The following is a 144,179-nucleotide window of genomic DNA, read 5'->3' as shown; positions in this document are numbered from 1 at the left end:
ATATTATGAGTTCTTGGGCCGCAGTCTGATTGTCTCTGCAGCTGACCAGTGAAATCCTGTATGTTTGCAAGACAAATGTGATAAATATTGATAACAATGTCAAATGAATGTATGGGTGTAATTCTGAGAGCCTAAATATAAATTGAATAAACTCTGGAAAAACAGAAGGTTAACAAACCAAACCAGGGATGAACTTGATAAGCTCGTACAGAAACAGTTATTGATCCAAAGCAAATAATATAAATTTGAGAGGGGCATAGAGTTTGGAAATAGAATGAGATCACACTTTGTTAGAATCCATGTCACAAATTGTTGAACACACACCTGGACATCATATCATGTAGTTTGATTTTACTGGTTCCCAGGCTAGGCTTGGTATGTATCCATGAGCAAAGGACATTCAAAGACATGGGAGGAAATATAATAACTTATCCACATTCCCTGGTGAATAACAATATTGCTAATACATCTGTCACAACTCATCTTCAAACCTGCTTCAATAATTTCAGTTTTTTGTTTTTTTGTCACTTGTGAGCAGTGAAAACAGTTTGAGAAATGACTGACGTTACCTCACGTGTTAAGATGATATGGTTAGATGACAGAGTTGCTTTTTTACACATCCAGCAGTTAGGAGTTGTGCCTCTGGCCACCTGCAAATGTAAATCCAATATTCACTCTCTTTTAGTTCTGTTTTCCGTCTTCACTCCTGAGGGAAATATGTGGCTATTTAGCTGCTAAATGCTTATCTATGATCCACCGTGTCCATAATGTCTTTGTGTTTGCTGAATACAGTTGCCTACTGTGGCTAAAAATGACACAGAGCTTAATGATTTAACCAAAACTGTAAAGTTGTGGACCAGAAAGCTAAACGATGAGCTGAAAATCACTGTAAATGTCTATCAAATTGATATATATATCTTCGATACTCATCATTATGAAAAACCTCTTTTACAGTTTTCACTGTCAATATATGATTTTTATATTTTTGCTTTAGTGTTAAGATATTACGGGGATTAACTGTGTGATACAAACTTCAGTCAGTCTGCACTAGCAGAATTTCTTCAATTTCTGCGATGAGCCTACATTATGACATGACTACAAAAACTGATGAGACTAATTGGTAGCCTGTCAAGACCAATCTAAACAGTCAACTGCAATTATATTTAAAGTTTTAATATTCTTAACATTTCTAATTAAGCATATTTTTTATATATATCCTTTAACACATCAGTAACAGTGCATAACAAGAAGAAAGTTTAGAATGTGTACGCACAATTGTACTTTTATTAGAAACAACTGACACTGACAGGGCTCCTTTTATACTCTCGCCACTGGTGTGGGTCCTCATGGTGCAGGAAAACAAAGCATGAGGTGTGTCTTATTCTCCACAGAGTGCCCTGGGGCCAAGGAGTGAGCTTGCTGCCATCCTGGAGGCTTTGAGTGCTTTATAACAGCGTACACAAAGGACCAGCTTCCCACAGCCCGGTCATTAACAAGTGGGCAGCAGTGAAGGCAAAGCCGGAGAGGGGCCTTCCACTGTCCTGCCACCACACCTGCTTCCACATTCACAGAGCCAGGCTGGCCCAGCATGAAGGATGACTTGCAGTGCGCTGAACTCCAGGGAAAGCAAGCCAGCTCTCTTGTCTTTGTTTGTTTGATAATTCAAGAGTTTCTGACAATGGTCTACTATGGAGGACCACAAAAAACAGCTGAACACCGCAGCTTTGTCATCGTTAGTCCGTTCAAAAAAAGCAAACTGCAACACAAGCTACAACACAATCACAGTTTACAGTTTGGCCCGGTCGCTTATGTCACCAGAGGACACGACAAATTTGTTTTTACATATCTGATTTGTCTCAGTCAGTAATCTGACATACTGTGCATTAACTACAGTATATGGTAGAGAGAACAGTCTTACACACACAATGTGAACATTTGGTCAATATTTAAGTACATAAAACACATTTGCCAATGTGAAATGATAACATGTACAGCTAACATAATGTACAGACGCCCGCTGTTTTCTTAAAGTGGCTTGGTAATTGAAGGCTTTTCATAATTGTGACTATTCACAAGTCTACAGGAAACACTGCATTACTTGACAGAGATGTAAGCTTTATACATGGGCACTGTCATTCACTCACATTGCTTCTCCTGCCATAGCTATTCAGATGACACCCAACACATTTAGTCCTTTCCACAATCTGAAACCCTGGTGGCAGCACAATTCTCTGCATGTCTGGCTGACATTTCTCTGTGGATGTCGACGCACCACATGAAGCTCAATCTGGACAAGGCTGAGATGCTTTTCCTCCCAGGTAAACGTGTCTCCCGTCAATGACCTCTCCATCACCATTGAGAACTCTGTGGTGAATCCAGCTCAGACTGCAAAGAACATGGGTGTGACACTGGACGACCAGCTGTTCTCCACTGCCGACATCGCAGCGACGCTGACTCTGCACTGTATTTTTTCCGAATGGCTTTATAGTATATATGAGGTCATACATCTAAGTAGAAGAGCTCATAAACATACCTCCCTCCACAAAATCATCTTAGTTTTCCTTCGGAATGACAGGTGAGAGGCAACATTTACTTTTTGACCATTCTGGATCAAATATCAAACCTGCTGTTTACTCAGCGAAAACAATGTCAGCCAAAGCCGACACATCACAGACTGGACCGGCTAAAATGTTGATGGATGTCAGTGGGGACTGTTCAACTTCACATGAAAGCGGATATGTGACATTTACTTAAAGAGACTGCTCGCCAACAAGTCACAGTGTTATGTAAATAGCACACCTGTCTGCTCATTGACGTGCCTGGCTTATAGAAAAACCTGTCTTTTAGGGTTGAAATATTGTATAAGCATAGCACTCTGAACCATCTGTGAGATTGTTCAGTAAGGGACTTTATGAAATTTATTGAGGATGGGATAAAGGAAAAAACGTTTTTCATAATCAAGGCCTTCCCCAACGTTGATAATATTTTCTTCAGACTCTTCAACAACAAGGTAAAAACAACAACCTCCTGTAATCAAACCTACTATGTCTAAGTAATTGTTATCGATTAACCCACTAAAAATGGACCTCCTGTGGGCGTTCTGGAGATTGTTGTTCGCAAGATCCCGTTTTAATTGATCTAAACTAAAAACCATAACAGCTACAACATTCATTCTTTTTGCACCTGAAAGCCAGGGCCTTCGACTTCTGCCTCATCATATTGTATGCCGTGATGCCATCATTACCATATGTCACCTGTTGTGAGAAATGTGCTAACAACGGATGGTAACGCCAGGGAATATCCCTTAATTGCACATCGGAGATTGTAGTTTGCATGATCCTGTTCACATTGATCTAAAAACCATAGTAATAGGTCGGTTCATTCTTTTTATTGCAGAAAGTCAAGGCCTCTGTCTGCAGTCTCTTCACGTTGTACGCTCGTGATGATGTCATTACGTTTGATTACGTATAGTGAAAAACATGTTGATAACGCATGGTGGCGCCAGAGAGTGACGGGTTAGGAGCAAAGAAAAAGGGGCCTCTCGAAAACTATAAAAAAAAAAATGTACATAATGCAAGTGTGTTAAGAAATATTTTGTTCATAGTTCTATATTTAGAAATATTTTGGATCAATTAGCTTTATGTGTTTATTTAGCAGCAAGTCAGATTTACTTTTAGCATTTATTGACTCACACAATCTTTTATCTTAGGTTGTACAGATTTTCGAAATACGACGCATTTGAAGATACTCCAAGCAATGACATCACAGTAAGCAAAAATACCAAATGTAGGCACAGGCGGACTGTTTGTATTGGAGAAAAGGCCAGACGTGTAAGAGAGGACCTATTTTTAACTTTAACATGTGAGTGAAATAGACAGATAAAAAGTTATCTCTGTTACTGAATGAATGAACCACGCATGTAGCTCCCCCCACACATTGACATATAATGACCTACAACCTCTTGTGGCACTACTCAATTTCATCCCTGCTCTATATACATTGTGATAATGTCTATTATCATTCCCCGGTGGCATTAACAAAGACAAATGCTGTCATTTTCCATCATAGTCAAGTTTTGATACTGGAGTACAATCACTCTCATTTCCTGCTCTAGGTTCATCCTCTCTTTGAGGAATGGTGAAATATGAAAAGAAAAAAAGCAGCTGACAAGATGGTGATGAATCACAAGACCATCATTTTTTCATTATGAATCCCTTCACAAGCAAGCCAATCAGACAAATGTACATTGTTAACATTGTGTAATAATCTATAGCACAGGCATGGGGTAGCAGATTCAACATGGAATGGACAGTTTGCTTTTCCAACCAGTAAAGCTGTTGGCTTTACTCCATAAACAATGAGCTCTGTTTGCTGTAATGGCTCTTGGGTGCCCCACTTGTGTCTCTCTAATTACTTTGGTTTCATCAGGTCCTACAAGAAATCTGGTGAAGAGTAAAATCCATACTCGATAACAATGAAAAATTCATATTGTTGTTTTTTTTCCCTCCATCCCTCTCTGTCTCTCTCTTCCCTCCTCCTGCTCACTCACACCCCACTCTCTCTTATTCTGTGATATATTTAAATGTTAATAACTATTCATTCCTGACACCCTATCTACCAAGCCCCAAGTTTAACAGGAAATCTATTTAATCTGAAGAATCTCATTACACGATCATGGCAGCAGCTAAAGCCCTGACTATTGTCGATAGATGGGAGGTATGGGGGGGGGGGGGGGTTAGAGGAAGGGCTTGCAGAGAAAGAAGATGATGTGCAGAAAAAAAAATGAATTCAGGAATGGATATTTAATTTAATCATTGTGCATGAAGCAACATAAAGGAGGCATAAAGACTCTTCCTTCTTTCTTCATTTGGGTAGATAATGATTAAATGTTTTCTATTGTGCTGTGCAGCTGAAAGGTTTAATCATTCCCAGAGCCATAGAGAAGAAGCAGAAGAAGGAAAACATCACACCCTTTAGTGCATTTGACAGAATTCTAAATATGAACTTCTTTTAAGGCCATTAAAAGATTATCACTGATTTAACAAAATGCCTGCTCAGAGCATTAGCCACAGACAGTTCCCACAAACCCCTCGGAACACCATTCTCCGAGCCTCTATTATCTCATCCACCCAGCACTATTTAATTTCATTTCCATGAATATGCAATGAATTTAATTTTGAACACTATTTTCATCTGCTCCTGTAATCACAAAAAACGCCAGTGTAATTAGTTTCTAATTACTTGGTGTAATTGTTGTAGTAATCATTTTAATTACCCAAATGCAGAGACATTAGATGCTAAAAGGAAAATAATCTGCTTTTACCTCCTACTGTGTCTCTCATTCTCCAGTTTGATATAGATTTTGACATGGGCTGCTTCACAGTCAAAGACAGCGGCAACAGAGGGCTGCTGTGTGTGGATGTTTTATAGCACATGATAGGGGAGGCATGTACTGTATAGGAGGCAATGTGAGGGAGAGAGCGAGGGAAGGGAGGGAGGCAGAGGCAGACAGACGGGACCAGACTTACATTGTAGCATCTCTGCAATCTGCTCTGTGGAAATTTGCATGCCCCGGAAAGCCATTAAGTTAAAATATACAGTTATTGTACCTTTCTGGGACCGGCGCCATACAAATGCTTATTGCATGTGCTTATAGCTCAGTCTACCAGATGGTAAATCATGAAATTTTATGAAATTATTGCACCAGTGAGGTGTTTTGAAAAGGAGCAGCTGTGAGGGAGATGGGACATTATAAACACTCACAGGTGTTCTGTCTTTCCCCACCGCCAGCCACAACATAAAAAATTAAATTATAAACAAACCAGCAAATGTTGTAATCTCCTCCACAGATACACTACTAACAGGAAAAATTGCTTGAACTAAGCAAAGAATTTAATTTTAATTTGCATAAAATATTTATAGTGGCTAAGAAATTTCATAGCGGGGCCCTCTCGTCTGCCAAGTTTAGGAATTGTGGAAATGTACATTCCACAAGCATCTCAGTGCCATGGATGAAGATCCATTAGGGAAGGCTCTAATGGGCACTTCACCCAAGCACATATGGGCAAGTACACCTAATAAGAGGGAGCTGGTCAGTGCCAAACACCACAACAAGCTTGTGTTTCTCATTAAGATTTTATTCCTTCCTTAGTATTTAATTAGCTCGTCTAGCACAGGGACCGAGGAAGATAGCTTCACATCCACTATGTTGCCACCTTCCAAGTCTCCAACATGTAAACTGGAGGTCTCCTGCTCCCTGGCCCACAAGTAGTGTATTAAACAAATACTTGTTGCTTGGACTGGTGTCGGCTTTTCTGCAGAAACCCTGTGAAACCCATCTTGGCTCTGTGTTCAAGAGGGATTTGAGAAAATGACCATGCTGATTTACTCATTAGGACGTGACCTTGGTAATCTAGAAATTAACATGCCACAAAATTGACACTGCTAGCAAAGATTTTAGACAAATGTAAGATATTTGACTTGGCAGGAGAGTTCATTATTTTGTTTTTTTTCCCTGATACTTAGATTCCTCTTAGATTCTAGTGTATGGAATATTAAGTCATAATCTCATGTAGCAAAAGGCATGCAATTGATCACAATTTGGAGTAGTTTGGCGAGAGTTGAATATTGATAGTGCTATCATATCTGCGAGGAGCTATCGTCAGCAGCCAGACAGATTAAGTTAGCACAAAAACTGCAAACAGGAGGTAACAGCTAATGGTTCTCTGTTTCATAGCCCACTATAGCCTATAGCCCACTAATTTATATATTTCACAATGATGTACATATTGATGTTTGATTCAATAAAAGTGTTCAAACAAAATGTTGTGGTTTTACACAGAGCAAACTAGCCTAAATATGCTAAGCTAGACTAGCCTGCTGATCGTGGCAAGAGGGCAAATATACCTATTTCCCAAAAATGTAAGATTCACACAACCCTTTTTTTGAGAAGTCAGTGGTTTAAGAACTCAGCGTCACTTGGTTTAGTTTTGGCATATTTCACCATCATTTACCTAATAAATAATTTACATGGACATGTATTTATTGTGAATGACAGGGGCTTTAACATATTCAAATGAGATGCATGCATATTCTTTCTCTGAGAAGAGGCTGGTGCCTGGACACATAGTTGTGCTGCAAGGGTAGCTGGGATATAGCCATGCATATTCAAATCCACTGCTGGACATGGCTGCCCTAAATAAGCGAAGAGCGTGCAGCACTCAAGGGTGGTTTGTTTTCCATGTGTTTCTTTTTTCCCCTCTTCTTCTTCTTTCAAGCACCTCCAGCACATACTGAGACAAGGCCCTTCCAGGCATTTATTTCACTTTAGCTGTAGGCCCCAACATGCCCCTGTGATCCACATCATGGCTGAATGGAGCAGCGCATGAAAAACAGAGAAGCAAAGTGATTAAGTAACTTAGGCAAGAGTGCTTGATTTTATCTATCTATCTATGTATGTATGTATGTATGTATCTATCTATGTATGTATGTATGTATGTATGTATGTATGTTTGTATCTATCTATCTATTTATCTATTTATGTTTTATTAGTTTTCAGTGACATTTCCAACATGGACCTTTATACCACTTCACTGATATATGATTGAATCTGGATGAAAACAAAACAAACAAAAACACAGATTAAGACTGTCATCTTAGGTTAAACCAGTAGTTTAACAAGGTCTAGCATCCACTGATTACTCCATACGAATCCGAACCAGCCCCAGACTTATTGTTAATTTAGTTGCAGCCACATTATTTCACTCCTGAGAGGATAAACAAGGACACAATTATTCTCTAAATAAACAAGTTGGAATGATGTATAGAATAAAACTGCCCATGGCTGAACCTTTAGGAAGAGAAAAGCACATTGTGGCATTTGGTTTATGAGGCTTTAAAACAGAGCAGCTTCTCATACCACCAAACAAAGCCACTCACCAGGAGAATCTCATTATGACTCGTAATGACAAATTCACCCTTTGGAATTATTTGCTGCCATTTCAATGCTCTATCTTGTGGGGAGAGGATTCGGTTTGTGCATGGTTGGCCATAAACCTGGTGAAGTAGTGCACCAGGCATGACAGTGATATACAGTACTTTCTAAAGGCAACATTGCTGAGAAATGAAATGGTGAGCATGGGACATCGGCGGTGTCCTTTTCTTATCTGTAGAAACCACTGTCTAACTTTAACTGCATGTGTTTTTAAGTGGTACACAGACATTTTTTTTCCACTCCTTTACATTAAAATAGTTAGTCAGATAATAATAAAAAAAATCTACCCCCTGCCCCCAAAAAAGGAATACCTGAGGAATATAGTAATGGTGAACTCAGAGTTTGGTAATCAAATGTGCTTGCTAATAACCTCAAACTCATCAACAAGAGCTTTTAATGAAATAACATCCTTAAATGAACACCGGGAGAGAGTGAAAAGTGAGCAATGGCTTTTCAGGGTAGTTTGAATTTTTAATTGCCTGTCGGGAGAATATTAGATAAGGCTTGATTAGAAATAAATTGGAAATCTCTGCTGAATGCATCTACTGATAGACACACTGAAGGAGACAGGCAAGGGAAGGCAGGAGACCCATGCAAAAAAAAGCCTCGGATGACTTTGAACGCTGATTGATCTACAATCTATTAGTGTTTTATTTTGTCCCTAATGTCACGTAGCTACAGCGATTTTTAATGCATTCAGATCTATAACCAATTCATGTGCTGGTTTTAACCCACTGTATATAAACGTCTAAACAAATTAGTTAAAAGCAGGTTCACTCGGCAGCCATCTTGGTAATGGCCCCTGGGGAGCAACGCCCCCAGTTAATTTGGCCTGACAAGATTGGGCTCCCTTCTGAATGACGGGGGATACATTTTCAATGGTCACCCCAACACGAAAACTGCATGGGTGCAACTACAGATCAAATCTGAAAAAAACAGCTTGAAGCCAAAACAACATACTCCTACTGCATATGCACTAGGCTTTGCGTGCATCAGTAAAAAAGTGATCGGTTGATATGTCTCCTGTTCAGCTAAAATAAATGATTGGCTTATTTGGGGAATGTGATATGTGATGTATCTTTAGCATTAAGGACTTTTCAGTTTCCTTTAAGTGTTTTTTCCTCTCCATTATAACATCTCCGGTCTAAAATGCTGTTGTAACCTGATGATCTTGCTGGACATTGATGGTAGTTCCACTGGTCCTTGGCTTTCTCGTCTTACATATGTCTCTCTCATGCAGGTTTCTGACCTATTCTGATTCATCCTGCATGTCTGTGCTCATCATTGCTTCCTGGGCACCCAATTAAACCTAAAGGTCTACAGGATCAACCAGACTGGGTAAAAGAAATATTTGAACTCCAGTTATATAATTTCCATACCCTGCCTCACATGAATTTAATCTCTTTATTTAATGGCCAAATTACCTATCATTCAAAAATGTATTTATTCCAATTTTACTGAACAAAAAAAATAATATAATCTTTATCTCATTAGATTGGGTCACAAGGCGTCACAAATGGCCACCATCTTCTTCTGAAAATCTACTTTACTACTTATTATTACACGTTTACCCTTCCCACTGATTTCAATTTATTCCAATAACCTGTTTTATTTTAATTAGGATGACATCAGTGTGTAGTGATGCAGCTAAAAGTGCAGAATTTAAAACCATGGCAATAATTTACAGAGCTTTTATGTTTTTCTTTATCAAAAAAGCTTTGACAAAATCCAGGGTCACACCACAAGCAAACCATTGGGTGAATTTGCAAAATAATAAAAAAATAGGTTACACATATTTCTGCTGACTGTGGCTACTGTTCTTACTTTGTGTATCATGTGCATGATGTAATATCAAAACAATTGGTGTGTAATATTTTAAAAAATAAATAATTAAAGTTTTTAACTTTCCAAGTGTAAAAGCATACAATGAATTCAATGTAAGTCCTTGCTCACAATTAATTAATTTATTTATAACTTTTTGGTTTCTGTGTCGTTCATCAGGTTTGTGGGAAAGCAGTTCATTCACAGCATTTGCGCAATAAAATAAGGAAAAAAGTATTGATGATAAGGGCAAATGTGTCGATGCTCATCTATCACCATCAGATAATCTCAAAAATAACTATATTACAACCCAAACAATCCAAATCCAAATCCCCCAAAAAAAGAATTAAGAATAACAGTCAGTCAATGAATAGAGAGGACCACTTCTCTATGCAAACATTTGTAAAAAGCTAAACAATGGAAAGCAGAATTTCCCCTCAATCAAATAGAGGTGGAAAAGTCTTTGGACATGCTCTGGAATTCACACTTGCATTGATACCTGACCGTTAATGGGTAATGGTGCACAGATCATGAACAATAAAACAATGCAGCACTCTCAGTGCTAAGTAAAATATTGTTTTCAAGATCACTGCTCAGACTCCTCCAGGGGTAATCTTTCTAATGATTATTTTCAATAAAAGACGAGCAGTGAGGGACACCGTCTCTATGAAATCACCGCTTCCAGATAACAGAGGCCATCACAGTGACAGGCGGGTCAAGAGGTGGGCAGACTGCAGAGAATGTGCAGTGGGCTGTGTGAAATAAAGGACACAGGGGACAGCGAGCTCAGCTCATCGGACCAGCCTCAAAATATCGGCTGCTCTTTACTCACAGCACAGAAAACCGTACAAACAAACCTGAGGAGAAAATATCGACGTGCTGTATTTCGCATTGTTAAACTCATGCACCATTTGCAGTACAGCAGTAGTTTTTTTTCTTCTAATTTAGCTAAAACTCTGTAAATGAAGGCAGCCGTTTTGGTCCCATCTCCGCTGAAGGGAAATTTACTGAAATAAGGCGACTGTTTCATTTATTTGGATCATTCTTAGATATACTGTTTACTGCTTGTTTCCCATCTGCATTAAATTCTGCCTTACTCGAGAAAGCTAGAAAAGAATGTAACTGTAACTATTTAATCCTGAACATCACAGCAGTCGCATGAACAGCGATCGAACCCGAACATGGGGGATGTCGGGAAAAAACAAAACAAAAAGAAGATCTGTCGTTGAAATGTGTCTGTGTTGGTTCATATATCATTGATTAGACAAAATAAAAAAGCCATAACATTGGGTCAGCAGAACACAGGGCACGGGTGCTGACATTCTATCACAGCAGACACATATTGACTGGTGCACTGAAAGTAGTCACTCACTCATCAGTGTGAGGCAGGCTGATTGAGTTGCCAGCAGCCACTAAATGAGGCCTCCATCCACTGTGGGTCGAAATGAACTGCAATCTTTTCAGACCTTGTTGCAGCCAAGAGACCAAGTGAGCGTGTGTGAGTGTGTGTGTGTGTGTGTGTGTGAGGGAGAGGGAGAAAGAAGGAGAGCTTTAAAACCCGGGAGGATTTCAAATGAGTTTACAAAAAAGCAAAGAGAGAGAGAGAGAGAGAGAAGAAGAGAGAGAGCAAGAGAGAAGCAAGGCCACGAAAACAAAGCAAGCAGACTTCTGAGTCCAGACGCTCTGTGCGTATTATTTCAGCCACACTGTGCTCTCTCTTTGTGATGTCAGAGATTTTTCTTTGACTGCATCATTCTCTCATCAAACCACACGGAGACTGGAGAGTGCATCCAGCCAGTATATGGAACCCCTGCGTCCTTACCCTCAGTCGCAACTTGAACTCTCTCGGTATTGCAAAGACAGAATGCACGCAGTTAATTATGGCTAATGAAAGCTTGTTTGAGCAGAAGAGGAGGGGTGTGCATTAGGGGAGAGAGAGAGGGAGTCAAGCGGCTTGAACCAGAGGGTTCCACGCACAATTTGTTTGAACCTGGGTCCTCCTCACTCTCTGCATGCTAATTTACCTTGGGGCTGCACCGCCTGTTTTTAAATATCGTTAATTGACTTAAGAGCTCATCAACGTGCTTCGTCTTCATTAGGTTAATGAAAAGGCCCAGTGTTTATTTTTCGTAACAGATTGTGGCAATGACATAATCTAATCGGTTACTTCCACTTCCTGAAGGATTGAGTCCTTCTGATGTGAGCTGCTGGAGCTGCTCAGATGTTCAGTGTTTGTGGGTGTCTGTCTCTGACAAAGCAGGGACGGGGGAGGAATTAGAATAAACACATTTAGCCCTTGGCATGAATCTATGTTGCCCTTCTCTAATCGGCAGTGTGAACTAACAAGAACGTAATGGTAGTTTTGATGTGTGGGTTGTCGGGGGAAGGCTGGGTGAAAAAGAGGGGACAGCCTCTGAAAATGGGAGGGTTGCAGATTTGTCTCTGTAATCCTAATGGGTTGAAATAAATCAGCCATAGTGGAATGTCCATGACCCATATCGTGAACCTGAGGGGCCTTGTAAGATTGTGAGCAGAAAAAGGGAAAATATTCCCTGCACACAGAGGGAGCGTTTGAACTCCAGGACTGTAGGTTGCCATGAAACGGCAAAGCAACTGGTGTAAATATTCATTTTGATGAAATATTCACATTTCAGTATGTATGAGGTGCTCTCTGTCACTTCTGCAATATAAATTTACACCTTATCGCCAGACCAAAACAGTGATACGGGGCAAAATGTGTCAGACCCCCCCTCTATTTGAAATGAAAAGACACACAATGATGTGTCTGCTGCAACATCAACGGTGAACGCCGGCTGATGCAAACACACAAAGCTAGGAGGGGCACACGTGAGGGGAGCAGGTCTGTCTGGGCTGTTGCAACACTTAGGCAAAACAAGCTGATCTTCCTCCTGAGGACAGTAACATTTGAGACCATCTCTAGTGGTGTGGCCCATAAAGAGTGACATGCTGGTAAAATAAATCACTCCCTCAACCCCCCCATGCCCCCCAGCCCCCCTGCTCAACCCCCCCCTCACTCCCCCCCCCCCCCCTGCTCCTTACTGTCTGGGCCATGTGGCCATCAGAGGGCTGCAAAAGCTCATCAGTGAGAACTTGAGAATCCTCCCAGGAGCTGTTCTGGGGTCAGCTTGGCCTCTCCACGCCATAAACAGCTCCCATCGCAGTCATGTTCATCACTAACTGTTTCCCCCCACATTTTTGCTCACTGTCCATCCTTGCACTCCCTCTCCGTACGACCCAATAGCAGACGTTTCCAATAAATCATTTGACCCCTCCTCTTGCCTCTTGTCTAGAAAACCCCTGTCTGTCCCCGACTTGGCCTGCGATGATGCGTTCTGCTGAAGTCACTTAAATAAAAAGATCGCAGTGGGAGACATAATGTGTTAAAGTAATAAGATGGTCTCGGGCAGGTCACGGCCCCTTTCCTTGCTCCAGTGCTCCTGTGGAGGCTCTTTGAGTTAATGGGCTGTGGTCAGTGCACTGGTGAGCCATAAAGGCTGCCCTCCGAAACTACAGCCCTACTCTGAACAGGGGATCCACCAAAAGCCACTAACTGGGCCATCTCGATAACAGCACACCCAGCACTATTTCCACAGTGCATCTGACACTCCCTGGACCTGTAAATCTCTTGTATTTATCATCTTCTCTTGTACCTCTCTCCCCTGACTGCCATCCTCGCACAACTGTCCTTCAGTGTCAGCTGTTAGTTGGACTTCAGGCACAGCACTATATGTGAAAAGAGCAAAAGAAAAAAAAACTAAAACAAACACTGATATGAACTATCTTAGAATATAAAGAATATAAAGGAATAAGACTGAAACATTTAGAGCATCCAAGTTCTACTGAAATGAAGTGGGACTTCTGGCTCAGAGAGGCTCAGCGCCCTTTAATAATTGTAGCCAATAAGATTACAAGCTGAGGTGTGAGTCTCCCTTGATATTTTCAGGATTGGTTGCTGATACAAAGGAAAAGACCATGTCTGATAACTTGATACAGACAATGATGGGTGGCACTGCATGTTGCCTTAGAATGCAAACTTTTGGTGAATTCAGGATAAATCTACAAACACAAATGGGCAAAGTGTAGCAGAAATAAAAACCTAAATGTGTGTTTTGAACATTTTCTTTTCCACTTGTCTAAAAGAAAAAGAAAAATGTGATGGAAGCAAATTGTGCAAGTGCATGGATGTCTGTAATGTCTCACCTTTACTGCTGTGTGATGACATACAGGGACATGGGTTTCTATCCAGACGCTTTTCCAACTTTTCTAAAAAGGCTTTTTCTGCATTTGTCCTGGACCCAAGCCTTTTGAATTGTACAATAATAAATAAAGTAAGAGTGTTTACTAATTAAATGAAATAGAAATGTTACGACAGGAAAGCTATAACAAATTACCCTATTGCATTTCAACAGCAGGTCATTTTTGTGATGGCTAGTGTGACTCCACTTGAGTGTGCAGGCTTGCTGAACGAAGGGAGTGACCGTTAATGAATGTAGCTTAGGGGATTAATGAGAAGAAGCAGGGGACGTGTCATGGAGAAGTGTTCTGGCATCGTGACGATGACACCGCAGCCCCCGTCCTCGTCTCCACTTACAGTGATTACATGTGAGCCCCTGTCGTGTGCTATAAGTGGTCTTATGAAATTGTATTAAATGCCATTGTTTATGCCTCACTTTTCACTTCCTCATTGGTATTCCACTGTTTTTTCGTTGCCTGCCCTTAGCATGCTTCATTTGAGCCTCACTTCAGGTTCCATCATGAAGGCGTTAGCATGTTAACTCAAATTAACCAATTTTTCCTAATGCCAGACTTGTGGAACCGCACATTGTTTGAGCTCACTGAATCCTTTTACATGTGAATGATTGATTTCTACGTTTTTCTATTAGCAAGAACAGCAGAGACAAACTGCCATTGGTAAACCATTTGCTGAAGCAGGTGAATTTACTGCTGCAAAAACACCACTACCAATTGTTGGCTCACTGGTGTCGAGCTGTGCAGCGTATAGGGAAAAAATCCGGACCTCTGCGAGGATTTTTTAATGTGTGGCTCAAGGCGGCCAAAGTCCAAATCAAACAAACATTTATAGCATCACTTCATCACAGATCTGATCAATCCCCAATTAATTTCATACCAGAAAGTGCATTATTTATGTGAAGTCACTAACTGCAAAGACCAATCTATGTATAAAATCTGTGGTAAAAATGCTCTGAGCCCAAAATATAATTCAGAATTTGAAGTACTTACATTTTGAAGGAAATCTGATCCAGCAATAACTGTTGCTGATGTACCTTAACCTTAAAGCTATACAAAGGTTATCTTTTTGTCTTTCTTTCTTATGCAAAAACCTATAAGAACTTACTGTACTTCATATGCTAGCAGCAAAAAAACAGACAGCTAAAGTTAGTAATAAGCCTTTTTGCGTATGGACCATGGAAACCCAACAACTGTGGAACATTTAGCAGCTAAAAGAGCATTTATTGCTAATCATGGTACATTTTCAAGAATCTGTTCGATAATTTCCATGGGTTTAGATGCTTTTGAAGTCAGTAGTTTTGATATAAATAGTAGCCGCACACCTTATTGATTGTGCAGCAGCAAAAATAATGAATAACTGATATTTATTGAACTCCACCAGTTTGTATAAGCAGAGGGCTGGACAAGCAGGACACTGACCCTTTAAGAACAAAAGCTCCTTTTCTTTCTATTTCGCTATTTTGCATGTGTTTCTGTAGAATTTTTCTATCACTAGCTCCTCCCCTCTGTGTAAAACACAGATGCATTCAGAGGGAGAGAGGGCAGCTCACGAGACAGACGGACTGCCTCCCCCCAGCATGGACTATAATAACCTCCCGGTGTTGGGGCAGACTCTCTGAGAGATATCCTTGAGCCTCACCTCCATCTCTCTAACAGGTCACGCCGAGATCCAGTAGATAGTGAGCTATAGTTAAGGTCCAGATCTGCTATCTAGACTTGAATGATGGAGGGAACCATGTGGCGACATGTTTATTGTCACCCAGATGGTCCACAATGCCGTGGCTTGGTGAGCCACATCCATCCCTAATATAATTCATGGGGTGGCACCATTGTGGGGTGACTGATAAGGCCTTCAGTTTGCCCTGCGCTGGTCACTTGTCTCAAGTAGACTCCAAAGAAACTTCATTCTGTACAAATGGTGGGCAAAATATCTAATCCCACCAAGGAGTGCACTTTAGCGCTAAAACTTGCGGTGAGGTTACAAGGCTGAGAAAGGCCATTTATAATAGGAGAATTCTCTCTCCACCATTTGGCTTCATGGGATAATTGTTAGTTAGAACAAGACAAAAACCTAATTCTTGTGAGAAAACAGTACAGGAAATGTAGAGTAGATGAGAAAGACTAGAATAAGTCAGTGCAAGCCCACCCAGAGAGCAAATCATTGGCAGTTGTGGCTGTTTACACAAAATAAGGCCTCCAGAGTCTTTTGCCTTGGCCTGTCAAAACATTTTGACACGTTCAACTTAAAGGATTTCACTCTGAAGTAAAAAAAAATTAAAGCTGAGAAAATGTTATTCTTACAAATTATTAAATTGTGGTGTGTTTGGTGACATTTTGATAGCTGAGGACAACATCAAACACACATTTCAGCGGGGAAAGGTTAAATGGAACCAAATGCTCAGTTGTTCCTGAAGAGAGCAGCATGGTCAGTGATGAGTTAGATCAGAGGCGATGAGTTCGGTGCTGCCGTGACTCCTAAAGTCTGTTTCCCATCAACCAGTGTTGTTCAGATGCTCCAGAGAAATTTTCTCTGACAGGGAAATTGTCTATAAGTGCATAAAGATATTTGGAAATCTGTTCACCATTATCATAGCATGTTATCATTCTGTGACATGACTCACAAATGCTGCCATTTCACATGTTTATGCTCACAGATCTACGTCTTCAACAGTTTTCCTTTTTTTTGCAGCTCTAAAAGTGACAGCTCTAAGACAGTTTAAACCACTGTCTTACTTTGTTCTGTCCATAAAAAAAGATGAATACAAAACTAATATTATTGTATGTTACATTTTTTTACACTTCTTTACTTTTCATTATGGTATATTTCATGATACCATATAACAATTTCAATAAACACTTACATATTGCCTCCCTCATATAAATCACTATATAAATATTTTCTTATTAATCACATGAGTCATATGATTATGTAAAAGTTCAACCATGGGTATCTCAAGTTCACCTGCATATATAATTGTAAGCAACACAGTGTGCCATTGATTGTATCAATGAATCCATTCACAGCATACTTTCACATACAAAATGAATATTAATATTCTCCTTGTCTTTATCACCCTTTCATCCTTTCACCCTTTCAGCATCACCTTTTGATTGTTTCTTAGCTGTTGCTGAGTTAACAAAACACACTGTGGAAAAAAAGAAAAGAAACACCTGCATGATGCAATGCAGGGCAATACAGTAGTCCTTGAGTGAGCACTGCCCTACTTTATATGAAGAAGTAAAATATTAAATATTAGTCGGACATCAATAAAGGTCGACAGTGCAAATTAGAACGTTAAACTTGGTAGCTTGTTTTTCGCCAATTTACGCTCCAGTTTACTTTTTACACTGATTTCCTTGCAACAAATTTATTTTGGTATGAAACATATCTGCAATATTGGTGTCTTGGGGAAGGAAGATATTTTAGTAAATTGTGTTGATTAACAACATGTCTGATATTAGCATGTAAACAAAGTATTAGTTAAGATTAGTTGAAGATCCTCATGTACCAAAACAAGGAAAATGCAACTGCTTTATTCAGCTGCAAATGCCTTGTATGCACTTAGGTCCCAGAAGACAATACAAACACCTTTTACACAAAAACTGTGTTCATGCACTAAAAATTCAAAAGGCATTCAGAAGTGGACTTCCAATTCACATCAGCAGCCAGGGCTTATTTTTCAGCAAGACCAATAGTTGGAGTTGTGCCTATCGAAGCAGCATCTTTATTCGGATGGAAAATGAATCCTCAAGGAACATGGCCAGGCGCTTTATTGTGTATGCAGTGTGTGGCCAGGTTCAAATTGGCAATCAATTATCCAATTAAGACTGACAGAAATGCACATCAGGAATTCCAGCCCATCAGTCCAAGCTTCTGATTGGAACACGATTAGAGGGACTTAATTAAACCCTAGGTGCTGGGTGTTTAAACATCATTTGTGCGGCGTCGGAGGGCTTGGAAAATATAAATCTGGACTCCAGATTGTCCACATCTATGCCAGTAAAAGACTATGAATAGACAGGAAATCCTGTAAAGACGTCCTTCTGACACTGTCCTATACCGTGTGTGACCATGTCGGTTATTCAAAGAGGAGCAGGGAGCATGGAATTGTAAAATTGAAAATACATGCCCTTGGGAAGATCAGAAGAAAGAGATAAACATTTGTGAAAATTACACCATACAATGCAATAACATCAGTGGCCATGATATTGTGCCACATTAGTCTTAAAACCATTCGCACAGTTTAGGAGCTTTTGAATAATTCAAGGACATACCATACCACAGAGAGCCGTATAAGTGTGATGTGCGGAATGAAATGCAGCTCGCTTTCTTATATTCTTAAGGGTATTTTCTTACTCTCCTTTTCCTGTGTGGTTGTTTAGTGCCTTTATTGATTTCTGAGCTGTTTCTTCCTCCTATGTCAGACAGTGTGAAATGGAAGGCACTGCATTTTAATAGTGGGTTGTGAATTAATCATTTTTCCTGATAGCAAAGCTCAGCTCTGTCCCTGTAGGAGAACACCTTATCACAGCAAATAGGATTCAAAGGGAGAGGAGCAGTATAATCCACAGCTAATTGGATGAAATGGCGATGCTTTCTCCCTCCTTCCAGGGGCCAGCGTCCAGGCAGCCCCCTCCACAGGGATCTTGGAGCCACCGAAGAGGTTATTACAGTTTGTCCTGAGGGAGCATTAATACCTTAGCCCTTGTTCAGACATGCAAATAATCTAATTCAAGGTCTAGCTAATTAACAACTTAGCTACAGTAAAGATAAAGGGGCTCAATAATAAGCCTGAGCCTTTTGTAGGAGGGCAATGTACCACCTACCTCAGATACAACAATGTCAGGAAACACCGGGGCTCTTGGAAATTAGCAAACAACCTTGTATTTTCATTACGATACAAGGTTGTTTGAATTAACAATATGGCGGGCTGGTGTAAAACTGGGCACTTAAGAGTCTGTAGGAAAAATGTTTTAAGGGAGGGTAGTCTCCATTTTCTTGGGAGAGTGGGAGAGGGTCTTCAATGACCAAAGATGGTCACTGACACTGTCTTACAGTATAGCATTTTGTTCTGAATATTAACAGAGAGCAGAGATTTAGAAACAAATGTGCCATGATAAACAGGGTGTTGGCCAACACTATAAAACAAATGCCTGAACTGAACTGTGTTTAATGATGTGCCAACTTTTCGTTTTTAACAGCAAAATGTTATATAACCTAAAGGAATTGTGGGCAGGGCCTTGTTGCTGCATTGTTTTTATTTGAAACTGACAGAAAAAACTAAAAACATGTTTCTACAGACACAATTGAAACAGAAAGTGTATTTTCATTCCTACTGCTTAGATTAGATTCTTAAAGTTTCCTCTGTTCATTGAATAAATGTTAAACTTGTGTATTAACCCCGCGGCTAACCTATGGGATTCACATGCTCCCAATATGGAAAGTGATATGCCTGTGATGTTTTCAGTGAGCGCTGAGATGGATATGTCCAAATTTTTTTGACACTTAGCATGCTTAAGTCTAATAAGAGTTTCTCCTTGAATAATCATGCAGCATACTATGGGCACTTATTTGAATAGCCTCTGTAGGCTGTTGTCTCGTAATAAGCAGCAGAAAAATGGAACATGTTTTAAGGCGTCTCTGGCTTTTCCAGGGTAAAATGTTAATCCAGCTTTAGCAAGGTTACATGGTCAAGGTTGCCAAATTACCGACAAGCACTAATCACCCCTGCCTTGGAGCAAGTCTGGCTCAGAGGCAAACACTGTGCAACACTGCTCCCAGCCCCCACTGAAATGCCTCGCCACCCTCAATAGCACACTCTGTGCTTTTTCCTGTGTATGAAACTGTGATTTACAACGTCAATTTACATCTGCCAATACCAAATAACTTTCCTTAAATACATGAAGCAGCTGCACCAAAGGGTCCGAGCTCTGCCTTTGAGTTTTGTTTTTTTCAAACTGCAAGTTTTTATATTAGACTCGAGCAAATATGAAGATCGCTGACCTTTAAAAATGATGACATTACCGTTAAGGGAGGATGTCGTCACTGAAAGACTTTGCATTAGGAAACATGCACATATTCATTACTTTTTCTAGATTCTTTTTTAATCGACCATGAAAAAAAAATTGTCGATATGTGCTCATCTAGAATAAAAAGATTTTTGGGAAAGAACTAAAAATGGGTTCATTCTGATATACATTTTTCTTTGAAAGGTTCAAGAAAGTTCAGTCTGAGAAAAGCATCAAGTTATCACTATTTAAAATATATGCTGTATTGCTATTCTCTCTCTCTCTCTCTATCCCTCCCTCCCGTATGTGTCTGTGTGTGCGTGAGTGTAACATTAAGTCCTTCTCATCCGTGGGATAAGCATAAGGGAGGTATTATAATGACCACTTACGTTCACCCTCTAGCAATGTTGCTAACGGCTGATGAGGTTTGTAATTTCTTTAATATGCTGTTAAGTAAGAAGTAAGGAAGGCAAACCTTTGCGCACCTCACCTGCTCATTACTGAAGAACGAGGCTGCTGATTATTTTTAGTTATCTTATTGTCTCTGAATGCCACGAGAAGAGCTAATCAAACAACGAATTGATCCTCTAATTACTATTTTATCAATACTATTGAAGTATTGCCTATGTAGTCAAACACTGATATGGCTTTTCTCTGTATTTAAAAAAAAAACACATTAATGAGCCAATGAAGGAAGTGCATTTTATTCCGAGTTAATCCTGCTGTAAATACCTACTAGCATGCCAAATGTGTATTAATCGCCGAGAGAAAATAGTCCCCAAAAAATGAACGATTGACTTCTGTCTGAATAATATAATGTACGTATTACAGTTCCCGGCTGTTTCAAGCAGTTACATGGAAATCCATCTGTAATCCACGTGTGGCCCTTTCTCAAAAAGGTACCTCTTTATTAGGAACCAGTTAAGTTTGTGACACTGAGCAAGTTGGGAATTTTGAATATAATTTTTTTGGGCTTTTCATTGAATTTTACTACAGTAAGAAAAATAAAGAATAACCTTATCATTTAAGTATCTAAATTTCAAATATATATTTTTTGAGGCTTTCAAAAGAGGTACCGGTCATAATAGCTATATTGTCCACATAACAATAATCTGTACATAGTATGCACACTGCAAAGTCCTAAGTAGTATATATCCATTAGTTCCTCTTATTAAAAAAGTATTATTACATAGGGTTAATGAAAGTATAGCATAAAATATGGTATACCAAGTGTTAGAGTCCAATCACTCTTTTTAATAGCTTTGTAGTGGCCAGAAAATCAAGTATTCATGAAGATTGAGGAAGATGATCCAGTGAACTTCAATTTAATTGGTGCAAATTAAAACAATCCATCTTTTGCAGCTGTCTATCTATCTGCTATCACCACTTCATTGCTCGTCTTGCACCTTGATTACAATTATATTTTAATAGCAAAACTTGTCAGCAATTTCTCTCCTTTCTGATTTACGTACCGGACCAACACAGCATTGTTCCACTCATATAATTCATGTTTTAGTGTAATGCAGAGTAAGCCTCCACTGGGCAGACGAAAGATGTATTGACACCATCACCCCATATCTGCCGGGTGCTATGACATATGGTGAACTGTCTCTCTGCAGCACAGGCTGCAATCCTTCCCTCATTCATACAAAAAGGGCATTTTTGCATGTCTGGGGTTTGGTCCCCATAGACTATGAGTAGACTGAGGTACATCAATGGATTACAAAATAAATGCATATGCAGACACAATTTTTTTTTGCACCGTCCAATAATGGTTCCAGGCAATTAGACCAAAGGATGACACTCTGACTTTTAATTTGGGACAAAGTGATCTCTTCCTCCTCATTCATCCTCCCCTGCCTCTCACCTGATATGCTGAGCTAAGGCCTTTCCAAAGATACATGGCTGTAGTCTTATTTTATCATAAAATGGGATCTTGCCGTGTCTTTGCAATAACTGGATGTTGAAACGCTCATCTTAAGTGACTTAAGATTTCATGAATGACACTCGTGGTGGTGCTTCGGGAATGGAAAGCATGAATAGCTGCGTAAGGAAAACGTAAAATATTTGCAAGATTCAAGCAAAACGACATCTGAGAACACGACACAATGCTTTGAGCGGGTGAGAAGAAAAAGCTCTTTTGTATTCAGTCTTCCTCAAGCCAAACTGTGTTCAAACTTTTGGAAATCAAACCCTAAGTATACCTCTGCTATGTTTTTTAACATCCGAGTGAGGCGGGAGCCAGTGTCAAAACAGCCTTCATTAGACGAAACTGATATTCTGTATAAATCCCCCTTTCAAAGCATCAGCAGCAGACTCGTTGTTGGAGCAATAAAATATATCCATGTCAAGATTTTCAGCAGGAGAAATTGCTGGGAGTTATGGCAAATGAGCCATGCATGGGCAATAATCAACAGAGAGAGAGAGAGAAAAAAAAAGCAAATCCACAACTTCATATCCAGATATGTGATCAATGGGGAGAAAACCTTTGCTCTCTAGTATTTTATTACCAATAATTATTCACTTAGCAGGGATAAAAGATGCATAACGCTCACAGAATTCCTCATAAACAAGACAATTAAAAAAAGGTTAAAACAAGAAAAAAAAAGAATGACAGAGTATATTGTTGCTCTTGTTGTTGTTGTTTTTTTACTATTGATGATGGATTCTTTTTTTGTTTGGTAACTCTATTGGTGGAAGTAGGCATTGCAAAAAAGAAAGGAAATATCTCTCTGTGCTTTAGGGAATTATTCAGCCATTTCCACAATGCCCCAAATAAACGTGGATGTTCTCCATCCATCAGGTGACTACATGGAGAGCTGACCTGTCATAAATTCACTCTGTGGGGATGATGACAGGGCCGGAGCCAATCTTCATGAAAGAATAAAAAAAATGGCAGCAGGTTCCCATCCCCCCCCAATCTCTGAGCCCCCTTCCAACCCCGACTCACCCTTTACCCTCAGTACTGGAGCACCCTCACTACCTATCTTTCTGCCTATCTCTCTCTCTCTCTCTCTCTCTCTCTCTCGCTGCACCTACCAGTCTCTCTCTCTCTCTCTCTCTCTCACCCCCTTTTCTCTCCATGGGTAAGCAGGTAATCATGAGCTGTCACAGAAAGGTGACCCATTAATGTGATGGATACGGTGTGAAAAACAAATGGTGTGAAACGTGTGGATTGCTGTCCTTACTGCACCTTGGCCTTTTGTTCTGTCATATCAATATCCACACAGGGCCTCATTACACCGCTGCACTACACAATGAGTGGAGCGCCAGGGTCAAGACTGCGCCACGCTCCCTTTGACTGGCTCCGACTGGGCTTTTCAGCTCAACCTCACCCCAAAGGACTCCAGGTAAACAGGAAGAAGGGGCAGCCTCTGGTGCCAGAGACAACACACATCATCCTGGTCCAAATAAGCAACCCCCCAGCAGTCGCGTTTCCATCAGAGGCCCTGTTGTAGTTGCCTCCACGCACGATGTCGGCAGGAAAAAAACGGATAATACTGTAGTTACACCGAGAAATCATTGAGATTTAGTTGTAGCATGACCCGGTCTTCTTTTGTCCATTTTAGATTTTTTTTTTTTATTTTATCTTTACACTTGGAGTCGACATTTCCACTTCATGGAAATCTGGACATCACATCTGGACATTGAAGTATGTCTACAAGGTCATACACGTCTCTTCACTGAATACAGCGTTCTGTTATTTTTCTCTGCAATCTTTAAGATTCCTTGGCTATGTATCACATTTTTTTTCCCAGACAACGGCACACAGTGGTAATTGAAACTCTACATCGCCAGACTGTGTGTGAACAGCAGCAAAAGAATCAATAAGTACGACTTATATGAATGTGTATGGACTCCTAAATTGCTCCAGGCATACTGTAAGATGGGCACTTAGATTTTCAAAGAGTCATACTGCCAGTCAAGGTCAGGAGGGGAAGCAGTGAGGAGTCACTGTATCAAACATCCAGGCAAAATCCTGCACTGCCCATTACAGTAGCCGACACTGCCGGCTGGTCAAGCAGTTATTAAAGAGCGGGGCTAATTCCCCTGCCAGGACCTGTGATCCACAAAGTAACAGCTAATCACCAATTAAGAAATATTATGGATTACAATCAATTGATTTTATGTGCAGGACAGACTTATGGTCCGCGGAGCACTGTGCCTGTGTTTCTGTGTGGGCTTGAAACATCCTGCATGCAGGTCACTCCTGACGTTTGATGATCCATACAAATCTCCCCACATTAAAAACCAAAATTGTCTGCAATAGCAGGTTCTGAAATTTCAGAGTAGAATATATATATATATATTTTTCAAATAGAACCTGAGAATGGTTCTTTATCGATTCTAATGTGGAAGCCGTGAAACACACTTTACACATAAGCCGGTACAAGCGATGTCGATACACCCTCTGTGTTCCCCCCGAGGTCTACACTGGTGGTCTAGTGGACACCTCAGATGAAACGCTGGAGACTCTATTAAGGACAGTGGTTACGGGCCACAGACTAATCTAGTATGACAAACTGGAGGTGTCCTGTTATTTCCAGACCCAGTGATGAATCGAGGGCTGTAGTCCCCCATGCTGTCATGTCAGAGTGGAGCTGAAACAGATTGAGAAGGAGCAGACAGCAGATTGATGTCCCCGGCTTCTTCCCTCTCCTCTAAAACCTACAGAAACAGTCTATTAGCTCTCCTCCCATTTGCCTATCATTTTACACATGCAGCTGCCCCCACATTCAAATCACCCAGGGCTGAACCGAAGACATGCAGCACAACAAGTCTTAAGTTTTTTGGGTAAATTGCTTTGTTTACATTCCTTAAACATATTTTTTTTTCAAGAAATGTTTGCAATGTCTTTTTTATGTTATTGCTATTTTTTTGCAATCTATACTAGACTGTAAGCTTCATTTTAAATCTTACATCTACTTTTTTTAACACATGCATACATCTGAAACATAGGAGGAAGTGTTTTCTTTAGGACAAGAGATTTGTAGTTGCTACTACTGCAATTGTCAGACTCTCTCAGGGCAAACAGAAAAGAAGACGAGGAAAGACTAAAGTAACTTAAAATCACAAAGGCATAGTTTGACATTTCGGGGAATGCATTTGTTTGCTTTCTGGCAGAGGTTGTGATAAGAAGACAGATATCTAAGTATGATGGTACTGTACCACCAGCAGCTGGTTGCCGTAAAGCAGAGAGAGTCACTGCGCCTGCTGAAGAGATACTTTATAACCCCCAGTTAAACCACAACACGTAGTTGTTACGCTTTGGTTTGTTTGTACAGTTTAAACAGAGATTTGGAGGTACAGGCTTTCTATTTCCCTCTGTTTCACAGTTAGCTGTGACTGCCGGCAAGCAATAGCTCCATGTTTACTGCACAGACATCAAAGTGGTACCATGTGTCAAAACAAATGAAGCAATGTTGCCAATTATGATGTATTCATGCATCAAAATATGTTTTAATTTGGTGATAACATGCATGATATTTTCATTTCCGTCTATGTCTAATTGGCCCACTTTTGGGAAAATGCGGTTTGAAATGTGGGCGAGTAGGGTTTTACTTATGTGGGGTGATCTTAAATTGGGGAAATACCTATGTAAGCACAATACATGTGCAATACGAATGGTTATCCATGGGTCTTAGTCTTGCAATGCTAATTAATTTAAATTTAAAAGGCAGATTGCAAATTATAGTACTACATTCAACAATTACAGCCTGTTGACATTTTCCACGTAACGTGCATACAAAGGCCTAGCAGGTTTTGTAAGACCAAAAACAATGTTATTACTGAAATGAGAATACATGGACATAGACTGTGGCCTTAACTGTTATTGACAGGTTTACTGAACACTGTCCAAAATGAAGACTCATAATCTGGGATAATCTAGTACATGGAACACTTTCATATTGCCCATTTATCTTGTCTGATATGATTAGCAAACACAGAATGGTATTATGTGTGTGTATATAGTGTATTGGCCTAATATTGACAATGGGGAAATGCCAACATAAAGTGGTTAAACCATTACACTTGAATTGAGAATGTTTTAAAGTGGTTTCATGTTGTTAACTGTATGTCCTGCACAACCATTCAGCTCCTAACTGAAAATGCCCGGAGGCTGTAATTCTGAATTATTTACACTTGAAGTGGAGGGAATGAGGTTAACTGTGGTTATCGTTAATGGAGGAATGAAGCCAATGACAGTGCTCCATAGTGGGTCCTGCCGTGTCTATCTGCAACCCCCCCTTTTCCTGCGATGACCACATCCCCACTGTAATGCACCTGTGTGTGTGAAGGACATCCCGACCAGCAGGGCTATCACAGACACAATCTCAGAGCACTTTAATAACTTTGAGAGCGGTCAGCACCCTGCGCTTTAATAACACTCCCTGTCAGCTCACCCCACACTGCGCAAAATTGTCTCGTTGGAATTCTTTATGGTGGAGGCCAAAGAACTCTGGTGATGGGGATGGAATATAGCCACGATCAGCCCGCCGCAACCTGTAAATGGCTTTCCAAAAGTATGTTTTTATCTTTGGCTCAAAGCAAACAGGGGAGAAGACAGGCGCTTGCTTTATGACGCAGCAATAAGCTCTTAAAATCAGAGGTGTTGTCTTTGGAAAAAAAAAATGTAGAGTGCACCGTAAGTTCACTCAGTCATATGATAAAAATGTCAAAGCTGCCATTGCTGTTGAAGGCACACAGACACACACTGAAGAACTGTCCTACAGGAAGCAGATATCAGTAGTAGCACCAACAGCGGTGTCTCATCCAAGCTATAATTGGGTCAGCAGAATTTGCCCACACATAAACAGACAAATATACATTCTTGAGTGAGATATATAATATTTCCCCAAGTGTTAGACCGCCTGATAATCTTGTTGTCTTTATTTCTTTATAATCTGGCATCATGCATGGCCACTATCATCAGTCTGAGTGTTTGACTTAACATGTGGCCACATTACATGATTTCTGGATATTGAAGTTAAAAAAATTCTGTTTCCTCTCTCTGCCATTTTCCGCCGCCGACATGGAGAGTTGCCTGGAGTAGCTTCAGTGTTCTAATCATTATGCAAATATTTGATTATCTGTTAGGGGAGATCACAGCTAGAAGCTTCACAAATGCAGCATGTTTATCTCTAGTATACATATTAAAGGAAAATTCAAGCTGCGCATGTGAAGTGTAAATCACCCAGTGCTGCACACACTGTGCAGAAGCTGTGTTTCAGAGCTAATGATCGGCTCGGGCTGTGTTTTTGTGATGCGTCTGAGATTATAGCTCTCTCCTGCTGCAGCGATGCTGCGTTCCTGGTCATCACTGCCTCGTACTACTGATTAACATAATCAGCCAGCATTAGTTATTCATGTGATGTGCAGAAGCGCTCGGGGGTCAAATCTTTGCCCTGTCTAATAACCTATGTTAAATATTAAAGAAGTACATGGGCTGCCTGATTTACATGCCTCTCATCCCGTCTGTAGATGCACAAGTAGTAAGGAGAGAAAAAAAGAAAATCACTCTAGGTCTGTGGTCCATTACTTGGACGCAGAATAAATGAAAAGTGTGGTGAAAATGTGTGAAATGTGCCAACCACATATGTTTGAAGGGGCAGTAAGCGATTTTGGAGAAAGCTTGTTTCTCTCTTTGTTGTTGTTGTGATTTTACTGCTCGAAACCGGGCTGCGAACCTGCAACCTCGCATATTGGAGACCTATGTGCCTGACTAGTCGGCAAAAAACGCAGAGTTGCAGCGCCACCTGCTAGTAATTCTCTTAAGATTTTGATGAGGGATGTTTTCAAACTGCACTTGCATTGTTGTGTGGTGCGTTCCACGGCCATTTTTTGTTTTTTCGATCTACAGAGCCAGGGCTGATCCAAAAAACTGATTTTTTTTTCCAACACACAGAACCGACAGCTAGCGGACGGTGAGAAATAAAAAATTGTAAGTGTATTGCTTTATAATGGCTTACTGCCCCTTTAATATTTGATTGTCTCACACACAAACCAGTCAGTGGTGGCCATCATTGCCCTACACAGTTGCTCTGATGGTGTGTGTGTATACAGTGTAAGAGGCTTTTTCCACTCTGCTTCATCTGACTGTCTGACAAAAAGGACCCCACTGGGCATGCATGCACTGACTTGCTGCATCTTTATGCCTCCCGTTTCTTGATTAACAACAATGAGCGGAGAGGCTAGCCAAGCGTTGAGCTGGTCATGCTGGTGGAGCCTTGTGCTGGGCAGAGGGGGGAGACCCTATGGGCTGCAGAGACAGAGGCCGGCTAGGAACCCTGAGGAAGTCATTAGGGGACCAGTGACCTCACTGGTGCAGAGCTCAAAAAAAAAAGGCTGCCCACCAGCATGATGTCATACTTCACATGTCATCCTTCATCACAGTGACACAGTGAAGACTCCAAAACTGTGAAAACCAAATCATGTACCTGGCAGCTTTACCTCTGTTTGATGTACAGCAGTGGCCTCAAGTGAATCACGCATCACAGATTGTATCTACAAGCAATCTCAATGAGCCATGATGCTCTGCGCCAGGTTCAGTAATGAAATGTGGAGTACATTAAATTCCTGTGGATGTTCTAAATACATACATGACGTATGTTTTTGTGTTGCACAAAACAAAACCTAGAAACATAACTCAGAATGACATGAAGAAATCTGCCTGTTACTAAAATCATATTTAAATTGTAATCCAGGTCAATTCCCCCAATGTTTACATTTTTTTTTTAAATCTAAATAATTTGTGCCTTTAAAACACATTTAAAAGCTTTTACATATCTGGTAGTCTTTATTTTGGGAACTCGGCCATCCGCTCTGGGAGTTATAAACGTCTCTTGCCCCACGAAATAAATACAACTACAGCCACAGCAGCAGGTGGATCTCAAAGGTGGAACTATATTCCAATTCCAGATTGGGTCTTTAATGACAACTTGTGCTGTGGAAGTGAATGGATGCACAATTTATCACCCATATTCCCTCACCATGTAGGACCAGGAGGACCAAGCATGTAGACTAATGAACTGCAAACTCTCCTCTAGGCTTCCCTTTGTAATGATGGAACTACGCTGGATTTTCTTTCTTTCTCTCTCTCTCTCTCTCTTTTTTTTATTTGATCCTTAAGAAAATAACAATCCTCCTTGGTCCTGCTCATTACTGCTTGGCTTTGGTGACCATTAGGAAATGAAAATAACTTTGCTCATTTGGTGCAAAGCAAAGGCCTGTGGGCTGAGTGTCTGAGTGAAAAAAAAAGGAAGAAAAAAAACTAAATATAACTTAAATACTCACATGGCTCCTATGCTCTCACATGAGGAAATGGTGTGATATGATAGTTTACAAGGCCACTAAATTGCAAATAGCATCATTGTTTGGTGCAGAGCGACGAATAAGAGATTCAAATCGAAGAATACAAAACTCACCATTGTCCATTTCCTCATTACCCCCCGTTTGTGGGCAGATCACAAGCTGTGCGCAAGATAAGAAGTGTTGAAAACATGGGTGATCATAGCCAAAATGGTGTCTGTTGTTTTTAGCACATTGGATTTAACTTTTGAGCACCCACAGTGGGTGACTGGAGCCGCACAATGATGATGGTTGTCATGACACAAATTTAGTGTAACTAGTCAGTCAAACATCATCACATTTTCAGCAACAAAGGTGTCGATCTATTATGCAGCGCTAAGTTGTATTACTGTAAGAATGAATGGATCCCATAATCCTCTATATAAACTGAGCTGACTCATTTGAAACTCATTTTTGTCTGGACTGTGGAGAAGAATCAGCAGAATCATTAATGTCAATTATACCCATCTAACATTAATATTCACTCCACTGGTCCCACCAGACCAAGGCTGAAGCAAATTTATTGACTTACATAACAACGAAAACCAGGGCTGCCATAGCTGTTACTTGCTAACCTACTGTTCTGCATACAAGAGATGAAGGCAGGACATCAGCAAGGAAGACAATTAATAGGATCATATTCAAATAAAGTGTTAAATTATTTGGTTGGGTTAACAGTGTATCACTTTACATAATATACTCTTGTCAATGTTGGTGTTAAAACTTGATTTGTGCAGCCTTCAGGGAAACATGGCACAGAAGCATAAAGTCTCACGGTGCTCGTACTCCATCGATTCCAAACACAAATGTGGTGGCAAGCCCGGCGTATTTGGCAGAGACCAATGTCCAGTGGTTACTGGATGAATGGGCCACAATATTGCACTGAGTGAGCGCACTCCCACATCAAGGCTGGACTGCTGTTTAAATCAAGCGGGCGGTCACACTCGATGTGTACATCACCAGTGAGGCATGGTGAGCAATGAGACGCCTGTACAAGGCCCCTGCTGGCCCATTGCAGGGCTGGACTGCTGAGGCCCCTGGGCTGCCTAATCAAATCTGAAACCATCACATTCGCTAGGCTCTCAGGCAAGGATGCATGCATGCAAAAAAAAAAACACAAAGAAAAACATACTACATAACCAATCTTACTCCTCCCCCAATGCTCTTAATTTTAAATACCACCATTAGGAAGCATTTCAAAGGAATCTGTAAGTAATGGAAGGATGGTATTTAATTTCTTTCTACTGGTTCCCCATCAGAGGAGAGTTTGTGGTTAGAGAGCTGGTCGATCCAGCCGACACACGAACACTTGTGATGTAGTATCTGTATCAAGCATATGCAGCTGATAACTACAATATCCCCCCAATCTCTAACTTTCCAGACCTATGAAATTGATGTGTTTATTTAGCGTGTCCAAGCCAAAGCAGAGCAGTAATAGCCTTGTCTAGGGGGCGAAGATGGAATCCCGTCGCTTCACCATCGATGGAGGATAATGGTTTCCTTTGATGGAGATTTGGGCCATCTAAACATAATTAGGCAAGCGTGAACAATGATCTCCATAAAGTGCAGAGTACTAATTAAAACAGTTCAGCATTACAGCATTTCAAACATGACAATAAAAATAACAAGAGGACCCAAATGGATTGCTCACTGTGCCAACACTTGCAAGAAAAAAACAACAGCACTGCATCAGATATTCAAAGGGCATTAAATTCTCTCTAATGGAAGCACAGCTGAGTAGAAAAAAGTATAATTATAGAAAAAAAAAATATGTGTATTAAATTAATCACTTCTCAATATTTTTTCCTTTATCGTTCTTTCTCTTCTCAAATGTAAAATTAAATCAGTCAAATTAAAACAAATTGTAAGATTCCATCACCAAGATCTGCTCTGAGCAAGAACGGGAAAAAGTATTACATTAGTCAATTGAAACTCAGAAGTCATGGCAAAGTTTCCCAAGTCTGTTATGAGTGTAACTGACCAGAACTTTTGTAATGAACATACATAAATTAAAGTTTTCCCATTTACATAAATATCTGTTCCGTCAATATCTATCACTGACTTAGGGAGCACAATGTTGACTGAGCCAATAGCTCACAAATTAAAGTATTAAAATACTTTGCTTATATATTTGTAGTATTATGAAGTATTATGGAAAAATTACTTGACTTTTATTATGAAGTACAGTAGTCACAGGAAATGCAATGTCACGTCATGGTGGATGAGTTTGAAGTATTGCAGGGATTAATCGAAAAAAGATGGAGAATGGTGAGCTGTTACAAGATGTCAAGATCTTCTTAGTAACCAAGTCAACATAAAATCAGATCACCATTGCTCATATGATGATGGAAAAATTATAGAATTTTCTATCAAAACAACAGTATTTTATGATGGTGTTAAACCAGTGTTACCACCAGTGTATAGGTGTTGCCAAATCAACTGAGACTGAAATTGTATAGACTGTCACTTTAATAACTATGTTCTTTTCAGGGCTTTGACCTTTATTCTTTCCTAATTAACATTTTTCACAAGTGTTCAGTTAAGCACCATTGATAGCCGTCTGATTACTCGGCACCTACCTTCCATTATTGCAACTGTCGTAAGCATCAGAAGACCAGAATAATGACGAAAAGGTTCCCAACTATGTGGTGTGTGTGTGTGTGTGTGTCTGTGTGATCCGAGTAGCCGGTCTCTCGAGAGGCATTGATTCGAAAATGAATGCAAGGCTAGAGAAAAATGGATTCCTTCCTTAAGATGTGACTTTGTATCTCTTCTTTAAATCCCTGCAGCACTGTGTGCATTTGATTACACACAAAGAGGGAGGAAACTCTTTGCATCTTTATAAAATATTCATTGGAGTGAATGGGTAAGGCAAGGCTCTGTGGATGGTTGCTCGGTGATGGAGGAAAAATCTTTAGAAGTTCAAGTGGATGGCAACAGAATTTGGTGTCTGCTGTGTAAATCACGTTAGTAGGCCAGAGATTTAAATGCCAAAAAGGCTACAAATCTGCTGGGATTTTGTACCTCCATTAAAGATATGGTCCAAAACATTTAATGAAGTGCTCCTTTTTAATAAATGGTGTGCATCTACTAAATGAGCTGATCAAGTGATTTACTGTTGTGAGATAGCTTTTGTTACAGCATCATTCATCCATTTCACACTGACAAAAGATTGATTTAAGATATGATCATGATTAAATTACAGCTGGATCCTTTATTATGCACTTGGCAGTCTTTGTTCTGCGGTGCCCATGTTAGTTGGATACCTCTTTATATGTTTGAGTTTTATGTCCATGTGGTGACAGTCCTGCAATGCTACTTCTTAAGTCTCACAACTGTGTGCCTTTCTTCACTTCCTTCACCTGGGACAGTACCTGCCTGTGAAACTTGAATCACATGTAAAGGTGAAAAAATATAGGCGTCTCTAAAATTGAATTAATGCAGATATTTTTGACTTTTGAAAAATAATTGTTAAGTTATTAGTTTTTAAAACAAATGGTAAGGTTATTAGCTAGTGTCCTCTAAGGAGTACATTAGTACTTTTTTTACACTTTACTTGCATGAATATGCAGGTATACATGATGATAGAAACTGATTTTCACTGACAGTATGACATAACAACCAAAACACACACACATACACAGAAGTCTTAAGTAAAAAGAAATTGTGATATTAATACAAACATTTACAGTTTTACTTTTATCATGTAGACGTAATGAACATACATTTTTCTCAGTCTGTATTTTCCTCAACTAGCTCTTAATGGTTTCAAATTCGAAGCATGACTGAACGTGTTCAAAGTTTTTCTTTCCATAATTTGAAATAAAAGAATTTAATTTACATTACAATAATCACAAAGTACCTCCAACAGGCACTGAAATACATAAGTGGCTATTTTCTCTCAATTAAGAGCATTAGTTCAACAGTAATTGATAATTGCATTTGACCTGTGCGATACTGTATGTAATTAAGGTCAAATGGGCAGTAAGTGAAATCTTAAAATCCAGTCATCCTTGGCGTTTTCAGAGTGCCAGAAGGTGTCACTGTTCAAGCAACCTCCTGGTACAATTTGTGAAAGCTGTGAATGAATTACATTTGAACAAAGATAGTTCAAATAGAATATGCATTCCTTCAAGATGAATCAAATGCCTGTTTTAGTGTCTTAACTTGTACCGTCTATATCTTGACACAAATAGCATTGCTGCTTAAAGATTGAAGTTGCCTAATTATATGAAAGACATAATACAAGACAATCCAAACATACTTGTTATAAGTTGCTACTTATGATTATATAGCAGTTGTACAATAGTATACCATCACTATAATGTGTGCGCTGCTGTATTACTTCTAAATTATTCTCAAGAAATTTGGTGTCATTTGGTCAATTAGCAAACAGCTTATGTGAAGCAACAGCTCTGAAAGCAAAAAATTAAACGACAAAGCAGAAAAGACAGACATGGTGCACACACACAAACACACACTCACACGCTCACACACAGAGTGGAGGGGCTTGTCAAAGGAGTAATACCCCGTGCTTGGTATCTTCAAAACTGACTGGATGACAAACATGTCTGTCAGCACTGTGCCAATATAGTTTAGGGCCTCTCGTGATGGGGCACACACCCAATGACAGAAGCAGGTCATTTCCGCTCCCTGGCATCATAAATCCACCGTCTGGCCCCTGTCCGGCTGCTGATGCTGCAGAACACCACACACAGTGGACCTGTCGGAGCGCCATGAGCTACTGCACTGTCCCCATGGCACACACACGCACACACGCGCACACACACGCACACACACGCACACACACGGTACGAACACTCTCCTTACGTGGCAGTATCTTCCCGCACACTGTCCCCTCTGCTCTTGAATGGCATCTCAGGTGAGTGAAAAATATCTATATATCTATAGATAGATAGGTATCTATCTATCTATCTACCTATCTATCTATCTACCTATCTATGTGTACTTTTCGTTGTAGCTTACAGAGCATCTTTCTGTTTTCTCCCCCCGTCAATGAAGAAAGCAAAGCTGCCGTGCCGTGTTTTACCTGTCCTTTGTGCAGAACCTGACAGCTCATATTCCTGTCTGCAGTCAAAACTGCACTTAATATACAGTAGCATTGCAAGAATACAGCATGAGCACGTCAGCGGGGGGGAAGAGGGATACTGCACATAATATATGCATGTTTGCTTAAATCAGGCTCAAGGTTAAAACAACACCTATTTCTCTTGGCGTCACATCTCTTTGGCAGAACACAGAGTTTCAATGTGCCAAACATGACACCTCCACTCACTAATACACAAGAAAATAAAGGATGAATGATAAACAGGTCTGCATTTTCACAATCTTCCACTATATAGCCCACCCTCATGCTCCTCTCCTCTCCTAGACCGAAATACAAATAGGTCATCGAGCTTCATCCCCCTTTTGCCCTAACATGCAATGACAGTCTTTAAATTCCAGTTTGAAGCCGCTTCCCTAAGAAAAAAAAAAGGGCAAACTCTCCCATTTAGCATGAAAAGGTATTACTGTGTGCCTACATAAGGTACGTTGAGGCTAGGGATCAAAATATGTGCTTTAGGGAAGCCGTGACTGCTTTCAGGGACCCATGACCGGGGTTGAGCGGAATGCTAAATGCCATACATCCTCAAGGTTATCTCTGAAGACAGAGCCCTTTTGGAATCTGCCTCTGCTTTATTTTCTTCAATGCATGCATCACGCCATCTGAACGGGAAAAGATGAAGGTGACTCCTGGAACAAGTCAAACGCTCCCTGTCTGTGCACGCTGCCCCGGTGGTTGACGGCTGTAGAACCTCGCTGTGTTTGCAATGAATGGTTGTAATTTAGAGGGTCCATATCAGAGGGAACAGCCTCTATGTGAGGTGTACGGTTTTGTCTGTGGACCTGGATCAGGCAGAGGTACAGTAAGCCAGGGGCTAATACAGAGCACTTAAATGCGAAAAGTTTCATTTCCATCCCCAAGTCCCTGAATATTGAAATTAGGTCATCAGTGCAGGAGAGGCCAATTTTCACCCTCATATATCATGGCTGCCCCTGCACCCAAGGTCTCATTACACCATACATGGTCAATAAGCCATTAACATGCAGCAGACAATGTGTAATGTTCACACAAAGACAATGTGTCTACTGTACAGTAACAGTAGTGAGTCAGTGTTTGCACATACAAAAGTATACACTTTACATCGCACGGACATGGAGCTCACTTGTATTTGGATTATTCTGAATTGTTGTGATGCTGGTGGTTGATTGGAAATGAATGGAAGGGCTTTTGTATGCAGAGTCCTGGCTTTTTCCAACATCAGTTTGCCAGTGTGATTTTCATTTGTTGGAAGCTGTGCTGCATAAACAAACAACGCCCAAGGCTACAACTGGCTGGTTAAACAACCACAGGCTGTTTTCTCTTTTCTCCACCATAGCACATTGTAAATTCCTTGTTGGACCACAACATGCTCTGCTCTGTTTATTTAACAAATAGCCTGCATGTACCAGCAATTTCACCTACTAGTGTTTAATAATATTCACACCTTGCATCTCAGAGAGTACAATTCATGATTTATGCCAAGGTTTTAATTTGATGTTCACGGATAGCAGATGTAAAAACGTGTCAATGATCATCTGTGTATGATGGTGCAATTGTGTCCCCAATGACCGGATGTCTTACACTACATATCCTCCCTAAGTCGGTAATGATATAAATGTTCCTTTGTTTGTTGGCATCCTACATTTCTTCTCGCCATTACCCTGCAATAAACTGAAGGCATCAACATTCTTCTAACCAACCAAAGGCAGATTGAGGCCCCTGGCTGCCACTGCTGTAATAAATGGGGCAAATCATTGTCACAACCCATGTTTCTTTCTCCTTTAACGTGGTTACATGACTGTGCTGGGACGTTTATGGACTGCCTGATCCACTGCTGGCAGATTAAAACAAAATCAAGCCAAACCGGTTTAAACCTCTTCTGTGACGAGTCTGCCAGCATGTTGTACACCAAAAAACAACAACATTTTATTAACAATAAAACATTGTTTTATTTCATTTTCTTGCTCCGATCTGATCTATTTTGCTCAACATTTTTTTCCCAGAGTACCTTCTTCCTGCTTGTGAAAATGGGGTTTGTATTGATGAGCTGGGCCCAATATTGATTTCCCATCATTCCTGGTGTGGACATTTTCTGGTCTATTATACTACAGTCGCAGCATATTCCCCTAGCAGCCGTAAAGTGGATATATGGACAACCTGACCTTGGCAATATGGAGATAATGAAATATCCTTAATGACCCTTCCTGAAAGATTTTACAGGCTGGACTATAGACTGCCAACCCATGTACAATAATAGTTAGCGGAGGAGGATTTTAGAGGCCCAACTAAATCTAGAGCCCACTACACATATTGGGAGGACTGTTAACTGTTCTATTTTACTAGGTTAATGTAACCATTAAGGGCACAGTTATATGATAGGAGCTAATATCCAAGACTGGTTTATATTTAAGGGCAGTGTCGGCCATTGCTCTCTGACTCGCACTGTTATCGGAGAGAAAAGGGAAACATGGTCTTTCCTGCAGCAAGTACTTTATGTGCATGTGACATCATTTGATACTGGTAGCAAATGTGTCCTAAGTTATGTTCTCGGAATAATAACAGTATAAATAAAATGTTTAGCATTCATACACTTGATAAATGGTTGTAACCAACCATCTTGGGGAGACATTTTATGTGTTTGTTAATCCAATATAACCTGATAACATAGTATAAACTAATTGAAGTCACACACCAAATAATGACAGTGAGACCACACTGTAAACATATATAAGGATATTTAAGGGTTCATTCATGTCTTTATTAATATTAAGCACTCATAACCAGTATATTAACAGTGAGCATATAGTACCCATAACATTTTTGAAATAGTGTATAATTATGTCTTTGGTCTTTTCTTCGTTTTTGGATATTGAAAAATAAATCAACATTTAGTTTGCTTCTTAAGGACACCATTTGTTACATTCAGATATTATGCGTTTATTATGCAACCATGTTTGGAAAGGTTAGTTTTTTTAATGAAGCAGTAGTTCGTAATATATTGAACATCATCAACATTCAAAGTTTCAATAAATAAATGGTGAATGTATTAATATGAAGGCTACACATGTTCCCATCATACTACATAGATTTCATAGACCAAGCAACCATCCAGTATACACCTTCATGCTCAGCAAAACAGCATTCTGTATAAACGACAATGTACAACAGCAAGCCATTTATAGCCAATGCATTTTGATAAGCATTTTTCAGAATTAATAAAGCACACTTGTTACACAGCTAGTAATTAAAAATTAGTGTATGTTAACACAGCATTGTAGATATGTATAGTACATTTATTGAGTTGTCTGGTTAAAGTTCTTCCTGAAACAGACTTTTTTTCAAGACTCCATGTTTTTGTGGAGGTTCCAGGTTTTATTAGCTTACTACAATCTTACAACAGTCTTACAGTGTGTTACTGTGTGAGGAGTATGCGACTTGTATTAACTGCTTGTACCTGTGTACAAAATGTGTAGAGCATGTAAAACTGCATATAGATGTTGATAACTAATACAGTGATGTTCATCACTATAACTAAATATATGGTTATATAGTATGATCACAGTTATCTTACACTGTTATCAAGCAATTATTTATTCATCATTTATAAATGCCTCACAAGAGTTTTATTCTCAAGACTCTGATAATCCACTTCAAGCTCCTAACAGTGTGTTACAACCATTTATTCACTGCTCATGTAGTTCCTGTAAGTGCAAAGCAAGAGGCTGGGTTAAAATAAAGTTCTGCCATGATTCCCAAGAATTCCGTGAATCTGCAAGAAAAGAAATGCATGTCTGAACTCTAGTAGTACTGTAGGTATTTAGGTGTCAGAGCTGGTTAGGTGTCAGCAGGTGAAAAAGGGAGATCATTATTCACATGTCACGCTGACAGTTGTTTCAGAGATTCGCGCCGATAGCAGCTGATAATCATCCCCAGAGCGAAGCAACAATGAACTCGCCCTACCACTCCACTGTCTTCAGAACACTTCAAACATGCTCCACTTCAAACACAAAAGAAGCCATCTCCTTTGATGTCATTGTCAAAAGATGAGTTTTTGTTCCATCACATTTTAACTCCACCCCCACTCCTGAAACCTAGACGGAGACGTGCGAGAAACAGATTTTGAACATGAAAAGAGCAGCTGTGTTGGCTGATACAGCCCTCTATCCCCAGGCTGCCACCTCTCCCCTCTCCAACGTAGGAAATACACTCAGAGTTGTGTATTACTGCAGTAAACAATGTTTATATGCTTTTGCAGATGGAGCCAATCATGTTAATGTGAATAATGTTTTCAGAATATGTGGTGCAGAATGCATGATCATAACTGACTCTCCTGTTATGCCCTAACCTTAAGAGTCCACGGTAAGCCTAGGAGTCATCGGAATACCCAGCATAACATCTCCACCTCGCTCTTTGCACAGGGCCTTTACTTAACGGAACCTGGTTGCAGAGGCAGCTGGCTGAGCATGTCTGCTCCTGCTGAAATCTCACCACAGATGCGGCTGCTTCATAATGACTATAATCAGAGCAAGGTAAGGAACTAGTGCATGGGAAGGAGGGTGGAGATCAGAGGGCGAAAGAAATAGAAGGCAAGAAAAAGTAATTGAATCTTTTAGAGGCACATTCAGATGAAAGCCGTTGGCTGTGTGGGAGATGCTTTTCAGTGAATGACATTTAGATTACAGAGGTGCCCTGTTCACCATCACGGTCAATACCACCTTCTTCAAAATAGCACTCACTAAGTCTCAGCAACGCTGCTCTGAGAATAAAGACAGTATTTCAGCTGTGATGTGAATTTTTTGGGAATAGCAGGTTCTCTGTGTGGTTATTCTCTGGATTTACTAAGGAAAAACTTGTTATGCTTTGAAATACATTATCATTTCTATCTGTTCTGACTGCCATGCATGGTCATCATCAGCATCACTATTATCATGTTGCACCGCCACCAGGACAGTTCTTCAAATGCCAGGATGTTCAGTTCCTGCTGCGTATGGTCATTTGAAATATTCATTGAACTGCCTTATCAAAATGTAACCCACGGCAACTTACTCCCCGGCACCCCCACCTGCTTTTATCCTTTCTAGCTCCTGTATTGACACAGACCGGCTTATTCCTATTATTAGAGGGATCACATATTGCCCCGGTGACACACTTCAAATGTATCTCAGATTAATGATATATCACGGTAAGGGATCTACAAAAACCATTAGTAAGCCTGACACCTTGACGTCAGATTTTAAAAAATTTCCAAGTAATCTTTTTGATTTATGAAAGTGTGTCCAGGTTCATCGGGAGTGATTCCAGATTTATCACATCCTGGTTAGAATTATTAATGATTTTCAATTTGTAAATCTGATGCTGCCATGTTCGGAGGAGCTCCGCAGAATCACCAAAGGCTGATTTCAGAGTCCTAGGTTTGCTCCTGAAGCATGATTACTTTATCAAAATATTGCTACCTATGACTTACATTTCACTTATTTTCCACTCTTGCAGAGCTTTTCCCATCACCTTCATTTCTCTCTCCTCACGTACGAGCGGCACACACATTTTTCAAAAAGTGGCTTCTAAACACCAGAGCAACCACAGCTTATGTCATTGCATGGCTAATCTTCTGAAGTTAGACATTGCACTATTAGTTCCAAGTTCCTGACACATGCACTTTTAAGGGCCCACTGTGTCAACATGTCAAATGGGATGTAGCGTGCAGACGGCTGTACATTGCAATCTTTCTCAGTGTTGGAAGAGAAGCACAGCTAAGATCATCATCACTTTCCAAAGATAGCCAGCCATGTGTTGATGTCGAGGTTTGCTTTGATGTCATGTCAATGCATCAGTACAACTGGTTTACTTCTACTTACAGTGAACGCTCGCTGTGAAATCATTTCTGTGTGAGCTGTCCTTTGCGTGGCATATGCCCATTCAGACATGAATGAGAATGGCACTTTGCAAGTAAGCACTATGAACAAATGACAAGATGTATGGGTGTGACACCTTGCTGAAATGTGATTTCCCACTGAAGCCACCCTGAACAAACCCGTTGATGTGGATAATAAACACAAAGACCTCAAAGCTGTGCTTGTTTTGTTTTATAGAAGCACCTCATAATCACTTTAAATGCTCTACGCCATAAATTACTACATCGGGACAATTTTGCTAGCATCTCTTGCTAATTGATTTCCCTGTTCTTATGTTCTCATGGTGGGTCCCATTTCAGAGGGAATCAGAGGGTGTATGAGGTGTTGATAAACCTCTTTAATCCCTGTCCCCTTCTCAGATAAATGCAGCCCTTCATCACATCCATGATTCACTGCTGATAGTGCCAAAATGAATGTGTTAGTAATAGTGTCCCTTATTCATTGTGGTGATGTTGATATGATCAACTATGTTAAATGAGGCTGTGGCTTGGTAAAAAAAAAAAAAAAATCTGTAAGATATACATAAGAAAAATCCTGGTGAAACTTGTTGGATGGGATAACTCATGTCTGCACGGAAAATACGGTAAAGACGTGGCTAGAGCCAGCGTTCAGTTAGCTTAGCATAGCATTAATACTGTCCAAATCATAGACTGTATATAAATGGACATAATCACCTGAGCCTGAGAAATGCTAATGAGTAAGTGCCTGAAGCCTGTATCCTCTGGAATCACCAGAGCCATCACACACAGCCAGGCTACCACCCTTGTGTTTTCTGTCTCTATGTTAAGCTTAGCAAACCGATAGAGTGGTTTCCATCTTCTCATCCAACTATCTGGAAGGTGAAATTTCCCGAAATAGCCTATTTCCCAAAGTGTCAAACAATTCCTCTAACTGGCACTGGGGTTTTTTTCTCTCAAACTGTTCATACACTATTAACAAAACATAATACTAATGATAATTATGGCCCTTATGACTCCATTATTGCCTGTCTTTCTCTGTAACCCACACACACACACACAATCATCCGTCTTTTATTCACTGATTAAACTGAAACAATTGCAAATGTGAGGAACACCAGAGTGCTAACTAGCAAACAGGCATCTTGGCATTTATTGCTCTGTTGCAGAAAGCCCAGCCAGGGCACAGAGTGTAGCACATAGAAGTTGGACCAAATAAAAGTACACAATCGCTGCTGTGCTACTGATTGTGTTTTGAAATGATAGAAAACAATGAAGAATATGGCATTGACTTGCTGCCACATTCTAAGTCTTTGTGCCTTTGTTTCCTGTGGCTCTGATCTAGTTGGTACAAATAAAGTGTGCATAAAGGTCAACCTGCTGTAGAAATTAGGATATGATCAATTATTTCCCAGTAATGTAAAACATTAATTCAATTACTAAAGGCAGATACTCCATGCAACACTGAATTTGTTTTATTGCTCCAGAAACCCCTTTCCCCAATTGAATAAATGCTTTGTGAGATGTTGCACATTGCACAAGAGTCAGAGTGCCATTATGTGTAGTGCTCTTTGAGAAATTGATCTCATGTTTCTTCTGTTGCTTCTCTATTAAATTGCCTAAATCTCAGACAAACAGCAATAATGAAATGTTGATAAAGTAAAAGTTGAGGAAAGTCTTGTCCTCTACAAATTTTAGCTTTGGTTACATGCCTAATAAATTCAGTGACATTGCTTATACCATACCTAAAGATAGCAGTCGTTGCAAGGGAACAAACAACCTTTATGCACCCAGGCATCCCCTGTATGTAAAGACCATACTTCTGTCTTGTATAAAAAAGTATATGACATGAAAAAACTACACAATTTACACAAAAAGTATCTCATATAGAGTATGTCCATTAAAAATAAGCCTTAAGCAGGTGCTGGTTATTTTGCTGAGCAAAAAAACTGGAAACAAAGGGAACTATGTTCAAAGGTAAGGTCCCCCCTAACTCTCAGCAATAAAACAAATAGCCTAGGCAGATATCCTAAAGTGACGAAAATAATTATCTAGTAAGTGTTTTATAGGTCGTAATGATTTGTGAAATATGCACCAATGCAGATCTACAATGTGTGATACCATGTTTAAAAATGTATAGTACATGTAGCAAGTGAACATGCACTATGATTCAAAGTTAGATCAGGTTTTCAATCCCTGCAGGCAGATTTAAACAGCCAATAAGCCTGCACTATTTTAGTAATAAAGCCAAATACAGTCAGAAGAGTTCAAGTGTTACCAATCAGGGCAAATTGGTTTTTGGTTTAATTGGTTATTTTTATCCTTGTTTTTTTTTTTTTTTTTTTTTCCAGTTGTTTTGTCAATTGATGAATCAGTGTGATACTGTGTTTATTGCTTTCTGGTAAGAAGCCCAGGGGAATTTTAGTATTGCCGTGGAAGTGATTTACAGAGATGGAGGGGTGGCAGCAAAAGGATTTCAAATGATTTGACGGCTGTCTCCCCACAATCAGACATTTTAATTCTCCCTATTTTTTCTGCTCTTGATTTTTGTGTTTGCTCTTAATGTCCTCCTGGAGTGCACAGTATTTTAGTGTATGGTGCAAAAAGCTTTTTTTACTTGTCTTTTAATATCCTCACTTTGACTGTGTCTGTTATTTAGACTTAATGCGAAGAGAATGATTTTCCAATCCTCTCATTCCATTTCCATCACCATGTGCTCTTGGGACATAAGACTGACCACAAGAAAGGCTTTAATATGTGTTGCTCAATGTCACTGTGTAAGAGCTTGAGATAATCTAGATGTGCTTAAAAAATGATATTTGCTCATTATGATCTGGGAAAAATTAGTCAGACTCATAAGTCACACTTAAATCTGTTTTTTCAGTGAATAAAATTATGTTAATTAAATTTAGCGTTTCGACCCCTTATCTACTGTAGCTGCACCCCTGATTCAAAGTTGCATTTAATATGAACAGGTTGTAAAAGCCATATGCTCAAAGAAGAAACAGGGCCATTCTTCCTGCAGGGTGAAAGATGGAGAAATGAAGCCTTTTCTCTAATCAGTAAAATAAAAGGGTTTTGAAGCAAAATTGGCACCATGTTACAGTTTGGACTGTTCAGAATTCTGTCTGTGGTGCTATCACATATATAGTCTTCCTCCTCTAACGTCACAAACATGTTTTGTAGGCATTCTAGGTGGGATCAGCGTGTGAATATCATGTCCCTCCCCCTGCCAGTGTGCGCAGCCCTGACAGGCTTTGACAAAGGGAGCTGCAAGCTAACTGACTTGACAACAAGTGCCTGCGACAACCATACAAATTAAGAATGACTTATGATGAAGTATTGTGGTCTGAGAGGAGAGACAGAAAGTACCAGGACTTAATTTGTGTCAGACTAGCAATGATGGTAATGAATTCCTGTGGTTGGGTTGGACTCGGTGCCAAGGTCTTGAAATTCATGCAGCAAAGATCCTGCACGTAGATTCAGAATACACAGCGCAGTCATTTATTGCTGAGGCACTTCTTCAACGTATTCCCCCCTTTTTTTTGTTTAAGTGAATCATTTCTTCGATTTTAAGTCCTTCCCAATTTTTGTAAATAGCCACCTTTTTTTGGTCATAGCGATGACCACAATTTTCGAGTTCATTTCATGCTAGAAGGTTCTCAGGCACTGGAGGCTGATCATTTTATCCATACAGTAAATGACCTTTTATTGAGAATGTCAATAGGAGGATCTGGTTACCTATGTCGAGGGAGAGGGAGGAACTTAATTGCTCCCAGTGAGTGCAGTCTGAGGACTTGATTAGACCTTGAACCACTTCTCATGTTTTTCATTTGTGTGGTGACGACCTTCCTCCCGACTGAAATCAGCCCGGGCTCATTTCATGTCCACTGCTCTCTGGAGATTCATGCCCCAGTGACTCCAACTGACTGCTGACTTCATTCTGGTAACTCTGAAAGGAATCTTTTAACTCTTTAAAAAGCAGGGAGTTCATGATATACATTCTGAACAGGGTTTCATTATTTCTCATAGGCGGCAGATGGTTCTGTCTAATACCGATATAATCTAAGGGCCACTCAAAGTCTTAAATGGCCTTAAATCCTATCAGTTATCTGGTACAACCTTACGTAAAAATAAGCGTATTTCAGTTTGGAATAAAAGTCTTTATAGTTAATCAAACAACCACTCTGAACTCTGTATCTCAGAAATTCATGAGTGTTTGCTTTTAACTGAAAACACAATTGGATTTTTAACCTAAAGATATTGTAAAAGAAGAATGAAGGATGGTGAACATGTTTATGGCTGGTATAGGGCTGTTGTGTTTTAAACATGGCTCTGCTATTTTATTAGATCAAGGAACTACAGCCTCGAAAAAAAAAGAAGAGGAAAAAAAACGGAAATCACAATTATAGCGCTCAACTGACCCACCTGCCATTAACAAGATGAATTAGTTGGGTCCATGCTAGTGACAACAACCACAGAGGGAAAATGATCCTGGTGCCTCATAGACCTGGGCTCCCAGACACCACCAGGAAGCAGACAGGGGCCGCTTGGACCCCAGAGACCCAGGGAGAGAGGGAAGGAGAGAAAGAGAGAGGGGGGGGGGGGGAGAGAGAGAGAGAGAGAGAGAGGGTAATAAACAAGATAAACACATTTACTAAGGCTGCGATTGTGTGGAAGAGTGATAGAGGTTTACTTCTTGTGCAATAAAATAAATTATGCAGCACAGTGGTGCAGATTGTAGTACAGATCAACATAGTAGCCACACTGGTTACGCTGCATTCTGAGGTGAGTCCTACAGTAAAGCCCACTGAGGCTTAATGCAGAGCAATGTGAAGAGGCTCAAGGGGTTTTTCATGAATGCAAAAGCACACAGTGTTGTTTCAATGGCACAGTCTCGTTTGCTCCTGAGCTTACAATTGTTCTCTCTCAGATTTAATCATGATGAGTCAATGTCAGTTAGGCAAAAGGCTCCTGTTCACAACCTACAGCTGTCATCTGTGGCTATGAATGAAGGTTAAAATAAGCTTGCTTGATGACCCTTGTATGATATTACATTGTAGGAATCTTTCTTCTGAACATAAATGCTGAAAACAATATGATGCAATTTAATAGCAACTTTTGTTAGACTCCCCCTGCCTGGTAAATGCCCTGCTGTTTGGAACACAGGATTTGGGGTTAAGAAATAGTCTCCCTGATGGCATCATCAGGACTGTACTCTCAGACTTCACACAGCTCCTCTCACAGCCACAAGAAGAAGAAAAAAAATCTGTTTTCAAAATTCATTCTGGTGAGTTACTGAACTTCATGTGTAAAGTATGTAGAAGTCTCTAAGCTTGTAGACTCCTTAAAAACCTGACTCACACACCTACATACTTCAAGATCCCAAGGTGATCATTAAAGGGATATATACACACTTCCGTTTCATAAAGCAAAATCAGATGAAAATTGGCAAAATGTAGATATATTCAATCTCTCGTGTAATTACCACTTGTGGCAACATGTGCATACAGCAAAAACATATGTTTGCAGGGTTATTATCCATGTGTTCTACCATGGTTAGACTCAAAGCATTAATTTTCCAAACCCCAAAACATAGTTTTAGGAATGTGACAAGCTGAGTGTTAAGTGCAGTGTGAAAGCTGAACAGTGTATGAAGGCAATTTATAACAGAAACGTCATGTCAAAATGAGTTGATGTGCTTGTGACTTCAATTGTAATGTCAGAGATTGTTATGAAGGCCACATGTGCACAAGAGAACGTGGTGGAGGATGGTACCCAAGGACTTTTTTCCACATCGCCAGATTAAAGTGGCAAAAGTCATGTCAAGAAAAATCTTGAGCAACGCAAAGCAAATGCAGACAAAGTCCTCTTCATGATAACATTCTCAAATGGGCAATATCTGTATGCTCGTCAGGTTTTATAGCCAAGGGGTGGTTGGATGACTGATGGCATGTAAAATATGACATCACGCCAGTGTGCAGCTTTTTTGAGCTCTGCACCAGTGAGGTCACTGGTGTCCTAATGACTTCCTCGGGCTTCATTGTCAGCTTCCTTCTCTGCAGCACAGGTATGCATGTCTTAATTCAATCAACTGTAAATTATCACAGTTGTCTTTCATCATTTCTTCCAATGGATTTTAGTATGAATTCAAAGATAGAGACATTCATGCATGTATTAAATGTACCATGTAATGACATACATCCTGCTGACTACACAGGATTAGAAATCCCATCCGAGTTGCAGTGAGACAAACCTGTGTGATGGTGTTTGCGAGCTAAAGTTCTGGTTGCTGGACAAATATGTCCTCAGTATAACCGCCTCACATCTGTATTTGTTCTGCTCTGAATCATAGGTGGCCCAAAGCTGTCTTGATAAATAGCTACTCCAGGCAAGTATGGTGTATGCTCTCTGACACTATAGGTCACATAACCTTGTTGTCGGGACTAAGACTAATGCAATGTGAAGTGTCAAGTTATTATACTGAAACTAGACTGTGGAGCGGAACCTGAGCCACTGGTGATAGCAAGGAGGTGATACAAGGCAAGGTGAATGTAAAAAGGTCATAAAAGGAGGAGATACAGAGCAAATGAGAAGGTATGGACGGGAAAATATTTGACACTAAGTGGGTCTTGTTGGAGGTGAAAAGGGGCACTGAGGTCCTTGGTAGTCAAAGAAATCATAATTGGCTGCTCTGAGCTGGAGCGAAGCAAAACACTATGCTGACTTGATAGTCGCACATGATGCCAGGAAGGGAATGTGTTTGTTTATTTCAGGAGAACTAAATAATGCAATAATAATCCTCCTCACCATGTCTCCCGAGCAAATGCCTCAGCACCTGTCAAGAATTTGCAGTACGTTGTCTATTGAGAGAGTTGCAAGAAGAAAACATGTTATTATTACAAAGCCAAGTAAACTAAAGTAATTGTCTGCAGATGGCAAAAACAAGCCACAGCTGTTAATACAGTGTGAAACATAAGATATGAAATATAAATGTTGCAGCGAGGGACTGGGAACAAACTGCATCAGACCAAAAGCTAATGACTTCCCATTACACAATGTAGCCTATAGCCACACGGCACGAGATATTGCATGAAGGAGGAAAATTTGTTGTTCTTTTGAGTTACCAGAATCAACGCAGCCGGGTGGTTTTCAGGTTTGGATCAATTTTCATCAAATTAACAATTAACTCATTTGTGATGTATTTTATTTACTTTACATATTTTGTATATTGTGTCTATAATATATTTATGTATGTATTTTGTGTACACTAAATAATCCTAATGAACATGCCACACATGCCATCAGAGTCAAAGCAAGAGATCATCAATTTGGGATTTTCGCTTTCTTTCCAAGACATGAATAGGAAGATCAATACCACTCTAACATCTCTCCTGTAAATATGAACCTACAGTCAGCAGCCACTTAGCTTTGCTTAGCATAAAGACCGGAAACATCTAGCCCGGATTTCCCACCCCCACCAGTCTCATTTTTCCTCGTCTTTGCATGCTTATGAAGCAAATTCATAAAATCAGGATGTGCAAACATTTGCTCGAAGAAAATAATAAAAAAAATAATAATAATGTATTGGTGTCATTTGTTACATTGGGTCAATTCACATTTCTTTGTGTTTTTTTCATAGACTATGTATGCAGTCACACCGCCTCTAATATTCACATTAATGTGTATACCTGAACCATAGACTGTATATAAAAATGGACGTAGTCACTGAAAAGGAAGCCAATAGGGAGGTGCCTGAATCCATCTTCTCTGGAACGAGCAGCAGAGGGCGACTCCGTTGGTTGCAAAAAGAAGTTTGTTTCTATAGAGGTGAATGAGAATATGACCCTACTCACTTGATTTATAACGTCAGTAAACATTTTCCTGAGGAGTTTATGATCTCAAACGCTAGTTTTACATGTTATCCAATACAGCATGATGTTCATTTAGTAACATATGGTCTCACCTTAGACAGACGATGAAGCATGGTATGCATTGGAGCCGAGATGCGGTGTGACTGACAGCTAGTACTGTCCGGTGAGTGCATGGTTGCAGGTGTGAACGGAGTTGTCGCTACTCTCTCTCTCAACGGCTCTGGCTGGACATGCAGTGGACGAGCTCTCAGTCAGACCCCACCCCCAGATCAATTATGGTCAGTTCTAGTTTTAAAAAAACATGATGGCGCTGGCCAAAATGCTCAATGCAAAACCAATGGGTGACATCATGGTGGGTTGCCACTTGACCTGAACACATAGTCAGACACAGACTTTTTTTTTCTGGTCTGGGTGGTGATGAACTAAGAAAAAATTGTCATGTAGATCAGTTTTGGAAAAGCTGACATATTACAGCACACAGAACAAAACACCACAACCAGCACATGGCTCACAAAGACAAAGAGACTCAGGAAAACACCCCGAGAGCATGCGGAAGCATCCTAGCACACGGTGCGTGATGATCTGTGTCTGTGCTGCAAAGACAATGGGTTAGGTACAACGCCATAGTGTACTCATTTCTGTGTCCAGTTGTACTAAGAACAAATGATGCCCGAGCCTCTCTGTAGTCTCCTACTGCTGCAATTGTTTTCATCAGCAAATAGAGATGCAGGAGAACAATAAGTTTCGTACAGGTAATAAACCTTGAATATAAATCCGAGTGTAAAGCTCCTCTGAGTTCAAAACTACTCTGAATACTCGCAGAAGCTTTTGATAATCTCGCCCAGCATGTTGCCATCTTCTTTTGAATCATCGCATCCCCAGCATGTGAAAATGTAGCAGGGAATATTTAACGGACCATTTTATGTTGTAAAAAAAAAGAAAAAGAAAAAACATCAGAGAATAGGTTGTCACTGTAGGAGGACTTGTCACTTTTATACCTTTTTTAAAGCTTGTAAATGAATTTAGTCTGTTGTCTGGTATACTTAGTCAATGACCCACTTGTCTAATCTTGAATAACAAATTGCTTCAGTCGCTTTATCTTTTTTCCAGATGTTGACAGCAGGATCGTTTGTTTTTGGATGTCAGGATATACATCCAAGTGAAAACACGGAGACAGGGACAAAAATACTGGGAGACAGAGGAGGAAGATGAGACAAAATCATTGAAAGTAGTAACATGTATGACATTAAATTTAGCCCTTTGGTGGAAAATATGTTATATTCCAGCTGTCAAACTTTCATGAATATGTCCTGAAATGAAAGGGGTAAAAATCCCTCAATGAATCAAGATGGTAAAATCCAAATTCCCAGAACATCCACCTTATTTCCAGTGGTACATTGATTTTGTGCCCTCAATACACAGATATTTGTGTTTCCCATTCATATAAGTCACAGAATCACCTTTCTTGTCCAAGTAAATTTAGGGAGTACCCTTCATTCAGTACTCATTTTATCCCACCCTCCAAATCTAATCAAGGATTTCCATCCTGCTTAATAATTCCACAATCATCAAACTCTTGGCTGACATACTGTGCACCAACAGCAACAACTCTCAGTTAATACCCACTCCCTTCCAGAAGTGTTATCCTTGAGTTTTTCTCAGGAAGCACAGTACAAGATGTATAGAGAATAGTGAGTGCAGAGTTTTTTAATGATACATACAATTTGTAATCGTTTATAAGTATTATAAAGATAGTATTGAAAGATAGAAAGACAAGCCAGTCATATTTTTTGTCATAATATCCAGTGTTAAATTTCATGTAGAATCATTCATTGTGGATATGAAGATGGAAATTAGATGCTTGCATACCCTGAAGTGTATATTTCACCAAACAATTTTCTGGTAAACAATCAAAAGTGCACTGTGCGCGTTCCTCAGATCTTACCAATGTCTTGGGAATATTTAAAACCTTTCAAATTGGATATGATTACATAATTCATATCCTTGTACCCTAGATCTGTCTGACGATCACCCCCTACTCGCCACTGTTGTAACTATTGCACTCATGGCTTCCCACAATGCTTTGTGAAAAGTACTTTACAACCGATGGTCACTAACCGAGCAATCATGCATTGCGCTTGGGGCACTGATAAACTAAATTGTGTGTAACCCCAGGAGGGGGGTGAAATCTGACCATAACAGTCCGACAAGGAGAATTTAGATAATGTATGTATGTATGTATGTATGTATTTATGTAAAAAAAAATATTTATAATTGGTATCACTTGTATTTTTACGGACAGGTTAAAGCGGTTTTGTAAAGTGTTTTTCGATAGGTTGATTGTTTATGTCGACAGGCTCGAGACAAATCTGTGATTTGTGGCAATAAAGTAATACAATAAGAACTGAACTGTGCATCACTACACTTAAACAAGTTAATACTAGGTTTAAAACATTTAAAATATATTATGGGATTGTTGTTTTTTTATTTTGCCCATGAGTTCACTATATAGTGCACTACATAGAATTCCCTAAGATAGTGAGTAGGGGGCAGGGAATAAGTGGGTGATTTCAGACACAAACACTATCTTCTTCTCTTTCTTCTTCATCATTGCCTTTGCTGGCACAGGGCTACATTTGTTGATGCGTTACTGTCGATCAGCTGTGAATAGCGCCACCTTTGTCCTAATGTGAGAGTACAATTCAAACAAAACAGGGACCCATTCATACGAACATTGTTCCATAGCACTACTAGTGGTCAAAATCTCCACAGGGCACCTTTAAGTAACAGTATTACTTGATATAATGATTCCTCTTGCATTCTTTTGTACTCCAACTATACCCAATGAAAACTTAATTTGTTAATGGATTGCTATTTAAAAGTGTCATCATTCTCCAATACACGAATGATCTGTGATTGCCTATTGTTTGGTTTGCTAAATTTGAGCAACAGTGTTGTGTGTGAGCTGTGGAAAACCTCCCTGTTCTTCTAGTCACAGTCCCATGATGGAAACTGGCAAATTAACTGCTTATGCCGAAGCCCACTATAGTTTTCACAATGCCAGGTGCCACGTTTGAATTGCATCAATGTATGTTATCTGTGCCTCTTCAAACTCGTTGATTCCTTATTTATCATATTCATCTATTTATCTTTAGAAATTATGTAGGTTTCAATTTTTTTTTTTTAATGAGGCCACTAAGGGGACCGAATTTAATCAGAAGATAGATCAAATGAATTCAAGAACTGTCACCACAATCATTATCGTATTACAGCACTTGAGCCATTTGTGTCTTTATATGAAACTGTGTTACATGCTATACTCTACATCTCATATGCCTGGGTGACTTGCACCTGCTTCGTAAGTTGTGCAGTTAAGTGAATGATGACACATGTGGCTCAGTAATCCTCAGAGGTCTTTATGAAGCCAAATTAGAAAGGTTGAAACCTTAGATTAAAGTTGTCTTTGATTTAATAAAGTTACATAGATTTTGGTTAATTATTTGTGCCATGGGTGTATGTGGGAGAGACAGACAAATAGAAAGAGAGTAAGCCAAACATCTGTCTCCTGTCACAAGCCTTCACTTGCCTTTTGCTCAACAAGCTATGATATGCCACCATCAGTCCAGTATACATGCAATCTTACAGCAATCTATGAGCACTAAGATGGGTGGATGGATTAAAATGAAATTGAAATTGAGCTTCTTAAAATGTAAGGAAAAGTAGGATCAAATGTTAATTAACTCCACTGTTTAAAGCTCAAAGGACACTCAGGACTCGCCTCTTAATAGAAGTCAGTGCTGCTGAAGAGATCAGTGCAGAAAGTCTCTGGTCTATCATCCTCCTTCCTGCTCAGTAAATTAAACTACTGTACAGGCTCATGTCTCTGGCTTTGAACATCTTGTGAAGCAAGCTCCAACAAAGCCCAACTATTATCCAGTGGGTAATTCCAGAGAAGACGATTAGTGATCTGTTACCTCTGGATTTTCTGTTCTAAAAAGGTTGTTCACCGAAAGCGGTTCAGAAAACATATATTCAAAGTATGTTTTAGGGTAGCAAAAGCAAAAAGGGTAACTTATTTATATTTATAAGAAAAACAGGTTTTAATTTACTGAGACCTACACCCAAAATAAACGCCAATAAACATAATTTTATATCACGGCATCACATTGAGACAATAACATTTTCTATTTCAGATGCTGTTTCACACTGATTGGAAATTAAAGAAGTACATTGATAATTCTTCCGAAAATAAAAGTTTAAATGGAAGAAAAGGTCATTTTTAGCATTATGTTTCAGGTGGTTATATAAATCATAAAGAACTTATAGAAACTGTTTTGCTAAATAAAGAGTTCAAAGTTGTACCTTCAGTGTTGAAATTTGCCAAACCCTTTAAATATATATATATATATATATATATATATATATATATATATATAATCCAGTTATTTTAATTATAGAAAATATGTCTTCATAAGATACCTCGGAATTATTGACAGAAAATTTACAGTTGAAAATGTTTTATTTATATCTACATACAAAGCATTGTCATATACAACCTATTGTATCTTGTCACTTCCCATTAACCCCATACATAAAATATCCAACCTATTATTATTGGACCAAGGCATGATGAGGTACAATATGTCTGAAATATGTTCTGTCATATCACATTGCTCGTCCTATACATTCAAAAATACAGTCACCAACTTCACCAAACTTCACTGTGAATTGCTCTGGACTCAACTAAGATCAATTATTATTTTTTTCTGTGAAATCAAATTTCCAAGCTTTACAGAAAGTACAAATGTTTCCACCAACATTAACACTAAAGTAAACAACAAAGTATTGGAATCACTAATGAGGTTTATATCTTGCACAGTCAGATATAAGAATGGAAAAAATATATATATAGGCTGTATGCCAGTTTATGAATTTCTGTGTTAATCTACCAAATTAATTTTACAATAGTGTGATGCAATTACAGCTTTTTACATTTTAATATAAACAACATCTCTTGTGAAATACAGTATAACATGGGTCTGTGAACAATGTGATATGAGCAATTATTCAAAACCGTGAGAAAATTACATTTTATATTTAATCTAATGTGAACTCTACCTTAATAATATAAATGATATCTTTCTCTAATTTAATTGGCACTAGCTTGATGCATATTACTAGTATAACTCTCGATTTCCATATTTAATGATGCATGCTTTTCATGGTGAATTTTACTTAGAAAATATCGTCTTTAATGAACCTTAAAAAAAATCTAATAGGCATAATCTTTGAAAATGTAGCTTCTTTATTTAAAAGGGTCTGAGGCCAATTTCTCCAAGTGAAGTACTTAAAATCCAATAGTTGAAGTCTTGTAGAGGCAAATGTATCTACTTGTAAAGGTAGCATGAGCATGACTGAACTTCAAACTCCAAATGCTTTCATAAGGGAAAAAAACTATGTGCATGCATATGCACACTCCACATTTATCAGAAAACAATAGTCTTAAACAGCTTTGCAATGGAACAAACTGTGTGGATGCGTTGTAAATAAAACAATGGTGATATGTTGCAAAATATCCCTTAAGCAGAATCAAATAAATATTAATAACCCCTCATATGATGAAATCAAGACAAACACTAACATGTGCACATGCGCGCACACAAATGCACAGCAGTATTAAATAAGCTCCTCTTTTTACAGCACTGTGCAAACATTCCTGTCTTTCAGCTGCATTTACTCTGTAAAAATCCAGGAGGGTCCGTGAAGGAGAGACACAAACACTGGACACAAGCACAGGAAGGAGACAGGGATGAAGAACGCTGCTGAGAAAATGAGAATAAATGGATGTCAATTTCCATGTGAAATTGGTAACCAATGATCCATTAAGGCCGCCTTTCCACAACAGACAGACAGAATAGCCTGGATTAGAAGTGCCTGACATTTCAGTTAATTGCACTAACCATGTCAGCTGCACAGTAGCTGCAAACCAGGTTAAGTTTTTACCTTCTCCCCACCATGTGAAAAGAGAGCAAAGGACTCTTTCCAAGCTTATATGTGCAGGGATCACTGCATGCAAATAATGAATAAATTACTTGATAAATGAGTATGGACATGTATTTGGTATTCTTAATAACACCAAATGAACAGTTGTATCCTTAATGAGAGGAAAGAAGCTAGCACCTTAAATTAGTTACATATTTTTACAGTAGTGGACAGATGCAGCACATAACCTTTATTGTGAATTTGTAATGGAGAGAAAAAAAAGTCATACTCCACAAACATGAAAGAGGACACACCTTGCTGTCATGAAAGCAAAAGGTTTATTCATGTTTGAAATTACACAACTACCACAAGGAAGACTTTTCAGTCCAGGGTGTAGTCTGGTTAGAAAGTAACACTAAACATCTTTAATACGTTAGAATCACTGCCACAAATCATTTGTCATGACTTTTTCAGTTTCAGAATCACATACAATAGAAAAAAGAGAAAAGAAGTCTTGAACCCTGTTGAACAGAGCTTGAAATGTACAGTTCTGAATACTGAAACCTCTATGCATTACAGTTTTTATAGTGATTTTTTTTCTTTTTTTGAATGATTTAGTAACAAGATGAGCAACATTCAAAATGTTTTTTTTCTTCTTCTTTAGTATTTACAACAGTTTTACTGTTTGGTGTTAATTTATCAACAATGTTCACCGCACCCCCCTTCGTAAAAGCCACGGACCAACAACCTCACCCCGCCCACGCCCTCCCCGTCTATTTTTCATGGTATTAATATTGTTATCATTTTCATCTTTTTATTTTTGTCATTTTAGGTTGCGGTACAGCAACATCATTTTATTAAAAGATTAAAATATACATTAGATTACATAGAGAATGAAGAGTTTACAGTGTTACAAGATGTAATCAAAATAACTACATAAAAACATTAAATAAGGGCAAAAGAAACATTGGTGGTGATATTGTTTAGAGGTAGTAAGTGAGCACTCTAAGCTACAGAAAAGTTGGAAATTATTGGTTCTTATGAATTTGAGTGAGGTAATAAAGCTGTGGATTGACGGGTGGGATGTATAATTACTCTATATTATGTACAACTTTTCCTGTGTAATGGGGGCTTGCTCTTGTGCCATGAAGGAATGATCTACTGTTCGGGATTTGTTGATTTCCATAAGCAGTACAAAAAAAATGTTTACATATGTACATACTAAACATCAAATTATAAAATATGGAACGGTGTCATGTTATAGTCAAGCAATCAATTACACTTCTTTATGTTCCAGAGTTTGAATAGTCCTTCTCTTGTACTAATGTATACGGCTGTAAGGCAAAAATAAATCTTGAAAGGAACTACAAAGCTGCCATTGAGCTGTCAACAGTAGCATTGTTGAGTTGCTGGACAAGATTGTGAGCACATTACAGTCAAAGAAACCGCTGCTTTAATCTACGTATTGTCAGAACGGAAAAGGGAAAGCAATTATCAAAATGGAGAGGCGTAATTAAATCAAGAACCAAACAAATGGGCATTTAAAATGTCATGAAATGTCACATTAAATACATGTCATCCAGTTTTTTGAGTTCAGAGCAGATAATTATCCTGAAAGTTTACTGAGTAATATCAGAGGGCCGATTTGTACATGTGTGTGCTTACTCCTACGACAATCAAATAAGAGCTTGATGATTACGGTTGATTTATGAAGACAGAAAGGAAACGTTGAACGAACAGGAAACACTTGGTGTTTGCGATGGAGGATGTCTCGCGAATCTGCTATGATATTTTTTTTTTTTTATATATATATATCCTCTGCAGTTGGTCAGCCAGCTAAAAAGAGTTCATGCCCAGCTTTACGAGGAGATGCGTTAATAGTGGATCAATTCGAGGTATCGGAGTGCACACTTCCAGGTCCTTCTGTCGGAGATATTACAGAAGACGGAGTCGTTGCATCTTGCCATCCCCCATTAGCCTGGGACACAAATGGGAGAGATTGAGATTACAATCACAATCTCAGCAATATGAGCTTGGTACAATTATATGCACAAAATGGAACAAAACACCCCAGAGCCGGAAGGTAACAGAGCAAAACTATGTCAGCTGATATTAAAATGTTACAAATACTCTACACTGATGCCCTGTGATTAGTCCAGACTCCGAGCATTCTTTGCATTACAGTAGCATCAGCAAAGAGACTCTTGAAAACAGATTTGTCTCGTGTCCTGACCAATGGGGAGCAGTCCCGAAAATCAGTGTCTAAGCAGATTGCAGCAGTGGCCGACAGCTTGTCGCTACATATTCTCCTGTCAGTCAAGAAGAGGGAGGGCTCGGGCCGGGTGAGGTGGGGAGAGCTGAGTGAAAGTGACAGGGCAGGGCCTCTCCAAGAGAGCCAGTCTTAGCCAGCCTGACTTTGCGTTGCTCCAGGCATGACCTAGCCTTTACTGGATCCCTGTACGTCACCACTAACAAAGCTAAAGGTTACTCTATGCTAATATATCTATAAGGCACTTTCAGGGTTGCTGCTGCAAAATAGAAGCTCCTTGCTCGCTCTGATCCTCGTCTTTCGTGTGCGTCAAGGTTCTTGTTTTAGTAGGGATCACACTGAGCTCTGGTGAGCCAGTAGGCGCAGGTCTGCACTGCGCATGGAAGTGAGAAACCTTGTGAGAAAGTGAAAAACACTTGATCCTGTGAGGAGTTGACATGTCTAAAGAGCTTATAGCAATAAGGCTTCAGCAAAGCCAAAATGACACCAACAGCAAGTGAATGCTGGCAACAGCCCCCACCATTTGTTTGTGTTGATTTTTCTTTTTCTCTCTCACAGATATAATTATTTGATTCCCGGCAGTAATTCAATGCCTTATTTCTATGCTCAAGCTTTCAATAGTATTAGACTGAATATGCGTGCATTTCACCCAACAGGCATGACAATATGAAGAGAGCAAACACTGAGGTTCTGCTATATTGCAGAGAGAGCGAGAAAGACAGAGAGCTGTCTGATACTATTTTTCTCTCTCTCTCCCTCTCTCTCCATCCTCTCTCATCAAAGAAATTAATCTTTACTCTGATAGCTTCAGATTATGCTCTGCTTTACAAAAAGGCGCCATATCAAATCTCATCAAAGAAGATGGAATTCATGTCTGGAATAGGCTGCGGGTGATCACATGTTCATATTTTATCATGAAGATAAGGCGATGGAAAATTCTGTGAAGTATTTTAACACAGCTAAAATGCAACAGATACTGTGCAATAAAAAAAAAATACTCTTATTACGATGTTCATTAAAGTAAAACTGGAGGTTTTATTCCCCTGCGGCGTAATACGTTTGAGCAAAGTCTTCTTTTATTCATATCAGGTGACAAAGTGACAAGACTCAGTTTATTATATTGTACAGCAGATGCTTTGGGAGGTTAACACAGGTTTTGTATCTACAAACCAATAAAATCTTCTACTTACATTTAAGCCATGGGGACTATACATCGTGTTTCCCCCAAGAGCATCATTGTATCCTGCCGTCTGACTGATAACATGGCGCAGGGTATCCACCTGGGGGGACAGACAAGGTGGACAAGCTGGTCAACTGGGTTGTCTCACAGCGGGCCGACACTAACTGTAAACATGCTCAGTGAAGCAACAGAGACTGACTAATGTGGGATTTCTGACACAGAAAATGTACTAACCACTAACCACATCTGTACAGTTAAGGTTTTTTCTACTGTAAAACAAAACATTATCAGCATGCTCAAATCTATTATATTCTCTATAGTGGCTATGGAATACTTAAAGAGAGAATAATGACCTTTTATTTTTTTTACCATAATCATGAATAAGCCTTGATTTTTTAAAAATATATATAAATATATACAAGTGCATGTTTGTGATTGTGTGTCGGTTGTGCAGCTGTGTCAAACTTACAAAATGGAAGACATCAACAACAAACAATAACAAGATGAGACAGGAAGATAGCAATATAGATACAGAAAAAAGGGGGGAAACACGGTACCAATAACCCAATACCAACCCAAGAGCTCAAGTCAAAGCCAAATGCATTCACAAAATGTTTTTGAATAGTTACCAGGAAGTTGCTTTGTGGCATGATAGCAGTGGGGTGGGATCATATTTTGGCTGCCAAAATATTCCATCCAAAGCGAAATAGTCGGTAAACACTGTGTTCAATCGGAGGCTATCGAAGGCTGCACAGTGGTAATTTGAACTGCCTTCCCACGAGCAGCATGGTTTTCCTATTTTCTTTTGGTTTAATGTGCTTCAGACTGCACTGTGGATGGCTCAGTACACAGGCAAGACAAGGACAGCTCTCTGCACTGGTAGTCAGGAACTGTCCCTGATTTGTGGATCCTACCTGTGACTGTACATTGGCTCCGACTTGTGCCCCTTGGTAAGAATCCCCATTCAGACTCTGCATGCTCAAGAACATGTCCCCAGAGTTTGGGAGGTTAAAAGAACCTGAAGAACCTGGAAAGGGAAGATGTAAGTAGCTGAATACATGGGAGGCCTATAAAGGGAAAGCACAGACACGCACACGCACAAATAACGCAGACACACACACCACGCATGTGTCTGCATACGCAGACCCAACTCAAGCAGACAAATGCACTGAAATGCAAGAAGGACTCCCACAAAGCAAGCAACTACAGGGGTGAAGGAAGGGAACCAAAGGAAGGACCAGAAGAGGACGATATGCAGAGGGACTGAAGATGATCGTTTACAAATGCGGTGGACACAAATGAAATGAAAATCACATGGCACATAAGGGACCAGTTCTATATGTGGTTGGTAGCCTGAGCTCCCAATTGTTCCACATCCACCTACTTTCCAGTCTAACTTTGGCAGGGAGGTATCACATGGTAAAATGACAAGGACAATAAGAAGCTTATGAAAAGACCAGTACCAGTAAACATGTTGCTTAAAAGAGTGTTTTTGCTCTCTGCAGAATCCAGCTGAAACTCTTCATCTTTCATCTGGAATCCTGGGTGCAAGAAAAAGGGACCACTTCATAAGCTTACCACATCCCGACGCAGGTCAACCTAGTCCAAACTACGCATCACATCATCTCATTACACCGGACTAAAATATTGCCCTTATAGGCGCTGCTGTCTTTAACTCAATATGAACTGCATATAATGTAATTTGAATATAATACTATTACTGCAGGTAAAATGCTCCCAGCAATTGTGTTTCCCTTCATTAGGCAAAAAGAAAAACACTTCTCCATTCAGTGGAACTACATACCATTGCATTACAAATGACAGAAAGTTGACAGAAAGTCAAGGGAAAACAAATCCCATGGCATCATTTTGAAATCTTGCTTCTTTTTTTTTTGCCAAAAATACACGTGTTCTCGGTTCACAAGTCAGGAACAGACTCTTTATGCATGACTTTGCTTGGCATCAACTGTCTTATAGACAGGAGACACTGTGATCCCCAAGCTGGGAGCAGAGCCTGTCACTCTTGCCTGTGAATGGTGCATGAGAGAGTGAGGCATGTAGGCAGCAGGTTGAGGGCTGAGGTAGAGGGCAGATCTTTTTTTGTCTTTTTTTTTTGTCTATATGCAGGAGTGCCTACCGGAGTTAGGTGTGGTAGGGGAGTTGGCCTGGCTGTTCTGCACTGCAGCGGCTGCGGCGTGTGCCGCATTTACAGCAGTCTTGGCGGCATACAGGTTGGCCTCTTCCTGAAACTTGCCGATATTTTTCTTGTACCGGATCCTTTTGTTGCCAAACCAGTTGGATACCTGTGTGGTAGAGCAGAGGGGGGAGGAGCAGAGGAGTCAGACGTCAAGCAGCCACAGCACCGTGCACTGAGGAGTGTGATTGTTTCAAGATGTCATGTTTGGGTCCATCAAGTACCCAATTCCCAGCCCCTGCAGTAATGTCCACCGGGTACACAAGCTAATTAAGCCATAATCAGGAGCCACTTGTGTCTTCTCATGGATGGGAGCACGACATGCTCTCAGCTCTCCTGACAGAACTAAAACACAAGGGGCCCCTATTGCTCAGATACTTTAGTCAATGTATCATATATATTTCTTGTATCAGGGTTCTGACATTTTCCTCAGTGAAATATATGAATGTTCGTATTTCACCCTCTAAAGAATATTCACTGATTTCAAGTTTAGTGAGCCTGGGTGATTGACATCTGATGTAAAAATACATGTACAATTATTCCAATTAAAATACACAAGTAGAAACGCAGGGCCCTTATAGCAATTAGGATGCAAACTGTTATACGTAAGGCTGCACATCAAATTAACCTTAAAGAGAAAAATTGGAAAACAGTGTATATGTATTTAGTATACATACTAATACTAACTAAAGCATGCAGACCAATCCTACACAGGCATTCACCCCTAATAAAATGCTTCTTAGCCTAACATTGAAACATCTGTGTTTGTATTTGTGTGTATGTGTTCAGTGATTTGGGAAGCAACTTTTGTCTGTAATTATCAAAAACAGGACTTGGAGGTTAAAGACCTGCAGACATGTGAAGCAGTAAACACAGATTATTGGTTTAGCAGTGTTAGTTGATAATGTGGTTTTACTGAAGTAAAGATTTAACTCTAATGCACGAGGAAGTATTGCATTCAAATTAATATCTGAAACCGGCTGTATTCATATTTAGAGCAGCAGGAAATGGTCATTTTGCGGAACTGTAATAATGACATCCAACATCAGTCAGACTCTGAAAAAGTTGTATGAGGAGTGAGCCTTATGTGTGAATGCTGGCTCTGCAATAACAGCGGAATAATAATGAGATGATGCTTGTTTTTAATGGTCCTATAAATTAAAGTGTCTTGTCGCGGTGCTGCTGCTGCCCCCCTCTCAGGCCCTGCAGCCCACGGCTGGACCAGCCAAAGAGCAGCTGCCCCTAATGACGCTTTATTTAATTTCCACCCATGTGCTTAAATTTTAATATCCCCAGCAGCCCGCCAATGCTGTGGCGTGAAAACTGACTGGATTTGCAGGACATCAGATCATTTCTATCCCGCACGTCTCTGTGCTCTAAATCTTTAATATCTAGGCAATTAAAATTAATGACCATTCAGGCGAGGCCCACTGTTGCCGGGGTTTTCTTGACATCAATTGTTTGATGGGTTTACCTAGAGGTTAAACTAACAAGCAAGGTTTAATTGGAAGCAATGAAAGCCCTGGCCATCATCCTTTTTACTTAACCTGCTTACGGTGGATTGTAGGGGCAAAGACGATACAATATTATCACTCTTTACGACAAAGTGCCCACAACCTCGTGAAAATCAAAAGGAATGATTCCTAAAGCTCATCAGTCTGTGTAATTTAACAATAAATTCATGCAAGACAGTTTGTTGAACAGCACTACACAGCTGCAGTGTTTGTAATGTTTGCACATGAAGACATACTGTACCTGTATTGTATTATTCACTGAGATGTTGATGGTGAAATTTGTAAAAAATGCCCACTATTTTACCACATCTAATTCTAAAGTGTTTTAGTAAAATGAGACAGAATATCTTAAGTGATAGTGAAAGTTAAATTTAAACATTTCAACTTATTCTGCTCTTGTCCCTCGTGATGATGTGTGTTATGACTGTATTCTACCACTGTATGGTGTTAGAAGCATGGGCAGTCTCAGCAGAGTTGGCATCACATCCTCCAGACGTTAACACCACCCTTCTCCATTCTGCACACACATTTCTCTCCTGCCCACTGAACTCTGGCTTTAGCGATTCTCTGGTTTAGCTAAATATTGAACAAATGCATGGCACTGTAAGGTGTGGAGCACAACCCAATCTACAGAACTAATTCCCCTTTATCTCGTGGCAGGCCATGCATTCAATTGACTCCTATGTGTGGTGAGAGCCAGGTTGTGAGACTGAATTACCTGACATCAGCAGCCTCAAAGGCAGCCATTGTATAATGACCAATGCACATTGCCTGCAAGAACACTATGCTGTTGCCTTCATTGCTGCCCACTAGAGAGGCTGCGGAGGCTGTAGTTAATAATTCAAACTATTTCACCCTATTTCAGGTCAATACTCCTCTCTGGTTGATGTAGTTCAATGCATGATCTGTCATCTCAATATATCTGAGGTCATAACGCCGTAAGCCTTAAATAACAAATGCAAAAGGTGGTCTCGATAGCTGTGATGACATCAACTATACAGGCTGCATCAATAATGAATAAAGGGCTCAAGTCTTCTCTAAATTCACTGAGCTGAAATATTGAGAATCGTCACAAATGCCCACAAATCTAAATAATGTAAATGAAGCTTTGTACTGGCATTTGGCTTAAATGTTGAATCATTCACGCAGATTATAACAAGTATACAGTCGCCTCTGGAAACCCTGACACAGACCACAGCCATTCACTCCCATGCCTTCATTCAGGAGCCCAGCATGGCACATGCAAAGTGACAGAGGGAATCAGACGGCATCCTGCTCGCAGAGATCCACACTTAATATGTCAATTAATGCAAAAAGCTCATTGTAATTCAGCTAATTTCTAATAACAAGCAGGATTCAATAATAATGAAATTAAGTTTTTTATATATATATATATACATTATTATTTTTTTCTTTGCTCATTCAAGGTTATCCATGTAGCATTTAAATGTGAACAAAGCACTGGATTTGAAGTGCCGGAATCTCATGAGCTAAAGAGGCTTTGCTCTCTGGGAAGGCGACTGCATCTCTTGCATTTGAAACGACCCCGGCTAAAATGATGCAGGGAGTTTCATCAGCGGCGATGTATTGAGCAAAGCTGTGGACTGATATTGGCATACCATTCACAATGGATGGTTTTTTACTTAATGAACTGCTTGTGCAAAGAGTTTGGGGGTGTTTGGGGGGAAAAAAATGACTTCGCTGAGCACTCAGTGTGGCCACAGCGAGTGGTTTGTTACTCTGAGAGGGCGGGGGCGCGGTGAGTAACTTATGGCGTACTCGGCATCATGTCGAGCAGCAGACTTTGTTATTCACTTAAAATGAGCCTAAGCACTAGGAATAAGTCAATAACAGCGTCGTCCGTGGCCCCTGCTTGTCGGGGATTGCGGCACAAATGGGGCCTGGGATGAGTTCAAGTGAATTTTTAAAAGCCCTCTAATTTCTGCATGGGCCGATTTGTCCTCATGGGAACTGATACAGTGGCCGGTTGAGCGAGGCACTGAGAAAAGAAGACTGGAGCTCCATTTGTGTGGGTCGGTGGGTGTGGGGTAAATAAAATCAGAGTGCAGTTTGAATATTCCAGAGACCACACAATATGTCAAAGCTCTACAACAAACAAACAAAAAAATTATGTGGTGAACAATAGTCAAAAATTATAATCTCATGTGACAAATTTGTACACACATAATACGGCGATAACATGGGTGTAGTGCAAAAGTATGGATCAACAAGAAATAGTGTCTGTGTTCTCGTGTGACTTAAAGGTGGGATGTAAATGCTAAAAAATGTATATCCGCTCTTTTCAGATATGTAAATTCAAACTTTAAATACTGTAGTCTATAGGATGACATTAGCATTGATCCAGTAGTGTGAGGGAGGGAGTTTCTGTGCAGTGGCAAACTGTGAGGCTATTACATACATGAACAAAGGAGATACAAAAAAAAATGAAAACAGTGGATCAGGAGAAGTTATGACATACCTGTGATACTGTGATGGTGCTTCCCACCCCCTGAAGGCAAAAAAGAATGGGCTTTTACAGTATCTGACTCTTCATGACTACACTCAATATACCCCTCAACACCCCCTCCCCACACAGAAAAAAACACTACAGATTATTGTATAGATTCATGTTTCTCTGATATTGTGTCTCATGAGGACAACCACAGTACAATAGAGTATGAAAGAACGAGGTATTACGCACAATCATAGCAGAGAAAAAGCACAGGATAATAATTCTTTGAATGTGGGGGTTAGGTGTGAGAGATATTGCCTTCAGGTTTACCCAACAAAGAGGCTTTGCTATCTATAAAGTGGGAAAGTCGCACTTTAAAGTCTAAAATGTAACTGTGAATTAGCAGTTAGTCCTGCAAGGTCACTTGAACAGCCAGCATACAAATAAATACCCAGTATCATCCAGTTTTTGAAGCACCAGACTTTAAGTGCTTTTCTTTTAGTAATGGATGATGCCATTTTTTTTCTTTTCTTTTCTTCCCAGCTTATGACCTGAGCAACAGAGAGAGCACACATGGTGGATGGGAATGAGGGGGGGAAATGGCAGGGGACCCAGAGCTGGGGTGGCTAAGGAAGGACAGCATAGTGCTTGATTGAGGCCAAGATGATATAGGCCTCCCCTCCCTGTGGCCCTGCTCTGACTGACTGGGACCAGCCTTGACTGAAGCATCATTAGGCAGTCACAATGTCAAGGTTAGCCGAGGACATTGTGTCTTGGTGGTGTGACCTACGGTAACTATCCCTCTAGGCTTTAGCCTTTCCCACACTGATTACCCACCATCTACTGTTAGAGGAGCACTACCCACCTGGGAAACTGTGATGCTGCACTTCTTGGCCAGCTCCTCTTTAGCCTCCTCGCTGGGATATGGGTTGCTGAGGTGCGAGTAGAAATATTCGTTCAAAATTTCCGTCGCCTGCTTGCTGAAGTTTCGCCTTTTCCGCCTGAGTGGGAAGAAAAACGAGAGAGAAAGGCCGAGCAAGCCTATTAGTGGGACCGGCATTAACTCATCCATTTGGATCGCACAAATTGCACAATCAATCTCACACATAAATGGTGAAAATAATGAGGAATGGGCTCTAAGGGCCCTCAGGAGCAGAATATCGTGTCCTGCTCCACGAGTCCCGTCATCACACAGAAGACCAGACTCCAACCAATAAACTGACAAGCACACACACGCACACACGCAAACAAAAAAACACACAGTCACAAAACACATACAATGTTTAATTTGGTCTGTTGGTCTCCAATCTCCAGTCCAAGCGTGTAATGTGTAGAGTTTAGTGCAGCGAATGGTTGGGCTTCGTGACGGAGCGCAAAAGCCCAGTCGGAGTGCATCTTGGTGCATTATAGAAATCACGGCATGCACAGTTGAGCATTGTTCCTGAAGTGCCACAGCCCCGGGGATCTCCAGTGGAAACAAGCAAACTCTAACTAGATCTGGGTCCCCATTCCCTCCCAAGGGCACTACTTATCATGCTGTTAAGCATTTGCTTATTTTTGCCTTGTTTACTGCGCTTCACACAGGCAGCGGGCAGCAAATGTGCTTCCACTTGGCTTGTTTGGCCCCGAACTTGTGTGGCGCTCTCTGCAGAGCGCCACACTGCACCACACTGTTAGTGATTAGAGTAATCCACAACACCTACACGCAGATGACCTCCCCTCCATCCATTACGCACGACTCAGTCCCCATTTCATTTGGCCGTAACTGCTCTCAGGTGTGAGGGCATGATTGTCTTGAAAATGGATAATGTGAGGAACATGGACATAATTAAAATCATGCATCTCCGCAGTGCCCATACTGTGTGTTGTGCCAGAAAAGTGAGAAGAAAACAAACGTGCGCACAGTCTAAAAATGACCCTGCCCCCTGGATTTGCTTATATGTGGGTCATATAGAAGAAATAAAAGTTTCTGGATACTAAACACACACACACACACACACACACACACTCAAACACACACACACACACACATATTTATGGTCTATACACTGCACACACACGATCCACTGACCTGGCATCAAGGAATCTGGAGCGCAGGATCATGACAGCCTCACAGGTGCTCTGTTTCAGTTGCATCTGGATGGAGCTGAACTTACGGTGGATGATTCCCACCATGCGCTCAATCTCTTTAGGAGAGATGGGCCGCGTGCGAGACTGTTCCCTCAGCAGGTTCATCACATGTGTAGTGAATTCATTACACGCCTGACGAAAAAGGGACAAAAACACAGCCAGAGTGAGTTTTGTCAATATCCAAAGTCACAGCAGAGGGATTTTTTGCAGAACTTACAAATACATCGTATACATTTTTTTTTTTTTCATATAGGGAAAGATATCATTGCATGCAAGCACTTTTTTGCCGAAAGCTTTGAGTGAGTGCACCGTTTCCATATTGCTTTGATGACATAATAGGTGAAGTCAATCTTTGAATATGCTGTAAATGCACATTTCCAATTTGGCCTAATGCAGAGTGAATTTAAACAGCTTTTCGTTAAACCGGTTCATACATGATTAATTAGAATAACTCATTTACGTAGTGCACACTTTAGCTCATTACTCTGAGTAAAATTCGTTAAGTATTTACATTTAGATAATTAAAACCTGGAAACACCCTTAAGAAAGATGCATTTACTCCAGGCGAAGTGCCGTGTGCCCCCGCATACCCACCTCCTCTCTCAGAGAGTAAATTAGTCTAATTTGCCTCACTGGCTCGCTGAGGCATCACTGTTCCACCTTCTATTTTCACCCATAATGCCTCTGTGCTTAATGGCAAGCTCAAAGTGCTAGGTGAAGGAGATGATCATACTTTCATTTAGCACAGATGATTAAAGCACTCCTTTGGATCTCTGTAATCAACTACAACACAGTGCTTCCAAGCAGACATAGCTTCCTCCATTACATATTCTCTTGCAATTTTCTTTGCTGATGCAGGGAATAAGCTCTTCTCGGCGCTCTGAAGCAACGTGAAGTATTGTGTTGTGTGCAACTCAACGGATCCATTTGACTGCAAGAGCCGGTGGCCATGCGCCTATTTCAACCTTTTAATGGTGAAAACAGAAGATTTATATTGTTTTCCTGTTCTTGAATGTAGAAAGGTGCATGAAGAGGCCTGATAGATCAAGCATACCTCAGGAATTTTAACACCCCCCCTCCTTACCTGTTCATATTTCTCCAGCTCTGTGTGGTAGATCTGTCTGATCTGGGTGAGTTTGGCTCTGTAGTCGGAATGTTCGATGGAGTTGTCGGCCGCCCCGCCCGATGCTGCGGCTGCAGCTGCGGCGGCGGCAGATCCGCCGCCCTTCTCTGGTCCCGCCACGCCCTCTGCCAAAAGCATGTTGTCTAAACGCATGAGCTGGGGGTCTGGGGGGTCCTCCTCCTGGGCACCACGGATGCTGAGACCTGCAGCAAACAACCAACAACAGGGACACAGGGTCAGCTAACGCCACTAAGGGGCATGTGAAGGCTAAGAATAAAACAATTATTTAAAATACAATTACACAGAAAGAAAATAGGCCCAGATTGAATTGTTAAGTGCAAGTAAAATCCCTATGTCTGCCAGCGTAGTCTGCCACAGAGTGATGTCTCCTCTGCAGGAATACGAACTGGGTGCCTTCTGTGGTTGCGCTGTGTTCCCGTCGCTCATGTCTATGCCTGTTCTCTTTTATTTACACACTGCGCTGCACAATGTGTGTACAGGAAGGCTGACATGACAGCAACATCCATAAACTGACAAACGCTCAACGGTGAAGTGGCACTTCTACTCTGTGAAAGGATGCTAAACAGAAAACCATACCTGTGGTAAGTGTCTCTGTCTTTGACACAGTGAATGCTGTGAGCCCAAGAAAGTAACAACAGTTTCCTCATTTCAATTTGCTTGCGAGCTTTGAATCCTGTATTATTTTATAGTCCTGATTTTGCAGTATTCCAAGAAGTAATGAAAAATTGTGCTGGCGAAATAAAAATCTACATCTGCAGCAAACTGAGTGCAGAGTCAATTTTATGTGAAGTGCTCATTTGCGAATCCCGTTTTTTGTTCTCAGACCCTGCTGTTTATTTCCTCTGGTTTTCGGTCTCGCCAGTTTGTCAGCAAGTGGTAATCACCCAGCAGCAGTGTACGTGCACACCTGGATGCATAGGCAATGCAACCACAATGCCTGGCTTAAGAGAGAATAAACAAACAGGAAACACAGCGGGTTGGGGATCAGAAAAAAAAGAATGAAACAAACTCGAGACATCCAGTCTAATAAGTGGATAAAAATGTAGCTCAATAGGCAGTAAATACTGAGTGGCTACTCAAACGTTATGATCGCCAGAGTTGTTTCAATTCAATAATCCCTCCTGCAATTCAGGGGTTTTCAACAGCTCATTACAGCTTCATTAAGATATGGCCAGCCTCTGAATTCTAAATAAGAAGATTAGTAGCTCTATTGTGCCAGCCAGTAGGCATGCAATCAGAGAAGCCCTTTTACCATGCTTTGACCGACTGACCCGGCACAACATCCACAGGAGGAACTACTAGAGTGAAAACACTGCTTTTCATCTTTCTTATTAACACTATTGGGAACAACAAAAAAAAAGAAATTAGGTAGCACGTCATATTGTGCAGCCACTCAATATGGCTGTTTTCCTCTCTGTTGGCGTTTTGTTCGACTGCAGCGCCGCTGAAAAAAAACAAATTTGGCTCTATTTATGGATCGGCTGGCTTGCAGTCTTTTCGGTGTAATGGTGTGAGAGGAGTGGATGAATGTGGCTATTTGTGTTGGAGACATTGAGATGCTGGACAAGGCTCCATCAGGCTTGCACAGCCAAGCCATCCATGTGGACAATATGCCGCTGCTCCACTAACCCTCATCCACATCACACTGCATCTGCACAACTCCACCCAAAGCACTCGCTCTGGACAGGCTCGACTGTTTCTATTCCAGTTTGTGCGGCATGAAAAAAAATGGCACACAATTCAAATGTTGACTGACCAGATGCCTGGCTACATAGCTCAACATGCTCTAATAGCTGGTGGTTTTTCTGCCACTATGCTTCATAATTTCCTAATTCAGTATTTACTCCCACTCACTGATCCAACACAAGCTCAGCAGGCTGCACTTTCCTTTGTGCTGTGGGTGGTGGTTAGTAGGTAGGCACGTTTTTCATGTCAGGTATATTAAATATAACTCTGGGACGCAGCGTACATTTCCACACCAAACCCAGTTGTCACTTTCACTCCACTCACTCTATATCCAGGGGAAATGCAGCTGAGGGAATTTACAGGGCTTTTCAGCTAAATGGGCATAAATCACTGGTTTCATTCAAACTAAATAATCACAGGCCATAAAGAGCTACTTGTCTCTTACCATATATTACCACAAAGTTCCTGTGTGCAATAATGTGGCCATTCATGGCAAAGGAAAACAGAGCGAGACATTAGAAAGTGACATGTAATCCTGTTAGTGCACTGACATGTGGAGTGGCCGTGACATTTTTATCATACGTGTCCATTTCTATTTGGGAAATCAGCAGGATAAAAATGATTACTGTGCTGCCCCGAGAAGCAGACGGCCCTGCAGGAGTCCACCAGGGTGTATTTGTGCCACTGCAGCTTTGGCTGGTCATTCATAACGCACATGTTGGAAGGGATGATGCCGCCATCTAAAGCACATAAACGCAAAAGAAATAATAATAATAATAATAATAAAAAAAACAAAACATAGTCCACGGGAAGAAATACTAGCGTGAAAACAGGTGCAATGTATCTCTGTCTCCCTACGTGGACCTTCTTCGGAGGAGTTAAGATTGTGGATTCACCGTCTAAGCTCTGCATCATCACACAACTTCCACAAAATAGGCTCCAGCAAGATAATATCTTTAATTTGCTGTGTGGTTGACAAATCTGTATGGTAACTTGCAAAGCCACATTGTAGCCCTGCAATGCTGCTCTGCCTGCTCAAATCTTTATCCTGTTTTTGTCTGATGATATGGGTATTAAAACAAGTTTGGGCACCCGAGTTTAGCTCTAATCCACCTCCACAGTCAAAGTGGGATTAATGTCAGTGCAAAGGGAAAGTGCGGGAGTCGTGTCACCTTGGTAAAGCCTGCGAGCAATAGGAACTTGTAGAATGAAAAATCTATATACGGTCTAGTTATTTCACATAACTCTGATGATGCTGGCTGACTTAATTACCAGAACGCATTAAATGATGTAAAAGGGGGGAAAAAAAATCTGGAATCGTAGTGATAATGTAACATGTCCTTAATCAGCCCCATTTGTCATTTAACAATACAGGTGGAGTAGCAGGGGGGAAAGCACTTGCCTATATGATTGTTCCTCATTTCTCCTCTGTGGCTGAGACAAAAGGAGACACTGTGATTAATCCATCCCTATCAGTCAAGGGTGGTTCTCCTTTTCATTTTTTACAGGTTTCACCGCCTCTATCAGATCTGAGGAAGTAACAAATTTGACAGATAAAGACAATGGAGCCGTTTTCGCCCATATACTCTCCCCTGTTCCCTGTTTATAATCATTTCCGGTTCGGGGCTGTTGTCTCGTACATCATTCCCTGCTTGATGCCCTGACAGTGATGTAAGCACTGCTTCGGCCCCCGCTCTCCTTTCCTCCCACCTCTTTCCTCCCCCCTGTGCCCTCTTTTATTCTGTGGGCTTAGCTGACCTTTGGCCCGCTGCTTGTTTGCTCTCATCACTGAAGTGTAAGCTAGAGCCATAAAGCTAGCCACGAAGGCAGAATCCTGCTGGGATGATGCGGCCTGCGGAAGAAGGAAGGGGTGGCTCTCGGCTTCTTCACCTCATTCTAGCTGCACGGCCAGACACCACATAATACATTAGAAAAGCAACACTTCTTGCACATACAGCCAGTAAAGATTTTTTGCAATGCTTTTCTGAAATAGTAACATGTTCTGCGCTGCAAGCAGGATGGGATGCCGTAAAGTAATTTCGCTTAGGGTTGGACAATACACACTGTGACTCCAAAGCATCCTATTCATTACAAGTAACACTGACCTCCTTCCCGGTGCCTCCAGTGAACAGCTCCGGCCACGTATCGACACTCTGTTCATCTAATTGCATTGATCCGCAAAGGTCTCCCAAAGCTAACTAATCGAAACAGAATTTATTTTCTGTCAATATTTGCAAAGGTCATCTCTCTTAAAGCTGTGGCGTAGACGCTGTGAGCAGAGAGTGGAGGAGGAGGCGGAGGACCATGGCATCTAGCCTGTTACTGAGTCTCATCCAAGGTGAGCTTTAACTTGGGCTTGGCACTCATGATCCAAGGCTTCTAATCCACCGTGTTATTAAAACCTGCTGCCAAAGCAACACACTAGAGACTACAGAGGGCTTAAAGTATCCATTTCACAAAGAGGCCAGTGTCACTACAGCCGTGTTCCACATCTCCTTTGACTTCATATCATCTCCTTTGTCGTGGCGCCTGGATCAGTGACTTTCAGCTCCAGAAGCGGGGAGCTGGATCAAATTACCATTGAAAATCTTTTGTTCTGACAAATGAAACATAAGGATCCTCTTTCATCGATGTTCTTAAAGGCTTTTTTAAGCTTGGCCTACATCCACATGGCACAAAGAATCAGAGAGAATGCCTGCGGGCGCTCTCTTGCATGTACAGTAATTAACATGCCATTAACACATTAATACACATTAACTATTCCCAATGTTAATGGCAGAGTAATTACCATACCTGATACCACACTGTGGGGAAGCCAAAGTACATTTGCCACTTTGTGCCTCACTTTCTTTGTAGAGTGAGCTGAAAAGAATAATTCTGTGTAGGATGGTTCATTCTGCTTTCCCCCCACACAGAAAGTATCAGTGTCCACGCATGTGTTTCCAATGTAGATACTCCAAAAACAAAAAGTACTTTCACAAACAAAATGTAGCTGTTTCGGATTTCACTAAAAACACAAACGAAAGAAAGAAAGTTCTGATAGTAAAGCACTGTGGGTTGGCTTTAGATGTGAAGCTGAAATACTGGAGGGGACACAGAGTCTGGTGATTAAATGCAGAGTAAAAGGAGGCAGGGAATAGGCCCTAAACTGGGGAATCCCTGTCTAGAATGATGATGTATTTCCTCCCAGTGCGGTGAGTGATAAGCTAATCAGCCACGCTGACAGTGAAGTGTTACAGCCCCCCAGTGCTGGGTCAAGCCTTCTCCCATCATACACCACCAGCACACACTAAACAGCGCGTGGAGGTGGGTAGTGATAAAAAGTTGCTCTGGTCAGAAAAGAAGATCTCTGTCAGTTCAGGTAGCCTTTGTCCCTCGATGATGATGATGATGATGATGATGATGATGCACTACCACCCCACCCCCCAAAAAAGAGGCGGCTGTGACAGCGGGGGCGAGGGGTGCGAGGGGAGGAGGAGGGGGCTTGGCTTGCCACTCTCGACCCACGACTCCACGACATGCGGGGGAGCGGGGGTGGGTAAGGGGGTGGGAAAAGGACAACTCAAACAAACATCTTGAAGACATTTTGCCAAGCACACCAAAATTAATCACTGTCCCACGGTGGCACTGACATTTGTGGGAAGTGACACACAACATGACAGACTAGAGGGAGAGGATGAAAGGAGCGCGAGGGAGGGTGGGAGGGCTGGGTAAACAAGAGCCACTGTCACTCGCTGTGATCATGTGCATGCATGTGTGTGTGTGTGTGTGTGTGTTTGTATGTGGACGTGTGAGTGCACGCTTTGTTTCCCTGTGCCCTCTAAGACTCAGTGTGGGCAAACGGCCAAATGGTGTAGTGATGGCTGACCAGGCCTGGCGGTGGCGGCCGCACGCAGAGGTTGGGGAGACTGGCCAAATGAGTGGACAGGACCTCTGGTACAGATCAGCACACTGACTGACCCTACAGGACACATACAGCATGGGGCTCCAACATAGGGCTCACATGGTTCACATGGTCCGCTGGTCACAGAATGAGCCGGGGTCCCTGAGACCCTCGTGTGTTATTCGGGCAGACATCCCATATCTATGACGAACAAGAGGGAACATATATTTATTTGAGAACGTCGAGTCAGATCGTGTTAGCCTGTGCTGTGGGGAGACTCCGAGTTGAGAGACAGTTATTGCATCTTGTGTTTCAATATTTCATTTTATCCCGCCTATATTGTGTAAGCATGTTTTGCTTCTTTCTTTTCTTCAGTTTCATTTTATATTTCACGTATTAATGGTCTTTAGCTGCTAGCCTCAATTTGCAGCAAAGGTAGGTTGATTTGTTATTCAGACCTCAAGCAAATAATGCAAATGTGGCACTGAAAGCCACTTATGAAATACCCAAAGGCAACTAATCACTCCTCCTCTCGTTCCAGCGTTTCTGCAGCCTCCTAATTAGAAGATGGAGATTGCATGAAACCAGGTCACACAGCAGGTCTTGTACACACCGATAACCAGGCATACACACAGGCAAAACACAATCCAGACACCAAGCCAAGCATGCATTATTTTAAAGGCTAGAGGTGAAAAAAATATAATGCTATTCAGGTTATTAATCCCATATATTTCACTGTGCTTCTAAAGAAAGGGTTTAGGCTTGAAGCATTTTGTGTATGTGCTCGGTTTTTGTGTGTTTCCTTGCATGTGTGTAAATCTGTGCATGTGCATACGCTCATGTCGGCATGCGTGCATGTGAAGGCTACATGTTCGCATAAACAAAGAAACGGCATTGGTAGCATACAGCCAACCATGATCCACTGCCAGAGAGATTATTCTTTGCAGTGGCATTTCTGCAAGAGAGTTGACAGTCCATCATTTAGATTTTGCAGTGTATCCACGAAAAGGCTGCATTGCCTGAAGCAGCAGGAGCTGCTCTTTCCTTCAGTGTCTTTTATAGAAGAGAATTCAGCTCCGAATTGTAAAGCCGGAATCGTTTGCTAGCTGTGCTAAAATGTGAGGGCACCGCTACGAGGAAACTAAGGTCGTGTCAAAGGAATGAGACCTCGCGCTCGGCGTCCTGATTCTCAGTGCATCGATGGATTGATAAAGCTCACAAAAAAACACATCCACCTCCAGTGTCAAAATAAGAGCACTGTTTCTGGAAGCAATCTGAGCTTCACGTTGCAGGTTATTGCTGGGTCTGCAGAGTGCAGTGCAAGGAGTAGCTGGGCAGATCAGGCCCAGGCCAAACAACAGCTTGTGACAGAAGCAGGCCAAAGAGGATGTTGAGACACGCAGAGACTTAACAGGCAGCCGGCCGGCCATCCACTCTTTTTCAGCTCTCCTTACACTCAACACATCACTTTGGATCCATCGCAGGCGTCTCTCAAAGAGCACAGCAAAAGAAGAGTTGCACATTACCATCACAAAGCAACAAAACAACTGTGGAGTCGACAAAGACAACTAGTAAATAATTGCTGGGAGAATATCAACTCCCTTATTTCATTTGACCTGGTGAATAGTTTTATTTCACACCTACAGATGATATTCCACCTTTTTTTGTTGTTGTTGTACGATACCCAGTGAACAAGGTAGAAAGAAAAAATAAAAAGGATATTTGGTGCTAATTATTCACAGCATGTACTTTACACACCATTTAATGAGTTAGAGTTGAGGCGTGGCCATTGGCTGTGACTTGCTTGCCCAGTTATCCAAGATGAACTGTGCAATCTCCCTCACGTCACCCCTGTCATGTGTACCAAGTCCCCCTCCGCATCCAATTCCCTGCTAGGGCTTCACTGGAGCATGGACGAGGCGCCACTGGAGCAACACAACAGCTCCCGCAGCGTCTCCGCACACCAGCGAGGGAGGAGTTTGTGCCGGGGGAGGGGGGTGGGGGGTTGAAGCTGGGGGCTCACTCTCATAATTACAATAATTAACAGTTGCAGATTTAATTGGAAGGGAAGGCATTAACGGCAGGAACATTGGGGCGGGCGGATGCGAAGGGAACCTTTGCTGCGAGGGAAGCTTTTGTCTTCTCCGCACCTAATGGTGCCTTGGCTGCGGTTGGCGAACGCTGACACAACACACCAACACCAAGCTGAGGGTTCAGACGGTGGGGCTTGTCAGGACTCAGACTGGAGGCAGATAATTAGGTGCCAGGTTAATGAGAGCGCAGACTCTTGATGGCATTTGGTTACTGTATGTGGGCAATTAATGACTTTGTTTTTGTGTTTTTATTGCCCACTTGAGTGGAAAACGTAATACATTATTCACCTCGGGCCCGCGTGTGTTTGTTTGACGGAGTAGCAGTGACTCTGGCTAAAGAATCTGTTTCTTTCGCTGAATGGTTAACTCGAAACAATGCAGGGTTAGCAAAAATGTAATGGCAGTTCACTCATGGCTACTGTGGTGTTTTGGACCTTTTTTCAGAGTGTAACATGTAACCATGATGTTAAAAACTCTGAAGTTGCAGGGCAGGCACGGGACAATGTTGCCACAAACACACACCAGAAGAAAGAAACCAAACCCTGTGGCCCTAAGTGCTCAGTTAATTCAGCGTATCGCGTTTCATAATGTATTTGCAAAACTCCATGCCCCCCTCGAAAAGCCCTGCTTTCATTCTGGGGGATTTATTGGCAATGAATCCACCGAGAGGTCTTTAGACATGCTCTTCTTTAGCCCAACCACTCGACGCCTCCTATTTTGGAGTTAGTTGTTCTCTTGCCTGTGGTGGCCAATTAGAGTGCTATAAGATAAATGGGCACCCACAACTTTGATGTCCATCTTTTTAATAAGCTTTGGTTAAGATGACATCTGTGTGAAAGAGTTCAATATCTTCACAGTGGGAGAGAAAAGAGGTTTATTCTAAAATGAAATATCATGTAAATACTGCTGGAGGTTTAGGCTGGGTGGGGGATCACAGTGTCGGATGGGACTCTGGTGTTGGCATTCATTATCTTCCTCTGCAGTTGTGCAGATTAGTCAGCGAAAGATGATTTTTAGAGCCTCGTGAAATCTGTGCTTTCAGACTACTGAATCAGCTTCTTCATAAACAGAAGAAGAAAAAAAAGTTAAGATAAATAGAATATATCAAGTCTTAAAAAACAGTATGCTGATTTTTTTTCTACACATCTAAAATAGAAAATCAGGAAATCCAAATACATTCACATCTTCAACAATTCAACGTTAATAGGTGAACACTGTAAGAGTGTAACAATATCTAAAATGGTGGGGTGGTGCACGAGTGTGTTTGACTGTAAGAGAGGTGGAAAGAGAGCATATATCTAACCTAGCCCGCGGACGTGCTCCTTTATACGTGTGTGTAACTCAGTCAGGAATAATGTAAATGTCTGGAGAGTCTTAAGACTGAGCAGGCCTGTGTAAAAGCACCCTGTTTCAGGCTAGTAAAACAAGTCAATAAATACGGTGGAGAAGCCAGTGCTGTCTGCTGCTCTCCCCTGAATGAAAACAGAGGTGAACTGCTTATTTTCAGTCTGGCACCAACGGCTGACAGCGGCATTATGGGCGCTCATACATTCTGACTATCACTCGTCACAAGCTATATCTGTCAACATTACACTTGAGTGCATTTGAGATGTAAAACAAGTGTTTCCTGGGGAGGAGTATTTATGACTTCATGTGGTCAGCAGCTAAGTGAACTAACTGCTTCCTACAGCCTTGTCTGAACACGGTTATGACGTTTTAAAAAAAAAGACTCTTCTCTTTCCCACCCAATTCGTCAGTTTGTCTTTGCTGTTGATTCTCACGGGCAGAGCAAACACAGGAGAATCCCATGTTAAGCCGAGGCAGGGCAGCACTTACTACAGGCGAGGGCAGATCCAAATGGGAAGCCGATGACACGGACCCGTACAAAATGGAAACACCATTAAGTAGGCAAACACTTCACTGCGATAACTGCTACCTGATTACAGCGGGAAAGCACAGCCATGGTTCTCCTTTTTTTTTTTTTTTCTCGTACTGTGTCAACACTTTGGGAAAGCAAATATTTCAGTGACTACCCTCCCTGCACTTTAATCCATATGGTGCATTCTGTTTGTCACCACAGATGTTAAACTCCCAGGATGGGTTTGCAGAATAGGAAGAACTGCTCCTCTACGCGCAGAGGCTCACTTGCACCCTGCCACACAATGAATACACAGAGGTCACACACCATATCACACCAGGCCCGGCGTCAATCCTTCATTAAATTACCTAGCTATCTTATTTTCTGTCACTGCACTGATATGAGGGTTATCTTTTTCATTTATGTTTTGCGGATTTTCAGGGGATTATGCGTTAAAGATTAAGGGCGTGTATACCTAACACCTCAGCACAACAAAATGCAATGGCTCAGACAGCGCATGGCCGATGTGTGTGAGGAAAGCGGGGCGCTATAAAACAAATCTTCAGCAGCCAGAAGCGGACAGGGTTTATTCTCCTCAGACAATACAAGCTGTGACTATACAGAAGGTTTCAACCCTAAAATACTGTGGTAAGCAATACAAATCCCTTGGACAAAATGAAATGTATTAAACATGTGGATTTCATAAATCTCCCTCTGCTCGGCCTAGGTCAGAGGTATATTCACTATGGAGCTCGGCAGACACTTTTCCCCCGGCATTGTTACTCTGAGTCGCAAGTGCTGCGAGTGGCTGCAAAATGAATGTCAGCAAAAGCTGCGTGTGTATGGCAAACAGCAGATCCTCGGTAAAACGGTTCAAATCACTTACCCCTGCTACTTTATAAGGGTATTACAGAGGTGTCGGGATTTAAAGGCCTGCTATAGAAATATTACAGATGGAATAGGGAACTGAGATCTGCATTGTAGATGTAAAAAAAGAGAAACAGTTCTGGATACTTCTCCTGGTTCATTCTCCACAGTGCAGATAGTGCATTTGGATCCGAGCACCACACTGTTAAACACCCAACTGGGATCCCTTTAACCTTGAGTAGTGTACCAAAGGTAGAGGCAGCCTGGGGCTATGGGGGGGACTGGCTACCACAACTCCCAGTGCCACGCTGTTCCACAGTGGGGGCCCACATGGCCAGATTGCCAGGGAGGCCGACAGAGGTGGTGCCGCAGAGTTAGAAGGGGCTGGTCATTCATCTGCTGCAACATTCATTTAAGCTGCTCCACTATCTATTTGTTTTGATTTCCAAACTATTGTGTTCCGGTCACCTCGCCCAGGAGAAAGTGCACCCGTTGTACACCTTGTGACTGCCGGAGCATCTGTCGGTGGCTCGTTCGTGACACATTCCCACTAATTATTTAGCTGGTGTGATGGATAATCTGTGATCGTTAAAGATCAGAAGAGCTAAGAAAAGACCGGGAGTAATTATCATTGCTCTGTGGTTCCCTGCTAATAAGTGAAGGACTTTGAAATAGCAGCAAGTAGCATGGACACGCAGTAAAATACTGTGGCTTTAACATACTGTACCAACAGGCTCTTGTCATTTTATTTGCTTCAAACGAAAAGCTCGTTAACAAAGACATGATGTGTGAATGTTATATATAGCTCTGCCGCATGAGTGTGTGTGTGTGTGTGTGTGTGTGTGTGTGTGTGTGTGTGTGTGTGTGTCGGGGGCGCGCGGGATGGTGGGCGGGTGAATAGAGATGGAAGACAAATTAGTATGCTATAACACACTGCTAACACACTTGAAACAAAAAATGAATCCTACAACCTGAGTCACTTCAATCCCTTCGTATAATTCAATCATTTTTGTGGCAGCTGACAATTACTTCATCATTTCATAAAGACAGATTAAAAAGTTGTCAAATTAAATATTTAAGAGGGACTGCAGGCAGTGGTGAATTTTTAAAGGAATAACACCGATTGGAGATGAAATGAGGCACCTATATGCATATTTTATGCCATAGGGAAAGAATGCATATATTTTCCTCTAGGCCACCTACTTGTGATAAAGAATAGTGAGTGTATAGATGTGGTAAAGCAGCATGGCGGAAATGATATGAAAGAGAAATTGGTTTTACATAATGATGTCAAAAGGAATACGTCTCTGCACAGAATAAAGATAAGATTCTCTTTCTCCGTGAGTGAATATTTGGCTAATGGTTTCTTCATTTCCTTAAAGAATAAAGACGCCAGCTTTGTACGAACCATGAATGAGGTTCCTATTGAATGAAGTCAACATTTATCCTTCAATAGCCGAAGAGATCTGTCGAAAATACCCATGTGTGGAGCAGAATATTCAATGTAAAAGGCTTTGTCATCTGTTGAAATGAAAAGAAAGTGACAAGTGACAGTAACTGCTATCACATTTTCAGCACAAGGAAGGTTTGAAGAGGAGAACAAAGCGGTAAAAGGCAACGTGGAGAGGGTTAACTCTCAAACAGAGAAGAGGCAGCATTTCACAAAGTCAGCATCGATTGGAGTAAACAATGACTGATCAATACACACATAAAAGACTCCCTCTAACAAAGACTTGCATGTAGATTTCATATATCATATCTCGCGAACAGAGAATGTTTTTTCAAGTCTGTTAGCAGCAGGCCACCTTTTTTTTAATTTCTTTTTTTCTTTTCTCTTCAGCAGTAGTACACACATATACTCCGGTGTCCATACACCCTTACTCATGCAATAAGCATCATTGTCACAGAGATTTCCTTTCCAAATGGTTCAGCCTCCACCATCTGCAGGCGTTCCCAGACACACCGCTTTGAGTCTGCCATAATGATGCATGACTAAGTACAGTTAAAGTGTTGCAGTCTGTTGGCAAAAAGCAGTCAAGCACTTTGCTATAGTGTCACTACGGATAAACCATACAGCTGACGGTTGACGATGGATAAAAGGCAGTGACAGGCCCAGTGATGTGACTCTGTGTGAGTGTGTGGGTGCTGGTGTGGATTCACCTCATGTGTATGAGAGGTTAGAAACCACGGCACGGCGGATTTGCAAGTGCTCTTAACTAGGATGTGAAATAGGTTTGGACGCAGTGAAATAAAATGCTGTGCCGGAGTCTGTTGAAACTGGTACATGGCTGGAAAGTCCTTCCCTCTTCTAATAAGCACCACTGTGGTTTTAAAGGAATCACAACCTCAGTAGTTTTAATTTGACACCGGTTATAAACCAGCACAACATTAAATCAGCAATCAGTGCATTTTGTTTGTTGAATTTGAACGGTGATGTTGAAAAAATGTCACATTTTGGAATTTGGATTTACATTACTTTAGCTATTGAAGTCCATTCCTTGCAGAGCACTGTTTGTTTGACTTATTTGGCCTCGTACATTTAGCAACAAGAGACTCAAGCCTCCTCCTCAGCTCTAACCGAGTCTCTCCCCTCATTTCTGTGTCTGTCTCCTCCACTCCTCTTCAGGGTAGATATTCAGCATACAGCGGATACTGAGGAGACAAAGAACCCTCCACCATACTGTACTCTGTTTGCTAAAGTCTTTAGTGTCAAAATGCTCCACAGACTTTCGTGCTGCTTTGTCGAGTTCACCGCCGCGGCCGCTTTCATGTAAATGATCTTGAATGTTATTTTCTGAAGAATGCATTTTAAAGAGAAATGCTCATCTCTGCCTCTGCATCTTGTCACAAACCCCTTTCTCTCCTATCTCCTCCCCTCTCTCCGGCTCCCTCCTGCCGCAGCCGTAGACTGCATAATTGATGCAAATACTGTCACATGTGTCAGGAGTGGAGGCTCTTCTAGTTTACTTCCATGCTACACTTTATCGGAGAACATTAAGTGGAGAAAGCAGCCTCATGCCAGGGGTGGAAAATCAGCTTGTCAGTGGTCTTATTCACACAGCCGTTGCTTGGGGATTGTTTCATCAAGGTGATTGAGAACAAAAAGTACGGCAGCAAATTCCGGCTTATGTTCAGGAGCCCTGCCACATACATTATTTATATTTGTTGCCCACCCTAGTCTCCCTCGCCATCTGAATACATCATTGCCTAATTCTCAAGCATTTCTCCAGATTTCCTCCTATTTGCGCTATATCCTTTCCACATCAACCACGCCGTACCATTAGGCTTGTAGAGCACGCTTTTTGTGTGTGACACAGACCTGAAATTATAGATAGCTGCTTTCAAGGAATGCCAGGGCCGGATGGGAAAGCCGTAATGGCTGTTGAGTGACTGGAGTGCAGTCGGAGACAGAAACAGAATTTCATTTACAACAACGATACAGGAGGAATTATGTAAAATGGTAACATTCCATGGCATTTAATGAGCCATATTCACTAATGTCTGAGTCTATGGTCTTGCAGTAATAAAACGCACTGCCTGCCAGAGCTCTGCTGCTACACTGTTTCTGTCTATTCCCAGCTCCGTGTGAAACAATGGTGCATAACAGAACAGGCAGACATTTGCAGTTCTCTACCCTGTGCGCTGAATGCTCTGCCTTCAGACAGAGTGAGGAGCTTGTCAGCTACCCCCACCCACCCCCAACCCCCCTCTACTATGCTCAGCCTGTCCTCTTTTTTTCTGAGTCCGAGTCTGTGCTACAGATTAAGTGACTTGATCCAGCAAACATCTGAGGAATTCGGCTCCACAAAGGGGTCAGACAAAGGCCAGGGGATAGCCTTACAGGTCCCCCTCCATTAGCAGGTCCACAGAGGTGTCATCAGAAGGGCTCTGCGGGCAACAAAGACGCCTCAAAAAGAGCAGATTGAAAATCACGGTTTATCTCTGGGCTCATTATTAAAACCCTTAAAGCCTGTGCCTACTTGGACATATGATCTCTGAGATTAATGGCAGCAACTGATTAGCCTTGCCCTGTGCCACGTGTGGTGATTTGTATTACACAAATATATACAGTATATATATATATACTGTATATATTTTCCTACATCTTGAATCGCAGTGAATTATCGCAGTGGATTTTGAATCCTACATCTTTGCTCTTTGTCAAATCTTCACAGTTTTTGGCAAAGCATTTTTTTTTTCTACACAGACGAATTCTCACTTGTGAATTGCGGTACTCACGCCAAGTGAGCTGCGAGTGCTGACTGTCTCTTTGTTTACATGTTTCTTGATATAGACAAACAAAAATACCCCATATTTCCCAGGCAATAGCATCCACAAAGAAAATCTGGGGCTCCTAGAAAAACATTTCAACAGTAATAAGCTTTCTCCACGAGAGTCTGAAACATTTCAGAGGGGTTCTTTGAAGCTCTCACTATGTTTACTGTTCATATGTAGACAGTGCTTGGAAAGCCTGAGCGCCATATCACTGTAACCTCTCAGTGCTTCTGCATTAATAATTAATTGCCAATGTGAGTAAACACAGTGCTGTAGATACAAGAATGCCCCTAACAACACAAACTCGGCTGCTCCCACTTAATACTGCACGCTCAACAAATTCATTCGAATTTGCACTGTAGTCTGTCACACACATTGCGGAGAAGAAGAAAAAAACTGACCATCCCTTCCTCGGTGTGTAAATATTCAACTGTGTAATTTAACCATGTTTGACGAAATTTACTTGGAATGAAATTTACTTAGAATTACTTAGAAAGATGCGATGTAGGCAGGTGGCTTTATCTTCCATTGTGCAGACTGCGGTGTACATGCCAGACCTGCTCAGGAGGAGATTTGGAGGCGTTGCTCTTGCGCAGTTACCCTTTAGCTTACAGGCATCATGCTGTGAGTTTACGGCTAACGCAGCCTCATTTATATTACTTATGGTGAGGAATGTATGTGCAGGGCCTGTAGAACATGCTGACCTTGTCACTGCTAGCAGCATCTCACCATGCCAGTGAGGAGCCTTGCTGGTGTTCAGGTACTAGGTAATGGCTATGCAACATAACATGTCCATTGCGCTTCGATTGAAAGGTTGTGCTATAGGCTCAGTGGCAGCAGCTCATATCAACGTAAAGATGTTGAACCTCCCACTTGTTTCTACAACGGAAAAGAGAGACCCTGTAATATTTAATACCATGCAGACTCTAATTATATCACTGTGGCTGTATGCATCACCAATGAGCCTTATTTGGCTAAGGTGGTGGAACATGACTGGCTATTCAGAATTCAGGGGCAAGGAGAGCATCTTCTATCTTACTATAAATCCTCATTATTTCTAATAGCACTTCTGAAGGCTAAAGAGTAGAGCAGAGCATGTTCTCTTTATTCGGCAGTCACTGACAGACATGGCCAAGCACTATGGGTTAATGCAATATCACAGTTGGATGCCTCCTCAACTCACTTACATTCCCTGTTAGCTTAAAAGTCCTCCTGTGAAAAAGGAAAAGGAAAAAAATACGGAATGCATGAAACAAGGTGACGATGTGGGGCCCACAAAAAGTCCAGATTAATTACTCAAAAAACGTTCACAGCCCCCATGAGAGACATAGTCTGGCATTTAACTAATATCATATTTCACTGTAATCAATCAAGGGATACATTATTATAGTGTTGTAAAAAAGATAAAAACAAAACAAAAGACCAAAAATTTGATATCCATAGTATCACTCTGTCATGGAAAAACCCCGGTCTAAGAATAGAAAAATGGACTGTAAAAAGTCCATGGTTCATCTACTGAGACTGGCATATCAATTAGGATTGTGAATAAGAGTGTAATTGAAAGCAACAGGAGCAGAAAGAAACGGAAATTCATCAAGGCAAGCATGGAAAAGCACAAATGAGTTCCGAGCGAGACACGGGGAGCTTCGTCCCCATTCTCCCGCTCTGTCTTTGCCCAGAACAGATCCACCTAATCTCCCCCACTATTACAGAACAATGAAATCGGCAACCAAACAACTCTGCCCGCTGTAGTTTCCTTTAATAATTCTAAGCAGGCTAATTGTTTTATTAGAAAGTACAAATAAATATTTCTCGGACTGTCTCTCCTTCCGGCCACGGCGGATTCATAAACCTGGTGTTAACAGCACATTGGGTGTTAAAGTGGGCAGCCTCCGGGGCCTCAACAAAGTGGTAAATCTAGTTTTATAAAAGTGAGAAAAAGGGAGCTTGTTTTAGCATTAACTAGTTGCTGTTGGCCCATCAGTCACAACCTGTTGAAGTGGTTAACATGTAATTTTGAGCAAACTAAGAAACGCACATTAAGTGCCTTTGAGGTCAAAGGTCGCTTGGCAGGAACTTTTATACGTAGGTTTTTTTTGGTGTGTTGTTGCTCTACGCTCGTGATCGCTTTGTAGGGGCCTGGCTCACTGGCCAGCAGCATCTGTGTCTTCCTATACTCTTGTCTCTGGCAAGCGGAACACACTGGGGCAGGCCTGCCACACAATCACTGTACCATGGCTCCACCATCACTAAATGGCACGTTCTCTCAGCCCCAGTCCTCCCTTTCCTAGGCACGGGCTTCTCCAGCTGCAGCCTAATTTCCTGTGACTTGCCTAATTACTGTAATTAAGGATTAATTGCCATTAATTATTCACACATAAGCTCATCGCAAATCATGGGGTAAATGTCTTATGAAAGCTGCCATACAAGCCATGTATAAACACACTAGGATGCTCCAGGCGGCTGAATCGATCACTCAGCCCTCCAGCAAATCTCCACGCCACACTTAGGAAAACAGCGATAACTCTGCCCAAAATCAAAAGTCCATCCAGGTGATGGGGGAATCAATTCCCATGCTTTATTTTCAGTCTCAGCTACATGTGATTGCTTCCTATACTGCTTCCAGGACGTGAAGCAGAAAGTGTCTGGGAAAAATGCTGTGAACAGCAACTTTTGATAAACGGCTGTGATGTCTCCAAACACACGATAATGGAAGGAAATGAAGCTGAGTGAGGGAGCAGTATAAGCAGAGGCTAATTCTACCCTAATCTGCTTCTGCCATCTTATCCTTGATTTCAGCAGCAGAAGAATCAGACCATTCAATCTGCTGTCTGCTGACGTGAGGAACATGAAACTCCAGTACAATGCGTCATGATAAGGGTCACTTCCTGAAAAGTGGATGGAAATCTTTTGTGTCACCTTATTTTTCATTGTTTCTCTAAATTCTGGGAAGTCCATTCAAACCTGAGGTTGATGGTCTCTCTGAGGAAAAAAAAAGTGACCTGTGATGTCTGGGACTTTCAGTGAGGGGGAACAACTCAGACTTAGTGTAGGGAAATGTTTACATTCTGAGGATTCCCAAGCATCTTTGATGAAATTGTCTTCAAGGCCTCAGCATCATTAAATCATAATAATGGCTATAATGTAAATTTGGTGAGCATGAAATGTCTTCCAGGGGTCCGCATGCAAACACTATTTAAAATCAGACATCTTTACAAGGCTTTAAATCAGCAGTGGAGTCATGTGTTGATAGAGAGAGAGAGAGAGAAAAAAAAAAGAAGTAAACTGTATGGTGCTGCACACCGGGTCATCACAGTAATGCCACGAAGTTCCCCATAATGTACATTACACGACTGACAATTATTTCTGAAGCCTCAATAGTGACACTGCATCAAATCTGCTGCTCCAAGTCTTCTTTTTTTCCCTTTACATGGGTCACTAAGCGAGACATGGTACTGGATTAGACGGGACTAATTGTGGGACCACAGGCAGATGTGGCAGATTAATGCAGGAAACATCTTCATTTTGGGGACATAAGTTTGTGTGTCTGATTTAAACATTTATGTTAATGGACCTTCTGGCAGCCTTTTAATGCTCTGCACTCTCTTGTAAACAGCCTCTTTGCAAATCCATCACTGGGCCATTCTGCAGAAAACCCAAGCTGCACGAGGAGAGGGGAGCAGATAACAGCATTCCAGATCAAGACAAGGGGATAACAAGACTTCAGACATGCAGAGGTGGCCTGAGCCAACGCTGGGGAAATTTCTCCTGATCAGCATTATTGCAGCCAGGGTTAAATTTATAGGGCTGAGCCAGTCCTGTTTTATGCATTTGTTAGAGTAATGTGCAGAGTCATACATTTTTTTCTATTTTTTTTATTTTTTTACAGCTATGGCGTTTGATTCAGTTCAATTTATTGTGATTAACCCGAGGTTCAAGCATGGCTGTGATCCAGTTCAAATCATGATTGAGTTGATAGTCTGTTCTAGTCTCCTTTTAAGGAAAAAGTTAAAATTGTCAAAACTGTCTCCTACTTACGGAGGTTCTTTAATCACCCTTTGCAGTGACATATTAATTTCTTCTTATTTTTTACTTCTGATTTTGCAACGTGCCACTTGAATTAGTACGTGTTAATTGTTACCTGAGGAGCAGAGCGGCGCTGTGATAAATGCTACTTTTCACCGAGACACATGAGAAGTCCCTTGATTGTGCTGTGGAGTTAATATGTAAACGTGTTCTACAGTAAACGTGTCACCGCGCTGTGTCAGCATGTGAGTTACAGGACCCCACCGCTGTGAAACTTTCTGTGGACGCGGATGCCCCCACACCTTTCACACTCCCACCTCCCTCTTGTGCGACACCTCCCAGCATGCACACGCACCGTCCCTTATGCCTAATTGATACTTCCCTATTTATTGTCACCTTCCCTCTCTGTCAGCTGACTTGTGTTCTCCATGTCGCTTTGCATTTATGGACTCCTGGCTGCCTTGATCTCGGTAATTAGAGTTTATGTGCTAATTGGTGTAAATACAAAGATGGGAGTTGCAGGCGAACACTTCACACCGTGGCTATAAATTGTGGCTCTGATAAGTGTGGGTTGTAGTGCTGAGGGAATAGTGTCTCTTGGACACTGCTATTTCTGTCACCCGCCCTCTTTCGTCTTCACACTTTCAAAGCACAGCACTTTGAAACATATTTGGATGTCTTTGCATGGTTTTGAAAGTCTCCTTTACCTTTGGATGTCAAACGTCACCATATCAAAACCAAGTGAATTATCAAGAAATTTGATCTGCAACTCCTTAATCAATACCAGTAAAAATATTAATAATTAGACATGTATAAATATTTAAATATTCAATTCATTTACAATTATTCATTTAATTTAGCACCAGAAACATGGCATTTGAATCTCTGATTTTTTTTTTTCAGTGTACAATATTACTTATTCTTTATTCTCTTGGAATAGGGAAATGATGGTTTGCCTCTTTTATGTGTATTGTACAGTTACATTACACCCCAGCCTCCAGAATTCCCATTTGAATGCCATGAAATGTAAATTGATTATACCGACACTGAAAGGAAAACCTGAAAGTAAAATAATCAACAACTGGGGGATGCTTTTGTGTTGTAGATACCTTAAGATTATGACACAATCAGGACTAACAACAGGGAACTAAAATGGCTGTAAATTCAGACTACAACAATAATAATACTAAGAAAATAAAAGTAAATCTTCCATTATGGCAGGGAAATACAGGAGGCATGCAAGTATTTGCACGGTAAAACTAGGAGGGATAACTGCTTGTGGATCAGCAATGCCGGGCCTCAGCACTGTATGATTTAATGTAACCATTATGATGCTGTTTTAAAAAAAGTGTGCACTGTCTCGTGGTCATACAATTATTGTCAAAAGTGCTGTTAATGTACTGTATTAGGCTAGTAGAGTCAGTAATGATGGTTACAATCACACGCAAGTAATTCATTTAACTTTTTAGGTATTTCTGTAAAATGCAACCTTTCAGTGTAAACACAAGATTAAATCAGCATTTATTAGTTATCTTCAATCTTTAATTGTAATAACCTTGACAGCAGTATGATAAAAAATTATGTATGAGGTTTTTATGGAGATACAGGTGATGCAGTGCAATATGTCAGGTGCTTAGATTAAAGAAACTACTAGTGAGATATGATTTTAATAAGTCAAAATCAAAGGTTCTTGATCTTAATTGTTTAGTGATTAGATTATTTGACTGCATGAGTTCAAAGCCACAACATCAAAAAAGAAGTCAGAGTCTTCCCATTGCCATCTGCTTCAAAATGCTTCATTTCACCGAAATGTGAGACACATTTATGCAGATATCAAATAGCAAACTTTTGCACTGATTAAAACAAGGTTCAGCCATGTGCTCTTCACATGCAAACCCACAGATGTATGTTGCTCTCCCTCCTTTTCATCTCCAACTTGGTTCTTTTTAAACTCTGTGTTGTCAGCAGATGTCCTTCTAACGGAGACAAAGAAAATGAGAGGGGGCTGGATATCATCAGCATAGAAATGAGCCTCCTCTCGATGCCCCTTCTAAGGCACAGCCACAGTGCCGCTCCAGCCACTGCACTACCTTTTCAACTTGCAAATGACAGTGTCACCAAATGCTATCCTTCCATCAATCAAGTCGGGGGGGTCATGAATATACAAAAGGCAAAGCGGAGCCCGGCTGCCTCCTGCAGCTCTACTTGGCCCAATTATACAGGCTCAGCTTTCTCCTGTGAGCTTCCACTTTTTGTTTCAGTCTAAAGGGTACAGTCCTAGGCAGCCTCGGGCTTAATCAAGGTAGGTCACGCATACTGGACCTCTCAAGTGGACTGCAAATGCAAGTTAAATGTGGACACCAAATGTCATCTTTCTTTTACATCATTACTGCTAGGGGGCAAAGACAGCAGGGGTCAGTTCTGCACCCCTTTTTTCTCTTTCACATTCAATGTACTGGAGTCCTCCTCTTTACCCAAACACAAGACCAGACCAGTAAGCCGCCGCAGCCCCCTCCTCTCCTCTCTTTGCGGCAGCCTGCCTGCCCCTTTCTTTACCCCAGCTGTCAAATCATAGTAGTGAATTAGCATTCTAGCGGATACGCCTAGACTCAGGGATGAATTAGCACACAGGAGTAACTAATGACCTCCCTGCTGAAAGTGGACCTTATAGTCGATGGTACAGCTGATCAATATCACCGCTTCAGCTCAGGTTACGCACGCTCCTCTCTTTTCAGTTTTCAATGAAAAGCCTTCTCAGCCCTAGAAAAGATATTCAAAATGGTTAAACACAGTATTAAACCAGATTAACCCAGAGGTGGTACATGTTAATGTTCATATGAATATTAAAAATATTAAAAAAGGCCCACAAGAATAAAACTAATCAATACACCTGAATGGTGACTGCTGATACATAAAGCACATTGTTCAATAGCGTCTCATTGCTACGTATTCATCATGATGGAGAGGGTAAACGAGACAAATCTATGTGTTAATGTAAGTAATGTTACTTTTGAATCAATCACTGAATACGACGATTTTGTTCTTGTTCTGTGTTGACAAGATGTTGCGAGAGTCGACTAATCGATCATCTCATTTGAACGGATGATTCTAATAGTTTTTGATGAGTGCGGCACTGCTGCAAAGGTTAAGACCGTTTTGTTTTATCGAAAGACGACTGGTTGAATGAATGCATTATAAATTTGTCACGTAAAAAGTGTGACACTGATGACGCGGGACTGGACTTTTTAATCCGAACACTTAAGAATTACTTCTTTCTGAATGGACAAATCCATTTTTGCCAAAGAAAGACGAGCCACTGGCCGCGTATAACGTAAAAACGCGAAAGGAAGCAGCTGTCAATTTTGTCTTGTTTTTCTTTTCAAAGACCCTTTGAAAGCAAACGCACAGATAAAATATGTTGCGTCTTGAAATAGAGGCGACAAGCAGTTTTGAACGCGCTTTGATCAGCTGTTTTTGATGTGTTAATGTGTCAGTGGAGGCACGGCAATCAAGCCACAATAAGTCTCAGAGGAGTGTGGGAAAGAGAGGGGTTAATGTGGGCCTACGGCTGAGAAAATAAATTACTCTAAATATGTAAGTGGACGTCGGAATGGGCCCTGTAAGAGCAAAGTGGGTTTGGGTAAACCAACAGTCTGTCTGCAGTAATTTATAGACAGCTATGATAAATACTATTTGTCCATGACAGTCACATGAAATAATAAACCATGGCTGGCTATAAACATTACTAAATCCTGACACTATTGATTTATAATGTCTAACAGTGACATCAAACCAAACAACTGACAGAAACAATGCCAGGGCTTTAGGAGCAGTTTGTCAACTATTAATTCTGTCAAAGGGGGTTTCACTCTAAGCCGAGGGAGCTTGTCTTGCTGTTGTCAATCCCTTTCCCTGGAAACAACTGCAGCACGTCCGCGGGTAAGGGCCCTAGGCATTGCTCCGTTAGCCCTAATTACCCCCATCCCTGCTTTGGCAACGACAAGACCAGCCTCTATTTAATATGCATGTTAATTATGCAAATTATTAATTGGGCTGGTGCTCGAGGATTTGTGTTTATGCCCGGATTAGAGTTAATAACTGTATCAAGCTACGTTTTAAGCCTGACCTATGACAAGTATTGCCGAGGTGCTGAAAGGGATATTTTCCGATACATTACCCTCTCTTCTCTTCCAAGTCCAATTCCCCATTACAGGGGGCTAAATAAATGACACACAGATTCTCCAGCCTCACAACAAGACCCTGACAGTCTGCATCCACACTGTGCACCGCACAACATCGCCTGACGCTGCTGCGCCACGTTGCTTTTTCAAGGGGAACTTTCGGTGGTACAGCCGCTTGTATTTGCTGGTAAATAGTATTCGCATACTCGTCAGCGCGCGGGCGCACACGGTCACGTAAACAGTGGAGGGTCTTATTTCATGGTAATCCCGGACTAGCTGTCAGGCTAATTGCACACGCCTGTGATGGGGACGACACATGCTCTGTCACCACCTGCCATGGAGAACAGTCAACAACACTGCACTCTGGTCACCCGGCTACCAGAGTTCAAGTAGAGATCAGAGAGCAAAACCCGAATGTCTTATGCTCCAATCCAGTCATAAAATCCTTCATGCCCAGCAGCACATACTTGTTTGTGCAGAAAAGGTTCCAGCCCGCAACACGCCACCTTAACGCACCCATCTTCAGTTTCAAATTGTGACTGTGTGTTCATCGTGGATGTGCGTCAGCTCCGCTCAGTTCTTAACATCCTGCCTGAAGCTTGCCAAACCACTGGGAGCTTTGGGAGCGCTCCTTCGATGGGGTTAAGCTTGAGGTAGTGTGCCAGTCATGTATAAATGAGGAGCTCCTACGCAACACCCAAGAGGTATTAAAGGAATATCAGCTGCCAAAACCTTGGCATTAGAGGTCCGGATAAACACTTCATCCGTCATCGTGCTCTCTCTTGTTTTAGGTTGGTTAATTTTCTTTTGCAGGTCACCATATAATGTATTGACATTTTTACAGTGATATAAAAACAGAAGATGGTCGGTGATGAGAAGATTAGCGCTGTAATGTTGACAGTTTTAGCTGCCAAGTTTTCCTTGTTGTCACATAATGTGAGTAAACTTATCAACATAAAGTCATGCAGTTGTCTAAGAATGACATGTACTGTAAGTTTTATTGTTACTATGCTTGAACTGTGACTTTTTTTTTACATTAACTGTAGTTTTTGTTTGATATGATGAAGGGCAAAACGGGACATTTTGAAAACATAATGGAAGTAAACAATTTCCATGAGGTAAGCTACTTGTGTTAAACTTGAAATATAAGTAATTCTGTGCCCAGACCGCTATCTGTGAAGCAACATATCCTTCCAAGGCAAAGCTGCTACCTTACTAAAATATAACATTTCATTTTTATCCATTCTGTTTTAATGTCTTGAACGTCTTTTAAACCGTTCATCTTGTGTGTTTTTCAGAAATTCAGACACATTTCATGATTAAACAATAAACCGACTGCAATAGGGTGCCGACCCCGTTGTCAGCCAGTCAGCAGTCTTTCCACTTCCTGCCATGACTGAGACGGTTAAGGGCACATTAAGCTGTTTTGCTCAATGGCCCTTGACCAATATAAAGAAGCACTGAGATAGCATGTTCTGATTTATGCCCTGTGAAGACATTATGAATGCATGCAAGCAAATGCATGACCACCAAAACATAGAGATGCTGAAAAATACGTGGATGTAAAAAAATAGATAGATAGATAGATAGATAGATATCACCAATAAGCAAACGCAAATACACTTTCCATATATTGTTTGTTGGATCTAAATTATAGCTTGATTGAAGTCTAACAGAGGGCTACAGTAAATCCTGTGTGAATGTTTCCTGCAGTTGCTCTAAAATGGGAAATATTGATCAGTATGATTTCCCTGGGTACTAGGGAGCTGTAGAGGAAGACTGAGAGACATTATTTAAGGGACATGGAGCCTAAGTTGAAAAAAAAAAAGGGTGTGGGGGGGGGGGGGGGGGGGGGGGGGGGGGGGGGGGGGGGGGGGGGGGGGGGGGGGTTGGGGGGGTGATGACGTTATGGTCTATGCCTTGAAACATGACTTAGTCTGAGTGGCCTGTGATGGTAAGGCGAAAAGGTAGTTCATCATTGTCTGCATGGGAACCAGGGGGGTGGTTGTCCTGTGTTGATTTTACATTATTAATTTGAGGCACACAAGGTCACTGGGGCCGCTATAGTCATGAGAACCAGTTGTTATCTTAACACAGCTGTCGGGCTGAATCTGCATTGACTGATTATGCCATTGATTGGTGACACTGTGAGAAGGGAGCCTTTAGAATATTGCTTCGAATTCTAAGCCTTGGCAACATCATGATTGCACTCTGGGACACGAAAAAACATCACCTGAAAACAGGACTTATTATTTGTACCTCGCAGTCGCTGCTGTGTTAAATAGCACTGTAGCACCAAGAGTATTGTATACGCACATTTCAGACACCTTAAATCTGCTGCAAGTGAATCAAATGTAAATGTCAAATTATTGCAAACATATGCTAATGCAGAAGAAAAAAAACGCATGTGTGAGGGTGGGGGCATAGGGGTGTGGGGCAGAAACGAAATAGAAAATAAACATCACAAAAACTGTGAAATCTTAAACAAAGGGGGCTGAATCCTGAGCAGCTGGCATGGAATGAATTCTTCTGGAGAGGGAATGCCAGTTTCAGAGCGCCCCGAGCATCGATTTGGAGCCAAGGCAGTAAACAGCTTTTATCAGCAATAATGATGGCATAATCCCAGCTAAAGAGGAAAGTAGCATATGGTGCAAAGCTTACAACTGCAATCCCAACAAAGTAGGGGGGATTTTCCTCACTTTGTCCACTTGAAAGACACTCTTCCAATTGCTTGTTTTCTTCTTCCAAGGATCAAAATCTACACAGTAAAATTCACTTAACTTTAAGATACAGACCCCCCCCCCCCCCCCCCCCCCGCACACACACACCCCCACCCCACCCCCCTCACCTGTTGACTCCTGTGTGATTTATGGAGCAGTTCTGTTACACTTCTCCAAAATGTAAAATTTTACTGCCACCGCCATTAACATATGTACACATCAGAGAACATATAAACTGCAAGGTGACGACAATTGCCCTACATGCCCTACATCAGGGAGTCACTGTGATTCTGCATTATAAATCCCACAGATAGGTAGGAAGCACGGATATGGAAAAGTCATCCAGCAGCACAAATTACAGCTGCACTTAAATTGAAGTCAAACAATGTCTATATTTCCATTGTCAGTTGTATCATGTCCTCCTTCATTATACATATCAAGAGTTCTTTTTGATCAGGCAACCAAGGCCAGGAGACAGCTCTGTTCCGGGAACAGTGTAACACTGCCAAGCAGCAATCCAGACTGGCTTCACCCTCTGTCATTGATTTTCCTCCAAGCTGTGACCATTCATTGTTTGTGACATTCTCCTGTCGGCTCTTTAACACCCTTCAACCAAATCAATTTCATATTTTTGTCAATGCCTTGCAACTGGATGAGCCAGATGGGAAGGGACGTCGCATGATTTAGGATGTCGATTTCTCCGGCAACTGTTTTATCTGCAGTTTTTACAACACTTTGAAAGCTGATATGATGGGTTTATTTAAAGACATATAATGGGGGAAGAAACAATAATCAGTTGACATGCATTACATTAGAGATAGAATTATAAGCTTTTAATAAATTAATTGATTGACAGAAAATTAAAAGGCAACTATTTTACAACTCAGTTAATTATTTAAATCATTTTTCATGAAGCACAAAGTACAAGTCAAACATAACCTCGCAAACTATGACGATTTGTTTGTCTCATATATTAGTAAACATTTTTTTTGGAGTTTGGACAGTAACACCATTCATCATTGAGAAGCAGCATACAAACATTTAAGAAATGTCTGTACAACACTAAAATGTAGTTGCAACAGTTTTACTATACTGTCATCTATTGTCTTTTCATACATTAGCCTCCACTTATGTGTGTCTACAGGAGGAGTTATAGTAAATAACAAATGCTAAATCTGCTTACAGTACAGTGTGTTATTGACTATTCATTCTGCTTATGAACACAAAGTGTAGGGATCCTAAATGGTAACAATTCGACTAGTGGTTGAACAAAAAAATCAAGTATATATTCAAAAAATGATCACAATTTGTAGGAATATATATTCCTGTATCCCTCTATACTGTATCTGAATATTTTCATTTTTATTTTCCGACTCAAGTAAACACACAACACCGCCGACTTTTACAGTTTGACAGTGACGCCTGACATCTGGACAAATTATCTTTTAAATTGTTCTCCTGATGATGATGATGATGATGATGGCAATTCTTGGCCTTCAACCTTTAATAGCAGTCCATAGGCAGGAGTAATAGTCATGAACACATCACAGGGAAACCAAACCATAAACCACTTCTTTCCTCAACTTTAATAAATGTATTCTTTGCCTCCTCATAAGCCTGGCAGACCACATGGCTTTGCCCTCAATTATACTCTCAATATCACAGACTAACAATGACAACAATAATAGCACAAGTGACCTTGACTTCCCGTCTGGACTCTAAGAATAATATTTGATAGCAATATTAAGTGCAACAATAATGAGATGAATATTCCCCATTTAGTGTAGACAGCTTTAGGACAAATTCTGAAGGGAGAGCTGCCTGCTGCAGCTACATGATGGTCACTCTTAGTTGTCAGGGCTGATTTATTGCCTCCTAGCTGTTCAATTTCACATTTTGTCCTCGTCATATCCCCGACTCATGATCATTCTGCACTGACCCTTGTAGGGCAGGCAGGGAATATTGATAAAACAATTATCTGCTTGCCGTTCATTTGATTTTCCATTTCAATTACGGATTGGAGGAGGCAAAAAGAAAAGATTGCAGCATTGATTTTTTTTTTCTACCTTACAACAGGAAGGAGGCAGGCTTTGATGGGATGCTTTGGTGACATGCAATAGGGGAAGGAGAAGCGCTCGGTGGTTTCAAGAGCTATGCTTCTCTTTTGTAAAGCCTTCGCTTTATGGACTTTTTCCACATTAAGTATGATTTAGCATGGTCCACTGATTGTATTTTAAAAAGTAAAATGACATCCAGACTCTGTCTCTGTACCTCCCTTTAGTTTTTTTTGCCAGACAAACGCATCCAGTTTGACTAAAGGTTTTCTGACTGATTATTGATTTTGACAATTCAAATTTGATATGTGCAGTAGGATGGGCTCTTCTCCGGGGGGGGCGCACATGTTCACACTGATGCTGACCCGAGGTGAACGCTGTATGTGCCTTGCACTCTGGAGGGCCAAAGGACCCATAGGTCATAGCAGTTTGTCAGCGACACCATTCCACCCTCTCCCCCTTTCTGATGGTCTGCCACTGTTCATTTGTCACTCTAAAATGACAACAGAGTTGCATCATACTTATTTTTCCTGCAGCATTGACACAATGCTCCAGCACCTCTTCATTGTGCAATGATACTGTAATGGAAAGCACAGTGTGAGGAGGATTTGAAGGCAAAAATCCGACAATTGCCACTGTAACAGATCAAAATAAACCAAACAGGAAATACAGTAAAGGATTCAACAGGGGGGAAAAGTGTGTGTTAAATGTTGAGTTTCTACAGAGCGAGCCATGTCAAATGAATCCATTACCACATAAAGTAAATAGATTCTTCTGTAAATGATTTGGAACATTGGTAATGGCTAAAGACCTAATGGGAATCCTGTAAAATAGCCTTTGGGGAGCCTGGGAAAATCTGCCTCAGTGAAGTGGCCGGCTCTTGGCCAAAAATCCTGTGTAGAGAGGAAGGGGAGGAGAGGGGAGTCATAGACTTCACAGAGATGACAGCAAGTGAGAGAGACAGAGAGAGGGAGAGAGAGACAGGGAAAGAAAGAGAAGGGTCACAGAGAGAGAGAGAGAGAGAAAACACACTTTCAAGGAATCTCCGCCCGCAGATGATGTTAAGTTCCACCGTTGAGCATAATCGCGTAGAAATGCTGAAGACTTGAAAGGGCTGATGATAATACTATTGCTGTCCAGGGATCCAGCACGGTCACAGGCAGCAGCAGCAGCAAGGCACAGTGCTGTACTACTTCCTATGTCGCAGTCTGCTTCAGCGCACACGGCCGCTCCCAGGGGATTTCACATGGCTGACCTTAAATAAGTTTGGCTTTGATCAAAGTTTAACGTTAGCACGACTGGTCTGCTTGCTACAGATCAGGGGATCAGGGAGATGAGACCGGGCTAGGAGGTCCTGGCAAAGCCTCCTTCCCAGGGCTCCAGTGCACCCTTCCAGCACCGGATTATGTTGGGCAATTAAGGTAATGAACTGGCTAACGTAGCGGCGCATAATGACTCTTTTTATCCTCGCTCTCGAAGGTGCCTGTTATCGTTTCTCTGACACATCTTTCTCTGTATCAGTTACAGAATAAAACTCGTGATGCTTCGTATTTTGTGTCCTGGTGGTTGGCATTCCCTTATAAAGACAACGTACAGTATATCGCAGGTAATGTGGGACGAGAGAGAAGCCACAGCTACGCGTCTGTGAGAAAACCAGCTTTGAGCAGCAAAGTGAAAGAGTGGAGCTCTTGTTCACGGGTTACGATAGTGAAGAGAGGCCAGGAAAGTGCGCCCAGGCTTGGCGGAAGAAGTCGAGAGAAGAAAGCACCTGTCCAGACGTGCACGTTGGCCTGCACTGGGGCACATACAAGTGAGCAACCGGGCCTCGCGTCTATCCGTGTGGCAGCGAAGGCCTGCATTCCATATCCCCCCAACCTCCCACCCCATCAGTGTGCGACTTGTCTGCCCGCTCCCTTTTCATTTGAACACATTTTCTAGCCAAAAATTTCACTTCAATCTCACCTCATCTCTCCATACTACATTAACCCCTGGCAATTGCCTTCCAAATGACCCCATTAAGCTGTAATTGCCTCAGCAGGCCTGCTCCCTCGCTTGTAATTCTGTGCAGCGAACCCACCAGACGTTCCCCCGGCATTGTTTCATGTTCTGGCTCCCATCAGCCAGTTCAGACGCTGACCCCCCCCCCCCGTACTCCCAACCCTCCACTTCACCCCACCTCCTCTCTGTCGTGGCCAGAGCTGTTGGTGTTCCCCACTAGCAGTGCCACTGGCAGACTCTCCTCGTCTCTGCAGTGAGCTTACACAGGAGGCGCCGTGCCCTCACTTCCTCCTCAACAGCAACACTCGCTGTCAATTACACAGGCGCAAACATTCACCACAAGAGGCCTGAAACAAAATAAACCTCAGTCTGGCTTTTTATTATGTCATTCCCTGGCATTCGTTTCATAAATACAGTACGTGCACTGTGCTGTATCCTGTGTTACTTGAGATTAAGAGCAGCAACAAAACAAGATATTTACTCGTGGTGTTCAGAATTTCACTTCGGGTGTCGATTACAGAATTAACAGGGGCACAATATTTGTATGTTAAACCATAATTTCTCTCTTCAGTTGTCATCGGGATGCTGTTGGGCTCCGAGGGTGCAGCCGGCGATGACACCCGCCACGGCACCTTGCGGCACAACTTCACCTTTTCTGTTCCCACTAGGGAGCTGATGTCAAGACTGCTCAACTTTTTTGACAAAGGCCTCCGCGGATAACTAACGCGCAAATGCGGGTAGGTGGAGAAAGCGATCCTGACAGTGATGTATTGCAACTAGTTGCGGGTGTCAAAAAGGAGATGCTCTGCCAGCCATCGGTGTGCATGCACTGTATATATGCATGCATGCACACGTCTGCGCCCGTGTGTGATTTTATGAATGCGTGTCCCTCTGCAAATCATGTATGTGTATATTTGTGTGTGTGTGTGTGTGTGTGTGTGTGTGTGTGTGTTTGTGTGTGTGTGTGCTTGCAGAGGTTTGATGTGTGCGCCCATGTGACTGTTCATGACGCCTCAAAGTCTTTCCATGTGACCTGGTATGGTGGGGGGACTCAGACTAATAACCCATTCAACACTCCCTCCATCTCAAGCAGCACATCCTCCCTGCCGCCCCTTACAGATTGGCTGGCTCATAAAGACTCACTGTCTGCTAGTTAAGTGATACTGTAATCGTCTTCACACCACCCCTTAACATATATTTTCATTCATAAAAAAAAAAAGGAATTTGGAACAACATATTGACAAAATACAGTTACACCAATTCCCCCTTTTACACTGCAGCGATCACTGCAGTGATTTGAAACATGGTTTCCCAAATTAATTCTAAACCTGAGATACACAAGCTTTCTCTGAACACACAGACCTTCTAGAATGCTTTAGATCATTCCGTTCTCTCATTGCCCGTTTATTTAAATTCATTCTTTTTGCTAAGCAAATGTTCCCAGGAATATCAAGGTGTTTTTGTTGCAAAGCTCTAACTGATCCAGGGGGATTTGCTTCCAACAGCCTGTCTCTCCCTTGCCTTTCAACACAAAACTCTGCGCTCCAATCAAAATGAACCACCAGGGACCCCCCTTCCCTCCCCCCTCTGAGCTCCGCCTGTTCCGAGTGCTGTGATAGCAGCCTCTCTGCCATTGATCGCAGAGTTTAGCACAGAGCATGCATGCCACTGTTAGCAGAAAACAAAGACCTCTCTCCCTTTAATAGTGGCGCACGCCGTTAATGCAGCTAACGTCTTCTGTTTCCCTCTGCCCCGAAGAATGAATGAAAGAAAGCAGATAGCAATTAAAAAGGTTAACTAGGGTCCACATCTAGTCACAACTCATCTTTTTCACACAAATCTTCTTACCTCATAAACAGATTGATATCTTTTTTCTTTTTTGTTTTATGGGGGGTGGGGCACACACACTCACCACAAATGATAAACACATGCATGCATGTCTTATTTATAATTGTGTTCCACACCGCAAATCTAATAGTAGTCTCAGAATTCAAAAAGGAAACACAGCTTTATTGATCCACCTAACACAGACCAGGAGGATCTCATGAATTAGGAATGAGATAAATCACCATTAACCTCAGAGAACCCAGCTTGTGGTCGACCACTGCCATACCGCACTGATGGTTTTTTTTCTGTTTTTTTTCATCTTCTGATAATCAAGATAATTCTTCCTGGCAACGTATAAATATAACTCTTCAATTAATACAGCATGTGTCTGTTTATTTAATCAAGGGCTGATTTACTTGTGACAGAGAATAAATTCTTCTATTTTCTGTGAGCCTCTATAAAATTGCCATCATTTTTAATTAATTCTTAATTAAAATATATTACACCACAGCTTCTACCCATCTCTCTTGATATTCTAACATAATCAATTCAGAACCATTTACATATCATTAATTAAAAGCTTTCCTCTCTCATCCTAAAAATCCTAATGAGGGCCGATTCCTCATTAGTAACCTATAAGGGAAAAAATAACAATACAGTAGAGAATGGATGGCGCATTCCACAGTGAGTCCTTTGTCTCCTAGTTTCTAAAAAGCATTTTTTTAATGCTTCTCAATTGGATTCAAGGAATTACTGAGTCAATTTTGTAGACTCAATGTTAACAAGTGAAGCAGCGCAGGCTCTCAGTATTTATTTGTGACTCTGTGCTACTTGGAACAGTATAACAAAGTCAATCAGTGTCGTCAGGTGGATTGATTTTGCACTTAATTCTATTTGGACTGCAAAAAACAGAATGTATTATGCAGATGTTTAGCTTTTCTTAGCAGTGTAATGTACAGTGAAAAATCACAAATGAAAACTTTTAAAAATTAAAAAATTGAATATTTAAGTTATAGTTTTCTCTAAACAGTACACCTTTTTTCTGAGCAATAAACAATTGAATGTAAAAGCCAGTTTAGTACTTTTTGTTGTGCCATCAGACTGTATAATTCAATCTTACCGTAAATATGAAGTGCATCTACACATACAATGGCAAAACATCATTTATTATATAGACTTACAAAAGAAAAGAAAAAGCTAACTATTTTTTTTCATCTCAAGCTCTCTGTTAAAGAAGAGTAATAATATCAAGTAATGATAGGTATTGTTATGCCGAGGATCAGGCATATCCAGATTTATATCGCCCGTCTCTCACAGGTGCTCCGGCGTTACTTGTCAGGGCAGCATGTCTGGGTCTTTCACATGTCAGATAAAAATCGCTGCACTTGGTGTTTCGGCAGCCTGACAGCAATTTATTTGAATGTTTTGTCACACTGGTGTTGGTGCATTTTGTGTGGGCTGCTCGTCGGAATGGCAACAGCTCGTAGCTTCCTGACACTTGTGCGCGGGCGGGCGTGCACGCACGCACACACACACACACACACACACACACACACACACACACACGCAGACAGCGACATGGTCTAGCACAAAATCTCAGATGCACATTGCATGATCTACATGTCTACTTTGGATAATTAAAACCAGTGAGAAATATTAATAATGATAAAAATAGGAGGAGGTAAACTGAATGTGTTCATTAATATTTTACACACAATAAATAAAATAAAATATATATATTCATTTACACCTCCGTGACGCCACACGCCACACCTGTATGAAATAAATGGATGAATCTACAAATGCAGCAGTCAAAAAATATTTTCCCTGTTTACGTGTAGCTACGTGTACCTACTTTTTTTCTGTTTTACTATTCCAGTTAATGTAAATAATGTGCAAATAACCCCCTTGATTCAGAGCATATTAAACACAAACCTCACTGCGGTCTTGTGATTCTCTGAGCTGACATGGAATATTGAATAAGTTAATGAAATCCTCTCAAAGACAGGAACTCTATTTTTACACCATGATAATTAAAGTACGACACAGTTATAATTTACAGCCCTCGCTTAATTGCATAGGAAAAGTAAAATGGGAGAGGTCTAAGAGACGAGATTAAATGTCTCCATGTGTGTACGTGCATGTGGGTTTGTGTTTGTGTGTGTGTGTGTGTGTGTGTGTGTGTGTGCGTGCGTGCGTGCGTGCGTGCGTGTGCACGTGCGTGCACTTCTTCACTCCAGAAGAGTGAACGTAATAGAGCTTCCTGTGCATCTACACAACAGGATTGTATCTTTTAGCATCATGGAACATATCAAAGATTAGGTAATGAAATATGCACAGCTCTATTTTTCTGCTACTAGGCCCTTTGACAAATCGAGTACAATCCAAAATCTCCATAAATCACGATTAAAGACAAGTATATCATCACCAGCGCATATATCTTCCCCAGCCTGACCTGTAGACTAATGAGAAAAGGCCCAGACTATCTTGTCTGATTAATTAATTCAAAATGTCGGCTGTTATTCAAATGTGAGGCTGGTGTTATTTGAATAACACTTGACAGCGACGCCTGAAGAAATAATTTCTGGTTTGTGAGGCGGCTGCGGCATTACTGATGATGGCTCATGGAAATGTTAGAAGCCTTGGAGTATTTTCTCCCTCTTCGTCAGTCCTCTCACTTTCCCTCCCTCACCTTCTCAGTCATGATAGCTCCAAGAAGTATTTCATTACTTCAACCGCACCCCAACCCCCCCCCCCCCACCCCACCCCATCACAATTACGGTTCTTACCGTTTTTTTCCACTGTCTGTCCTTTCTCTGTGTTTGTATTCCCTCCCACAGCCAGCCCAGATCTACAGGGCAGCGCTTTGGCTCTGCAAGAGACATGCTGGCAAAGAGGAAGGTCATGGTTTTTACAAGTGCAGCTCCCCAATGCTGACAGCCCGTGCTGCCAAAGTGACACACTCTGTTTGGCTTTCCCACGTTCATAGAGCTCCACAGCACTTTGTCTTTATCATGAAAAACACACACACACACACGCACACACATTTAATCAGCCACAGAGCTGCCTTTTCTGTCACGTGCAACAAAATGATCACACATTGAGACACAATCAGAAAATATTGTAACAGACAGACATGGAAATGTCTTTCTTTCTTTCTTTCTTTCTTTCTTTGCCTCCCTCCGTCTCTCCTTCCTTTTGCAAAACCCAGCGGATTGGGGGTCGGGGAAATAGGCACTGGAGAAAGAAAACCGTGAACGTACGTGCTAGGGCCTAGGGGCAGTGCACACCCCTGTATCGCTTCCCTCATCAAGCATGGATTCTAATCAGGGCTGGGGAGATATAAGACGCTCAGTCATTAAATAAATTAACTCTGCCACTCCATGCTCTCCTTCAGCACCCGCGAGAGGCCCGCCGTGCTGTGCATACTTACAGAGGCTCCGAGCATCACGCACCTCACCTTCACCAAGCACAACCTAGTGGGCCTGCCAAAACACGTGCACACACACACACACACACACACACACGTGCACACACATACTCACACGTTAATAACTAATCTGGAATATTTAGAGAAGGAGAGAAACCACAACTCCGGTGCCTCAACAGCTGATGTTTGCATGGAAAGCTTTTGTGTACTTTTATCAAAAGCCCCAAAATAGCCCTCGGGACATTTTTAGGGATGTCCCACAATTTTGCATGAAAAAAAAAATTGTACATGAGTGATAAATAACCTGTGAAGACCAATGCTGATTCACGTGGTCAGTGAGACCGCATAGACTTGAGTTTTTTGAGGATCTATGCATTGTGCTGCCATTCATCAAGAGGAAGCGAGTGCAGTGACGAACAGTAAGAGCGCTCAGTGTCGGCTCGGATCACTGACACAAACAATCAAAGCTGACACAGTCTTCGTATAGCACCTGCCACTCCGGCAACACAAATAGATCAATATGAGGGGGAACTCATTCACTGTTTAAAACTCATATCCACACCATCTTCCAGAGCACGCCGGTGTAAAAAGTGCATGCTTAATACATATCAATCACCCTGACAGAGGAAATGCTTATTTGAGGAGCCACCGTGAGGCAAATACACCGTTGTCAGCAGAATGTCCGTTGTCAAAACTTGCCATTTGAATTTTCAACCGCATTGTGCGGAGACAAATGTCCTTAGAAACCCCTTACATTGCAATTTATATCATCTTAATGTGCGCTTTAATTCTCCATTACTTAAAGAGGAAGAACCTGGGAGGGTAAAAGCATATTAGGGAAAGTAAGATATGAACAGAAGGGTCTGGGGATCTCTCTTAGCAGACACAATTAAATATTCATGTGTCTCCTCCTAGGACACAACAGATACAGATCATTATCATGGCAACAGCACACCACCATTTTGTTCACACATTTGCCTCTGATGCAATGCTTGTGTATAAAATTGCATATGAAGAAGAGACACCACCAAAACAGTTATTAACTCTACCACTATCAAAATTATTTTCTCCTGCAAATGATCACTTCAAATGATCCTCACGAGTTATTAAAAATACTGTGACTATCATTGTGACATTCCGTCAAATAGTTATTACAGTTTAAATTATGAGCAATGGGTGAGTATCTTTGCAAAGGTATGCAGTGTCTCGTTAAGCCACATGCCATGGGACAATACACTGGCTCACAATGTTTGTGAATCACTCCAAAATTCATTACCAGCGCTCAGTCCTTCGCTGCCTCCTGCTTGAGGAAAGAGCAAGAGAAGAATAGCAGTAATGTACTCTGGATGACCTCCACTTTCTAAAGCGAGGAGAAACCAGTTTCCTTTTTTTTCTTCTCGCTTCTCACTCCTGATCAAAAGAGGAGCGAAAAGGAGGGACAGCATTCCCCTGCTCGCCGTCATTAATCATAGCTTTCTGGGAGCAAGTGCATATTAATTTCTGTCATCCCAAACATCATTTGGTATTGTTATGCCGCGGCTTAGTCCTCATTCACCAGCAGACGCCGGCCGTTCCTCCTGGTTTGAGGGAAGACAGGGCCTGTGTGGCTGTGTTTCAGAGCACGAGGCCTTTATCCCTGGGGCTCTGACACCAATTAAGCCATTTCACCGGGAGACGAAAGCAGGGCCCGCCGTTTCACTGTAACATGAGCCAGCATCTAGCTGCTGGCCCCTCGCCATCTTTCCATTACTTCAGACACAAAAATTAACTTCAAGGACTTAAGAAAATAAAGAGAGTATGCTCATACTGACTTATGACAAAACTTAAAAAAAGAAAAGAAAAAAGAAGCAGTGTCAGGGAGTAGTCCAGTTTCTCTGCCATAAGCTCCATTAGGACAATTGTTTAATATTATTCAAGATTTATATTTAAATGTACAGGTAGTATCAAAAGCATGTGATAGTATTATGCCACAACTGATGAGAACAATGCTCAGTCTGTACTTCCTTTAACGTCTTTTACCCCACTGTAGCTGTCTTTTGGCAACGGCAGAGTGGAGCGTGTCTTCAGGCTAAAGCAGAATAATGCAAGGTTTGTTATGAATTAAATATTAGAAATCTTAACACAGCAGCCAATAAGAATTATTTGCCTTATTAAAGCGGCAGAAGACGCTGATTAAAATTTCATTGCATTGCAGTCTTTTTCCCATTTCTGCCTTCAATACATCATTCTAATGTGCGAAATGTGGAACAATGGCATAAGGAACAATGGGAAGAGGGGGCTTCATTTTCTGGCTCGCGAATGGTGAAAAGAGCTCAGTTGTTTCTTTTTTTTCCGATTTTTTTGGAAAGCAATCTTGTGTAAAGAAAAAGAAGGTGACAACAATGTATCATTCTGTTTTTTTTTGTCAAGCAACAAGCGACAGACTGCTGAAGTGTCAGAATATTACAAGTGAGATTTAAAGTGTGTTCTCCTGCCTCTAATTCCTTCGCCACGTTACCTACAGAAATCCATCACCTGTAGGAGTAACACCTCTCTCTCACTCACACACACACACACACACACACACACACACACACTCCAAAACGGTCTGAAATACAGGCCTAAAAAAATGAAGTAAGTTTGTCAATGAAAGACAGTTTAATAAAGAATTGGTTATGTAAGCCAAAGCAAAAGCAGTGACAGTAGCAGGATTGGTTCCAGTGTTCTTGCGCTCACAAATGATAGGTCATTTAGTTGTCCACATGTAATGTGTACAGAGTAAATGAACATCGTGGTGTCTATTGTCCCATGAGGAAAACTCTTCCCTGAAACACTAGAGCTAATGAAATAGAGACCTATAAATAGCAGAGTCATTACAGAGAGAGGACTTGCTTTGCACCACTCTTTCACTGTAACCCTTTTTACACTAATAGCTGGCTCCATGGAGTTACACATACAGACACAGCTACTGAGTGACACGGTAATGAACATCACGACACAAGAGACTTAGGGAAAAGTTCATGTTGAAAGCAAAAGTGTTTTTTCTTTTTTTCTTTTTTAGTTGCTGTAAATGAACAGAGGTGAGAGCGGAAAGAATAAGAGTCCGCTCTGGTTCAAACGTGCTATCAAACAAAGACACATGATAACAGACGATTACGATAAAGTACATTATCATGATCATTCATTTGAATGTTTTGTTAATTATCATAGTTTGTAAGCTTTTCATCTTTTTTTTTTTTTAGTAAGACAAAAATTACTAACGGAATGCACTCCTGAAAATCAAAAAAGAGAAAATTTAGTTTCAGTATGTCTAGCAGGTCAAAGGTCTTTTACGGTATTTTAAGAGCACATCCACAGTGATGCATTTACACAAAAAAAAAATCTTTCCTAAATCACATCTCTATTCAGCGTTTTAGGTCATCATGTGAACTGACTTCTCCCTGGCTGCTTCAGCTTTACATTTTTTTTTACATTCAGCGACAAACAGATGCCACAAAAAGAAAAAGGGGGCACGTCCCCACTGCTGTAAACGAATTTCAATCAATCCTTCCTCTTTGCATCCAAAGCAGCCACTGCTGGCTGCCACCGCCTGAAGATAACTATTTCAACACCTCTGTCATGCCTAATTAACAACTCAGATGTACAATTCAGAAATTTCGCAATTAACCTACTAAAATATTGTTGGAGGATGCTAATTGTTATGCCAGTTGCCATAAAGACTCATTTGCATAACGTATGTGCAAAAAACAATTAGGAGCTGTTGATCGCGCAGGAGCCCGCAGAAAGCTCTTGGAGCGACGGAGGGGGAGCGAGGGAGACGTGCGCAAGATGGGTGCTCGTGTTGTGCAGATGGAGGGACAGCACTGAATCACTGTGCAAAAAAATAAAGAAGGAAAAAAAAAAGATTTGAGGAGCCGTGCGTCCGGATACCAGGCACCACTGGTGCACAGGCATCTCTCTCTACAGCACAAAAGCAGTTACCCCTCCAAATGAAACTGCTATGTATACCCTTTGTTCCCCCCCCCCCCCCATCCTCTTTGTCTGGCTCCCTTTTCGTTTCATCTTCGCTGATGGGGAAATGGAGGGTATTTGGGAGCTACTTAGATAATAACCACGTCTTCCCCGGTCCCCCTCGAGCTTTGGAGGAGGAAGCACCAGTGGCCCTGCTATTGAGCCGGCCAGGCACCCAGCTGTGCGCGAGCCATTCGGCACAACACTATCTAGTCACTGCAGCCGCTTCACTGGGGCTCTCTGAGACAAAAAGCAGCCAAAGTCAATTGTCTCTCCTGCTGAATAGCTTTCTGTTCTCTGTCGTGTATTTACTGGAGCTTTTACAGCACGAAGACATCCTTTAAGGTAGGAAAATAAAGTCAAGTAAAATACATTTTGTCTCCTCTGGCTCATGAGAATGAGCCTTTTAATTTAGCTGCAGCTGCTGTAATACTAATAATAACAATAGTAATAATAATTATTGTAATAATTATAATAACAATTATAATAATTTGTAATAATAATAACCTAACTGGAATGAGAAGGCTCATTAACTTTGTCAGGGAAACATTGAAATTAATGTTCCCTGTAGATTTCAGAAATGCTTACCTCCTCAGACCTAACTCTATTTACTCCAGGTAATGCTTTTAGTCAGCCTTGCATGTGGTTAATTACAGCCTCATCCTGAACTGTATTTAGTTAACACAGTCTTTCCCCGCTGATCGTTACCTATAACTATAGGCCAACCAATAAACATACATGAAGGCATGCTTAGCGGTTCTCAGAAGCCAAATCAAATATGTGCCAAGCACCGGCGACACTGGCCCCGACTGCGAGCGCAGTCCCTCCCTAATCCAGTGCTTTAAACACTGCGCCGGAGCATTTATCAGTCCGAATCTGCCAGACTCTCTCTCTCTCTTTCTCCCTCCCCTACCTCTCCAGACCCCCCCCCCCCCCCCCCCCCCCCCCCGTTTCTGAACCTGACGAGTCAAAGGTCAGGAAAACAACAAGTCAATACGCAGCCAAAAGAAGCGCCATGCAGCTGAGAGAGCTGTGGAGAGGGCTAAGCCTCTCTGTGGCACTCTGTGATTTAGCCTGTAATAGTTTTCTGTAATCTCTTTCTATTGATTAAACCTCACATCAAAGACGAGTCCTGCAACAGAACCTCTCTTTTCCTGGTCAGAAATACCATATGGAGGTAATCTTTCACCTTTGTTATTCCTGCTGCTCCCGCTGCTGCTGCTGCTGCTGCGAGCCTCTCTCCCAAGCATGAGAGCAGGACAAGGGAGTAGTCAGCAGGGTAAAACAAACCCAGCACATGAGGAATAACTGCAGAAGTCATTCGAAACACAGGCCATTTTCTCTCAATGCATTCATTGTCTTCTCATGCAGCCCACAGGTAAACGGGTTCAGCTTGCTGTACGTATGAACGTATCCTTTGTCCTCAAACGTAAGAGAAAAGTTGTTTTTTTTTTTTATGTACGCACCCCAAAGAAAAACATCACACACTGAAGGACAAAGAACACCACTTGCCATCCCAATCTCACGTGTAGCTTATCTATATGCAAAACCAAGAAAAAACCCTCCTGCTAAAAACTCTCAATTTTGTGACAGGCAAATGACTTCATGCTGCCACTTAATCTCATTTCTTGCATAATGCTCTCTAATTAGCATATCAAAGTGAATTAATACTTCTAGGGCATTAGCAATGCAGAAATATACTGTAGCTGTGTAATAACAGTTAGGAGAGCAACAGAAACTTCTAAACACCCTCAAGAAGTCTTCAGATGATCTTGCCAGTGCGAGAAAATGCACGCCTGTGCCTCCACATGAAAAATCTAGGAAAATAAGAATAAAGATTGTTTTTCACCTTTTCAATTTTGTCTCACCTCTCGTCACAAAAAAAAATTAACATAAACACATCTGGCTCCGAAGCCAGACCTTAGACGCACTATTCATCCGCGCACTAGACAACATGTCTCCATAACATGATACATGTGCGCAGTAATTACACCGATGATTCTTGGACTGCTTTCAAATTTATTATTAAAAAGGCATTTTCAGCCGACGGTGGATCCCATGGCTGAGAGACAGCGGCCCCTGTGCCATCTGAGCGCACATGAAAGGGCCAAAGGAAGCCCAGCGAGCGGTGCTACAGGAGCCAGTGAAAGGATCAGTGTGTGCTGGAAAAACAGAGCGGTCAACAAGGCCACCGGACCAGCTGAGCTCTGTCAATGGCTAAGAGGGAGAGGCTGTGACTCTAAACCACAGGTCAACCATGCACACACACACACACACACACACAAGCTCGTTCACCCTCTCCCTGTCTCATCTCTTTCTCACAGACTCTTATTCCACAACACTGTAAGGTAATTTAAATTATTTTTTGGGGTAATTTTCATTTTTGCTGTTTTTCGTTGTTGTTGTTTTTGTTTTTTTTCTCATCTCAGTTCATAGTTGACAGCAACAACATTCAAACCAGAGCCGTCCCAAAAAACAAGCTGCTTTAATGTCTTGGATTTCAGGAACTTGCAGTTAAGCACCGAGGTCGGAGCTGGATGTTAATATGTCTTGAGTTTGAAAAAAGTCACTTCTCTATATATGTTTTTTTTTCCCCACTGAGGTTTAAGAGATGCATACGTGCTTCTGTGCAGGAAAACACTTACACATTAAATCAATAATAGCATAAAAAAGACCTAGAAGCTGGCATCTTGAGAGATGTGCGATCTGCATCGTCTGTTTTTCTTTCTCATTCACACCGTCTTGAGTCAACAGACAGACAAACAGAGCAGAGCACCTCGGCGACACGGGGGACCCTCCAACTGCCCCTGTGAACGCCACCTGCATTGGGGAAGTTCATAAAACTTTTATGATCTCCCCCAAATCAATTTCCTCATAAACTGCACAAAGGTCACACATTTGACAAGGTGTCAGATATGCTGAATTACACTAAAACCACAGTGTTACTTCCTTCGTCCTCTTATTTTTCTTTACCCCAGAAATGTACATATCACTTGAAATTAAATAGTGATGAACAGAAATTTGAAAATTTGAAGCATCTGGTCGGTGTTTTCAAGAACAGAGCAAGCGCATTTTATAAGACGTAATGAAAATGGTCTGTGTAAAGATGTTAAAAACAACTAAGTCTTCATTTAAGAATTTAAAGCGATGCAGTTCATCATATGTCCCAAAAAAACATGGGCAAAGTGTAGAAACTACAGTCTGTATGTACAATGGAGACTTTAGAAATACATACTGTAGCAACGAATGAGTTAGGGAAAAAAAGTATGAGACATGAAAACATTTGCTATATTTTCAGGTGTCTTTCCTATGTGTGTGTGTGCACACACATTTAGCCTTAAGTTTTCAACCCTCGTCATGAAAATCTGTTGACTCGATGCTTATGGAGAGCAACTGCACAATATAGGACAAATATAAATATTTTTCAAAAAATTATAATCTTTTCTATTATTTTCTAGAAAATGATTCTATTTTTTGCATTTTACAAGAATCAACTTCCCACGTTTGCACAGAAGCTGTCTGCATCCAGCTGCAGTTCAATTGCTGACTGAGAGTTAAGTTTTGCCTCCTCGTGTTGAAAACGTGGGAAATTGTTGTGAGGTTATTAAGCATGAATTCTATGTGATATCAGCTATGTAGAGCATATGCTACGGGACCTCCCCATCCTGTTCAGTACCAGGGTAGAGAGGGTGAAAGCTGGAGTGTACTTTCTGTTTAAATCCAAACAGCCAGTGCTGGGAAAGATGGAAGGAGGGAAACCATCAGTGTGTGGGGGGGGGGGGGATACCTCTGCTGTCACAACAGGACTGGCATCATGACATATTTAAGAAAGTGATTGATTAATTTGGGCAGAGGTCCCCTGTAACCTGGATACAGGCTGCCATCTGATCACTGGGAGGTTAAAATGTCTGTGTGCTATTGCGTGGAGGCTCCAATTTTCTGCAAGATCATATTGAGTTTGAGTTGGATTATTATTTTTTTAAACAAAGACCTTACCTGTCTTTTCTTTGATTTCACAGAGAACGCTGAAGAGTGCCGGTTTCATTCTGTGACAGTTCAGTCCATGTTTCCTGTTTCAGTATAAGACAAGATAACAATACTGAAATAAGTTCACTGATCAATCACATGCTAGAATGACTAAATAGATCATTCAAGATATTAGGTTTACTCGTCACTATGTCATGGGTTGCAATGTTCCACACACAGGTCTCTGAGATGTGACCATTTGAACGAAGTTTTAAAAGACAATAAAAGTATCTGTTAATCTAATTAGACTAATATCAATGATCCATCATAAACGTAATGCCCGATGACAGTTCATTTACATAAAGAGGTTACAGGCATTCATTTCTTGTTTTTAAGCCTTTTGCAGATGTGTGGACATTTACTAAAAGAACATATGTGCACATAAACTTTTTCTTTTGGAAAATCACGACCCGTCTCAGTTGCACGTTGGCGCACAGGCAGCTGCTCCCTCAGTGACAACTTTCTCATGTGCAAAAGCTTTGCGAGGCAGTAAATGCACCTCGGTGTAAGATTATCATTAAAGCCACTCCGGTCTACTGTTATGCATGGGGGAGTTAAGCTCAAGCGGGCCACAACTCAACAATGATGCGTTCAGCGTTTTGCGGGGGGGTGGGGGGGGCGAAGTTAATAAAACATATAAATCAACCAACTTTGCTTGCGCCTCGTCCAGACTCTGATCAGTTATGGTCATTATCTGATGGAGAATGTCACCAATGTCTTGTTTTCGTCCGTCTCCGTCTGTCCCGTCGTGTCCATGCGGAGGCGGCAGTGCCATGCCTCCCTGTACCGAGTGGCCGGCCAGACTCACGCCGCCGATCGACTGCATGATCCGGGCTTGATCGTCCATCGTAGCCGCTAAAGAGTCTGTGCACTGGGCCACACAAATTGAAAAACTCATATACGAAATCGGCTAAAACATATGCCGCAGACTGGAGGGATGCACGGCTGTGGGGTTCTCCGGGGATACAGAGGACACGCACTGGTGTTTTAGATCTTTCAGCGTAAATCGTGTGTCCAAGTTCCCGCTGTCCTCTCGCTTTTTCTTTTTTTTTTTTTTTACGCGCGGTCCAAAAGTGCCAAAACGCGCGGCTGTGTTTGTAGAAAAAAAAATGAAATGAATGAATCTGTTCGTCTTATTATTAAAACTTGTTAGTCAAAACTGACGGTCCATCGTATCCTGCGCGAATCCTCATGCCAATCTGTCTTCTCTCTGGGGCTTGACGGCTGGTGCGGGCAGAAACGCTCCTCGGTGATCTCTCATCTATTTGCGCTCTTCATGGGATCCCCGTCGCAGTTCCTCTCCGAAATGTCCAAATCCTGCTCGTGAAGCACCGGCAACAAAAAATATCCAATGTGGAAACGTGTGAACAAATCAAAAAAAAGAAAAAGAAGAAAAAAAAATCTAGGGCTTGCAGGTGTTGCCAACTATAAAATGTGCAGAAATGACCCCGGCGACAACTGACAGTGTGTAAAAAAAAATAAGAGAAACAAAAAATTACACAATCTGCTGTCCAAATGCGACTATAAAAAAAATATGAAATGTACAAAAAAAAAAAGTTGGGAGATTTCTCTTTTGTTTTTGTTTTTAAAAAGCAACAGCGAGAAGAAATTAATCAGGATACAACGCTGTGTAAAGGCGCTGCGCAAAAAAAAAATAATATCGCGCCCTGCTGAAATTTATGAGCTCCAGCCTCTGCCTGTGTGTGTTTTATGTTGTTTGATGGCAGCGGGTAGTGAGCGATTGACAGTGTGCCAATGCCACTCACTCAGTGCAAGACGTGTCAGAGCAGGGAACCGGGTTGGGGAAAAAAAAAATAGAAAAAAAAAAAAGAAAAACATTCGAAAGACGAGATGAAAATGCACGCTCCGCCCTGCAGAGGAGGGGTCTGTGTTCTTGTCACTTCTCGCCCGAACACCGAAAAACAAAATGTTAAGAGCTAGTGCTTAGGATGGTGATTATATTGATGAAAGCACGGCCGAGTCTCTCTCTCTCTCTCTCTCTCTCCCTCTCTCCGTCTCTCGCAGCGGCGGCAGCGGGGTATCCTCGTTTCCTCACGCGTGCACGTGCACCTATGTGCATATTCTCGCGCAGTGATGAAGACTCGGCCGCTGCAACAGCGCGGGCAAATGCATAATGGGAGTTTTTATACAGTTTGATGTGGAACTGCACAGTCCCCTTGCGAGCCTTGTGGTTCGAGCCAGGCGAGCGGCAGACATGTTTATATTATTGGGAAGGCAAGCGCCTCGACCAATCCCGGGCGAGAACGGCGAAGACTGACGATCCGCGTGTCCTATTACTGGCAGATGCATGGGGACGAGGGCCCGCCCACGCCATCCCTCCATCTTCGCACTCTGCTGGTACGAAAGGATGGGAACTTCTGATTGGCCGTTGCCACGAGTGACGCCCACTGCACAAAGCAGGCGGCGCTGCTCCGTGCTCCTCCGCAGTTGCTATGGCAGCAGACGAGTTGTTGAGCTGGATGCGAGGCAGCAAATATGCGGTGCCCCCACTACAATAAGCATTTAGATCGTGGATTTGTGAGAGAACAAGGGGGAGAAAATGGCGATTGGCCCAAATTGCATGGGCATTTCATTATGACAACTCAGGGATAAAGAGTGTGGTGTTAGATTTTCTAGTAGTGGTGTGTTACAGAAAGAAACCAAAAACAGAGGAGCAGTGCAATTCAACGCTTTGGTGTTGAACTTTTGACAGAAGGGGAAGGGGGGGGGGGATGTTAGATTTGGGTTTGATGATGACCATAAGAATAAATAAATTCATAAAGTCAAGATAAATAATCACAATTCTGCTGCTTCGTCTACTGTTTGCTTACACAAGGCATCCCGATTAAACCACTATGGATGTCATTTCTCCCCAAACCCCAGAAAAATAAATTAATCTATACATGTGTTAAAGCATGGTTATAGTTTGGAGTTACGCATTACGGGGAGATCTTGTATTTTTCCAACATTTCCCTGAACCCTTATTTTTAATTTAGCTAAAAAGAAGAGACAGAGAGAGATTTCATATGTCACTACGATCGTTTTTTGTTTTTTTTCTTCGATGTCAGACTAATTACTTTCTTTTTGAAATTGTGCGCTGAGACACACAGGGAACAGAGTCCATACGAATTTCAATATTTCTGTGGAAATTCTGAATAAAATAAAAAAAATCTCCACGTTTTTGTTGTTGTTGTTGTTTATTTGGCCTGATGATTACTGTTGTGCACAGAAAATGCATTTAACGCATAAGGTTGTAATGTTTTCACTTTTGAAGGCAGTGCGTAGCGTTTTCAACGATCAGTGTTTACAGATTATTTTACGGTTAAACATACCACAAACAGACAAACCATCATCACTGGCAGCTCTTCTTCAACTAAATTAAAAGGTGAAAAGAAAAACAAACTCTCACACGCAGGGACAGGCATAGCAGCATCTTTATGTCAGAAAGCTCCTGCTTTCAAAGGACAATGTTAGATTTAATTCCCCATTGATGAACACCAACATCTCTGACACGGAAGCTCTTGGTTTTATTTTGCCATGGGAATTTTTCCAAGGTGTACAGTGTTTTGATAGTGACATTAAAGCCTTTAGACTTTATCTCACTTTTCTGAGCCAAGATCATATGGACATCCTCATAGGTTGATGATGAAATACAGTTTTCATCAATTCTTATTGAATCTCTCTATCTGTTTGTTTAATTTAATGTGTAGGTGTCAGAACAGAGTGGTTCATCTTCAGAAAATTTAGGAACTTTTACTTGAAGCAGTCCAATCGTAGTCATGATACAGTGATTCATTACTTCAAATAACCGTCCACAACTTTTGATTATCTCACCAGACAACGACGAGGAACATCACCCGGCTGCACCCTGTTTGTTTTTCAATTTGCAGTCCGAGGATGAGTCAAAAAGCTGTCGCAGAATAAATGAAGCGTCACATTGATTCTAGCATATTTAATTTGATATACAACTACAGGCAAATACCAGGCAAATGTATAATGTCTTACTGGTATAAAATCTTTTCATTGTACACTAGTATTGAAGTGTCCAGTGTGTCATTAAAATGGGAACCTGAGAACATCACTCAGGTTTACATGACTGCATGTGTAAACTTCTGAAGTTAGAAATCTTAATATCACAAGAGTTCAATATGTGTGTGTGGGGGGGGGGGGGGGGGGGGGGGGGGTGCGTTGTATTTAGCAGTCTGTGTGGTTTCGGCTCATTCATTTGACCTTGAAGCATTGGAGCAACACACTCTTGAGTTTAGTGAATGGGAGTCCCAGGACTACTGCATTTATCATTGAAATACTGAGCTGTCAAGTCACACTACATACCTGTCAAGAAGGGCTCAAAGGTACAGCTCGGGCTCCTCTCCTCTGTTGCAGTGCATGATTCTTCATTGCATTGCATAGCAGGCCTATTCGCCGTTGTTTTCAGCCATATGTCAACATAATTCATTTCCGTATGTGACAGCTCCTTACAGTAAGACACTGTGGAGCTCCTAGTTCACAAAATCATGTTTACACAACTGAGGGGCTGTGCCAGCCACTCCGCTGACTACCTGCTGCTATAAAAAGAAAAGAAGAATCCTTACGAATGCTCAGTTTCTTTTTGACGAGAAATCATTAACATGTGATCCGACAAGTTGTTTCCGCATGTACTGTACATTAGGGTTAGATAAAATGACAATATTTTTACAAACGAGCTTAGCGAGGCATAGGAATAAGCACCTATGAGCGTAGAGCCAACACTTTGTCATCATGCTTCTCATTGTGACATCTGAAAAGACCCACAGGTGCTGTAGAAAGTGACTGTGTTGTCATATTTCATTTAGGCATCCTTCTGCAAAGCTGTAATTGCCTAATTAGCTTGTTAATTAGGAGATTAGCATTTACTGATAGAGTGGCTTGCTCTGTTGTGATGAGAGTAATACAGATTAAGTGAGAAGTTATGGGTGCATGATTTCACAATTTCGCTGTCCACAAAGGGGTCACAAATCATTAAAAGATTTGCGAAATGGCTGCTTGTAGTACATCCGCAGACGATGTTCGTCCTTTCTCTGAGCTTCCTCGAATCAGAATTGGTTTTGGAGATGGTGAAAGAATGCTGTATACGGTAGCCTGTCACACAGCGGCGAGATACACTACCTCCTGGTCTGACTGTCGCCTGTGTGATCCCCTGTTGCTCAGGGAGATTGGAGGAAATGACCACGCAGACGGTGCCAGAGACATTACTAACCCAATTATGAACAGTCTTTCATTTGGTTTGGATACTTTATTCTTATTTATATCCTGGTATTCCTCGCTGGTATGCGTGCACTTTGTCTTCATTACGGTTGCACACGTGAAAGCACAGAGAGGTAGCATGAATATCTGTTGAATCTGCTCCTTGGTTCCCTGTGGTAAAGGAATATGCAAGCAAGGGGGCCTCATCCAAAGTTCCAGCAATGTAAAACTGAATCAAGTTAAAAAAATATCAGATTCAAAACAGAATAATTATTATGTATTACATGACTAAATAAATTATACTGATGCAAACATTTATAATTAGCATTTTTATTGCATCTGGTTGTGGAAGAGCTAATTTCTATATAACACTATATTATGAGCAGTTTAATCTACAGCGATGTGTCATTGTTTTTGAGGTGATCATATGTTGCGTATGCAAAAATACGTAGCGTGTTTGAAAGTTAGATGCAGCTAATGGGTGTTGTTAACTCCCCTGTGGTTATTAAACCGCTGCAAGTGTTTGTGTGAAAGTTAAACTAATAAAAATGTTAAAAATGTTAAATGCACAATTAGAGAGATGACACACCTTTCGACATGTTTGTGGGACAGGAGTAAATTAAGCCAGCGACTCTGTTTGTAGTTTGTAAATCTGGGTGACGCACACACAAAAGAAGCAGTTTAAACTCCCTCAACTATTACCATCTAAATGTTCTAAATCAATGAACTACTCCTACTGCGTGTCCCACTCTGGCCACAATGGACGCCTCATTCATATGTATAGCTGCACAAATACAAAGCAGGATGCTCCCTTAAAAATAGTCAACCTTTTGATAAAGTTTAAATCCCAAGAGTAAGGAATCGGTTTCTTTAGGAAGTCAAGACAGATGTGAGAGTTCAGGAGCAGGCAGTAATCGGGGGGGAAGGTGAGAGGTACACAGCTATACTGCTCACCGCGATCAATCATACTATACTTGTCCTCCCTCGACTCGCTCGCTGTTACTGTCTCCACTGACTGCACTTCTCTCTTTGCTTAAAATTATTACACAGGCCATAAACCCAGAGAGGTGAGTGTCCTGTTAATGTGGGTACATGTACTGGTTGCAGTAACCTTTAAGATTGGCCAGCGAGTGGTGGTGGCTTGGACATGGGCCATATATTCTGGTCAATACCAGAGACCCGGATTGACTTGGGGAGGCATTTTAAGGTCTTACATTTTAATTGTCACACCGGCGGGAGCCCAAATTGATTCTCGGGAGCGGAGTGAAATCAGACCTTAATTGCAGTGCTTTCACTGCAAAATTCACAGTGGTTTGACAGATTTATAAAACTTTACATGCGAGAAAACACCGGAGGAAGTCAGCGATGAAAGGGATGTCCGCAGTGCTGTGCTCACCCTGCGGCCAACTGTGACACTGATGTGGATCAACTGCTTGAACGTTGGACTGATGTAAAAGACAAGATTGGACATTTTCAAACAAGCCCTGAATATCAACGGTTTTCATTTGCATTTGACATTTTTTAAAGTCAAAATTATTTTAACTAAAGCTAAGATGCATTCCCAATTTGTGAATCTGAAGTCTTCCTTGAACTGCACCAGGCACACACAACACTAACTCTGGACTTAATCTCCCTTACTTTATCTCCTTCATATATTTAATTGTAAAGATTTAAACATAAAATTTTACGCCTTTTTTTTTCCTCACTTCAACATCAATTTGTCTGGTAATGAAGAGAAAATCTCCGAAGAGGTCAGAGTGTAGCGTGTCTAAATCAATGTGGCCAGACTGCCCTCAACTCAGCTTGTGTATTGACGTTATGCCAACTATGACACCATAACTCAGCCCACTGCGATGGTCATTTGATAAATGATATCATAAATTGTTGACAAAACAATTTGTGATGTATTATGTTACCGATGGGTTGTACTGCTTATCAAATCAAGTAATCTGGCAGGGCTCTCCATTCATCAGCATAATGCCAGCGCTCGCTGTAGATAGTGATGACTTTGTTGCCTCGTCGTCACATAGTTCAGTGTGTTGCTGGAAAGCAGGAAGAGCTGCAGGAGTCAGTTTCCTTATTTTTATGAGGCTCTTATGTACGAACCATGCTACAGTCTTTTTTTTCTCACTTGATGGAAGAAGTGTTTAAAGCAGAATCAGTGTATTGGTCAGAAAATTGTCACATTTCTGTATAAATTAATTAAGTAACAGCAAAGGGAGGCACAAAGCATATTTTGCACTTAAATGTTTTGACAATGTTTTCACTGGTGAAAAAGTCCAACAAAATCTATACTTAATTATTCAATTTGTTTGGCAAGAGTTAAATGTGATGATGGATTCAGGTATGCTCATTGCAAGTTGGCTTACCATAGCTTAGCACAAAGATTGACTGCAGGGTTAAATGGGCCTTTTTTATACTTTGGTTTTTGTGAGGTTTGAACAAAAAAAGCAGTTTAGATTCCCTAAACTATTAACATATAAAAAAAATAACAATTAACAAGAAATGTGTTAATTGGTGAACTTCTGTGGTGCTGGAAAGGGGATCATGATACTTTTTCAAAAGTTTAAGCTTTATGCTAAGCTAGGCTAACATGCTGCCAGCTGTCACTTCATTTTGACTGTACCAATATAAGAGTGGACTCATTCTTCCCATTTAAGTCTCGGTGAGAAGGCAAAATTTTTTTAATTCTAACATCTTTGAATTTAACAAATTTTCAACATATTTCAGCTGATTAAAAGGCCACAATCCAGTGACTGTCAGCTTCAATTCTTTAACTCTTTAAATCTTTAAATGAGCCCTTTTTTTACAACCTATTTCAGATTCTTACAGAGAAACTCCTGTAATAAATCAGCCGAAATTTCCATTGACCGTAATAAATGGGTTTACTTTTGAATGTTTTACTTTTAGACATGCTGACACACATGTCAGTAGTTAAGACAGTTGTTTTTCCCCTTTCCACACGCGTGTCATCCTTTATCTCCCACGAAAACATGCCAGATGAATGATACCATTGTACATAACAACTGAACAGTGAGCAATGCTGGAGTGGTGACAAGCTGTGCTGGCGAATGTGACCATATTCGCCAGTAGCTGTCTTTCTTTTTTCCTTCTCTTAAGTGTATGGAGGGCTCAAAGAGAAGACGAATGAAAACTCATCTCAGCAGTCAGCCTGGTTCGGGTAATCAGGAGCATTTTAATAAATGCCAAAAGCTTAATTTATTTTATTTTTAGCTTCTGTGAAGTCCCAAGACTTGTCAGCCTTCTTCAAACGTCTCCAGGTGAACATGTCTCTCTGTGTCCCGTTCGTCTTGTTAGCAAGGCATTCATGTGAAACATACCCTACAATATTTATGAAGTACAACCACCATACAGGCAGCGCTACAGCCAATTTTCAAGTGAGATATTTGATCTTAAAAGCCAATGCTCAACTGAAGCCTCGTGCTCTTGATCAAGAAATAATGTTGCGTCTTTTCATCATGCCGTTCTTTGCTGGAAGTCTCCTGTCCACCCTTTCTCTGACAGTGCCATTTCTGTCTGGCTGGCAGTGGGCGACCCCTGGGCTTCAAAGATACATTGAAGCTCTGCAAATAATCTGTCAAGCACGCAGACCAATGACTATAACAACATCTGTCCACCACATCTCAGCAAACCTATTCATGAATGCACCGTTTGTTGTTGACATGATGGAAAATGTTTGTTGTCATCAGAGTATCTTTGCGCAGTGGCGCCCTCCAACACAACCGCTGCTCATTCCTTGCAATTGTTTTAACGTGGTTTGTTGAGGAAAAGGGATTAGACGACCTGCTGGTTTGTGACATTTAGTATCCACTATCTCACTGAGGAGGCAATGGGATTTATGAAATGGGTCATACACATGCACATGAGTCTTACTTAAGCCTCCCGTTAAAGCCACATGACCTTAAGAAAGAGGGAAACGTATCACAGGAAAATGCTAATGTGGTGCATTTGGTGCACATTAATTCTGTGCATGAATGAGACATATTTCACTGCTGCGAAAATAAAAAACGGAGCTTCAGAGTGATGTGCTCTTTTTTTTTCTTAAACATTAAAGGAATCCGCTCTATAGCAATTAGGACTTGCTGTAATTTGTTAACTGGTGATGTCATCGAGGCTATTATTATTTTTCTTGCGATGATATGCGAATTCGAGAAAAATGCTGATTTGAGGGGTTTTCGGTGCGTCATCGCGAAATTCAGTAATTACTGTCTATGTATGTCAGCCCCTCGGAGGGGCAGCGGAAGGTTGGTGAGCCCGAGAGACGATAGGTGTTCAGCTTGTTTTGCTGGTATCGCGAGGCATGTGGGTTACTTGCATCAGCAGCGCCAGACTTTGTTGGTTAAAAAAAAGAAAGAAAAAAATACATGAATTGCACAATTTAGCTTGATTTTTCTCTCCGAGTTACAGCCCTGGTGTCTCTGGAAAGGTTCTGTGCTGCAAGATCTCAAGGTTAATGCTTCTCAGGAGCCTTTACCTCTGGCCTTCTGTGCAGATCACCGCAATTAGGCTTTTCACTTGTGAATTAAAACTGTCTGAAACAAAGAGGTCAGCTTTCATCGTCTGCCCCGGTGCCCTCAAAGAGGAAGATAACACAGAGTTCAAAGGGGTCATATTACAGGGTGAGGATTATAGTGAATTCTGAGGGATGTATAATTCAAAGTGCACACTTTTATTTTTAATTTGATGCCTTGAATACAACCCTTTTCCCACTAGAAATTACAAATCCCCTGCAACATTTTTATTTAACTGCGGCCAGTATTATGTTCAGCCCAGGACTATTTTCCAGCTAGAATAACTAGCATGTTAGCAGCTGCATATTTACAAATCTGTCAGAAATAGAGCAAAAAAAAAAATGTTTTTTAGGAGTCAGGTTTCAAGCAACCTTGAAGATTTAAGTCAAATATTCATTATCCTTTCACCTCTGTTTTATTCGTGACTAAGTTTGGAGGGAAATGCCTGGCACTCTAGATAACCACAGACATTGTCTGTGTGTAATTCGGTACTGGGCAGGTATTGTAGAATGTGTTTTTGGAGCCATTTTTCTGAAAACAGCTTCCTGCTGTGACTGAAAATGATGCTATGAAAGTAAAGAGTGAAGGAAAAAAGTAACCCTGTGTATCTAAAATCAAAACAATGAGCTGTTTGAGATAGTTCTGTTGAGGTGGAAGACTAAAAAAAACTCTGTAGAGCTGAGGAAAACTGCGTGAGTCGGTTATTTCTCTGTGGGTTCATCGCTTCAAATGATCCCCTTTCACATATGATCCTTTGTTAAAATGAAAATATTGATTATAGCAGTTTTAACAAAGTAAAGTGGATGTAGGGGATAGTGAGTAAGTTTGTTTGATATGAGCAAGTTGTGACTTGGCAAAAAATGTTTTATATATAACTAAAAGTCAGGTGTTATCTTTCAAAATCACATATCACAGCTCAACAACCAACATGCCATATCATCTAAAAAAAATTAGGCTAACTTGTCTGTGTTATGCTGCTCAGTCAGCTTCCTTTGATGCTTGAGGCTTCGATTTAATGATTTTTATCAAATAATTTAACTTCCAAATACTAGCTTTTATGCTGTATATAGAGATTTTGTGACATTTTTTAGTACATAAAATTGTAACTACATATTTTATATAACAAAACTAACAAATCACCAGCAAAAGTGTCACGAATGGGACCTGTAAAGGGAAAAATATCAACATTACTGCCTGAGATAAAAGAAGAGAGCTGGCTGCAACATAATGTGAGAAGAAGTGATTGATGAAGACAGTGTTAATAAGATTGACTTCATTTGCAATTAACCATGCTAACTGTGTGTCTATTGATATTCTGAGAAAATGGTGCACATTGCAATCCAATGTATTGGAAGGCTGATGTGGAGCTGAAGATGGAGGAATGTTGCCTGCGTGAGGAGAGATAACACAAATAGTTCTGTTGATCGGGAACAATTTTTTGCTATTTCATTGAGCTGCAACATATCTTTTATTAAGGTTTAAGCATTAGATTAAACTAGAACCAGTGTCCAATAGTAATTAACTTGAGTATATCAGGAGGCCATTATTCACATTAAAGTAACCTTTTAATAGTTGAGCCTTTAACTCCACTGCAGGTAATGACTTTAAAGAGTGCTTATTAAAAGAGAAATGGTAATGAGCTTTAATAAAGCAGAACAACTTTGAAATGAAGAGCGCTTTTCAATAGAAAAGGATGGAGGGATTGGACCTGTGATTCCATTAACGAGACTAATGATTCTTTATCAGCCCTCTTATGTGTACATGGAGTTAACATTAACAGTGATTGAGGACGGGGTTCCGTGAAAAGATGGGACTTTTCATTGCCCTTTAAAAGATCAGATAAGAGAAAAAGAACTTTAGTAATTTAACTCGTTGAGAATTGATAACTCAAGTGCTGCGACCTCAAACCCAGCGAGCGTAACCGAATTCTCCTTCAGCACTTATGGACTGTAACAATACAGTACATCTGTAATTACAAAATGAATCTGAGTCATTATGCATGAAAATGAGGCGAATGAAAAGAAGTAGATTAAGTGACGCGAGTGTCAAAATTTGGTTCGAGAACGTGAGTCATTTGGTTTTGTTTTTTTTTCAATTTTGCATTCTGTGTGCTGCTGCAAGCTTTGTATTTGCATGAAACCAAATGTATGGCGCTGCATATAAATGATGTATTGTTTTGACAACAATAGACATTTACCTTCCTTTACTCATATCATCATGGAGTCGAGACTGAGAGAGAAGCCAAAAGGCAAAAAAAAAGTAGAGGAGACAAAGAATTAAAGAAATACAGGGACGGAGGTACTGGAAATAATTAAATCAATCTTTGGCGAGCAGCTGGGGCAGGACTCCAGCTGACAACAGCACCTGGGTGTGCGGCACACGCTGCCTGGGGCTGCACTGGCTCTCCCCCCATCTTACACCCCTTCCTCCTATGGCCCCCAGCCCCTGCTGGAGCTCTGGCTGGTCCCCCCCCCCCCCCGCCCCTGTCTCTGTGTTTTCAGACAGCAGCAGCGGCGTCACTCTGACGCTCACAGACTAATTAAAGGGATGATTTGTGAAATGCCATCATTTTATTTAATTAATCACAAACACAAAGCCATAAAAAACATCATCTAAAAATATTCCTGTTGGTTTGCTGTGTACCTAATAGATTAAGGTACATTAAAGAAGCGACGGGATGATCTATTTTAAAGCACGGCACCAGAAAAGGTTGGCAACCTCCCAATATTTTTTAAGACCTGCCAATCCACGTGGAGCGTCAGCATCATCGCAACAATACAAACGACTCCCTCACGCTATTAGTGACAACAACTTGCTCTGTGTTCGTACATCACCTTGCTTTCTTTAAGCAGCAGCCAAACATACGTGTCTTTAATGAATGACTGTGCAGTTCTCAACCAAATGCATCCCTCCTTCCATGTTCTTCCTCATCTCAGCATGTTTTAATTAGTCGTGAAAAATGAGTTCATTTGGAAGACAAATAACGTGACCTGTGCATGTCTGTTTTTAGGCTATAGATGGGTGTTTTTCATCCCATTCGTGCAGGGGGGAGAGAGACACAATTTGCATAGCTTTCTATATAAACAGCAAGGCTGATGGTTCCATAATTCTTTCGAATAATATTCATTCATAGAGTAGCCTGTAAATACATTTGTAATGATTGTAATATTGATTGAAAAGATTTCGAAAATATTGTCGTAGACTATATGTAGACTGTAATCACGACCAATGCTACTTTGAAATGTTCTATGGATCTATACAGTGACAAACAGTAAATAGTAATAATTTTCCAGACTGTTACAGTGAGTTAATCTAAAATATGCTAGTTTGAATTCATTTTGAAAGTAGCTCAGACTTTTTGTTGCAATCACAGGTAGTAAACTGTTCAAAAGAAATAATAAAAGGCCAGTTAATTTAAAAATAATTTGTAACTGCAATATCCAGGATGGTCAATTCAGCTGTTTGAAGCTTTTTTAAGTTATTTATTGTTTTCAACCTTGAGCAACTGCCCTTGGCTCTTTTCACCTTGGAGCGGCTTGTTTTTTTTAATTATTTGAGTTCAAGCAGCAAAAAATATTCTGCGTATTGTTATAAAAGTTCAGAAGAAACTACACCTTTCATCGCTAAATATTTATTCAGTGTTTGTAATGAGCAATGGGTGTGAGCTCAGGTGTAATTTGGTTTCAGTCTATCAAGATTAATTTTGTCAGGAACGTGATGAATGCAATGTGGGGCAACGCTCCGATGCATCAGTGTCAGTCCTGATGAGATTTTTCACAGGAGTTGAGAGTTTCTAAGATTAAGTGCAGTATTAGTCAATGTTTTTGGGATAAGACTTCACGCTAATTTAGTGAAGAGCAACAACCTGCAGAGGAGGCTCCATTAGCAATGACAATGAACTACAGCTCTGGTGGGGAAATCTGATTAACGCCGCTTGTTGGAATTGTGAAGTTGTTTCATTGGTCGGGTGATAATTTCACGTTTGCAGAAACACCAGCTGATGAAGTGCCTTTGTCCGTGCCAAAGTCTTTCGTCAGTGGAATATTGTCATATTTCATCAGGCTCCAAAAGCCAACAATGTGGTTAGTTCTGACACGGAATTTATGGAAAGGGGAATACTGTGAAACAACAAATCTCAGCAACCGTATCAGAAGAGAGGTATTTGTTTATGAATTCAGAAGTGTTAGATCTCATTTGTGCAGAAACGCAATGTGCCAAATTTCAAACAAAAGCAACAGCGTGCCCGCGGCGATAAAGAATGTGAAGAGGGTAAAATCCTGCCGCTAAGATGTGTGTTTTCTTTAAAATCCCTGTCCTCATCAGGATACTTAGAGCATGAGCAAATCTTCCCTGCTCTGTGTTTTAACTTTACTCACAATATAGGATTGACCTTTTTAACTGCCAAATGTCTCTTCATTATTCCCCTTTTCTCAGGGAAGTTTCTCTATTGAGATCAGATGTTCTGAATATATAACACTGACAAGCTGCTGTCAGCATTGATTTCCATTTCTCCCCGAAATATGGTCTTGAAATCCTCCCGAGGAAGATAAGTATCTTTACACATGACTGCCAGATTTGATTGCCTCCTGTAAAGGGGGCCGTATTGGAGTCACTCTCAGTGCATGCCATTCTACATTGTATTCTTCTTCTGTTATGCCATACTATGCCCCACGCAGAGCCCTCATCTAAATAAGAATATTTCTTCCATGCTCGGCTGTTCTCAGAGGGATCTGTTTGCAGGGTGGGGTTCTGCTCCCTCTATACAAAACATGTGACCTTACCGAACTGGAGATGTTGCTAGAAGATTTTTTTTTTTATTTCTTTCTATTTTTATCCTAAAATTCAACCCTGCATATTAAACCAACCTTCTTCCTTTCTTATCATGAATTCAAGTTAAATTAGGGTTAATCTCAAACCAGAGATTAGTAATTAGCATTAAGAGTACTTCAGTAAAACATTGAGAATACTTTACTTTAAGTTTTTCTTTTTGGTGCCACTTTACACTACTACAATATTATACAACATGCAAATAGGAGTATTTTACATTTTACTCCTCTACATCTGTTTCATAGATTTTGTTACTTTGCAGATTGCAATTACCATGATGAAGTTATGAAATATGATATCCATTATTATAGAATAAAATACCCAAGAGTAAAGTTTGCTTAACCTTGAACCAACTATTAAAAAACATGAATACAGAAAACCATTCCTTTGTATTATTTCTACTTACGGACACTGATACTTTATACTGACTGCTATGACTGCAGTCGTATCTTTCCTCTGTGCTCCTAAATTCATGTTTCTGATGTTGGATGCATTTTTTGTGAGATCAAAGGGGAATAAAATAAGATAAGAATAATTCATTAAGAATCACAATAAGATAAATTGAATACATTTATATATTCATACTCGCACTCATCAGTGTGTGTGTGTGTGTGTGTGTGTGTGTGTGTGTGTGTGTGTGTGTGTACACATACATTTCCGTTCAAATGTAGAGCAACTGAAGAAACAGTGTAGATATTCCATTTCCATCTAAATGGAAGAAAATGGGAAACAACTGTGATCATAAAATTGGACATTTTGAAATCTGTCCAGCAGATATGTATTTCAAAGTGTGAGTGCAGGGACGAGTGTTTTGTGATGAGGGGTGCTTGGTTTGATGGTTGCTGCTTCACATAGTACAATAATAAATTTGGGACTATGGGGGTCTGACACTGTCTGCGCGCAGTATAATTAAGCGGTGCATTAGAAATAGGGCTGGAATAAAACATGAGTATGTAAATGCAGCCTGGAGCTGATGTTCTAGTGATTATTACAATGCAGATAAAGCATTCCTCACAACTGCCTGTGTCTACTGAAGCCTTCGAAAACATCTGGACCTTTTAATTGAAAAATGGCGTGGTGTTTCGCTGTGCTGCTTTGTGCTAAGTGAAGTCAACAATTAAGACAAAAACGTAATTGATAAGAATTGCATTGCTTCATTATTTGGTGTTCCAGGCAAGAAAATTGATTTATCAATTATTCACAGGTCACAGAGCAGAGGTCATGCATTTCTGTTTTCATTGCATCATCGTCTTAAAACATACAGTAGCATCTCCACAGGATATCAATCATGACATGCATATTGTGTTGCAAACAAATTACTTTTTTGTGCTGGTATTAGTACACATGATGAACTAGAAGACATGGTGTGGTTCTTTACTCATGTGACTATCTAATTATTGCAAATGTGAAATGTGAAATGATTATAGGTAGAGGCAACCAAAAATAAATACATAAGTAAATACCCTCAAACCCATAATACTCCATGTGCTTGTCAGGAATGCATTATATATTTCTTTATTTTTGTTAGACAGTCATAAAGAAGTGTGTAGTATGCAATGCTAATGGTATTTATGTGTAAGTATGTTAAAATAAAAATATAACGTAGTTGTAACCAGAGGTTAAATTCTTTTTTGCACATGTAATTTACAAAAACCTTAATTAATAACAACTGTGACTTGATACACATATTGATCAGTGTGCAAGGCAGTATTTACGCAAAAAAGAGTCAGTGGTCAGTATGTGTAAAGTGTCATACAGTACAGTACGTTTATGACTTGGTTTAAAACATGTCTTTGAGTTAACAGCTAGGTAATTTGATCTCTTTTCTGGGTCTACTTGAATTCCACTCGTCAAATGTATTAAAGACATACAGGGAAGTTTTGTTGGTTTACGTTGCCTGAATTCAATCTCGAAATTTAACAAATGACTATCCAAAAAGGGAGAACGCAACAGTTAAGAGCATTGTTGCATATTTTGAAAGGGCCTTGATGCTGTTTTTGCTTGCTATGACTTTGGCCAGCACAAAAGGTTAAATTATCAACACTCTGCCGCAGACATTGGTGATAAATTGTCAGAGGAGTTTTTATGATTGCTAAAATAAAAAGATCTTTTAACATACACTTTTCTGCCTGAACTTTCAAGTAGCGTTAGGATAGACTAATCATCCTCTTCCACAGTATATAACACATACAATGCGTTTTAGAGCTGCACTCTTATGTCAAATGGCCTTAGATATCTTGTGCATCTTTGTTTTTCTAAAATTCAACTCAAAACCTCAAAACTTCTTGATTTCCACAAGGGTTTGAGATAAATTTCACTAGGCTTCATTAATGTGATAGTTTGAGTTTGTAATGACCCACACACAGCTGGGTCGGCAACATTTAACGGAATAACTCTGTTTTTGCCAAATCATGCGTGCGAGTTACTCCACTATACTGGGAAACAGCTAGAGTTGAGCTAGTAAGAAGACTTTGAGCTTTAAATAAAAGTTTGCCTGAGAGAGAAATGGAAAACCAACATGAAAAACAATATATGGGCATTTCATTTAGTAGTACACAAATTATTGTTCCCCTCAGTTAATGTTGATGCTGAGCTAGATCTACACTTGATCTGAGTGAGAAGAGTGAGTCCAGTTTTTTGATGCTGGCGGAACATTCCTTCATCCTCCCTGTCTGAAGACTCTAGATTAGTGGGCCTGGGGCAGAGGCTGTTCATCTGCCAATATGGCACCAGCCTGAGTGATGGGCATGTGGCGATGTCACTAATGATCAGACCATAATGATTCGCTGACAGGGGAGGAGAGCAATAGATTGTCACTGGGGGTTGAGTTAAAGAGGGGCCCTAATGATCTGCCTGCAAACACTGCCAGAGCACCTCCTATATCACTCCATCTCCTTACTATACCACTCATCAGGTTCCTCTCCAATGGAGGAAGCCACTGCGTTGTGTTTCAATGCCATCTCGCGACGCACTGTAAACATCTGTCACCTCCATATCTATATTTCATGCTATTACCTTTTAGGCCGTGGGCTGCGAGCTGTAAGCCTCGGGGTACTTGATTTCCACCAGCGTGAGCTTTCAGTGGAGGACAGATCAAGTCGTAATCATGGTGCTGCATGGTTGTGTTTAGCAGCGGGTGTCCTATATACGAACATCCCACGTGGCTCCAAGTCTGTTGTACTCAGCGAAATGAAGAATACCTTATGACCTCTATTTTTATCAGATGCTCTGTTACCCCGGTCTCCCATTTTCTGTCCCTGGTGTAGTTCTTAACTTGCTATAAGAATACATCCGACAGGTTGAAATTTATGCAAAGTGCATATTCAGAAAATTTACAAACAGAAAACGTTAGAGTGTCATTCTTTTTTTGCCAGCAATTTACATTAATTTGGCATAGATGACTCCCTTTGCTGACTCAAAATGCGACACTGTTAATCTCTTTAATGGTCCTCCCAACCATTTGGTAGAGAACATTTATAAAAAGTGAGCATTGCCGTGGAATAAAAAGTTTTCTGATTATAATCTGTTGTCATTGTAATAAAGCAAGTGTTATTTCGTTATGTATTTGTTAAATTTATTATATCAGTATACTTGTTATTGTAATTTTACATTTGTGGTGATCTTCAATTAAAATTCAATCACTTATCACGGTGATATTCATAACATTGGCGTATCGGAAATACTTACACTTGGCAAATTGTGTTGATTTTGTGTTGAATTAGTTCATTATTGAAAAAATGCCACATATTTATGTTATGCGTATTGTTTCTGGGTTTACACTCATTAGTCTTATCCATTGGTAACAATCAAATGTCTTTTGTTTCACATAAACTCAGTGAAACGCCGGCAGCCTGCTCACTGTTCAATGAGACTTGGACACAAACTGAGGCGTCAATCATCATATGGCAAAATGAGTTATCATATTCTGCCTTCACTCCTCCTTAGGTGTCACTATGGCAATCCAATTGATTTCCGGGTTTTGATTCATGCAAACGTTTAGTTGTGTCACATTTTACTTAATAGTTGCATATGTTATCTATTTGTTTTGATATCTATTTTTTTTTTAATAATTTATATTCAAGGAGTTGACCCTTGACCCCTGTAAACAGTCAGCCTTACGGGAGAGACTGTCTGATTTCATTAACTTGAAGATGTTTTTCTTTATCTCTTTTTCTTTTTTTTCTATTTCATTTATTGATAATGAAGAACGTTGTGAGAATATAGTTCCTGTTGGTTTCACCACACTCTCACAGATGTCACATTTTTTGGGTGACTGTATTGTTTAAAAAGGTTATTATATTTGACACCTTCTGATGAAATACATTTTGTGACAATTTTTTGAGGCAAACCTAAAATCTTCAATACTGAAGACTCAATACACTATCAAGCATATTTCATTACATTTTGTTCAAGCTAATAAAGATTGACAATAATTGTACTTAAAAGTGACATATTTTCCATTTGATAGAAGATCATAAAAAAATCTTAATGAAAACGTTTGATAAAAAACATTAAATAAATCTGTACATGCAATATGTGCACGAATCCATCCATTCACACAAACCATGTGGATTGAAACACGTGCTTCGCATGATCTTAACTTAGAGCAATATTTTCAAACACCACCAGCACTATAGAAAACGTTCCCTCCATCAGTATATTTAATTATGCTTGGACTTGATTCAGCGCTCATCCTCTCAATGTTATTTTATCTCATTTAAGGGAAAAAATGAAAGGTGGAGGGGGAAAAAAGCGGCAAGTACTTTCGTAATTTAAGAGAGTGTTAATTAGTGGCTGCTAACCTTTCTCAGTTATCCATCATCTGGTAATGGAGGCAAGGATCCCTTTTCCAATCTGCTTCATTAAAAACTTTCTATTAAATCTAAATATGACGCCGCATACTGCAGAAATTAATAGAGTTTCTGAATGCCTAATTTATTCTGATGGTGCTAAAATCCTCCTTGAACATTTTAGCCACATTGATTTTATATGAATAGTATTTAGGAAGACAGAGGTCCTTAAAAGCTTGTCTGAACAATAAAATGCTCCACCAGAATTACTTGAGTCTGAATTTGCATCATTAGCATTAAATTCATCATAGCTGCTGTATGTTACCGTGGATTGTTTGCAGCTTTGTCAGTTGGTGTCTGTGCTTTATGGTTAAGGGAAAAACAAACCAAAGTAAATTTTTAATTCCTGTTTGAATGGACTAATGCTCTGCGGTTACAGGGACAGAGTATTCACCTCTGATGCTACAAATCTGTTAAAGAGCAAAGTTTATTGGGCAGATAAGGAGCATTACAGGTTCTAGTATTTACCAAGTGTTTATGAGTTTTAATAAAGCCCATGACCCAAGGCATGTTTATATCTTTTTCTCTTTACAGGGAGTCAATTTTTCCTCAGAAAATTGTCATAAAAATGTGGCAAACAGTTAAGTAAAGTGTAATTTCAAAAAGCAATACCACAGTGAGAAAAATATTCAGACAGATCCCTGTAACATGTACATGAGTAAAAGTTATATTGCAAGATTAAATTATCAAATGTCTGAGCTCAAGTGAGCTTATGTATAACCATGCTCATTTTCTGGTCATAGATTTTATTTGTTTTTATTTGTTGAATCCTAAAGTGCTGCATAGTTTCAGGGGATTATACTCAACCCAAATTATGAATACAATGTTCAGTTTCTGCAAATCCTACAAACTGGTTATTTGGTGTACAAAGCAAAACAAGAATGTACAAACCTTAGGACATTTCCATTGCTTTTTTTATTTTAATATAGTTTTGGGTGGGCATTAGATTACTGTAGATGTAGGGGAAAAAAGGAGAGAAAAGGGCAAATGTATTCATTTTGGAGTTGCATTTTATGTATGCTTTCCTTTGAAAAATTATACTAATGATTTAGGTTTGCCCCTGCTACAATAAATATGCCATATTTTGACATGATTTCCATCTTAAAAAAATATTTAAATAAAAAAGATGACTTAAATCTTTCAGTCAGCCAGCTTGCAGTTATATTTCAGTTGACACACCCAACAGAAAACCTGCACTCAGCAGTGCTGTGTTATTTCAATCAGGGTTGGTTGCTGATAATATTCACCAGTCAGCATCCAGTATTTCTGAGTGAGATCATGTGCTAAGATGATATATCGTCTCCTTAATCTTCATTTACTTGAAAAAGCCTACAGGCGCATTACTCTCATTCTGAGTTTTAGAAAAGTTGACAAAACTCTCAAGAGGCAACCAAAGTGAGACGTTAAAAAAAAAGAACAATAATAGTCTTTGTCATGGAAATATCCTCATTTTTTTCTCACATCATATTTCCATTTTCCTATTTCCACTTATTTCCTTAAAATGGTTGTTGGCTTGAAAAGGGTCTGGCTATATCTCCAAACCAGATGTGTGCAGTTGCTGTGTCAATCCAATACCCCCGAACTCCTCTTGGACAATATGGAAAAGTGCAGGAGGGCAAATGGTGAAGTCAGAGATTCCCCACTCCCCTTTCTTGTCATAAATCATGCTTGGCAGCACAGAATAAGCTACTTCTAGAGACATCGCTACTGGCACTATACCCATTGCCATTCATCACCTCCGAGGAACTACAAAAAGCTACTAAAAAATAAAAAAATGTATAAGAAAATAAAAAAAATCACCACAAGCTTTACCCATGTAACCTCTGGAACCAACACTGCCATTACCAAATGTGCATTCCTCTCATGAAGACAAGGCAACGTTTGTTACCTGCACAATCATTCCTTTTTATTGCCATAGTGACCTTTTGGAGAATTTAACAGAGCTAATTGCTCTTCATTTACTCGCAGGGATGGATATAATCTAATGAGGCATTTGAGACGGGGGATAAATTAATTTCTCACAGGGAAAGACGCTTTTTCCAAAGGTAAATCTCTTATAAAGTACAAAAGGGATGTCTGTCAGTTTGTTTTTGTTACATGTCTCAAGTCATTTTAGCTTCATGAACTTGACACGTTTAAGCTTTTTATGTGCTATAAAACCTTATCCCAAGGGATCTGTTAGTGTCAGAACTGTTGCTTCAGCTTTCAATAGTTTTTTCTTTTTTCAAATTTTTTTTTTCTCGTGACCTTTTTTAAAATCCAGATACCAAATCTCGAGGCATTTTTTGTGAACTTTTTAAGTGCACTGTTGTTGGTGGTATTCACAATGCACAATGCAATACAAAAATATAGCATCATAGGAGAGACGCGCGCATGGAATAATGTGCCTCTCTTCATGAAGTAACCTTTAGCCTCCTCCCAAAAATGACTGCTGTTTTTCATTGCCCTCAAAGAGATCTGACGGGCATGGCAGTAATGGCGCTGACAAATGCCAGAATAAACAGACGGTGAAAGACAAGACAAAGAAGAAGATGAATGTGTCTGAAAGGTAGGATTCTTGGCAGTTATGAATTCAGCGAAAACCTGGATTTCATTTATGGAATTCATCTGCCCACATGAAAAAGACTTCCAGTGTTTGTCCAGAACAAACGCGCACTTTTGTGAGGCTTGGGCCTAGAGTTTTTGGCCATGAATCACCACACATTAGCCAAATTGGTCATTTTAGTCTGTTGGGGTCTTTGTCTTTGAGCATGTTTTTTTTCATTGTCATCTTTGGCTTTGCCGCCAGCTCCAGTATGAAAGTGCCACAGCTTTGGTTGCTATGAATATGGACGACCGAGGTAAAGACATTTGTTCAAGTATTTTAATGAATAATTGTATTTCAGTGTATGTGAGTGTGTAAAGTTGAAATGACTACTTCTGGTGACAATAAATAAGCTTGTTGTGCCTGTGGATTACTCCGAATTACACCAGTACTTAAATCAGTTTAGATTGGTCTTCTCATCGCTTTCAGCTTCAGTCTTAATCTCTGCATCCAACATTGTGTCTCTGTCGCCCATCCAGATCCACAGCAGGAGACAGTTGTCCTGTCCTTTGACACTCAACACACAGGCATATTATTTATTTGAATGTGTTTTGCTGTAGCTCAATACTGTAAATTGCCCTTGTATCACTTGTTTAGCCAGTTATATTGGACCACATCTGTGTACATTTGTAATGGCATTTCTCTTCATTAATATCAACACGAATGTTCTCTCAGACGGGTCTATGAGCAGATTTTTTTTTGCTTATTAATATTATTTATTTTATATTTTTTAGTACAGGCCCCTGATTATTCTGAAAATTGTTGGACGCTGCCCCGTTAGGCCCGCAAGAGCTGTAAATCGATCACCATCTTCGCTACGGCACTTTTTCCTCAGATAACATTATTAAGAACAGTATCAACACTTAATTTAAGGGTCATTACACACTACACATTATAATGTAGTCTTAAAGGTAGGCTAGGTGTTTTTTGTGAGAAGCACTTTCTGTCATATTACTTGAAACCCTTCCTAACAAACCGATAGCAATGAATACACTGAATGATCCAACACTGAAACGAAAACAATCCCTCATCTGTGGCCGCGGCAGGACTGTTAAAAATACGACCAATCTGAAAGTTCTGACCGGAGAGAGTGATTGGTTAAACTCCTGCCTGTGCGCACTCCGCTCGTTCACCATACAGTCGGGCGCGTGGCCAGTTAGCTTCACTGGAGGACACTAGCTAAGTTAGCTAAGGCTACGTTAGCTTGTGTGTATCTACAGCTAAAGCTGCCTGTGTGTTCGCCGGGTGTTGTCACAGTCATTATGAGCAAATATCGTTTGATTGTTTATCTATATCCGCTCTGAACGGGACATAGCGTTACGTGTGTGTGTGGGGGGGGGGGGGGGGGTAGTGAGAATGCCCGGTGTGCGTGGCTAAAGGCCTGTAGTAGCAGTTGATGTGCATGTTGCAGTCTGTGCGCAATAATAAATGCCGCAACGCCAGGCATGAAGGGCAGGTCCCGAGGGGCAGGTCCTGGAGCGATGCAGAGCTTCGGCCCTAGAGAAACTGTCTCCCTGCTCCCAGACTACGGTCCGGACGACGGGCAGGAAATGAAATGAAAAGTACTGTTCAATGTAAGGTAATATGAATATTTCACTAAGTTGACCTCCTTTCTCTTATACCAGGTACAGCAAGTTGTACATGAAGCAGTCCAGGACCTGGAGGTTGTCTGCCACGGACCAGAGCACTGAGACCAGACGATCCCCGTCAACAGCTAGAGAAGCAGGTCAGCAGAGGACCAGGTGAGTCGGCTTAGGATACAGTAGGTTGAGCATGAAGTGGTAACATACTTGTTTATAAAAGCTACTTTAAAATCCATATGGGATTGTTGTAAAAAATTCCAAAGTGTAAACATTTATGCCAGGTGTTATTTTTTTTACAGATTCTGAACCTCAGAACTACCTGTTATGATCTTCAATATTTATCTAAACAAAGTCATAACACAAATATATATGAAAGAGTGGCTGGTATCAATTAGACTTGGCTCCCACAAAAGGTGACACAGAAAATTGTGTTTGTCACTGCAGATAATGCTGCTGTAGTGTTGTCAGTTGTTTACAGTAATGTTGACTGTGATATTCTTTCTACAGGACCACTGCCTAAGAGTCGACGACAGCACAGCCTGACCCGTCAGCTGACAGACCTGCTTTGACGCTAGAACTAGGAAACCCTGTGCAGACAGTATCTTCATTGTTGTACATATGTTGTTTATGCTAATATTATAATATATATTTGGTATATCATATGATGTTCCAAAAAAATAAACAGGTGTCATGACACATTGTGTTCTAATTATTTGTGCAGCTTGTAAAGAGGTAAATGTAATGGTTGGATTGTTTATGCTGAGAGTATAAGGAAAAGGCCTTGAACATTTAAAAGATTTTTATTCCAACAATATAGAGCAGGTTATGCAGAACATACATAAACATTGGTATTGCACAAAATACTGTGTGCAAAATGTAAACCTCCATATGTGGCAGCCAGGACACGGGGGTCATGAAGTTGCCCACAGCACTTTCTTTCCACGTCTGAGGGCAGCTCTGGCAGACAAGTAGGTTGACCTGCGATGGAGCACCATCTGCTGATGTGAGGTGTAGTGAGTGAAGCAGCAGGCTCGTGTCACGTCACTCCTCCAACCTCAGTCTTCGAGTTCTGACCTGTACAGTAACACATGATTAGATCCGATACTTGATAAATGATTCGATGTATTATTAGATACATTGAACAGAGTCCGGAGTGAACTCAGTCTGAGCTAACAACACTCATCGTGGAAGCTCTGACGTGCTACACAACATGTGATGAGTCCTGTACCACATCCACCTTCATTGTGTCACAGACAGTAACGGAGAAAAGGGCAGAAAGCTCCGAAGGTGCTGCAGCTGTTTCATCGTCACAATATGGCTGAAATGTGCTGAAGTTTAAAAATATAACAAAATATTTCTACACAAAACAAACATTGTCTGTGTAGAACTGCTAACCGTGCTTATGTTATAGCTTAGCCTGCGGCAGCCTGTTGCTGACTAGCCAGCAACACGGTACTGCATCAGAACTCTATTTTCAATGAGAGTTCGCAATGCAAACGTGTTAGCTTGACAAATGTGCCCACCGACAATAGCCACGTTCATTGTTTACGTGTATATTATGATAATGTCCGAGCAGTCAGTTAGCATGTTGTGCTCCGCTCGTGTCTTCCTCCTCCGATGCAGTCAGACTCCGACTGAGGAAGCGGTGCGCGTTCATGTGTTGAGGGGGGAGGGGCTTGGGACGGAGGTCTGAAGGAAGCGAGTCGGATTTTGCGGCCATTTTCGAAATCACCTACTCAACCTTTAATGTAGTGAGATGAGACCCTTTGTGTTTAGTAAGTTTTTATGAATGTATTTATAAACAGTTATAACCTCATCATATGAAGCATCTGTGTATAAACTGTTAATGACGGATGTAACTTTAACTGTATTGAATGATAGCACAAGACTTGAGGAAGACCAACAGAGCTTCGATGTTAAACACTAAGCTAAATACTGTAACAGCTAGTTCCAAATCTTACATTAGACCAAACCTTCTGGTGCGTGTGTGATTTATTTTTTTTTTTTTTTTATTTATGCTATATCATTGTTATTTCTTTTTTTGTCTGTACTCAAAGTCTTGCTTGTTGTGCAACGACTTTCCTTTTTTTGGGGGGGGGGGGGGGGTTGTGGGGGGAAATCAAATCAAGGTCCACTTACTAGATTTCTTCTGAAGCTTTCAACTATTCATCAGTTTGCTGTGTTATCATGAAAGTGGAGAAAGAGAATTCACAAATGTATAAGTATGTATTTACTCAATATGACAAAATGAATTAGTACTTAATCAATAATTCAAATTATAATAATGTGGCCCATGTATAATATCACACAATTAAAACACATAATTATTGCATGGATAATTTTTCTTATTCATAATACTACTGCTTTATATCAGTTCATAAATATTCTCATTCTCATTTCTGCTTAAAACAACATTAGTGTTTGCAAAACATTTATTGTATGCATGTAATCAAAGTTTTCCCGTCATCCCTGCATCGCTAACTCTACACGACTCTAACACCTATTGTATATTCCTCAACCACTGCAGTGAAAGACAGTAGATTTTGCTGTAATAATAATATGGGATGTTTAATACTTGGAGCTAGAGGTCAGTGGTTCATTAATGATCTTGGAACAGACTCTTGCTACACATACACAACCCCCCACTATCACACCCAAAGGGGCAGTTGTATTGGTTGCCATAGTGCCATATTTCACCACATGTCTGCATGTGCTCCAGCCCCCAGGGGAGAAACAACAGAAATGGTAATTCGCGGACAGGAAGTGGAGTGTATCAGAGTGTCACCATACTGGACTACAGGTGATTGTTTCTGTGGGATTTTTTCTATTTTATTGAGGGGAACTAAACACTTTGAGAGCTTATATGTATTGTGTAATAAAACTGCTCTTATGAATCAGGGCTGGGAAAAAACAAATTCATATCACTGCCTTGTATGATAAAGATGAGAACACTGACTTCTTTTCATTTTATTTTTAATGGTTTGATATATTTTGATGTATTATTTGTGTTTCATAGAAACATGCTTATCAAAATGTTCGTCATGTGCAAAACTGTTCAAGACATTGTGCTATAAAATCTAAGCAACGTAAACATATTTGCTTGGTATTACACATTTTATAGAAAATAGTCCTTTTCATGAGTGTTTCCTTAAAATTGTCCTTCACGTGTCTTCCAAAGATGATTCACCTGTAGCATAGAACCCCAAAAAACAGGACTCCTCTCAGATACTTGACCTTACCGAGGACTACCACTTTAATTTGCATTAAAAATGTGGAAAATAGATAGATTTACAGTGACAAATGTTCTTGGATTAGTTTCTGCAGAGCAATATGACAATTTACAGTTTGCATTAATATTAATGCATCATTATCAGCTGTCTGATTTCATAAATAAGTACAGCAGTGTCAGCTCGGGTGTAGATCACTTGAACAGGGCACACTTTGCAAAACCACACTTTATAGAGCTTTGTGAATTTAATTGGGAAAATTGCAAATCAGGTAGTCAGCCATATAACTCATTGTCACATTTAATCAATAAACTTTGTAAATCAACTCATTTAATTCATAAATGATCTTATATAGATCAGGCAACCAATTAAACAATTAGCATACATTTAGCAATTAATTAATTTAATCATTAATCACGCCATTACAGTTCAAACTTTAAGCCAGCAAATTTGGGAGCAGACGAGCGGGCTGCCGTTGGAGCCGTACATCATGCCTGGGGAGTGCAGATTGTGACACAGCTAGATTTACTGTGCTAAAAATCAATGCAATTAGGAGAGAGGCTGGAAGCTGGTCTGGGGTCCAGCATGGTCTTTAGGAAATTTTTGACACATACATACCTTCTCTCTCTCTCTCTACACACACACACACTCCATTTAAATTTTTTAATTTTGGACGTACTCATCATTAGCTGCGGTGATGCCAAATGCCCATTAACTACTAAGCAAAACATCTGAAGCTGCTTAAAGATGCGATATGTTGCATTTTAAAAACATCAATATGTCAATGTGAAATTCAATGAGACAACTTGGTAAAATTACCACAAACAAAGGAGACAACACTCCAGACAACCTGTCTTCCCAGGCCCCCATCACTTAGCTGTTATGGATGTTAGTTCTCATTGAAATTAAGAGCACATTACCCCTGAACCACTTTGCTCACAATTCGTCTAATAAGGTCTCTGGTTTATACATTTCTATCAGCAGTGGGCAAGGAAGTCAAGATTTATTGTGTAAGACATTTAACATACTTCATTTAAGACACTGCAGTTTAATTTAAGACTTCAAAAATATGGGCAGAACAAAACAAACAAACAAAGAATATCTGCAATAGTGTGTATAAACTACTCCAAAGATGTTGTTTCTCCAGAGAAAAAGAAATTGCTCTTAATTTTTCACTATTGGTGACGAAAAGGTGTCACTTAGTGGGCTTATCAGGGTTTTTTGTTGCATGCTGAGGCTGAAAATAAGGTCAATGAACGTGGCATGGTCATGAAAGATATTTCGGCTACATTGACACTACTACCTTTTAGTTTTAAAATACATCCCTGCTGCTATGGTTTTGCCTGGCGTCCACACTACTCCAGAGTTCACGATCACCTAAAACTGAGAAGTTTGGAGACGCCGCTGGCCCCGATTTAGTTTCTCTGGTATGTACGGCCAAAACCGAGACCTTTGGAAAACAATGACGCAGTCACACGCATTCTCTGAGGGTTTGTCACTACAAGTGACCCGGTTAAAGTTACACATAGTCACTTGATCCATTGTCATCATCAAAAACATATGTATGCAGCTTTAAAAAAAAAATTGCACAAGCACATGACATTGGCATGACTTCTTTTTAACATTTTAGGAAATTGAGAACATTTCCCGGACTGTGGCCTCACCTCAACACTGCAGCGAAGGGAAAAGTGAGTTCCACTTTGAGACGTTGTGGAAAGCTGCCCTCAAACACGGGATGCAGGGTTGAAGAGCTGTCCGGGCCTTGGGCTGCTGATTGTCTCATCTGTCTTGGCTAAGTCAGCAGGATGTGACAGCCGCCCTCTCTCTGTTACCCGCTGACCACTGGGCTTGGCATCCTCTCCACTCACCTGCCCTATCACCGCCTCCACCGTATCTCTATCCTTGTCTCACTCTCACCTCAAAGTCTCTGCAGCAAGAATGAGGATCAACGCCTTGGTGTCAGAGAGAAGGAATGTAGGGCTAACAATTCCTGACTGCGGACTTACAAGTTTCGGTTCCGGACGCTGACTTTGGTTGGTTGGTTTCTGAGAACGTTCCTTGTCTGACAAAGGGACCAACCTTCAAGTGTAAGTGATCAATTTGGTATTACTTACTCACAGAGATGCAATTTTTGTAGGATTTTTGTTATTATTATCATCATTTGTGATTGCATGTATTGCATAGTCACATAAAATACAAAATGAATTGCAAACTAACAACACAGCACTTCATCATTTGGTTCGGCATGCTGCATGTTCACTGACTGAGATGTGCTGAATATGTTTGGAGAAGGTGGAGCTTCCAGTTTATCCTGACTGGGCTGCAAATCCTCATTGCCACAGTGATTGTCGTTCAGGTTGCTCAGTTCACTGTGTCTTCTTGTCTCTGTGCCTGTCACTCCTGGAGAAACTGTACATCATACACACGCCTGTCTGTGTTGCTGTGCCAGTTTTTTTTTTTTCTTCTTCTTCTTCAATGCAGGAAATGTCAAAATGATATTACGGTGTGTCATGTATGATTAGTGAAATATCATTTTGGGGGGGTTCTCTGTGTCAGACCGCCCATATGTGTTTGCTACGTTTACACTGTGTTTGATTTTATCCGCATGTGGTCTGTCAAGTTTGACTAAAGCACACAGCAGCTGGTACCTGTATACACATATAAATATATTTCAAATTTGGCATTACAGCACCAACGACATAATGTTTGTGAGCCAAATGATGTTTTGACTTTGAAAAAACATAAAAAAGCTAATAATGAATCTCAGTGAAATCCAAAAGTGATATGTCCCATCTCAAGTTCTGATTTTTGTGTGTGTGTGTGTGTGTCTGTATGTGAGTTTGTGTATTTCAGCACAGCTACCCTGCTCAACATAGTCCTGATCCCAGACTTGAAGCAGCGACAGAAGCTGGCTCGTCAGGGATAACAGATGAGTGTAGATGAACAGTGTCAGGTAAAGTGCTGTGAAAGTCATTTAATGTGTTTTATATCAGTGTGTCTGAATTGTCCAGGAACACTTGAATCACTCAGTGTCAACCAAATACGGCGTAATGAGACTCGCCGCGTCTCATCTGGAGACACATGTCTCTCTGCTGTCACTCAGGCTAACAGAGGAAAAGGGGCTCCTCGAGCCTTTTGAAGCACCCCAGCTATATGAAAGTACTTTGCTTTGCATCAGGAATTTCTCATGCAGGATTGTTTCATTACGAGTCTCCCAGAGAGGGGACAGGGGTCACACTCTGGAGCTTATTCAAACATCTAAATTCAGGAACATAAATTATTAAATGAGGCAACAATCTGGATCGGGACATCTAACTGTTTTTCATGGTGCACTTGAAGGTATTGAATTCCCAAAAGCTGAAAAGCATTAGATTGCTTGAATTAAGAAAGAAAAAAAAATACTTTTCACATCTACTAATCTTGAGCTGCTTTGAGCACTAGACGAGTCTTGGCCATGAAACCCTCCCCGGGTCCGTCTGCCTGTGGTTTTGCTGTGCTTCTCACACCGCTGTGACGCAAGCCTGGCCTGACACAAGAGGGTCTGCTATGGAGACTTTGTGGAATGATGGTGTCTATTTAGAAAACTCTTAGTTTCCTCTATTGTTGCCAACACAAACCATTGGTAGGCAGGTTCCAGTGTTGTCACTGACTATAAAGGAGAAGCTGTGTTGGTTTTCTAGCCGAGGCCTCAATAGGCAAGGGGGTTGACGATTGGAGGGGTGCAGCCTGGCGTCCTACCCTCCTTTCGGTTGTCACAACTGGGGGGGGGGTTTCAACTTTGAGATGAGAGAGAGCGAGATCTCTAATTATCCCCACCTGTGCCCGGCTACAATGGGAGGGTCGAGATGAAGCCATTAGCTGTCTCTTCACTGGCACCACCAAGAGTTTGTATACATCTGTGTCTTATTTTCTTTTCTGGCACAATCAGTTCAGCAAGCTAAGGAGGCATGACCGGATTTGGCAAGTTCCAAGGACTTTGGCAAAGTTAGACAAGGAGGAAGCGGTGAGATGTAGAGAGGGGGATGAGCTGGCATGGACTCTGTGTTTGCTTTCTCCCCTGTCTGTTACTTGAGCTGGGTGTGTTGCCCGGAGAGGCTGCCGTGTTGGTCAAAACAATCCACGGAGCGCCGAAGGAGACAGACACAACGGAGAAAGTTTCGCAGGGGCCGGCTGTGGAGGAAAAAATGTGATTAAATCGGTCTCAAGTCACACATGGTTTTCGTTTTTTGTGTCGTTAACTGGCAGCAGAATCTTCCCAGTATTACAGGTTATCTGCGTCGAAAGGGCACTGTTCAGGATTATCGGGATACTTAGGCTCATCTCCCATTTGACTTACAACACTTGATAGAAAAGGGCTCGTTGTGATTTCAGTACTGTCAGTTTTGATTAGCTGAGTCAAGCCTTTGTCTGGCCCTGCAAGTGTGCATGTTGTCAAAGCTATTTACGAGCAATGACCAGATATGAAGCCCAGACTATTGTGGTCATGTAAACAGCCACATCTGTTTGAACCCACCTGCTCCCCAGTGTTTACCCGCCTTGTAAATAATGAAATAAGTCTCTGTGCTTTAAAAATATTACAGTGGCATGGACTTTTGCGTTAAATGACACGATAATTAATCAGCACTATGGAAGAAAAATATTGTCGGGAGTTGCAAATTTCGAGGTTAAAGTAATCTAAAAAAACAAAACAAAGTCTATGCTTCCACACTACTGTATGTTTTTTCTCAGGTGCGGCTATGTGCATTCATTCAGTCCCTCATTCATTCATTTCTGTCTTTACTTATTTATATATCTCCTTCAGTGTTTGTTTTCATTTTAGTCCCTTGAACCTTGCCACCCTGTGTGTGACACCCGGGCTGTGAGCGAAGACGGAGAGGCGGGCTGGTTCAGAATGATCACTATCATTAACATTCACAGGGGGTTCACTTATCATCCCTGACTGGAGGGACATGGCAGCCATTATGAGACGTCCGCAGGTGGAGCGTCATGATACATATTGCATCTTGCCACAATGGATTTATGTATTCAGTAACAAAAGAAAAGTCTAATGAAAAAATACAGAAGGTGATCCTTTATTCCTCGCTCGACTTCAAGTGAGGCTACCGTGTCCTGGGATGAGGTAGATGCCAGGGGGAATTCCAGGGCTACACTGACCTGTCACTCAGGCTGTGTGCGAGGGGCCACGCTAACCCTTACATTAAACCCAAGCTTTATGGGCAACACATTGGGGCTCTTAACCCTTACCCTCACCCTTCAGAAGAAAGACTGAGGTGATATTTTCATATAAATTGATGTCCAACTTACTGATCCCCAATCAGAGACAATATTGATTGAGTCTGTCTCCAGTTTATGAAGGGATTTACATTTGCAGTCTGGAACCACAGCTTATATTCAGTGATAAACTTTTTGAACACATTTCCTTCCTCAATCCACATGGAAATTACAGTATGACTAAGGTTAGGGAAAGGGAATGATTTCAAAATAGTAGTATATAGAATATTATACATAGTATATAGTATAATAGTTTTGTGACTAGACAGGTATCTTACATGACAGAATTTGCAGCAGACCACCCTCACATTGTCACCCTCACTACGTAAAGAAGACTATTTTGCAAGGCACATGGTGGATATACAGTGTGTGGCTGAGCTAGCTCTACTGCTAATAAGCTAAACTGCTAGCATGCTTACAGCTGATTTTGCAAACACTCCATACGAGCTGGTATTCAGCTTTAAGGTTTTTCTCTTAGGCATTGTGCTGTTTATAAAACATTAAGGTGAAAATCTATTATAACAACACACATACATCCATTGTAGTTATGTTCATATTAACTTTGTTTCTCTCTGATCCTTTTTAATGACATAGTAGGAATAAATATGTCTTACCATTCTTTTCCTTTGCTTCAGAGTTCAAGTAATTTTTCTAGTTTCATTGATCAACTTCTTATACTGTATTGCAAGTAGGCAAGGCGATGGCAATTGCCATTGCCATGGTGAAATGGCAAACAATTAGACGAGTGATGCATTCAGACTGCTATGACCTACAAGACAAGTCAGTTTAGGTGACAGCTGTAAGAAAGGGCAATGACTTTTGGCACAATGTTTCAAAGCACATATGGTAAAAATGGACCTACTGTGTATTGCATTGTTCTAGTCCAAGTAACCACTCAAAGTGCTTTAAACTACAAGACACAGATGCTATTTTCTATCACACATTCACGTACACACTCGGCTGTCAGGGGCCATTTAGGGTTCAATGTCTCGCCCAAGGCCACTTTGGCATGCGCACTGGAGGAGCTGGGGATTGAACCAGCGACCCTCGGGTTAGTGGGCGTCTTCTTCCCGAAACATACTATTGATATTTTTTCCTTTATGTAATGATGGGGGTAACTTCACTTGAACAGAGCATAAGGAGACGCATAATTGGAAACCACATTAAATAAAACAGCAAGGAAAGAGGTCCATGACAGATTTCCTTATGCTTGATTAAAGACACAATTTCTATTCTGAAATTTCCTTGAGTAGAAAGGCTCCCAGACCAGTAATAACCTAATTGGAGAGAAGCCTCTAACTAGTGTTGCTCCTCTGTGTCCCTGTGTATAAATAGAGTCTATAATGGACTGAGGTGTGATGCCATCATTCATCTCTGCTCAGAAACACTCCAGGTTCAGGTCTTTGCTCATTTTCCTAATGATGCTCTTGTTTTAGGTATGTTTTCACTTTAAGGTATGTAAGATTCTAGCTTAATGGATACTATTCATCACTGTTTTCTGTACCCAAGTCCAGTTTACCCGGCAAACTTATTTGACATAACAAATTGCCAAAATGAAAGACTTTTCAAGCTGGGAATTGGTATATTTTTCAAACCAGTGGGTAAATGTAGAAAAAAAGAGCACATCCCAGCCCCGTCTTCGAGGTCAGTCTCCAGTCCCTGTTGACTGTGAGTATTTGCGCTGCTGTGGTTGTATGTTTTGTGACAAATCAATCTATTGTTTGCTTATTTACTTAACGTGGCTGTGCAAAGTGCTATTTAATTTTATAATGTTAATTGACTTAAAGAGGCTTTCAGTGCCAAATACCACTGGCACCAAATAATGGGAGGTCTACTAAAAGAAATGTCTTTTGGGAGGCATATCCCACATGATAGCCTCTGGTTATGCCATGCCTTTATGTGGTAGATTACTTCCTGGCTATAGCCCAAAAAAAGCCTGCTTTTTAACCACTGCTTCTCCCATTTGCCTCAGGATGCTCATGGGCTGGCAGGTTGCACATTACCATCCTGCCG

General features: G+C 40.8%; 1 protein-coding gene and 1 long non-coding RNA gene across 10 annotated transcripts in view; one reads left to right on the top strand and one right to left on the bottom strand.

The window, feature by feature from the left end:
* Positions 1-54,591: 54,591 nt before the first annotated feature.
* pbx3b (pre-B-cell leukemia homeobox 3b) lies at positions 54,592-112,258 on the bottom strand. Of its 9 annotated transcripts, none has more exons than XM_035640802.2 (11): positions 110,720-112,258; positions 110,040-110,119; positions 67,096-67,337; positions 65,953-66,143; positions 64,747-64,882; positions 63,909-63,938; positions 59,859-60,024; positions 59,185-59,262; positions 58,636-58,748; positions 57,732-57,821; positions 54,592-56,250 (listed from the first exon to the last, which is right to left on the bottom strand). In XM_035640802.2, exons 1-11 carry the CDS (start codon positions 110,965-110,967, stop codon positions 56,158-56,160), a joined length of 1,467 nt encoding a protein of 488 aa, XP_035496695.1. In that variant the 5' UTR covers positions 110,968-112,258; the 3' UTR covers positions 54,592-56,157. The 9 variants fall into 9 exon arrangements, with proteins under 9 accessions (XP_035496695.1, XP_035496696.1, XP_035496697.1 ...); XM_035640803.2 differs by having other exon boundaries at positions 110,040-110,113; XM_035640804.2 differs by lacking the exon at positions 63,909-63,938.
* A 26,456-nt stretch (positions 112,259-138,714) lies between these two features.
* Positions 138,715-144,179, top strand: part of LOC118314575 — a 22,375-nt gene continuing 16,910 nt past the window's right edge. Inside the window, exon 1 of the long non-coding RNA XR_004794680.2 lies at positions 138,715-139,848. This is a non-coding gene — a long non-coding RNA (uncharacterized LOC118314575). The remainder of the gene's footprint in view (positions 139,849-144,179) is intronic.

Source organism: Scophthalmus maximus, chromosome 19 (assembly GCF_022379125.1).
Source record: "Scophthalmus maximus strain ysfricsl-2021 chromosome 19, ASM2237912v1, whole genome shotgun sequence".
NCBI lineage: Eukaryota > Metazoa > Chordata > Actinopteri > Pleuronectiformes > Scophthalmidae > Scophthalmus > Scophthalmus maximus.
This window is presented reverse-complemented; position numbering and strand designations above follow the sequence as displayed.

Bases quoted from the DNA above. Each gene is read 5' to 3' on its own strand.
- pbx3b (XM_035640802.2), bottom strand. From the start codon at position 110,967: ATGAGTTTTTCAATTTGTGTGGCCCAGTGCACAGACTCTTTAGCGGCT. The intron at 60,025-63,908 runs GTATGTCATAAC...TCTACCACACAG, and splicing joins GCACCATCACAGTATCACAG to GTATCCAACTGGTTTGGCAA. The intron at 59,263-59,858 runs GTAGGCACTCCT...TCTTGCACCCAG, and splicing joins CCCTACCACACCTAACTCCG to GATTCCAGATGAAAGATGAA.